We start from the raw sequence: 144179 nt of genomic DNA on the forward strand, positions 1-144179 counted from the left end.
CTTCCATTGTGCTGTTGAATCAGCCATGTAAATCCTTTTGATTGCGAGTGGGTGATGACTTGGTTAAGCTCCACAGCTATGGATCAATGTCATCCCTCCACATTTTACAAGAAGCTTTTGTAATGTCACTAACAATCTCATTGGTGTGCAATGCTTCACTCACAAACACCATTTGAAACACTCTCATTCAATTTTGCAAACAACTCTGAGGGAGACATATCATGCCTTCCCTGGCTCTGTCTGGTAGAAAAGACAAGCCGGTTAAAGTGGCCTGCCCAAGATCATAGCATCAGCATATAACAAAGGAAGGAGGGACCAGAATCCCTTTTAAATGTTCCTTCCTGGCTTGACAGCCCAGAGGCTTGGTTTGGTTTCCATGTTCATTCCTGAAGGACAGCTGGACTAAGATTTGGGAGAGGAAGAGCTAACTGTATAGGTGGTGCTCAAGAACAGGATTTGGAGTATCAGGGGTATGACGAAGCTCCTAGACTCCTAAGTCTCAGACAAGGATGAGGCAAGCCATCAGAGATGGGAATGAATGTGCACCCTAGTGCAGTCCTTCAAGCCCCGGAACGCCTCAAACAGATGAAGAAAAGGAAAGAAACAGGAATCGTTGGCTGGGCATGATGGCACATGCCTTTAACCTCAGCTCTCTAGAGGGGAAGCAGAAGCAGATGGATATGTGAGTACATGGCCAGCCCAGCCTACATGTCAAGATCTAAACCAATCAGGGTCTACAGAGTGAGCCTCTCTGAGATGGGGGTGGATATCGAAGAGACAGAGAGAGAAAGAGAGAGACAGAGAGAATCAACAGTGGGTAAAATAATTTTTAATGGGTCAGCTATTAGTAGTTGAGGTCTTAGAGCCTGTTCCTGCTATATGCACCTACACATAATTGTAGCAAGCTCAAGGAGAAGAGCCTTAGCGAGGACTTCTGGTGGGCCGAGTAGCCCATGGACCTACTGGAGAGCTGAATCCTTCTGGAGAAATTCTAGAAATGAAAGAGGAGTCATAGGCAATGTTAAGAGGGTGCTGTCCAGGTTGGAAATTGACAAACTGAAGGGCTGATAGGGAAGAACATTTGGCAAAGGAGGGGGAGAAGGAAATACATTATCTCTGCAGCAGTATGCTTTTATCAAAGGGCTATAGAAAATATTGTTTATGTTGGAATCAGTCTGAAGACTGAAGGAAGATTAGAAAAGAGCTTCAGTTTCCTTAAGCAGAGCAGGCCTCTAGAAATATTTGAAATTGAGAATCTGTTGGGGGAAAAAATCAGATACTGGCAAAATTATAAAGATGAAATGGTAAGGTTATACAAAACTGCAACTCCAGTGGTTTCTAATTTTTTCCACTATGTGCAGAACATTTGATGATAGTTAACATATTGGTGGATGCAGTAATGCATACATATTGTATTAGCACCTGAGACACTGAGGCAGGAGGATCACAGTTTGATGCCATTCTGGACTCTCTAAATGAGACTCCATCTTAAAAAAGAGTGAATGGGGGAAGGGAGGAAGGAGTCGCTAACAATGACTGGATGAAGGAACATTACAGTTTCCAGAGGGGGGAAAAGGAATAGAAAAAAAACAAAAAAGAGTAGTGAGACCATTGCTGTAAAACCAGAACACTAGCCTGGACTGTTTTGTGGGTGGTTTGCCATTCAGAATGAAAGTGATCTTTAGAAGCCAGCATGGATTCCCAAAAACTCAGCCGTGGTAAAGATAAAATACTCTCATTTCTTTGTCCAACATGATGAATGGGCTGACAGAATGATGCAAGATACTCGTTATCCTTTTGTTTTTTAATTTCTTCCACACAATATATTTTGATCAAATTTCCCTCCCTCCCACAACTCTTCCCAGATCCTATCCACCTCCCTCCTCACCCAGATTCATGTTCTTTCTCATTCTAATGAAACAAAAATCAAAGCTCAAAACAAATGACAAAAACCAATAAAGACAAAAAAAAAAATGCCAATACAAAACAAAAAGCACACACACAAAACGGAATTCATTTTATGTTGGCCGTGGAGCCTGTCTGCCCTGGAAGGTGGTTGGTATACTCAGTGACACTCCACTGGTGAAAACTGATTTTCCCTTTCTCAGCAGAACTCAGTTGCAGTTTCTTGTTTGGGATGGAACCTTGTGTCCATTTCCTTTTCTCAGTGCTGGAATTTTGCCTGGCTTAAACATGTGCAATTTTATATATGCTGTCGCTGTGCCTGTGAGTTCATGTGTGTTTGAGCCCTGTTTTGTCTGGAAGATGCTGGTTTTGGAGCCACCTACCACCTGTGGCTCTTAAAATCTTCCCTCCTCCTCTTCCGCACAGATATCTGAACCTCGAGGGGAGACGCTTTGCTGAAGACGTCCCATTTAGGACTCAGTTCTCCAAAGTCTCTCACCCTTTGCTCACCTGGACATCCTTTTATATTGGACTCAATGAAAATAAGCTGACTGTCAGTAGGAACAGTTAGACGTGGGGCTTGCTAGACTTCCCCAAACAGTACTGGTTGAAGTACCCATGCCAAGTTGCTAACAGAGGCAGGTTTCCTAATTGATGATTTTGACTTAGTCTTGGCAAACAAAACAAAACAAGAAACTAGAACTTGAAAGATTCACAAAAAGGTAGTATCTTGAATTGGCTTATGAAACCTGACGGCTGCATTTTCAGAGTATCTGCAAGCTCGGAGGCATTACGTCATAGCTCATGTTCTCACAGTGGGGATGTGCAGACTACAAAAGAGGAAAGCATGACACATAGGTATTTTTCTCTCCCCTCCCAAAGAGAATGGCACACCACTCCACAGAAAAGTGGTATGTTAGTTAGGACTCTTGACTGAGGCTCAGATTAGTTTAGACAAGAAGCACCCTACCCCCAGCAATTTGTTCCTCCAAGTAACTTGCTAATGACAAACTTTTTTAGAGACTGTTACTAGACTAGCCCAAGGATAAAACATCCATTGTCACCCAGCCAAAAGTTGAAAACTATTCTTATCTCCCTGAATTGCTGGCTGGAACCATAAACAAAATTCAAGGCTTCCCAGGTCGGCATGACCTTAAAATTCCAAGCCAGTCAGCTACAACAAGCTCGTGCAGTATTGCTACCCTAAAAGGAATGTGCATTTCAAGTAGTCAGTCATGGCAGAAAACAAAGCCCTTCATCATTCGAGCATATTCCATGGGTCATAACTACTGTAAGCTGGGTTTATGAACACTTGTAGTTTGGAATTTTTCTGGATTGTAATCTGTCCTTGTCTTATCTTATTGCTGCTAGGTAAAGGGCTCTTAGTTTTTGTTTTTCCAGAGGAAGGAATTCAGCAAAGAGAGAGAGAGAGAAGAAGGGAGAGAGAGGCTCTTGAGAGATAGGAAGAGAGACAGATAGAAAGAGAGAAAGAGACATAGACATACAGAGACAGAGACAAAAAAGAGAGAAAGAGAGAGACAGAGACACACATACAGATACAGAGAGAGAAAGAGAGAAAGATCAAGCAGAGCAACCTAGGAACCTTCTACAGAGGGCTTCTGAAAGCCTCTGCCCTGCAGACTATCAAAGCAGATGCTGAGTCTGATGGCCAACTGTTGGGCAGAGTGAATGGAATTTTAGGTAAGAAGTGGGAAATAGTAAGAGCTGGAGAAAACAGGGTCTCCACAAGGAGAGCAACCGAACAAGAAAATTTGAACACAGGGTACTTCCCAGAGACTCATACTCCAACCAAGGACTATTCATGGAGATAACCTAGAACCCCTGCACAGATGTAGCCCATGGCAGTTCAGTGTTCAAGTGGGTTACATAGTAATGTGAAGAGGGACTGCCTCTAATATAATCTGATTGGCCTGCTCTTTGATCACCTCCCCCTGAGGGGGGAGCAGCCTTACCAAGCCACAGTAGAGGACAATGCAGCCACCTTTGATGTGAACTGATAGACTAAGATCAGAAAGGAGAGGAGAAGAGGACCTCCCCTATCAGTGGACTTGGGGAGTGGCATGCATGCAGAAAGGGGAGGGAGCGTGGGATCGGGAGGGGAGGAGGGAGGGGCTTATGGGGGGGGATACAAAATGAATAAAGTGTAATTAATTTAAAAAAAAAAGATCAAGCAGAGGTTTATTTAGCACAGCACATTCCAAACAACTTAGGAATGGGCTCACTCGGGTGGGCAGCAGTGAAAGATGTTGGTCTGTTTTCAGAGGCTTTAATGGCTACTTACACGGTGGATGGTATATCCACTGGGGTATAATGATAGCTTTTCCCTCTCAAATTATGGTGGAATGAGAGTCTCCTTCTTAAGAGTATTTCTTTTCATGATCCTCTTTAAAGGCTCATACAAGGTGGTCAACACCAAGGTGTCTGAGCTGAAGTGATGGCTCTGCAGTTAAAAGTATGTATACTCCTACAGGGGACCTGAGTTCAGTTGCCTGCACCCACATGGTATCCACAGAACCACTCCAGCCCCACGGTATCTATCAGACACTTCCGGCTTCTGCGGGCACCTGCACTCACTTACATACACACGAACACATGCACACACAAACACAAACACACATAATTAAAACTAAAACATTATGTTTTAAAGGAAACCTCACAATTTAATAAGGCAGGGCTAGTATTATGAGTTAAGTTGGTTGATATGTTAGTTACTTTTCTATTACCGTGATAAAATGTCATGACCCAGACAACTTAGAAGAGAAAGTGTTTGGTCAGGCTACAGTGTTCAGAGGGTCCATAGTGCCAGAGTAAAAGCACAGCAGCAGGGATATCTGAGAAGTGACATCTCGATCAGCAAGTAGGAAGCAGAGAGCGGCCTGCACTGGGAATGGTGCAAGCCTTTTGACACCTCAGAGCCCACCCCCAGTGACGTACTTCCTGATCCTTCCCAAACAGCTCCCCCAACAGGGAGCCAACTATGAGCCTGTGGCAGCCATTCTCATTCAAACCACTGCCATTGAGGACAGGATTTTCTTTCTATGCAGCATGATCTGTGCTGGGAAAAACCCTATGGATTTTTCTCTCCTTGTTTATCACAATGTACCTAGTCACTCAAGGAGCTGGCCAAAATAGAGTCTGGGTGGGGATGAGGCATGCCCTCCACACCTGCATAGGAGACCCTCCTCCCTCCTTTTCATGTCTTCCCAGTGACCTATGTTCACAGTACCACAGTAAGTTTGGTCTAGATTTTGTTGTGAGGTAACTCTTTCAGAGAAGACCTGGACCCTTAAAAGCCTTTATAGCTGGCAGCTACATTGGGGAACGTGTCCAAAACATGCAGCTTTGAGTCTTCACTATTCTTGGCTTTTAAAGCACAAGAAACCATATCCTGGGTTGACACACTGCAGTTAACAAGAACAGTTAGCAAGAAGTGGAAATCGAGAAGCTGAAAAGCAAGGTTAGTACACATACGGACTTTCCTGGCCACATCCTGGGACCATTGACTTTGCCTTTGTTCCTGTTTTGGTGGATGGACTAGATCTTTGTTCTGGTTTTGGCAGGTGTTGCTGTCTACAGGCTAGGCTTCAAGGTCTGAATGGACTTCTGTCATGGCATCAGTTGTGCTAAGGTCTGTGGACCAGTTGCAGTTTAAACACTAAAAACTGGAATTTTGTGCTTTTGAAAAATTCGTAAGCTTTGCTAAGAATCATTTGGAATTGTGGCCATTTTGGGGATCTTTCCCTTAGATAAAGTAGTTGTTTATTAGAAGTGCCCTTGAGAAAATAAGTTACAAAAATCCACCCACCGCCCCCCCAACCCCCTTATCCCCCCCCCCCGGCAAACTAGGGGATGCATTGTTTAGTTGGTGTATAATGATTTCTAAAAGAATTACATTCCACTTTCTGACCCTTGATGTGACTGAGGAAGCATGGCTGAAGGCTCCCATCTCCCTGCAGTCATGTCTAAGTCAGAGTCTCCCCAAAAGCCCAAACAGCTGCAGAAGCTCTTCATCTCAGGGCTGAGCTTCGAAACAACCAACGAGAGGGTAAGGAGCCATTTTGAGCAACGGTGGCCACTCACCGGCTGTGTGGTAACGAGAGATCCAATCACCAAGATATCCAGGGGCTTTGGATTTGTCACACACGCCACTGTGGAGGAAGTGGATGCCGCTATGAAGGCAAGACCACGCAAGGTGGATGGAGGAGTTGTGAACCCAAGAAAGCCATGTCAAGAGAAGATTCTCAGAGACCAGTTGCCCACTTAACTGTGAAAAAGATCTTGGTTAGTGGTATTAAAAAGACACCCCAGAGCCAGGTGCACTGTAACCCCAGCACCCGGGGAAGGAGAGGCAGGTGGATCTCTGTGAATCTGAGGCCAGTCTGGTCTACAAATCAATTCCAGCACAGCCAGTGCTACACAAAAAAACACAGTGCTAATAAATTCAAGGCTAAAATCAGACTGGATGCAGTGGGTGCCCTCACCTATTCTTTATTTACTTCTACTGCCTTCTTATTTTGAATATAGTTATCCTGCTGGTTCTTTCTGCATGAACTTCTTCACACCAAATGTCATTTAAAGTAAGGTAATGAACTTGAGGTACCAATGTAAACAGAATTGAATGAAATGTTGGTCTCAAGACAAATTCTGAGCCATTGAAAAGTATTTTCCGGACCTGATAAATGGTCAAACTAAATATACAGTCAAATTTGAAGTTCTTTGTGTAAGCTTCAGGAATCCCTGATTCTATCAATCTGTCTATATGATAGCCCTGGATTTAGACTGGAATGGTCCCACTAAGACTTTGTAGCGATCCTATGAAACATGTCTCCAAGGATGGATGAATAAGAGGTAGACAAATAATAAAGTAAATCTTTTTTCAACCATGTTTCTTTCTAGACAGGGTTTCTCTATGTAGCCTTGGCTGTCCTGGCTGGAACTCACAGAGATTCCCCCGCCTCTGCTTCTCTGAGTGCTGTGATTACAGGCATTTAGGCCTGGCTCAGGAAATCTTAAGAACATTATTAGCTCTTTTCTTTAAGAATATACAGTCCAGTCTTCAATGCACACACACACACAATCTGCTGTGTGCTATCATATGTACTTAGAGGAAATATTTCAACAGCACTGTGGTCTTATTGGCTGATCTTATGAAGTGGTCTTGTCATTCCATTTTGTTAATGGACTATATACAGAGATAAGCGATTGATTCAAGAAATATTTGTTAGAATGAGAAATGACTTCCCTGATAGAATTACAACATTTAGCAGAACGTTTTGAGAGGATATTGGGCCAAAAGCGGAACCACTGTCAAGCAAATTGGTGAGTCTGTATTTACAACTGTTCCAAAATACTTGCTCTAATATTTTCATCTTGTGTGTGTGTGTGATGCAGTATACACATATGTATTTGTGTATATAGGAACAAGTGTGTGTGAATTCATGTGTAGGTGTGTATGCATACATGCCCATGGAGGCCTAAGGTTGAACTCTGGAGTCTTCTTCCATCATTCTGCCTCTCTTCTTTAAGGCAGAGTCTCTCCAATGAACCAGAGCTTTCTGATAATCTTGCCTGCCGGCTTCCTCTGAAGATCCACAACTTTGCCTTCTGAGCAATGGAACTGCAGGTGGGCCACCATTTCCCCTCCATATTCACATGGGTCCTAGAAGGTCTGAACTCTGGTCCTCACATTATTTTGTGACAAGCACCTTAACCATGCAGCCACATCCTGGCCCATTTTCTCAAACTTGAAAAAACTTTTAGATGATACCTTTTTGGGTGAAGACACTTGTTTTTATTACAAACAGAAAGAACACTGATTCTTAGACTGCCTCTTAAAACCAAAGCTATACAAGAACTCACTCTACAGAGATTTAAATAACAAGGTGATCGGCCCCTGTACCAGTCTGCAATGGTACTCTCTAGCCTGCCCATTTTAAACAAAAGTCAAAATAAAACAAAAACATGGACAAGAATAGAAGTTTGCAAGAGATGTTAGAGTTGAAAGTAAAACTGTAGAAAACAAGTAACAGGACAGGAGCCTACCACTGAGGGCCTCTGAAAGTCTCTACCTAGCAGTGTATCAAAGCAGACATTGAGACTCATAACCAAACCTTCAGCAGTGTACAGGGAAGCATATAAAAGAAGGGGGAGTTAGTATGACCTGGAGAGGACAGGAGTTCCACAAGGACCAAATATATCTGGGCACAGGGGTCTTTTATGAGACTGATTCTCCAACCAAGGACCATGTATGGATATAACCTAGAACCCCTGCTCGGATGTAGCCCATGGTAGCTCAGTATCCAAGTGGGTTTCCCTAGTAAGGGGAACAAGAACTATTTCTGACAAGAACTCAATGGCTGGCTCTTTAACACCCCCCCCCACCCAAGGGAGGAGCAGCCCTGGTAGGCCACAAAGGAGCACTTTGCAGTCAGGCCTGAAAATACCTGATAAAACAGGGTCAGATGAAAGGGGAGGAGGTCCTCCCCTATCAGTGGACTTGGAAAGGGGTAGAGAGAAGATGAGGGAGGGAGGGTGGGATTGGGAGGGAATGAGGGAGTGTGATACAGCTGGAATACAAAGTTAATAAACTGTAACTAATATTAAAAAATAAGAATAAAAAAAAAGAAAGTAAAACTGTTAGTCCAAGATCTATGCGTGTGGAGAGCGTACATGTATGTATGCAGGTGTATGTGTGTGCTAAGGCCAGAAGGGAATATTTCCTACTCTATCGCTCTCCAGAATTTTTTTTCAGAGCTCAACAACTGGCTAGAATAGCTTGCTAGTGAGCTGTAGGGATCACCCTGTGTTTAACTCTGTCATAGAACTTCCCAAGATAAAGTTCAATTCTCCAAAGTGCACTGCTGAGGTCATGGTGTTGATGCAATAGAAATCTGTGTGCTTCAGGAAGGAAAGGATATTGTCCAAGATTTCTCTAAACTAGTGATGGGAACTCCAGTGGTGCCTAAGATGTGAAAGGGCCTGTAAGTCCTGGGCACCAAGTTTTATTTGTTGGCTTCTCTCATCTATAAGCTAATTTAAAACCAGCATTCAAAAACCTCTCCTTTGAAAACCATGACACAGGAAGCCCTTTACTAAATTTAAAACGAGTTCACAAAATCCTCCCTTATTAGGACAGACTTCCCTGATTATGTGAGTCTCTTAATAAGTACAGTGACAGAACATGTGGAATCCTTCGTCAGACTCCTAAGGGTGTCTTAATTTGATTTAAACAACAGCCATTCAAAACGGCAATGTTCGGGGGTCAACGTGCAGGAAATAACCATGGTGTTCATGCTGTTCCTGATGGGTGACGCTGGCCTCTCTTAATACTGTTCTCAATACTACTTTTTTTTCACCCCCTTTTAATAATGACAAATTCAAATACTTTGAACACTTGAGTTTTGCTAGGGCATTTCCCCCTCAACTATAAGTCTTTAAATGAGAAAAAAAAATCACTTGTCAATATAGTTAAGCTCTTTTAAAAAACCACTTTAATGATGCTTTTCTTTAAGCAACACTAATGAAGTAAGCAATTAAGACTCAGCTGTGTACTAGGAGAATCCTGGATAAACTCACTGCTCAATAAGGAGGAGCTACATGTCCTCATTAGAAAACAAAGTGGCAAATTTCTATCAATAAATCAGAGCCTGTAGTCCTGAATCTGAGACCTAGACAGTCATGCCCATGTATTCTAAGGGAGACAGGACAATAAACTGAACTGGTCAACTGATTATGTCTCAGATGTGGGGGCCTTGGCTTGAGTATGTTTCACTCTTGTTTGTACCTTCCTACAAGTCATACTGAGAATCATCCTTGAATGAAGTTGAGAAATCTTAACAGCTGTGTTCTATTTAACCACTCCTGGAGTTTAGTATTCAGTTGTTCATACTATACTTCACAAGAGACGTTAAATCACCAGAAGGTTAATGAGGTTGTACTCACACTATGTCAATAAATCAGGAATTGTAGCCCTGAATCTCAGAGACTAGAACCTCAAGTTCATTTATTTACTCTGTTTAACTGAGAAAAGCTAATTAGCTGATGTGTGCATGAAAGTTTTGTTACTGATCTATGTTATCATAGAATAGCTAAGTCTAGTGATAACCAGTCTGTCCTCAGGAAGGCAAGGCCCCCTAGGAAGAGAAGGCAGACCCTCTCTTCTATATTTGTTTTTTGGGGGAGGCTTTTATTATATATCCTTGGCTAGCCTGGAACTCATACTGACCAGGTTAGCCTTACACTTCTATCAATCCTCTCCCCTCTGCCTCCCAGGTGTCAGGATCAGGGGCATACGTTACCAGAATCAGTCTTCAGAGTCCCTTTCTCTAAATCACAGTATAACCTGACACACTAACACCACCATAACAAGAGGGCATTGTTTGACTCAGGGTGTCTGCTGCTGTGATGAAACACTGTGGCCAAAAGCCACTCGGGATGAAAAGGGTTTACTTTGCTTACAGTTCTGGATCACAGTCCATCATCAAAGAGGGTAAAAGGAATTCAAGGCAAGAACCAGAGGCAGGAGCTGATGCACAGGCCATGGAGTGTTATTTACTGGCTTGCTCAGCCTTTTTCTTTTTTCTTTTCTTTTCTTTTTTTTTTTAAATAGAATCTAGGACCACCAGTTCAGGGGCAGTACCACCCAAAATGGGCTGGACCTTCCCACATCAGTCATTAAAAAAAATGCCCAACAGTCTTGCCAAAAGCCTGATCTTATGGAGGTATTTTCTCAATTAGAGTTCTGTTTTCTCAGATGACTTCTAGACTGTGTCAAGCTGACATAAAATCTCACCAGCACAAGCATGTTCATGGTTTAGTGGCTTGAAGGTGGCTGACATAATCCTTTGCCTTTGTTTTTTTTTTTTAATTTTATTTGTTTGTTTTTTTGAGAAATGTGAATCAAAATTATTCACAAGTTGGGTATGGTGGCACACAACTTTAATCCCAGCACTCTGGAGACAGAGGCAGGCAGATCTCTGTGATTTCAAGGCCAACCTGGCCTACACAGTGAGTTCCAGGACAGCCAGGGCTATGTAGAGAGACTGTGTCTCAAAAAAACAAAACAAACAAAAAATTCACAACCAATTTCTGAGTCATGCTATAGAGGAATGACTTGCAAAACCCTCCAGGGTCACAAGGATAACACAGTATTCTCCTGGTTTTTTCAGTCCCAGACCTTACAACAGTATTGGTCACTCCAGGGTACCATCTACTCAAATCCAGTATGGCACCCTCAGAAATTTACTCATCATGGAGAAGCAGAGAATGAATTCCCAGAGAACAGAACTGAGAATGGAGGCAGAAGGCACAGGGGACCTTCCCAGCTGAGTGTGAGAAAGGACTTTCTGAATGGATGGGGGCTCCTCAGGAGACAGAGAACAAATTCCCTCTACCCAGGGACAAACGGATGAGCAGCTATTCACACAGGCAAAAAGGAGAGGTCATGCAAGTCCCTGCCATGTGGTTCTAACCTGACTGTATGTTCGGGAGAAACAGTCTCACATAAGGCGACTTTAAAGAACTGTGTTCTTGCTATGGCTATTTCCCAACAATAAATCCCACTGGAGCATTGCCTGCATGATGTTATTTAGGACAGTTAAGGGAGATTTTGGAATGACTGCATTGCCATTTAAATTCATTATCTAATGCTAATTAAAATGATCTGTTTCTCTGTCACCGAGGAAAATCTTGTTAGGGAAACTGATGAGCTGCAGCAAGTTGTTAGTGAGCTGGGAACACATGCTCACAGAACTGCCTGCTGAGCATGTGTGAGGGAGGTTTCACCTGCCCCTGGCCTTTGGTGAGAGCTATCCGGGCATCTAAAGAACACTCCAGTGCACAACAGAGCTGCCTCTAGCTCTCCAAGCCAGGGACTTTGCTTTCAGCCACCCAACCTTTATGGACGGCTAGACCAGTGGTTTTCAACCTTGAAGCCACAGCAAATTCATCAAGGGTCCTTTAATATCCTAGGTACCAGATCCCCACCCCAGCAATTACACAAAAATCCCTTATAAATAGGGATGAGTTTAAGAGCAGGAGGGATTGAACACAGTCCATCACGGAGGGAAGTTGTACTGGCTCTCTTAGCCACTTTTTTTATACAGCCCAGGCCTATCTGCCCAAGGCTGGCACAATTCACAGTGGTCTGGGCCTTCCCAAATTAGTGTGCTGACTAGTTTTATGCCAGCTTGACATAAGCTAGAATTATCTGAGAGAAGGGAACCTCATCGGAGAAAAGTCCTCATAACGTTGGGTTGTAGGCAGACCTGCAGGGCATTTTCTTAATCAGCAATTGATGTGGGAGGGCTCAGCCCCTTGTGGGTTCTGCTACCGCTAGGCTGGTGAACTTGTATGCTGTAAGAAAGCAGGCTGAGCAAGCCACAAAGAGCAAGCCAGTAAGCAGCACTCCTCCATGGCCTCTGCATCAGGGTCTGCACCCGGGCTCTGCCCTCCCTGCTCTGCCTGCAGTTTGAATTCCTTTCTTATCTTCCCTGAATGGACTGTGACTTGGAATATCTAAGTCAAATAAACCCTTTCCTCCCCAAGTTGTCTCTAGTTTCATCATAGCCAATAGTAACCCTAAGTAAGACAATTAGCAATTTAAAAAGTCTCACAGACATGCTGATAAGCCAGACTGATGGAGACAATCCCTCAATTGAGGTATCGTTTTTTTCCCCAGGTAACTTTGTTTCAAGTTGGCAAAAACTAGCCAGCACAACACCTGCCCGTGAACGGAAAGCAATGGAGATTTACTGAAAGCATGGAACTGAACATCATCTTCAAGCATGCATCCTTAGCCTCACAGCTATGGTGAAAGAGATGAAGAGGAGGTCCTACTTGGTGCTTTACAATAAACCTCATTAGCAAGAACATCATGACTTAGCCAAGGCTCCTCCCACCTACTCTGTAAATGGCTGGAATGTTCTAATACAACATTTCCAGAGAGCTCTGTAATGGTGCCTGCATAATGAGGAGGGTGGTGCTAGTACAAGGGAGTCTGGAGTCTGGAGTTTAGTGGATTTAGGATCCTTCTTTTGAAAAGAAATGTTAAATCATGAACACAGTGGTAGCATGGACTCTGAGCTGTCCCCAGGAAGGGCTTAATTGGCTTCACAGCCTAAGGCTTTCTTGTCTGGCCACTGTCGGCTTGACAGCACCAGGAATGCCAGGAACATCACAGTCAGGTAATCAGGGACCCTCTTACCTGGAAGGAACACTGGAGATGACAATGCTGAGTGGTTTTCTAACTTTGGTTTGCTGCTACCTAACTCCGTATCTGAGTACATTAAATGAATACAACTGAGGTGGGAGTCCGCTGCCCCATCCCTGCCAATATTATCTGGCAGAAACCATAGCTTCAAGGATCAGGTCTGAAAGCCACCTGATGTGTCTGAAGGTTTCCTTCTTATGGCGGACAGAGTGAAAATCCAGAAAGTCTGGCTAACTCAGCCTAAGTCACATGCTTATGTGCTGGGGGAGAGGGCCCAGAACTCTTGTCTACCCACAGATCTCACACTGTACCACAACACCTTGACCCTTAGGCCGCACTTCAAAGCTCTGTATCAAGCTGTCCCCCACCTTATCCCCAGAATAGGGCTACTACTACAATAAGTAGAATAGAATTACAGCAGCATTACCCCTTCTATGGGAAAAGTCAGAAAACCTCTCACTCACTGTGCCCCAGGAAGAAGGTGGGTATTCCTCCTGAGCCCCATCACTAGAGGTCACTGCCTTGTACAGGTCTTGTCTGCTCTTACCTCACACTGCACCACTGCTTACATGCCTGGCACACACAAGAAAGGCAAGAGGCAGAGAAGAAGGCCAGTGGGTGGCATTGGCTCCATGAAACATGAACTACCATTCATCTCTAGACAGCTAGGACCATAGGCCCTAGGACCCCTCAGGACATGTGGACGAAGTCCACATGCTCTCTGAAGTATGCCCTGTGGTGTGGTTTAAGTCACCCATCAAACATTTACAGAATATACATAATAGATAATGCAAATGTTGTGCAAATAATTACTTTTTACCCCTTAAGAAAAAGCAAAAATGTCTATACATATTCTGTATACAGATTACATATGTGTGTATGCATGTGTGTTCATGCCAGGGTGCAGATATTCCTGGTGGGGGTGGGGGCCCGAGGTCACTATCAGCCATCTTCCTCAGTTGCTCCATCTGATTTTCTGAAGTGGGGTTTCTTGCTGCACAGGAGCTCAAGACTAGCTGGCCCAAGAGCCTGGCCCCTCCTGTCTTCACCATTCCTCCCCAAGCACCAGGATTTGCAGGATGCCACACTCAGCTTGTCATGTGGATGCTGGGGGCTCTGAACTCACGCCCTCACGTTTGTTCAGCAAGCACTTTACTATCTGAGCCATCTCCCCAGGTCCTTTGACATTACAAAATATATTTTCTGAGGCTCGGGATGTAGCCCAACTCTCGGGGTGCTTGCATAGTGTGCATGCGAGAAGCATGCTTTTCCTATTTGGAAAACAGTTATCAGCTAGCTAGTATTCCCTGGGGCTGTGCCCCAGCAACACAGTCAGGGTACGGTGGTCACCCTGTATTCTTAGTCCCTGGAAAGTAGAGGCAGGAGGACTATAAGTTATGGGCTAGCCAGAGATGCATGATACAGCCAGAAAACTATTTTTGATCCTTGGTTGGCTGAATCTACATCGACAGAGAGCTGACTGCATGAGAATAGAGATAGACCATAATATGCGTATAGAGGGGGAAAGGGAGAAAGGAGGCACGCAGACACTTGCTTTTCTTACTAGCTTTCATTTTTATTGCTGACTGACTTAAATATGAGCTGCAAACTTATTCTTCCCCACTTGCTGGGACTTAGTGTCTTTTTTTTTTTTTTTAATCTGTTTCTGGTCTTGGGCTTAAGTAGCTACTCCAGAGAGAGATATTTTAAGTTGCTCCTCATTTTCATAGACTATCAGTTTGCTTTCTGCCCACGTGGGTCCTGAAACCAATGTTCCCTGCTTTTCTTGAATCAAACAATTCTACTGTAAGTTGTGTATGGGCAAAGCTCCCTGACTTAGGTCTTCTAATAAAGGAGAAAGTCTCCTGCTTTTCTCAATTGTAAAACTTTAAGGAACAAATTTCAAGCCAGTAGAAGCTTCAATATTCCTCAGTGTGGTGGTTTGAATAAGAGTGGCCCCCACAGGCTCATGGATTCGAATGTGTGGTTCGCAGCTGATGGACTATTGAGGAAGGATTAGGAGGCGTGGCCTTGCTGGACGAGGTGGGCTTGGAAATATCAAAAGCCCCTGTCAGGCCCAGGTTAGCTCTTTCTGCCGAGTGTGTGTGTATCACATGTAAGCTCTCAGCCACTGCTTCAGCTCCCTGCCTGCCTGCCTGCTGCCACCATGCTTCCTGTCATGATGATCATGGACTAACCTGAAACTGTAACGAAGGCCCCAACTACACAGTAAAACTGTTCAATAGGCTGCCTTGTGGTGTTTCAGCAAGGCAACAGAACAGTAACTAGGGCACTCAGTAACTGAAAATGTCACTCTTAAATATTTTCTTCAAAACAAGTTTGAATGTGACCTGAATGCAAGAAAATACCTCATAAATAGCTCATCAATACCTGAACTGCCCATGACACCGGAACAGCGGTGGGAAGTTTGCTTTTTTTACTTGGGGATTGGCTATTGTCTGGCTATTACCCTTTAGTAACAGGGCCAAATATTGTCTAGGTTTTGTTGAACCAAAATGTTGCATAGTTACACTTACAGCACCAAACACACAAACTACAAAACACAGCATTGTAATTTGAAAAAAAAAAAAAAAATCTTCCATCCTTATACAAGCATACACTGAATCGCAGATTTACATACAACTTAATAAAAAATAAGTGTGATAGTATAGTTACCTAAAATACAGCGGATTGGAATCACACACAATGAAGGTCCTAGAACGAGATCACATGGGTAAATTCTACCAGCCAACTCATCTCATTCATTCATTCAATCACTTATCAGTTTCTTGAGACAGGGTCTCTCTGTGTAGCCTTGCTCACTTTGTAGACAAGGCTGGCCTCGAACTCAGAGATCCTCCTGCCTCTGCCCCACTGAGAGTGCTGAGATTACAGGCATGCACCACAGTGCCGGCATGAAGAAACAGATGATCAAGATCACCTGCTGGCCAGGTAGCAGACCCCTATGGTAGCCACATCTCAAAGGAATCCAAGGTTATTTCTGCTACAAGACCACCACCTGGGGTTATTCCTGTCGTGTCTCTTGGCACTGACTCAAACTTGACCTCTGGAGGCCAAGACTACAAGGCAACTGCAAGGCCTCACTTCTCTGCTGTACCTACACCTCCTGAGCCCAGAAAATGACCTCAACTTACCCCCTTTCTCTTTTCCATGGAAACAGCTTCCCTTTCTAACACATCTAGCTCTGTGCCATCAACATAATGGAGTTGATAGACTTCACCAGGTGTTGTGACAGGCAACAGCTCAAGGTGCTATTTCTATCAAGGTCATTTGCATTTCAAAAGAATTCTATTTGGGCTCAGATTCCCAGCCCCTCGGCTTCCTAACCCACAGGCAGAAGCGACTGGAGGGGATTGAAGATCTGTTCTTACCTTAGACAATAGCTGAAGCAAGGATTGCCTAACTCCAGCGACTCCAGCATGCAGACAAGGGAAGGCAGAGGTGTTCTGCTTCCAAAGGCTAGAGAGTTTATTGCACTTGCAAATCACAAGTTTCAAAGTTGTCACAGGCCTTTTTGAATTCATTTCCAAACTGCCAGTGATTCTACCTTTATGTAGGAAGCCTGGCCTGTGAACGACCCGGTAGGGCTAGGTCCGTTTTTAAGTGCTTCACATACACAAACTCATTTAATCTTCACAAAGATGGGGCGGTGTGCACTGCCTTCAGCTCATCAGTGAGAAACTGAAGCTGAAGGTGCACAAACTTCCCAGGGTCAACCAAAGTGCAGAGCTCGGCTTCAAATCAGCTGTTCTAGGCTGGCGCTCCCAGACCACATCTTTTATTGCTCCTCATTTCACCTGGTTTTCATCTTCAAAGCGGTGTGATCTGTGTGCAAACACGTTTCAGAGGCCATGCTGTCTCACCCTGCTAATCGCTAGGAAGGTCCAGCAATAAAGATTTCGACTGAGAGGTTATTACAGAAAAGTAAACCAGACTACTGCAGACAGAAAGAACAGGGAATGGTGGAATACTGTGCTTTTACACCCATGAGCCCATGACTCTGTTACATGTCACCAAGAAGCAGACACCTATCAAATATTCGTCATGTTTATATGTCACTGTTACGATGGACTGACTTGCTATGGCGAAATTTTAAAGTATGCAGAATGGAAGTGATGGAGTACAGGAATACCTATGCAAGCAGCTGCAGTCCAGGGTGCAAGGAGCCTGCGATTCTAAGCAGGGAGCATCTTTTCAACATTTTGCTCAGAGCAGCCGCAGACGTCAAATGTTCTGGATTCTGACTGGACGCTACTAATTAAGTGGAGTACTTTGTCCACTATCCAATGTCTATTCCCCAAAGAATCAACTGTTGTGATTTTGGGGACCAGAGCTCATGACTCCTAGGTTGGGGCAGGTCATAAATGGCCTGCTCTTTCCCACCTAAGAAATTCAACCGATGGCAAGGTGTCAGATGGACAAACACACGCACCCAAAAGGCTGTTATTTCCAGCAGATCCATGTATAGAATTGGCTTAGACACTGAAATGCAAATGGTAGAATGGTTGATCTGGTAAGAAAAACAGAACTCCTATTTGGTAAATGATTCCCAAAGCGCATGCTCCTTCAGTGATGCTAGTCTTTAAGTCTCCCATCTCTGCCGGCTGTTGAGGGAGCAATGCCACGTTATCTGTATTCACCAGTAGATGCACGAACAGGGCTAGAAATATGAGCTTCAAGCACAGACAGGTTCTACTTAAAAGAAGAGTCTGTTTTCAAGCAGCTGGAAATGATCTAAAATATCTAAATTATTCATTATGTGTAATTGTAGTCATTAAGAGCACGAAGTCTGATGATTTTCATGACCTTACCAGACCGCTATCACCTCCCACCCAACTACTGAACACACGAGGCAACAAGAGATAATCACATCTTCCCAAGAGGTAATTAAGAACAGAACATGGGCCACATTTCTTATTCCCACATCTCTGCAGCTTAACAAACACGGTTACTTGTTAGGTAAGATTTTGTAAATGACTGAGACATTTTCCTGTTTATGAAAGACCCCAAAGCATCATTCTTTGACAGCTCTGGGAGCAGAGGTGTCAAGCAGCGCCTTCCAAGACACTGTTTGGAGTACAGTGCGTCTGCTGGCTAGAGCACAGCACAGCCACTTTGCACTACCCGTAAAATGCAGACAAGAGAAACAGCACTCTGGGTGCGATCACACACGTGGAAATTCGAAGAATTCGTCCATACACAGTGCTCGGCTCCTGGAAACGTGACCGAGATGGTGAGGGAAGAAAAACACAGAAAAGCTGGGATCAGGTGGGCTGTGCTCTCTGATGGAGAAGCCGCAGCACCCGGGGAGCTCAGCATGTTTATTACAGACAGCTGAACAGGGCGGTGGGGTTATTACAGCTGAACTAACTAGGAGGAAGGTTTAGCTAATCACCCTAAGAGCCCTCTCTGGGAAGGCTCTGCCACTCCCACAGGGCTGAGACACTGGCATCACTGACATGGCCACGCCCATGTCAACAATACACTCATGAAGGGCTCTTTCATTCTCTACAACATAGGATAAGGGATTTGGGGGCACTTTGGTCCCCTGGCTAAGCAGCATCACATGCTTATGTAGCTGTGCTTTGCTTTTGCTTTCTCGGGCGGTTGGTAATGGAACTCCCGGCCTCCTGCATGCTAATTCTCTACCATGAAGCTACATTACCAGCCCGAAGTGGTGGAGTTTACTGTTTAGTTTACTGTAATTGACTCCATATAAACTGATATTCTAAGACCCTGTGTTCTCTTTTACTCTTTTTATTTTAGTCTAGGCTGGCTTCAAACCCGTGACCCTCCTGCCAAAGCCTCCCAAGTGCTCAGATCACAGGCATGCTCAGACAAGCCAGCCTTCCTTGTGTTCTATTCACCATTATTCTGCACATACACACACACATCTGTAAGATTTAACTTAAACAAATTTACTCATTTAGTGTGTGCACATGATGTAGTCATGTTACAGTGCATGCATGGAGGTCACAAGGCAATCCGTGGGAGTTGGTTTTCCTAGGGCCAAGTTGGTCCTAGGAAACAAACTTGGGTTTTCGGGTTTGGTTGCAGATGCACACTGAGCCATCTTGCTGGCCCAAGATTTACTATCAAAAGAGATTAACCTGTTCTAACTAAGATGCGGTCTTTATAAAATTTCACTAAAAACATAAAAACAAATGCTGACTCCTGTCTAAAGAGCCAGTCTTTTGAGTTTGGTCATGCAAGAAGCCATGTCCTCAGCTGAGTGTAGGGGCACACATCTTTAATCCCAGTACTCAGTAGGCAGAGGCACACAGATCTTTTTAAGTCTTAGGCCAGATGGTCTACATAGTGAATTTCAAAACAGCCAGAGCTACATAGTGACACACTATGCTTGAAAAAACAAAAAACATACAAAACAGCCATGTCCTCTGAGCCCCATTATGTAAACACCTACTACATCAGACTTGAAGAAATGGGCATCCCCTTCCTCATGGTCAATGTCTGACTCCTGTAAGTCAGTTCACATGTGAACTATGATCAACTCAGTTTTCTGATTATGGAAACTCTCAAAAGCTTTAAGCTTACCCATGGAAGAAAGCAAGTCTTTTAGGAAGCCAGGTCTACGGTTTTCATACTTAAAGCCATTTGAAAACTGCTGTTTACAATCTGCTATATCATTTCCGTTCCTTCCATGTACATTGCAGAACTGAGCGTAACAGTATAAACTCACAGGAACAAGGTAAACAGGACTCTACATTTTGTAAACTAAGTTTTGTTCCAAATGCTCAATCCTGGGCAGTGCCAGAGGGAGAACAACTACTGAGACCTAAATTGGTCTTTGAAAACCTGGATGGTGCTGGCTGCAGGTGGATGGCTTAGATCACCAGGAGGCACAGCAGGGTTCCAGACAAAAGGCCCAGTGACATCTGGAGGACAGCACTGAAATAGCAGGATGCCACCCCACTGCCCACAATGCAGTCAACAGCAAAGAGGATAAGCTGCCTTCTTCTCATGGTCTCACAGGTCTGCAGTATGTATGGAGAGAAAAAAAAAAAAAAGTGTCCAATAAAGACCAAATGGAGAAGGAATCAGAAACGTGGCAAAGCAAAGTAAAGCAAACGTACCCTCCATAAATACAGCATTCCAGGAGACAGATATCATAGCCTAGAGATAAGAAAAACACTTCACTGGAGAGGTTTGGGGAGGGGCAGAAAGAGGAGAAGTAACTCACCAAGAAAGCCAAAGAACTAAAACAAGAAAAGGAAGACAGTTCAAACCAGCATTCACAGATGGGGGTGAGAGATTAAAGGTTAGACCCACAATTAAAATACAAATAAAGTTCCTAAAAGAAACATCAAGAAGGGGAAGGAGATGAAAAACCAGATGTGATATAGCTCTGAGAATGAAGGAGTTGGCTTTCCTCATTTAAATGCAAGAGATACAGTCATATACCTATGCATATGATCCTGGAATGAAGACACAAGAATTTAAAAAAGCATATCTCTCTCATCAACCTGAAAGCTACCTATGAAATTTCAAGATGGCACTGGGCTCATGTTGCAACTTTACACATTAGTGGCTCTAAATTCTGTTATAAAATTAAATTTAAACTATATTTATGAATTCTATATCCAGCTAAACTGTCTAAAAGTCAGAGTAGAGCTTCAGACTTGCTAGCACTCTATTTGACTTTCCATGAATTTTGTCACAGGAAGTCTATCAGAGACTGTAACTCACTCAGGTAAGAGTGTTAAGAGAAATGGACTTTTCACGGGAGACAATGAAGCAGGAATTGTGGGTGTGCAATTCTCAGGGCAAACAGAAAACATTAATTCTCTCCAGGAGATGGACCTCAAGTGTTGGGCAGTGTGCAAGGGTAATAGGATTCAGAGCCGAGCCAGCTCATTGGGCTGCAAGTTTCTACAGATCCAATTTACAACCAAAATGGATGTAAATGAAAATGGAAGTCTACTTTCCCATGTTATCAGGAGCTCAAGGCTAACACAGCTCCACTTGACTGCAGTTCATTATCATGAGTTCTCTTCACCTCTTTTTTCAGCCCATGCTCAGCTTGTCTGCTATGTTTCCTTATAGTGGCAAAGTGGCAATCTCCAAACACCCTGTCCTCACGGCCCCAGCTTTCAGGCAGCTGGATTGTAGAGCTGAGTTCTCAGAAGCTTCCCCAGCAAATCCACCTTTCTTCCAAGATTCCCTAGCTGGACTCTGTCCTTACCCCACTACTGCTCTCCTGCAGAAGCCTGGAAGGAAGTATGCATATGGCTGGATGAGTAACTGCACACATGTGACCCACATGGGACACATCAGGTGGGAGATGGAGTACCTCGAGGGGACACCAGAATAACCTCGAGGAACCACACCAAACAAGAGAGGGAAACAGCTGTAGGGGAGGCGGAACTGCAACCTAGGACAAGTATTTCATTCTGGCGAGAAGTTCTGCGGGGAGGAAATCTAGAAATAGAAATGTAAAAACCCAAGTAAAATAAAAATGACAGTGACTAATTATAGAAAAAATAAAATGGGAGTAGGTACAAAATGGCAGTATGTCATGATTCAACAACTTAGGCGGAACTGCTTTAGCACAGATGCGGCTGACGTGGGGTGAGGAAAGAGGAGAACGGTGAAGTTCTCAGCATGTATTTCCTGCAGTATAAAGTCACAAGTACCTAAATGTATATATTCAAATACACAATAAAAAGCGTGTTTAAAAATCTGCCAGAGCTCAGAACTCACATCATTACGGATAATTCAAGTTAGGGGTTTAGAGGAGATGCTGCTTTTGCTACAGGCTGCCTAAGAATGCTTTTCAAATTGTATTTATCTTTTTACTCTTAAAGAACGAAAAACATAGGACCCCCAACTCTCATATCTCTGAATGGTCCTTTCTATGGAGAACTCAAATCCAAATCGTGAGAGAGTAATCACACAGAAGAAAAATCGAATTCCCCATTTTCCTCCTCACTCCATGCCCACCTTCCCTAAGAATCCACCCAACAGTGACAGTTGCCAAGCCACTGCAGAAAGCTCAATATACCCCAGCAGGGGAGGGTGGGAGAGTCCAGGAAGCCACCTCAGGAGATCTGGAACAGTGATGTCAGGACAAGTAAGGCACAACCAACTCCCTGGAGGGCATAAGGCCTCATAGATGAGGTGCTTCATCAGGGCTCTGCTACAAGAGCCCATGTGGTCCGCAAACCTTCAGCTTTGCTGAGAACCAACCAACTTCTAAAATCCAAGCATCCTACCTGTACTCAAACCTCTACACTGTAACAAATTTCCACACGTCCCCCTTTCCTCAGTGTACAGGCTATGATTATTTTAGGGACTTTCTCAAGGGAGAATGCCCTATCAGAAGGTATTTACCCCCAAGGTCCAAATGCAGAGATAAGACCTTTCCAGCAACCTTGACTTGGGCAGAACCATTATCTCCTAATTCCTCTAAAACACTGTCCTCCATTTGTGTGCTGGACTTACCAGAGCAGCTTTCAAAGCAAACCTGATCGAACTCAGTCTGCATAGCGGCTGGAGAAGCAACTGTCCCCACCACCGGCCAACATGGCCACGGGCTGCTGCCAGGGCTTCCTGGAGTTTAGTGCACGTTACTGCTCCTGCCACTTTCTCCATGACTTTTTCATGTACTTTCTGTCATAACATTCCTCTAAAGTCCACCGCCTCAAGGAAGCCTTCTCAAGAGCTGCTGTCTCCTTTCCTGAATCAAGCCATTCAACCATACTGCACAGAGCTGTGGGCCCATCATTTCAGTCTGACCGCTTACCCTTCCACATCGCCGCCACACTGTGATCTGTACAGCGCTCAGCCCGACAGGTCAGACAGTTGACATTAGACAAAGGGTCTCTTTTAGAAAATTTTATATAAATAGGTCCTTTAACAAAGAATACAAGCATAGAGTGTCCAGTTATGGGCATGGTGGATCCTGCCCTTCTCCCTAGGAAAATGGGTTCCAGCCTGCTTGTCTGGCACGCCTATGCAGTCAGCTTTTCAAGCAGAGTTTCGACTCCTTTGCTGGTGCTCTTGGTCTTTTCCAAGGTAGGAATCAAGCTTTTCAGTCCAGCTTTGACTTTGCTTACAACTTCCTGGTCACAACTCTGCAAAAGGCTGGAGAGAGGAAAAGGATTGAGAAACTTCATAAAAACCCTGAATCTGCAACACAACTCCCACCTTCTGTGTAACTCATTCACTACTGAGCCACCTCCTGTACTCATTCATTGTATAGATTTTTAAACATTCACCAGATGAGAGCCACCAAGATGGCAGGTAAAGGCGACCGCCTTCTTGCCAAGCCGGATGGCCTGAGCCCCACCCCCGACACCATGTGGGAGAAGGGGAGAACTGAGTAGCACATCTTGCTCCCTGTTACACGTGTGCTGTGCCAAGTGTGTGCACGCCGATGTCCACGCCCACTAAAGAAACAAAGAAATACTGTTTACAAAATAAAATTTCCCCAAATGAATGAGAGCCCGCAGTCTACATTCTGAAACCACGGAAACACTTTATAATCTTGTGGGTGGAGTCACGGAGATAAGACTCCACTGACATTGGTTAGCTTATAGCTGACTTGCATCCTGCCCTACAATTGTTCGGCAGGTGTGGTAGTTTGAAAGAGAATGCCCCCAGCTGCTCATGAACCAAACATGAACGCCCCACAGCTGCTCGGGTACTGGAATGTTTGCTTCCCATCTGTTTAGGGAGGATCAGGGGTGCAGCTGTAAGATTTCAAAAGCCTATGCTCAACCTCTGTCTCCTGTGTGTAGATGAGATGTCAGCTCTCTGCTACTGCCCCAGTACCATGTCTTCCTGCGTGCTACATTGCTCCCCGCCATGACCATCAGGGGCTTACTTCTGAAAATGTAAGCAAGACCTCCCTTTCCTTTTATTAGTTGCCTTGGTCATGGGTGTCTCTTCACAGCAATAAAACAGTGACTAAGACAAAAAGGTACTGTCTTATCGGGGTGACAATGCCAAAAGCAGAGACCCTCATTTATGGACACTGTGGCATTATATGGATAAAGATAGCCAGGGAACATTTTCTACATAGGTGAAGTCACCCCAGTGAACAGGTGTGGTGGGCAAAGCATGAGAGGAAAGCTGAGTGTTGGTGATCTTGTCACTGAACTCTGCACCTACGACACGCTGTGGTGCTGAAGTGGAGGGCCCTTACCTAAAGTTTTGGCCCTGATTTGGCTAGAAACCTGCCTGCTGCCAGTAACTCAGAGCATTGTGACTGTCTCAGATGCAGTTTCCTGGTCTGGAGAATGGGATTAAGCACAGGATCCTCCTCCCCCTCCAGGTTGTTTGCTTTTGGTTAGAGAACTGAATCCGGGCTCTCACACATGCTGGTTCAGACTCCACCACTGACCATATGCTGCACTCTACTGCCTAGTTGAGCCATACTCCCACTAAGCCCATATTCAGGCACTGAGTTAGAGCCCCAGTTCCCAAAGGGTTGGTTTTAAGCTACAGGTTGATACTTAGTAAACACATAATAAATGTGAACTGTTAAACAGGGCTGTAGGCCACTAGGCCAAAATCAAGTTCTTTAGGATTACAGGTAAATGGAACCTCTGAAATACATTCTAGAAGGAGATCACTTAGCATTTTTAAAGGCCTCTGGTCCCAGTAACGTCCATCCATAAAGAGGAAGGTGTGCTAAGAGCAGCGCCAGGCAACATCCTACAGCTCATAGGAGGTGCCACCAGGTGCTAGTAGAGTGCCCTGAAATGGACTGGTGGCTCGGTGCCCTGTTAACACCCTGCTAAACAGCCACATACCACACAGTATAGTACATGTTAACAGCTATTAAGTATGTGCTATGCACAGACATTGTGAAAGACATTCTACATGCCTTGCTTTCATAAAAACTTTCGGGTTATTAACTTTTTGTTTTATAACTCAGAAAAGCCAGAAAAGCTCAATGACTCTCCAGGCCACACTGCCGGTGGCCTGTGCTCCAAGGTGCGAGAGAACTGTATTTCACAAGCGATGTCTCAGCCAGCACACGCTTTCTCCTTTCTACCCAAAACGCTCTTTCAGTAATAGAATAGTGACTTCAAAGAACAAAAAACAAACACAGCATTAAATATTCCCCAAAGAAACCACACATACTAATTAAAAATGTAAACTGGCCGGGAATTTTGGCAAACACATGCCGTTCAAGTATTCACCAAACAAGATCACTGCATTTGAAGCCACGTAACGTTCAACTTCTGTTTAGCACCTCAAACACTATGTGTCTCCACACAGTTCCAGGCAGAGGCCCACAAGGTGCGCACTGGGTCGTTCTTATGTCTGCGATCTATCCAAGGGAGCACTGACTGATGAGCAAACTTTACACATTAATTTCATGGCATCAGTGAAATTTCCAGCTAGTTAAGCAGAATGAAAGCATGTGTCAGTAGGCATTAACATTCTAAAGGCCTGGTAGAGGAATGTAAGACATAAAAGTTCCGGTCATAGCTAATGGGTTCTGACTCTTGAACATCATCTGGAATATTAACTCAATTTACTAAGAAACAGACAGCCTAGTCTACATGTAAAACCCAAACAAAAAAAGACAACTGACTTAAAATGAATTCTCAATTAGATCAAATTGTATATTGGAATATTGAGCCTAATGACTGCAAACAACACAGCTAAGTTGCACAGCAAGTTCCAAAAGTAAGGTGGAATCTTCAAACTAGAGTACCCGTTTTCTCATTGTTGGTAATGTGCTGGCTGGTCACCAGGAAAAGGAAATCTCAATTGAGGAAGTACCTCCATCAGATTGCCCATGGATCACTTTATTCTTAACTGATGTGCGAGGGTCCAGAAACACGGTGGCAAGTACCATCCCTGGCAGGTGGGCTTGGCCTAAAAGGTAGCTGAAGGTAAACCTGGAGCAAACTAGTCAACAGCATCCATGCACAGTCCCTGCTCCGTGCCCTGAGCTTTTGCCCTGACTTTTCTCAGCAGTGAGGTGTGACCCAGGAGCTGGAAGATAAAATAAAGCCTTTCCTCCTCAGAGTTGTTTGGCTAGCAAACAAGGACAGCAACATAGCAGAAGAGAACCAGTACCTGATTCAAACAGCATACAGATGTTATAAAGTGAACATTTTATTAACGAATCACCAAAGACAAATGAGAGGAAATAAACTATAAAATTAGGCTTGCCTTAAACAACTCTGTGACACTTTCTAGAGGCATACAACTTACTCATTAAATAAAAAAAAAAAAATCACACACACACACAAATGTAATAAAACAATGTACATTGTAAATGTCAAAATTCTGTGACCTTTGACACCGAGAAGGTGACAGTTAAATCTGAGGACTAGAGAGCTACATTTGCTTTTAAAGAAAAACTGAAGTCCTATCATTTCATTTGTGTGTGAGTCCACAAAGCTCCTTGCTGCAGCATGCAAGTGTGGGTCAGAGAACTTGCAAGAGTTAAATCTCTCACTGTGATCACGTGGGGCCTGGAGACACAATTCTGGAAGTCAAGCTTGGTGGCAAATGCCTTTGTGTCACTAGCCCCGGCACGTAACTTTTAATGTTTGTCTAGACCATGAGTGATGGAGTAATCCCACATTACTGGGAATAAATGCTACAAAAAGAGACAAAGGTGAAGAAGTGTGTGTTGCACGATACACCTACCAACCTGGAGAGAATGATGGCACCTCGATTGATGCTGGCCCAGGACTTGAGGTTCTTCATGCCAACATGCTCTACAAGGGTTTTTGCAAAAGAACCTGTAAAGTAGACTGGTACTTAGTGAACATCACATACACACCCCATCCCTCACCCCTGGCCCCTTAAGCCTGCAACAACAGAAAAGTTACTGACACAACTCTCTCCTCTATACACTGAAATTCTAGTACAGACTTAGTACTATGTTAATACAGCCAATTTCCTATAATTACCCAAGAAAAAGAAATTACTTTTAAAAAGCTCACTGGTCACATCTGCCTTTCTTTGTAATATTTAATGATTTAACCTTGACCTACTCAGCAAGTCAATGTTTGACAGTAACACTTCACATGTCGCACAAATCAGTTCCGCTTGCAGAAAAAAATTAATGGCTAGTGGCTAAAGAATGAGAAGTTTGGGTTACTCATGGCAATTTCTCTTTACAGCGTTCTTAGAGCCATAGATGGAAAATAATTAATGCCTATATTGTCTCAATTCTGGAGGCTGAGGCAAGAGGACTGCCATGACTTTCAGGCTAGCCAACTTCCTCCACCCAAACACCGCTTATCTTTAGCTATTCCACAGTCTCGGCATGTTCACTGTGCCCTCTGAGTGTGTCTCATTCTCAGCCAGTGGAGACATTCTAGTGACTGGGATTTGGTGCAGATGAAAGAAAGGATGACCTCTGTCCACTGCAAAAGCCTCAAGTAGGTACAGTGTGCATATAATTAAATCAGATGCCTGTGCAGTCCACCCAGCTGTTCACGGTGACTGGCAATCAGCCAGTGGGTCCGCTTGTCTCCCGAAGGTGGTTGAAACAAGATGTTCTGCACTAAGCACATCTCTAGATGTTGTCGGTGCCCCATTAGGGTGGGATCTAAGGCTTCTGTTGAATCTGGGTGATCTCACTGCCTGGACCAACAGGACATGGCAGAAGTGACATGACATGACCTCTGAGGACTAATCACGAGGCCTACACATACAAATGCTTTGTTTCCTTGGGATACTCAATCTGGGAACCAAGCACTCGGGCTGAGGAAATGAGTCAGTGAGTAAAGTGCTTACTGCATAAGTACTAAGGACCTGAGCTCAAACTCCTCCAGCCTATGGAGGTGGTCATTATACACTCACGCCTATAATTCCAGTGTTCCTAGGTGAGAAGAGATACAGAAACAGGAGAATCCCTAGAAGCACAGGGCCAGCTCACCTTGGCACTTGGGGCGACAGACATCAAAAGACAAGGCCTCTCTCAAACAAGGTAGAAGAGGGCTGATATCTAAAGCTGTCCTCTGACCTCCACACGTGTACCATAGCATGCCTATGTCCCCCCCACACACAAACATGCGTGTGCATCACAAACAAAAATAAAGATAAAGAAGAATCAACCACCATACTGAGTGCAAGCCCAAGCAGTGTAGTTAGAGGAAGTGAGGCTGCTGGTTGTCAGCTGACTGACTCTGACAGCCTTGTAACAACTACTCTAACAATGGTGGGTACACTCCAACCCTCAACATGGAGCCTTGGGAGGTAGACAGAGTCAAGAGCACTAAACCCCAAAGGACGACTCCGCAAACCACTAAGTTCTGAGGTAGCTTGTCACACAGCAATACATAACCCGGACAGACAGACACACTCATCTGTGCTTCAGAGCAACAACCACTCCTAGCCCAACAACCATGTTTTTGGGCTTTCAGCATTTTTATTATGAAAAATCATTAAAAAATTTCTTGGAAATTAACAACTTGTCTAACTCACCTAAACTCTGCATTAACTTTTTCAATAATGAACTGGTTGCTTCACTACGTATTTTCAACATTAAAAGCATCTTATCTAAAACTTGCAGAAAAAAAAAAAAGTCCTTATTTTAAAACTTAAAAGCGGGTGTGGTGGCAGGGAGGCAGAGGCAGGCAGATCTCTGTGAGTTCAAGGTCAGCCTGGTCTACAAAGCATGTATAGGACAGCCAAGGCTACACAGAGAAACCCTGCCTCAAAAACACCAAAAGAAAACAAAAACTATAAAATGCAATTTAGAGTGAGAGGTGGCAGTGCCGTCCTGCAGTAACAGCCTGCCTGGCCACACACTGCAAGTTGTCTCCAGAAGCAGCCTGTGTCCTCGCCTTTCCAGCCACTGTAACCCCTATGTTACAAGCAGCCTAGCACTCAGCTAGAGCCCTTGAAATTTAGTCATTACTTACTCACAGGCATTTCTACAGTTGGCAAATCCCACCTGATCCTAAATGCCCAGTATAAAGCTCAGCAATTCACGTTAAGACAGAAAAAAACAAGCTGCACAGCCTACCTTCTCTTCCATTTTCTTTCATCTTTTTATCTTGCTCGATTAACCACTTGAGAACTAGATGTCCTGCAGGATGCTCGGCAACGTGAAGCTACAAGAGAACTCAAAACGTTACTTCACAAGCTACCATCTGCCTCTGGTCTATGAGCCTGTCTCCATCCCATGTATAGACATATGCAGTTAAAGTTTTGCAGTTTTAAGAACTCTTTACCCAGAATGCCCATCACATTCCCAGAGAGCAGCAAGCACAGCTGCGTAGGAGATCACAGCCCCAGCAAGGCAGCGCAGGGACTTGATGAGTTTCTGTTTGCACAGCACTACACAATGTTCATTTAAAAACCAGGTGAATCTGTAAACCCTTCCCATGGCAACACACTGTTCTGAGATGATAAAAACAAAACAACCCTCTGGGGAGAACGCCACATGGTGTTTAAATGACTCACTACAATGACCTACTGAGCAGGCCAAGAAACATTCTGCAGCTTACTTGCTGGCCTTACCAACTGTTCCCACAGTAACAGCAGTCGCCCCTCATTAAGTATGAGAAACAATGAGCACTATATCCACAGAGAGCAGTATTTTGTCACACATTCATGTGATCTGCTCCAGGAAGCCAGGCCTGAGCTTCAGATCGCAACCCGTATTAGAGATGGAAAGAACCATCGTGCTGTGAGAAAGATGCTGGACTGTTTACTTAACAGGTAGCCCCAACCTGTTTCCTGTAAAAGCCCCACTGTGTTCTCAGGGCCTACATCCTCAAAGGCTTTAAGCAGTCCTGGCCATCTGGTCACCGTGCCAGAGATTGGTCTGGAAGCAGATGTGACTCAGACTAAATCTAGCTAAAGACTTGGCAGGAAAGCCTGGCCAGAGACCATCTTCTGGCCAATAGGAAAAGGCCTCACTGGCTTCCTTCCCTTCCTGCCTGAGACGCTGATGTGAGGAAATGCTGAGGCTATGGAAGCTGGCTATGGCTAGAACCAATACAGAACCAACATGTGGAAAGGTGGTAGAAGGGAAGAGCTCAGCAGGGGAGGCAGACCGTGCCTCAGGGCTCAGCAGGGGAGGCAGACCGTGCCTCAGGGCAGCACAACCTTTGCATTGTGGTGATCTAGTGCTGCTGCGTTTTTTTGCAGCCTACACATTGCTGTCAGAACTACACAGGTTACTAGTTTTAGGTCCCTGGGTCTTAACTAAAATGCAGGTGGTAGCATCCAGCTAACATAAAGGTATACATAAAAGTGACATGCACATGTCTCTCCAATGGCTTCCAAACTCTAAGGGCAGGGACCCTGTCATTTCATCTTTTGAGTATCTTTTTAAGCATTCCTGACAGATTTATTGCTTTTTCGATTAATGAATGAAAGGCTTAGAACTTGAACAGCTTATTTTATATCCTTGAACAATGCCAGGGATCATAATGAAAGGCTACTGTATTTAGGACATAACGGCTTTTGTGAGACTAAGTGACAACAGAGGTCAAAGCTTCAAAAAAATGGTGGTTTCCTGTAACCAGCTGCTAGTTCAGAGCTCCGTGAGCTTACAAGCCAGCACAGGACAAAGGCCCTGTGTGAGCAGCCCTGGCCTCCTTCTTGTTGGCCCACTGACTTCCAACAGGGAGTCTTGGGCTCCATCCCCTTTCCTCGGGGCTGCAGTCCAGTCTCCCCACAACCCACATTCTTATCTATGGTTTTTGGTTGAGCTGCTAACCCTTCAGGACTCAGCTCAGCTCTTTCCATTTCCAGGAAGATTACCTGGGGACAAGCTGGATATTATATAACTCCACAGAACCAACAGTTGTCCTTCATAGTTTTTGTTTCAGTATTAAGTTAAATAGTTATTTTACTTAATTAAACAGTGTGTCTTCTAAGAAAGGTCAGCTTTTGGGGTGCTGCAGAGGACAGTGCTATCTTCTGTTTAGCACTTACCAGGTACATGCAGTCAGTGAACTTAAGATGCAATGTAGACTCGAACCAGGCCCAGGAAAATGCAAACAAGAGTGATCAGAATGCCAAGTATACTGTTTGTTTGAGACGACCTCGTCTAGCTCAGGCAGGCCCTGAACTCCATACAAAGCGAGGATTGGCCTCAAACTCCTATTCCTCCTACTTCTATCTCTCAAGTCTAAAACCTAGGTTTGTAGGTATGCACCTGGCTGAGCAGGTCTTTTTTAATGAGGCAAAATTAGGAAAGACTTCATGGAGAGGTGTGGGCCTGGGGATGAGTTAGGGTTTGCGTTCCTGGAGCACAGGGCGATGCACAGAAGGACAACACTTCACATGGGAGGAAGCAGCTGCCACAGCAAGCCTGGACTACTCTGGAAAGGCAGTGAAGGGCCAACCGCAGATAGCCAGGAGTCACAGCACGTGTCTTTTGGCACTACAGGATCACTGCATTCCTAAGAAAGATGAGGAATACCACTATGGCACTCTGAACTGACCATTTTTACATGCGCTACTGGAATTACTGTTAACATTCTACAGCCTCCGTGACTGGGGAATTTTACCAGCCCTCTCTCCTGCCGGTACTATAGTCAACAGTACATCACCTCTCCATCCTTGCCACCAGGATACAGTTCTGCTGCTGCCAAACCTGCAATGGCATCCATGGCAGGCTGAATGTCTCCAGGAGCAGTTCCCAGGATGCCAGACACCAGCACACATGCAGATTTATCCAGTACCAGCTCTTGAGCATGGCCTTGCAGGTAGCCCAGCAAGGCCGGAGAGATGGATTCCAAGAGCTCGCGCCGTCGGATGGCGGTGTCCTTCTTGCTGTTGAAATACGTCAAATGAGGAGGTAAGATGAATGGCCGATCTTGTTATTACAAAACTCTAGGAGCTCATCACAGCCCAAGGCACCATTTAAAGTAATTGTCTGTCCTTCTGCTGAGCAGGCGGACAGTCAATGAGTGAAGGCTGCAAGCTGGGCTTCATCTTCCATTCCCAGGCTGCTAACACTACCTGGCATAGAACAAGACTTCAATAAACAAAGCCATTTTCTACACTACAGACATAAGCAAGTAACCCTTCCAAATTCAGCCGTCTTAAACCAAATAATGACAAATCATCATGCAAGACTGGGCATGCTTAGAGCACTTTATAGATAATGTTCTCAGGACGTTAAAATATGTGACACCAGGCGTTTTGAAAGTAAAGCAAAACAAAAATCAAACTACACACTTGAATGCCTATGGTATTCCAGGAAGGAGTGCAGGGGTGTCTTTCTGCCTGATACTGCCATTTCCTTTCAAGGTAGAATCTTGAGACTGTAAAACTACAGGCTTAACAAGAGACCCACCAAGAAGTTTTAGAGAAACAGGGAGAGAGGGAGTCTGGGCTCCTCACAAAGAATCAAGCATGGGCTAGCCTTTACCTGTGTGCGTTGCCATCACCCTTGTGCAGAAGCTCAATGATCTCTGGGACCGTGTGGGCAGGGTCTCTGGGACTCAGCAGGTACAGCAGGACTTTCCTTCCGTATTTGTCATTGACTATGCTGGGTAAGGAACTGATGATTTCCTAGATAATTAAAACAGAAATCTGCATTGTTATTTACACTCTCAAAGTTCAGTCGGGACTTGATGGGACTGAAGAACACACCGCTGGCTGTTTATTTCACTGTGTTCAATAGCAAATGTGAGGTTAATTCTGATGTGTCTTATTAAAATGCAAAGACTCGCACTGAGAACATAGTTGATTCACTACTGTAGCCATCATTACTGAACAACCTGTTCGTATTAACTGATCAAACCCAAGGCGTTTTAAAAAGTTAGAAGAGCTACCTCCATTCATCATGAGGACTGTTTCTTGGGCCGCTAGTACTAAGGACAGCACCTGCTGTGATCTGAGCAGACAGTCAATTTGCAGGACCACTTAATGCAGCATGCACCTTGCTGAAGCACATGCCTCAGAACTTCCCTGCTGGGACACAAGGGAGGACGCTGCTCTCTTAATCATGAAGGCTAAGCTAGGCTGCTTATTCATAGCAAATGGAGGCTATTTACTACAGTGAAAAAGACAAGCATGGGGACACGGGAAAATAAACCCAGACAGACTCCAAGAGGGTGCACTCCACACTATGTGAGGCTGGCGTCAGCATACCCGGTGGCTAGAAGTGAAGTGGCAGGTGACACTGCCCTACCCCAGCTGACATCTAGGTAAATCTACGACAGACAGTCACTGAATTCCTTTATTTAACTTATTTTATTTTTAGAGACAAGTTCATCAAGACAGCCTGGAAAGGTCTTGAGCTCAATGCCAGGGTGACCAGTGAGCCACAATGCCCCCAACTGCTAACAGAAAAAATGAAATGGAAATTCATCCTTTACTTTGTTATATTTTTGCTTCCTGTGATAACCTTTTGAAACGTTCAAATCCACACATAACTAAGCCTAAGTTACCTGAAGCAACAGAGAGAACTCACTCACTTGCTAAATTCCCAGATCAGAAGCAGGGACCTGACTAGTCCTGATCCTGACTCCGTGTCTGTCAGAGCTAAACAAAGTGCACACCCTCCTCTGAAGAGAAGTTCACTTAAGATGACAAATATTCAGGTCTCTTAGGTACTTTTTTAGGAATTGAAACAAACAAACAAAAAATTGTGTATAGGGATTTTTGTCTACATGTATGTGTGTGGAGAACATGTATGCAATGCACACAGAAGACAAAAGAGGACATCGATGCCCTGGCATTACAGTTACCGCATTATGAACTGCAGCATGGGTTCTGCATATTGAACCTGGGTCTTCTGGAAAAGCAGGCAGTGCTCTTACGCACTAAGCCAGACTGGCCCAGTCTGCTTTAACACACACACACACAAACAACAACAACAAAAAAAAAAACCCTATTTATTACTAAATTAGTATTTTTAATACAAGGGATTAAACCAAAAGGTCAGGTATCAACCACAGGATCACAATACAGTAGAAATCAGAATTGCATGTTTGTTGTTAAGCAAATCCCAGGCTTCCTTCAACTTCTGCACTCGTCTCTGCACCTCTGATACCTTGACGGTAGCTAGTGCTGGCTGCGTGCTGAAACAGAAGCAGACACTACTAAGTGCTGTGCATCTACCAGGTTAAATGACCGTCTTTCTCAACACTATGTCCAGGTTCCAGAACCACAATGCCCATCCTGCCCTCTGAATTAATTACCTCGGAAGAAGTCAAAGCATGATTTCCACACAAAACACAAAGGCTTTCAGAAATAGGTCTAGCCACTTCAAAAATGTGTCTATAATTTCAATGACACTGGGAAATAAAGTGAATTTAAAATTTCAGTAATAAAAGGGAAAATAGAAAGAAAAGGAAAAATATACAGAATATACAGAATTTACTAGAGTATAGAGTTCTTTTTATATAATTTCAAGATAAACAAGCCCCAGAGAAGGATTACTATCTTGCTTTTGATAATAAGATATTTAAGGACCCCAACATAGGGACCTACAGGATGTCCTCAGCATATCTAAACTGACGGCTTTTCATGGCATAATGAGGAAAGGTAGGAGGCACCAAATCACCAATAGACTGCACTGACAGGCTCCACACATTAAGAACCACTGTCATGGCACAGCCAGTATGTGTAACATCTGTAATAGACACATTCAGTTCATTGGCCCTGACCAAGTAGGGCGAGCCTCTTGGCATTAAGAGGGCTAGTGGTTCAAAACGAAGGTCCAGAGAGGCAATGGAGCTAGAATGTACACACATTTTCCCTGAGGACAGAGACAGAACAAGCAACAGAACTTGAGACATGAGCCTGTAGTAAACACACTGCTATGATAGGTTATATGAGGGAAAGAAAAAAACAACAAAAAAAAAAAAAAAAAAAAAAAACCTGTCAACTACTTTAGACACAGGGAGCTAAAACGTAGCAGAATAGGCAAGAGAACTAATGGAAAGCTAAAAATGAATAGACAAATAATAGACACCAACAGAAGAACCGAGGGAAGGCTACAAGACTAGGAAGCCTGAGTACTTAAAAAATATGACTTTATTCCAAAGTCTACCTTTTGGCTGCACTCAGGGCATTCACTCTCTCCAGGCTCAGCTCCCTTCCCTCTCTACTGAATACCTAGCTCATCTCACTCCTGTAAGCAGCCAGTCCATGGGCATTTCTAAGTTTTAAGTACCATCAGATCACAGTTAACTCGTAAATACGAATGAAAATAACCTAAGGAAAATCTCAAAGGAGAGGTAGATAACACTGAGAGATCAGAGAGCACCACCTAGCAATGGGGCTTAGGACACTAAGAGTGTTTAACAGCCTATAATTCAACCTGACATTTTGGTAAAGTCAATTACTCTGAAAAGAAATCCCAGCAACATTGGGGTTTCCTAGTGCCGAGGTGGGAAATACTGTCACAGGACTCCATTGCTTAGTTTTGACTGTTAAATCTGACACAACCCAGAATCATCTGGGAATAGTCTTACTGAGGAATTAGCAAGATCAGGATGACCTGTGAGCAAATTGTCTTGCCTGTTAATTGATGTAGGAAGACCAGTCCATTTTGGGAAACATTCCCTAGGCAGAGTGAGCTGACCGGTATAAGGAAAAACTAGCTTACTACAAGCAAGAGTCTACACTTTTATCCTGTCAGTGGTGTGATGGTTAGAGTTCCTGCCCTGAGTTCCCTACAATAGGGGCTGAACCTGTAAATTGTAAGCCAAGTATTTCTTCTCCAAGGTTGCATTGTTTTTAACTTGGGCTTTATGTTATTTTTAATTAATTATTTATTTATTGGGTTTTTGTTTGTTTATTTGTTTGTTTTTTATTTTTGCAGCTATAGAAATGAAACTAGAACACAAACATGTGATTAAGAATTTTATGGAATAGCAAAACCCGATAAAAATGAAAGCATGATTTTTGGGGCTCCTCTGTTTTATTTTGTTTGCTTGCGTTTGGTTTCCAATGCTAGGGACTGAAGCCAAGCCTCTTTTATGCTGCCCAAGTGCTCTACCAACAAACTACATCCAAACTCTTCCCAAAATAGTTTGGTTTTGGTTTCTGAGACAGAGTTTCGTGTATTCAAAGACTGGCCTCAAAGCTGCTCTGTGGCCAGGGATAACCTTGACCTTCCTATTCTCCTGTCTTCACCCTCTTACTTAGGTGCTGGAATTACTAAAAGCCTATACCACCATGCGTGGTGTATGTGGTGCTGGGCATGCAGCCCATGGCTTCACAGAGACTAGACAAGCCCTTTACTGCATACACTACATATCTGAGGTCCAAAAATAGTTTTTAAGATTGTAAGAAACACTAAGCACCACGAAGCTAACGACAAGCAAGCTTCAGGGTGTTCACTAGTTGACCACTTCCCATTTGGCACTGAAAAGCAAATGAAATGCACAAAGGTCAGAAAATTATGGAGCATAGGTGAAATCTTGCCTGGGCCCACTTTCTACCCATCAAGTTATGTTTTTCCTCTCTTCTCTTTTTTTACATTGCAAAGCATTCTTTAACAGTATAAACAAATAAGACAAACCAAATATAGCCCATAAGGCCCTAAATCATTACTCTCTAGGGCTTTACAAAAAAAGAAGTGAAGCCCCAACTCTGTCAAGTTTTACTTTTTTAAGTTTTTTTCAAACAATAGTATCTTACTGTTCAGCCCAGGCTGGCCTCCAAATTCATGGCAATCTTCCAGTCTTGGCTTCTCAAGTGATAGGATTATGGGTGTGAGCTGCTATGACAAGCCAGGTTTTACTTCTTTGTGTCATATGATGGAAGGCTAAGTACTCGGATATTACTCTTTTTAACTTGAAGATAAGGCATAAAATATACATTAATACTTCTTCATTTTCATGCAGCAATTGGCTAGCTACTCCTCGTATTCCTTAGGAACGTCGCTATCAAACGAACCTGAGCATACCAGAATAAATGGGATCACATTTTATTTATAAATATGTTCATTTTGGAAAGGAAGTAGATGAGAAACAGCTTGAATTTAGTTTGAAAGGTGAAAGAAAGATGCAGCTGAGCAGGATGAGATTTCAACTTGACATTCTGGGAAGTTGAAATCTAAGCATTTCATCATTCTATAGATGCCCTGAATGGAGTACTTGGAAATGCGTAACTTTTTCTGGCTAGTTTTAAAAAGCACTGCAACAGAGGCTTTGGTGGATGGGTGGGAAAATACAATGACCACAGCTTTATCACTAACTTTGGAGCTTAATGACATACAGAACTGGTGGAGCATTTGTCACTGAGAGGCATGTCTGTGAGAGCTGCCCAAAGTTAGTCTTTAGGAATGTGGGTCCCACACAGATAAGCACAAGAAATGAAAATGGTTTCAACAGCAAGTTGAAGTGAGATAAATCATTAGAAAAGACTAACCCCGTAGATAATTCTGGCAAGTCTTGAAGGGTGATTGTTTCCCTTGAAATCCATTTGGAACAGTTATGCACATTTTCAGTTTTGTGAAATATTACACAAAAGCAAACTTTCAATAGGCCAGCCAGTTTCCATTTTTGTGAAATAGCTTTATTCATTGCCAATTCTACAGCTTCACATCTCTGTCACAGGAATTAAAAACAACACTATTGCTTGGAGTCAAAGGGTACTAAAGTCACAAGGAACATGTCAAAATACTTAGCCCGTGACACAAAATCTTGCCAACTCGTTCCTTCCCACAAAAGTCATCACAACTTTAAAGTAGTCAAGAACAAAGCTGGAAAGTGACAGCAGGAGCTTGAGAAATTCACAACTGGGATTTACTGCTGCCATCTAGGAAAATAGCCCCCTTCCCCCACCAGGGATAAATTTGTAAACACCCAGCTACCCTCACTCTGGACTAGAGCAACCACAGCTCCCCAACCTAAACACAGGCATTTCTCTGCTGACACTGTAGGAGTCTCATTTGTCAGGAAGCCTTTTCCAAGGCTCCATTCATGTGCAAACACAACAGCTTATGCGATTTTTCAGGTGAACAATTTGTGTTTACAAAGACTAGGCAGTTTTCAAAACATTCCAGTTTTGGTCACCATTGCCAATACTGCAATTTCTCTTCCCACTTGGGTAATCTCTGCCTTGTCATTCAATACGAGTACATCCTACATACAGGGAAGATATGGCTACACAATCAAATTGACAAAAGGAGGCTCACAGAAGAGAGGGAAGACAGACAGTTCTGACTACAATGTCTCCTTTGCAATGGCCTTTCCAAGAGTTCCGCAAGTCAAGCACAAGGGTAGAGACATTTACTCAAATATTACAATCTAGTGATCACTGTTTTAGAACCGAGCAACTGCTAAGAGGTAAGAAGGAAGTTGATATTTCAATTTTAGCAACACCATTTAACCTGATTCTAGAAAAGCTTTTGATGATGTTACAAGCACAACTGAGTGAGTGTTGGTGCTGTCTCCCCCACTAGCGTAACCTAGCACACAGGAAGGATAGACTGGATGACTGCAGAGGCTTGCTTGCCCACAGGACGTGTGTTAAACTCAACAATCTCTAAACGAGGCAATCACCAGCCAAATCCAAGCACAGCTTTGCTAAAAAATAAACCCAAGCAACCTTAATCCAACATAGAAATGACTAGTCTTATTTTAATCATGGTCATTTAGGTGTTTATAATAATTGTTATCTAGTTACAAGGTTGCGATTCACACAGGAACAGAACTGACCTCTAAATTAATATATAATCAAGGCAAATAAATGACTAGTCACAGAAAATATTAACAGAAAGCACAGATCAAAGTGATTATATAACATGTGTGAAATTAAACTCTAACACCAGCCACTGGCCAATGTAACCAATTCAAGCCCATCCAAATTACTTACAGATATGATTATCTGCTTCACAAGCTTGGTATCATCGATACAATCAAAAGCCGCCAGCAGAACCAAGTGAGAGTACTGGCCCTATAAGAAAGGGGAGACAGAAAGGTTAAAAACATTGCAGAGAAGGCTGGCAAAACGGTTCTTGTGGGTAAAGGCACTTGCTGCCAAGGCTGATGATGGCCTGAGTTCAATCTCCAAAACCCACATGGTGGAAGAACAGCTCTCCCAACTAGTCCTCTGACACCTACACATGTACAGACCACCCATTCCCTACCCCTTAAACTAGATAACTTAATAAAATAAAAAATTTAACAGGACAAAGTAAGAGCAAGCCCCGGAATGCTGGATCTAGCATATACATTTAATCCTAGCATTTCTGAGGCAGGTAGATCTCTGTGAAGAGGCATACATCACCATGACATAGTCAAAACCGGCCTAATAAAGAAGACAAAAAACAAAAAAAAAACAAAAAAGTTGTCCCTCGCATACACCGTACCCATAGTCAACCCTAACCTCATGCAAACAAGGTGAATCAAAGCCACTCAGATCAACTAGCGAATTACAGTCTAGAGCTAAGGTCAATTCAGAGAGAGAGAGAAAAGAAAAAAGAAACACAGAAGCATGTCATCAAACAGTCCAAAAAGTAGGATACAACATCTAAGCAAGCACGCAGTTAAAGAATGGCTACTTGAAAATTTTAAATGAGATAATTAAATGAACGATTAATTGCTGGGTGGGGAATGGATGCATACATAACCATATAAACTATTCAAATCACCAAAAAAAGTTATTTCAGGTATGATTTTAATATATATATATATATACATAATATATATATATTCATTTACAAACACATGTAAACAGAAAATTCTAGAAGGCAAAACATAGTCACCCCTGAGCCAAAGACTACAAATTATTTTTATTGCATTTTGTCCAATTGCATTTACTGTATATTGTCTAATTTCTTTGAAAATAACTGTATATACAAATACCAAAAACAAAACACCAAGCCATATACAAATATTAGACCAGAGCTGGACACAGGGGTGCAACCCTATAACCTTAGTACTGGGGAGAGACGGGAAGACTGCTCTAAAATCCACAAGTTCCAAAACAAACAGACAGACAAACAGTCCCCCTAAATCTACAGTAACAAAAACAAAAACATGCAAACTATATAAAACATAGTGACCATGAGAACTAGATCAAAGTCACTGCTTTTAAAAATACAAATCAGCACACACAAACACCCTGTGTATCTACAATTAGCTATTAAAATTGAACTGTGCCTATACTGGTGACTGATACTGCTTGGGACGTTGGAGGAGCCCCTAAGCAACTGTAAAACCCAAAGAACCCAGTTTTCAGAGTTTATAACATACTCCAATGGGATCTTGGAGGAGGGGGAAGGCTTGCTTTAATTAAGGAGAGCAAGGGCTGAGGAATATGATAGGTGATAAAATTTCAGTCCGAGGCAATGAAGAATTTCCTAATCATGTCTAAAAAACTGGAGAAAGTAACTAGTCTAAGACACAAACTATATAAAACCACATATCAACTAAAAACAGAGAAAGAATATAAGTCCAATCACAGAAAAGACAAGTGACTTTAACTGCACAAGATGCTTTAGAGAAATAATAGGGACAAATAATAAAACAATGAAATGCATGCTGTTATCCTATGGGCAAGGGTAAAACAAAATATCAATTGAGGAAAAGCAGGCATCTTTACACTGGCTAGAATGTAAAGTGGTTTGCTTCTTTGGAAAGCACTTGGCAACATCATTACAACATGGCATGTACGCTCTCACCCAGCACCTTTAGGTGTAGGGATTTATCTTGGACAGGCCTCCACAAGGTTCACACATACACAAAACATTTGCTGGAATACTAACAATTTAAAGACTCTGGAAACAACTTACATATCTAACAGAAGGGACTGGTTTTGTGACAAACGGTAGAGCCATGCAACGGAATACTGGAAAGTCATTCTGTGTAAGGCCAGCTCATGTGTATGTATTGAAAAGTGACTACTGAAATGATTGAAGGAAACAGGATAGCGCACACAATTTCTATACAGAAATTGGTCCACAACTCAGTTCAAAATGCAGACACAGTAGTGATGATCCTTTCTGCTGAAGTTCCGCAATCATTCCCTATTAATTATATACCTGGGCAACAGGCAACTCCACAATGACACCTGGAAACTGAACATGCTTCTCTCAGCAGCAAACACACAGATGACCTAATAACACCTTCATCTGACATTTAGACTCCGTAAGTACTCCAAAATAATTCCATTCAAGACACTAATGCAGACCTAATCAAGGCCTCAGAGGAAATCTCAATAATATTGGAATTAAAATTGAAATAATAAAATAAAAACTAAAAAAAAAAAAAAAAAAACCCAAACCCAACAATAACATCTGGGATTCTAAATAACCGACAGTTCAAATCTACTGGGTTATATTTGTTTATCTCCACCTGCAAAGGTAATTCTTGAACTAAAATGATATGTGATCTCTAGGCACTGTTACCAAACTAAGATAAAGGCTCTCAAAAATGAATTGGTCAATTACATCATGTAGTCAAATCCTAAAATTCTTTTAAAGTCTAATTTTATTATTTAAAGAGTCCCTTCCTGTGGTTAAAAGCACTGTCTGCTCTTCCAGGAGCTGAGTTCAATTCCCAGCAACCACGTGATGGCTCACAACCGTCTACACTGAGATATGATGCCCTCTTCTGGCGTGCAGGTGTACATGCAGAGAGAGCACTCATTCATAAAATAAATGTTTTTTTTTAAAGTGTCTTACTAATAGTTTAGATAGAACTTTCTATTAGCATCTTGTTTTTACATTACTCAATGCTAATTTAAGAATTTCAACTACATGTCATATGGAGACTCAAGCAATAGGGAACTGTAAATAGAATATTCTTGTATATCACACCTTACAGAAAAGTAAGCTGTCTACCAAACGGCTGCATATGAACTCCCATCACTCCCAACGCCACAGCAGACGACCTGCATCATACGGCACCTGGCACCTGTCCTGCCTTGGTCTCAATAACACTTGCTGAATTAAAGTTGACAAATGTTGGTTTTCTCACTGGATTTTTTTAATAAGAAAAAGTTGAACTTTCCCTTAGCCAATATCTGATAAATCTACTCAACTATATAATTAAAATTACATTACTACCACATAAAACTGATTTTGAGCATTACTTTATAGTGCTAGAATGGAAAATTACTCAACATCTACAAACATACAAACTTCTAATATTTTCATTATTGTGTAGATGGTAATGTAAGTGTGTGTGGGCACACATGTGCAAATGTGAGCCTGCCTTTGCCTGCATGTGTGGCTACCAGAGATCAACTTTAAATGCTTTATCCACTGAGCTATTTCCCACCTAGAAACAATCCAGTAAAAAATCTTTTGTAGCTAATACTAATTCTCCAACAGATTGCAAGGAGTTACAATATTGAATGTTTAATAGTTCAACTTTCATGACTACACTGTAAATTTATGCCAAGAAAAGACAAATTTTAACTTATTAAGATTCTGGTGGTAGCAAAAACCAACCAGTATCAAGTTTCTGAACTATAATCTGACATTATTTACTTAGATACATATATGGCTTAAACAAGCAGCTGAATCCCGTGTTTAGCTAGCATGTCTGGAGACACTCACTAAAGCAGGAATAAATACCAGTCTTTATACACCACAACCAAATAGGGCCTAGGATGACATGCAGAGAAGGGGCGTTTGCCCAGAACATAGGACATCCTTTCTTTGATCTCCAACAAAAAAACATATACATACACATACAATTCACAGAGAGATATGTAGTATGACCCCTATTTTTGTAGAAAGTAATCTAGAAAAATGGACAGAAAAAGATGTAGCAGACAAATTTAAACAATTTTCTGTAGTTTTCAAATCTCCCCAGTAGACAGACTCCTCGGCTGTCACTGACTTTCAGAAGCAGCTCTGTTGTACTCACATTGGCCACCTTTTCAACATACGTCTTCATTGTTTTCACGATCACTTTCCTGTCCTAAAAGGAAAACAACTCTCTCAGTAAACTTTTATTTATACATTAAGCTTCATCTCAAGCTAATACTTTATGTATTACATTTTAATCAGCATCGCTGCTTCATCAGTGAAAAGAGAAGTTATAAAGCAGAATGAAACACAGTGCAGTGTGAGCCAAAAAATGCCTATGAGGAGCTCTGTAACCTTCAACTTGTTGTATCAAGCCATTTAGGCACAAAGGTGGAACTATGCAATCGCAGTGAAGTCACCTCTATGACCACCTCAGTGTCTGACAGTCCTTCAAAAAAGCTAGCATACGGATGTGCTTAATACATGTTTGTGCAATCGTTAAATTTGCAGTAAGTAAAACACAGATCAAATACAACTACCACTAAAAGATGGAATAGGTAATATTCTATGATCAAGATAGGTGGTCAACTTTTTCTCAGTACTTAATACACACAGGAACCATAGGGTGGATTAACTATTAATTAACTCTTCCTTCTTCTTCACTCTCAGTATGTCCATTAAATGAAGACTAAAAGAATAGAACACAGGTCTCCAAACCCTCCTAAGCCAAAGCTGAGCATAAGTGTGTCAGAGGATCTCTTTCTAAGCATCAGGGAAGCCTTGGGTCTCTACTGAAGAGGAGAATACAAGGCCCAGAAAAGATGCCAAAGCCCTGGGACGCCCTAAGCTTCCAGAAGATAATGCTTCTGTACAACTGGGAACCAAAGGCTACTGAATCAAAGCTAAGGGATCATCAAGACCAGACTGCAGGCAAGCCATGGTTCTGACACTCACCTTGGGGGTACCATGCCACAAGCAGTGCATGGCCACTCTGGCACCATCGTGAGTGTGGGCTAGGTACACCACTGCTTCCCGGATGGCTTCAATCAGTTCCTAGAGAACAGAGGGGTCAGTTTTAGATTTTCCCTTGTCTGTGTACATGAGAACAAGGCAGAGAATGAAGAGAAAGCGCAGGCAACACAGCAGCCTTTAATTCTACAGTCTTTTCCATGAAAAGCAGCAAATAACGTTCCTTATAATTTCTAACAACATAATGGATTTTTCCCTGTATCTATGTTTACAAGTACTCACAGGTGACATGTGATATATTCTAATGAGGGCAGAAACAGAAAGCCAGGGGGTAGCGATGCTAAGGGAGTGCTTAACAACAGCTGGGGAGAGAAAATGTCCCTCTAAATGGGTATACAACAAACACAACCAAAACTCATCCTGACTGAAGTGTCTGAGTTTTAATGTAGTCCAGGACTGGATCTCCACAGGTCATATGAATTGTTTACCAAAAAAACACTCAATGAAATCTCTGTGCTAACAGTTAGGATAGGCCTTTACTCACAATTAACGCTTGTGTTAAAAAAATTAATTTCTTATTTTTAAAGTATGAGTACCCAGGATAATATAAATGAATTCTGTAATCTAATAGCTACAGGGATCCCAAATAAAAATCTTAGGTAAACAAATACAAAGTCTGAAAAGAGGAAGGGCTGCGTTTCACCTGAAAGTACCACCCTCCCCCAGGATGAATCTCAACAACAGATTTCAGGTCACTTATCTCAACTGAAGAATTTCTCTAAAAGTGTTCCACAATAAATGGGGTGTTTAAATCATAGCTTCCCCCCTCAGGGCTTAGGGAAATAGCGGAAGAATGGGGAGGGGCAGCCCCCAGAACAGCTGCTCTTTCATAGTAGGGCCAGTGGATGGCCCCACAGCTGTGAATATATGGGCAGCACAACTCCATAGGTTACAATTAAACAAAAAAAAAAAAAAAAAGATATAAAATTGAGGTGAATCTGGGAGGAATTAGGGGGAGAAATGGGGCTTAGTATGATCGAAACACAAGTACATGTTTGAAATTCTCAAAGAATTAATAGAAAGCTGTTGGGCTAGAGGGGTAACACTGGTTCCAATTGTGCCTCCAAGATCTCTGGAGGAGGGCATGTCATTTTACACCCACTCCAAATATTTGCTGTGACTGAATGCTGCCTTCTCCTGTCACTAAAACACACTAACCACAAAAAACCCCTAAGATACTGAGTTCTGTAGGGAAGAGGAAAATCCCTAAGAGAGCAAGTACTGTTCTTCCGGTCACAAGCTTTGGGGGCGAGGAGCGGGTAGCTGCAAAGAAATTATTCTACATGTTAATTGGGCTTCAAAATTCCCAGCAATGTGTGACAGGCATGTTTGTCAGGAGAAACCAGATGTGTTCTTTCAGTCAGCCCCTGTGATTAGAAAATGAGAGCAAATGAACAATAGCTCACGACTTGATGAGGCAGGCAAAGTTCAAGGAACTAAAGTGTGAATTCTCATTTGTATTCCCACTGCTGACTGGAAGGGCAGTGCAATTACCTTCACTGGTCCTCCACCTTCTATCAGATAAGGTCCAGGCGTTCACGGGCCATTTAGTTTTACATTAAGTATCCTCCCTTAACCTTTTAAAATGGCATTTTTTTTTTAAATTTAAAACTATCAGAACACTAAGTAATCCTCCAATGTAAGTTACCTTTCAGATTAGATTAGCTATAGAGGACAATCTCTGGATTGTAACTAAAATGTAAAAATTCAGTGGCATTAATAAAACTGGGGTCAATTCTATTATTTTCTGGGGAGGGCATTAAAGAGAAATATTTAGGGGAGATTTGTTCAGCACCTGGTTAGAGGGTTATCTAAGTGAGAAAGGAAGGAACCCTGACATTTCTAAAGAACTATGTACATCAGGGTACCCTTGCAGGGTCCTACATGGCTTTCCCTATACATTTTCATAGCTTGTTCTGTTTTCTGAGACAAGTCTCATACCACAGTCCAGACTGGCTTAGTTATAATGGAGCTCATGCTAAACCTCAAATTCATGATTATCATCCTGCCTCAGGCCCCCAAGTGCCAATTATCAAAAGTGTGTGCCACCATGCTAGCTTTACAAAAAACAGAAACCACGAACTTACTGATCGAAGTTTTGGGGGTGCATGGGTAAAAAAGTCCAAGAATACTTTATGAACCAGTGAGTGTTTAATCACAGCCTCCCTGGAAACAGAAAACAAACAAACAAATCAGATTTAGCAAAAGAGCCACACAAAGACAGGTACCCCATCAGTCCTAAAATCTAAACGAGTGAAGTGGTTTTTACCAAATACATTGTCATGAATCAACTGCATCTTTCAGCCACACTAAGACGTTAAAAAAAATTAGGCTGTGACACTGGTTTAGTGTCATTGTAACCGAGACCAGGATACAAATTTCCAGCTCTACAGTGAGATGATGCTCTAGTCCCAGCATGTTCGAGCCCATGGTCTATCTATCGGCCGCAGGGCCCCCACCCCCAATTGGAGATTTTATTAAAAATTCACATGTACACCAAATTCTTAATGGTGATTTCCTGTCAAGTATTCTTCAAAATGTCTTAGTTCCAAAAATAATTTTAACAGCATTACAATTTGAATGGACTGCAAAAGTGCCACCAGCAGTGGCAACCCCTACTTAACCTATGCCTCCTCCTACTGCGATGTGAGGGGAATTAAGGAGTTCAGTGCAGGCTGATGTTCAAGATCAAGGACCTACATGTTCACATGCAAACACACCACAGAAAGGGATGTTTTCATCCTCTTCTAAGGGCTTCGCAAATATTAGCCCATTTCATCTTCGTAAAACTCTACAAAGATGTACTATTATCACATCAATTCCAGAGGCCCAGAGTTGAACCTGGTGAGAGGTGAAGCTGTTTATGCTAACACTGGATGTATGGAGTCACACCCATCCGGCCTGTTCCCAGAAGCTGTGTACTCAACCATTTGGTTAAGGTACTACAGACATGAAAGCAACAAGCACAAACTTCTAAACCAATAGTGCAGTTTAAACAACTAACTGAATTTATAAAGCTATTTAACACACAAGGGCTCAGTATAATACTTTATTTTGGAAAAAGAAAAAAAAAGTTTTATCATTTTAAGGAGGTTTATAAAGCCGGATGATGGTGACGCATGCCTTTAATCCTAGCACTCACGAGGCAGAGGCAATCAGATCTCTAAGAGTTCTAGACCAGCCTGGTCAACAGAGTAAGTTCCAGGATAGCCAAAACTATATAGAGAAACCCAGTCTCAAAAAAAAAAAAAAAAAAAAACAAACAACAACACTATTACAAATTAGCCAATAAGATACTACATGAAGAAGAACAATGTCTACCTGTATCATCAAGTACGGTTTCAAACAGAATGTTTGATCCTCTTATGTATGATTCATTATTAACAGGAGGGAGGAAACACACTCTCTTTCTGGCAAGGATTATGTAAGATGTGGCGCCTTCAAATGCCTCTTTCGATCTGTTAATAAAAACCCTCTTACTTTTGAGCCATTGGAGTCAGAATCTGCTTCATTTCATCCATAATAAGCTCTAGCTTTCCCGGCTGCACCTCTAGCACCTTGTCCAGAGTTGGGTGATCTGCTGACTGAAAACAAGAAAAATCAACCACTTCCAAATGTAATCACTTCAGAACAAGCCAAGAATTATAGCCATGTTAATTGAGTTTAAAATAAATTTGAGATGTTTCATATTTATAAAACAAATGTTTACAATGCAGCAGAATAATTCCTCATGATCGGATTCCCTTTTTATACGTCTGCCAGTGTGTGGTCATTCCTGTGGAGGACTGGCCCTTGCAATATATGTAAAAACATGATATATCCCCCCAAGAATATAAAAACGTAATGATGCCTAAGACTCTCACATAGAACATGAAAGTATTTATATATAACCCATATAATCCTTTGGCATATTTTAAATCACCTTAGGGCTACTTATAGGACCTAACAAAACATAAATGCTCTGCAAATAGTTATTTTACTATGTGGTTTACAGAACAAGGAACAAAATCTATACATATCCAATACAAACTTGTTTTTCTTAATGGTTTTGGTTGGTTGAGTCATAGGATGTGTAACCCATGGAAACTAACCAAATCACCAGCCATCCAGTCTTACTAAGAACCTAGCACGTACCTAATCACAAATCCTTGTCTTGGTGTGTTACATAGTTGGCTGGCTATTCCCAAAGCTGTGTGTCACAACAGAAATGCTGCAGCAACTCAACTCAGGAACTGAAGCTAATGGGGGCAGCCCTACAGTCACTCCACACGCCTTCCTATCACTTGTACACCCATGTCCCAGAGTCTGAAATAGGTCTTAGTCCCATCACTGGCTGCTCTCAGATCCAACTTCTACCCTTCATCCAATGCCAGGTCTCTAGTCCCCTTCTTCTCCAGGTCCAACCTGGACAAAGGTAAGGCCAAACTGGAAGAAACACGACAGAAGGGAACAAGAGGGAGTCCAGCACACCACAGCCAGATCTGGCTTCAGAGCAGGTACAAAGCTCCGCTCACTACTGCCGTCTTTAATCTCAGACTGGCTGCAGACAGAGAATGCTGAGGCATCACACACACAGCAGCTGAAAGCAACAAACACAGCCTAGGCCAAAGGGGATTTTCAAAGGCAGCATTCTGGAGGACAGGGCACAGAATAAGCACTTGCTCCTACTGCAGAGACATATAATCCAAGAGAACAAAGGAACCAGACATATCCTCAATAAAGGACCCTGAAGCTTAGAGACCACACAGAAAAATAAACACACTGGGAATGAACTTCTAGAAACACTACCTTGTAAAGCTGAAACGTGTTCCCATAGAGCTCCTCTGTCAGCATGTTCCTCTGTTCCAAAATCGCTTTGTCGTTGTATGCATACTCCACAATGGCTGATGCCTCTGAGTGCCGCAGCATCTTCCTCACGTGACCTTTAAAGCTTCTGATTATCTCTGCAATCTGTGGTTTGCTTCTGAAGTCAACAGAAACATGGGAAAAGTAAATGACGGCAGGAGAAATCTGGGTGACAATAAATCTAAAACTTACTTCTCCAAAGGCCAACTCACTAATGTTTGTTTTAGAGAGGGCACGTCTACCCAGAAAAGCTTGTGAGTGGGCAGATCAACTTCCCTGTGTTTTTTACCTCAGCGCCTAGAAGACAAAGTCGGCTGGACTCTTCAGTGAGAAAGCCTGGCTCTGCTGACCAGCGTAAGGAGCTGAACAGGTTCTTTCTTATTTTATCTTTGGCAGTACTGAGGATGGAACCTAGGACCTCATGCATGCAAAGCAAATCCTCTACCACTAAGCTACAGCCACTGAAGTCTTTAACTTCTATGTGCCTCAGCCTCTTCATTCATAAAACTGCAACACACTGCTGAGAGAACTAAATGAACTATGATTCATGAAGAACTGTGCAGTACATAGAAAGTGCCCTCGGAAGTCCTTCAACTAGAGCACAGGGAAAGTAAGGGAAGGAGAAGGTAAGAGTTCAGGGAGTAAACGAAAATAAAATAAATTCCAATTTTCTTTAAAACAGGATTTATTTTAAAGCATTTGGGGAGCTGATAACAGCCAGGAGTGCTTAGGAAAAAAATCTTGCCAGTTGCATGTCATGTATTTTTTGCTGCTGTCATATTCTGGCACACTCTCGCACCCAAAAGGCTGTTCTAGATAAGTACCAACTGTACATCATTAAGAAAATCATCCTACCCTGACATGTGCTAACACAATGACCTGCCTCAGAGTCTGTTTATCTGTCCCTCTCAACCTATATCCCTCTAAATACTAATAATCCTAAATTAATTATTCCAATGCTTTGTTCTATAACTTAAATTTTTAAGTAATATTTGCTCAAAAGTGGAATCCACAAAGCCAAAAGTTAAGAAACCAAACACTTTATGATAACTTACCCATACATGAGAAATTTCTTAACAATATTCCTGGAATATTTGGCTTTACTTAATTCAACCAAGTCACCTGGTGGGGAAAACAAAGCGTCTCAAAGATCTGCCATCCTCACTGCAGTTCTCCAGAAACAGAATAAAACACGGGCATGACTCTGGAACACGGCTAACTCTACTTGTCCCAGGCAAAGAAGCATAGCAACAGAAATGATCTTGCAGAAAACACAGAATTATTCTCTAGTATATTCTTCAGCATTCAAAAAAAAGTGACTTTATTACAAGTGATAAACATAGTGCATATTAACTATAGTGAGAATTCTGGTTTCTTTCAAAACACAGCTATGTTATATGAATGCTTCTGTTTTAATCCCAGGTGTGGGATACGAGGCTGCTTCAGACTGTCCACAGTCACTAACTATGGTTTGTCTTCTACTCTAGGACGGGCATAATTTGTGCCAGCGGAGGGTAGTTTACATTTGGAATTCTGGAGACCATTGCAGGGTATAAAAGTGCAGAGCTCTGAGGGGCTGGGGATGCTCTGAGGAGGTGACTGCTGCTTCCTGATGATGCTTCTGCTCTTGCTGTTTACTGGAATGCTGGCTGCTGGCTGGAGATATCCTACAGACAAAGATTAGACTTGCCCCAAGGAGTTCAAAGTAGTCTAAAGAGACCTACGCCCCCTCCCCCCTCTAACCTTCTGTCTAGTCTACCCAGTGTTCAGCAGTTGGAAGGCACTGGGGTAGAAAAGGGTGGTAGACATAAGAACCCAATAAAGTGACAACAACAAAAATGCAGCTACAATTAACACTACCTTGCAGTTCTTCAAAAGCTTGCTTCCTCTGCTCTTCATTCCCATACTGAATGAAGCACTGGATCACGCGTGTTGAATCATGTGCAAAGGCAATCTGTAGGAAAATGGTTGGAGCTTTCTGAACTCAGAATGTCTGCACCATCATGTTTCTTACTATTTACACAATTTTCAACTTAAACTGCACCTAGACTGCTTGAGACAGAAGTATGATTAGTTATATGGCACACTATTATTTGGCTGTGACTCCTATCACATTTGATAGCTGAAATAAATGCAAGACTCAGAAACATTCTACTACCTTTCAAATTCCAATCCTAATTAAAACTTCACCCACAGGCTTACATGGACTGCTGCTTCATTTCCTTGAACATTAACAGGTAATGACGTGGAAATGACCAATCCCAAAGTGTTGCTGCATGGATAACCATAACCACATACAAATAATGACAATTACAGGTAAAAGAAATACTAGAGGTTATGACTTCGGGATCCTGTCACAATTCTACAGCACTATGGCCCCTCAATTTGAACTAGCATTTCTCATCAAAATCTGTTGCTCCAAAATCTGAAAATTGTGAGCACTCTCATGAACACAAGTGACCATGAGCTGCAGTCAAACTCAAGCCCACTAAAAATATGCAAGGACACCCGAGGCAATACATAAGGTATTCATGAAACAAAAGAATTTCATTTACACTTAGGCCCTAACACTTAAATAGCACCTGTGCACAACACTAGCCAGGTCCCCTGTCACAAACGGCAACTACTCTTCCCTCAGAGCAAAGGCAACTTGGATTTTATTTAAGTTGGAATGTTGAGCACAGTCTACTCACAGTTTTAATTTTTCCTTGAATCAACTTCTGCAAATCACTCATCAGCTTCACTCTTTTTTCTTTGTCACAATCTTTTCTGCAGAAGCATAGACAAAGTTATTTTAAACATGAAAACCAAACACCATGCAATATATGGTCACAAGTTCAGTGTAGTTTTTCCTTTGAAGGCAGCAAACCCCTGCCATTAAAATTATTATTCTGGAGCAGGCAGACAAAAGTAATTTTCTCAGAGGCAGAAACTCATCTCACAAGGTATAATTTTATGCATCAATCTAAACCTTAACAGCCAGAACTTCAGAAGCAAAGAAAAATAATAAAACAATCTCAGATAGCAAATACTTAAACATCTCAAAACCTAGCTGATAAGAAATCCTCCTTCATTTTCTGAGAAATCTTTCAGGATAGGTAGCGAATCCATTTGACTCTCTGCATTTCCATAAAGCTATGTGACACTATCCTAATGGTCTCACACGTCTGCACTAGACTGACATCCACACGGCTGCTGTGACAGGGGCTGTGAGTAGGCAACAAAGAAGCCAGGTGCCGCCTCTGATGCTCAGATGGCCTGTCTCTGCAGGGTACACCTCTGTGTCTCCCTGGTCTCGGAGGGAGGCACTGTTAACCACAGGGAAGTGGCAGTACCTTCTCAAGCTCTCCCAAATGTGCTTTGCTCGGACCACAATGTCGTAGTTGGTCTTGTCGCTGATCTGCCTGCTCTGCTTCAGCTCTTTCTTCTTCTTTTTGAAGTCATCCCATTTGGGTTTCTTGGCTGCTGACTCTAGATTCAGATTTGATTAGTTTAGCATTCCCCATACTATACACAAACACAAATTTAGTACTGAGGACAATCACTAGGACCAATACTCATTACAAGGAGAAAATATAATTTTCCAGATATTTACATTTCACAATTTTTAGCTAGTCTTTACATTTAAAAGTTGTCTAAAAATGATTCATTCAATAGCCTGTTAAAAGAAAAGATCTCCCTCTGAAGCACAAGGTGGCCTCAAACTCAGTAAGTGCATGTACTACCCTGGCTGGCCTGAGCTCAACCATTTTAATGGCTTATTATTCCTAACAGGATACCTAGTAAGAATACAGACAACTGGCTTTAAGTCAGAGTTTTCAATGGAAACAAATCAACCCAGACTGAAACAGGAAAAATTCCTTTAGAAACCCATGTTTAAGAGCTGGCGGTGAAGCTTACTGAGAGAGCACTTGCATGTATGAGGCCCTTTGCTCAATCCAAACATCAAAAATAAAACAAAAGCAAAACTCCAGCACTCTGAGCGCTGTCCTGAATTATTTACTTCTTAGAGCGTGAGGTGGACAGGATTTTAATCAGGCCCCCCGGCTAGGGAAGCAGGTATCACACATCAAGTTCCTTGTTCACAGCCATCTGGTAGTAGAAACAATACAAATATGGCGGGCAGAATGGAGTGTGTAGGTCAGTATAAAGAAGCTGCTTGCTTGAGACCAACAAAGGACAAAGCACAACAGGGCCACACTGTACAACTGAGCAAATGCTGGGCGAGAAGGGATTCCACGTACACCGTGAAGAGATTCGCATTTCATTCCAACAACACACAGAAGCCCCAGGAACACTTTTCACCAGGGAGCAATTTGTCCTAAAAGAATTAAATGACTAAATCTATGGGATATGTACTACACACCCAGAACCATTACTGAACATGAACTGTTGAAGAACTTGATTATATTAGCCTGGCCTAAGCCCCAGTCTATAAATGAGAGCACAGTCTCTAAAGCTCCTACTTCACCACAGCTGACACTTCAGCAGGAACACCGTGGGTCAGCTTCCATGTTTAGTCGCACCCTGTACGGTTACTGATTTAAAAACTATACCTCGCTTCTAACACAATGAATAAAAAACGTTGGCTGGACATGACAGTGAGTGAAGGTGGATCTGTGAATTCAGGGCCATCCTGGTCTACATGGTGAGTTCCTGGCCACCTAGAGCCACACGGTGAGACAATGCTTTAAAAAAAAAGAGAGAGAGAGAGAGAGAGAGAGAGAGAAAGACACAAAGAAAGAGAAAAGAAAGAGAGAGAAAAAAAAAGAGAAAAAAGAAAACCCAAAGTAAATACCTGATGAATAAACGAACAAATACTCAATTTGGCCTTCAGAAAGAAATGTTTCCACCGGAGGAAAAAATTAGCTTAATTCCTTGGCTGAAGAAATAAAGATTTTTAAGCATGAGAAAATGTTTAAAAATATGTATTTCTAGATTCATCTTATGAGTGTTTTGACTGCATGAGTGTCTGTGCACTGCATGTGTGCTCAGGGTCTGAGGAGGTAAGAAGAGGACATGACACCCTTGACCTGGAGTTATGAATGGTTACGAGGCACCATGAGGGTAACTGGAAATTGAACTCGGGTCCTCTATAGCAATCTTAACCACTGAGCTATCTGTCTAGCCCTAGAATGAGAAATTTTGACAAGGAAAAATGCTGTTGGTTACCTAAGCCATTCTGTGCTTCCTTCCCTCACACCAACATGTTGCCTGTGTAGAAACACAAGCATCCTCAGACACAGCGTGGAGGACGTGTGCACCACAGTTCGGTCAACACTTGGCACAGGGAAGCTTCTGCAATACCTCTAAGAGCCACACTTACCATCACTTTTGCCATCTGGCTGGAATTTCCTCTTCTTGTTGAATTTATCTGCCTTCTGGAATTTGTCCTTCGGTCCTTTGCCCCCTTGTGGCTTGTTCTTGAACTGCTTCACACCCTTTCTGCCAGGTTTTGTGGCACCTTTCTCAAAGTTCTTAGATGTGACCTTAGGCCCGCCTTCCTTAGTGACTTTCTTTGGGAAAGTCTTTGAAGAACTAGAATCTGGTGGTAAAAAGGAATACATATTAGTTCTCTGATTCTGAGCCTAACTCTCTGGTATCTACTCAAGTACACGCTGCAGAGAACCAGCCCTTTGGTGCACCAGACAGCCTTATTCTCAAATATACATTAACCCTTTTCAATAGATTAGGATTTAAATAATCAAATCAAAATTAAAAAAGCATTCTGATTAGAAAATTGTAGGATAGGTTGTGATGTAAGCCTTGGGAAGTAGAGGGATTCACAACAAACCATAATTTACCTCCTAGAAACAACCACTATTGTTAGCTTGGCATACTTCTGCAGTTTCATGCATATGCTAGAGGTTATTGACTTTACCATCAGTATTTATACAAAAATCTTAATCAATGGTTCAAGAACAAAATGCTCACTACTGAAGTTAAGAAAGTGTATCATAAAAATGAATTAAAAAGTATTTCTGAAGATGTCTAATTTTGAGAAAAATCTTGAAGGCCATTAATAAAATTATTTGGTTAAAATTTCTGGTCAAAAAGCTTACAGATAACTAACAAATAGGATGCCAATCGCAACAGCTATGCCTTAAGACCATTATGAGAGAAAGTGTAAAATTGCGTAGTAAACAGTGATCTAGCTAGGCCTTGATTTTTCTACTCTGCAATACTGACACCTGATGGACTAACAGAGGCATCACCATTTGAAATTCAGAAGGCAAAAGATGTGTATATTGGCTAATTCCAGCTCATCAAACATTAAAATGAATTGTTTAGTGAATGAATGTTAATACCATGAGGTCACATCAATTGCCGACAAATGAAAATTTCCCAATTACTCTGGCAATTTCGTAAACGCTGAAATTCCAAGAGGAACAGGTTAACTTGTGGACAGCAGCAGTGGCCTCTTTCTCCCATGTTTACTGCAATCTGAGCCCATGAAGAGGGCGACACCTGCTACAAACCTCTTCCCCCTCACCCGTAGTCAAGACTTGGGAAGCACACTTGGGCAAGGCTCTCTTACCGCTGTTTTTATGAAATTTACTCTTTCCTTGTGATGCCTGTGGACTCTTTCCTGTAAATTTCTTCTTCCCTTTGACTTCCATCATAGCACCTCTGGAAAACAAAAGCCAAAACCATAAAGAATTACCGACTTGCTCATTCAGTAAGGGTCATTAAATAGTCACGGCACATGTAACCCTTGAGTTCAGAAGCAGTATAAGGCATCCAGGCACAACCTGGGGCTCTCAAGTCCACCAAGCACACAGTTACCGCTAAGACACCAAAACCGAGGGCAAAAAAAAGATCCCAGCACAAGAACTCAGAGCATGCGTTCACAGTGGCTAGTGTGTAAAACACCTGGGCACAACAGCACAGGCTAAACATACACTGCTTGTAAGAGGAAACACCGTGTCTGGGAAGACTTGTGATGAGCAATGGCAATGTTGCCATTTGATGCCTTGGCATTAGAAAGCCTGGCACCAGCAATATGGGCCGAGGCTACACTCAGCACACATTGCAATTTAATGAAAGAAAACACAATAAAACTAAAACAAAGGTTGCTGGCCGACTGTTTTCGAGGCAGCCAAATGGCTTGCTGACATCAAGGGATCTGCCTAACCCCTTCACCTGTCCAGTTCAGTGAGCAGAGGTAACAGACACATCCCACTAACCTACAAACTCTGCACAAAGTAGAACAGAGATACAAAGGCAAAAGTCACCAGGCTCCTGTTTACCTTTCTCAAAGTTACATGTTCACTCATTTCTAAATGACCCACAGAGTCACCTGCAAGAACTCCTAGACAGTGTTGCCAGATGAGAAACTTTCATTCAAGAATTAATTACTTGCTGCATGTGTTGAATTACACACTTGTTATCTTAGCACCAAAACTGAGGCAAATGGATCACTGTGAGTTTGGGGCCACTCTAGGCAACATAAGCTAGAGGCCAGGCTGGGTTACATAGTGAGATACTGTTCCAAAAATCAAAACAAAACACAACAGGATTGATTCCTCAGGACACTAGAATGTCCTGAGAAGGGAAAAAAAAATGGCAGGGTCCTAGGTTAAAATATATTTGAGACTCAGTAAATTAAATAACAATAGTCAGCAAGTGAAGGTTTTTCAAATTCTTTAATTTGCTACTATAAACTACCCATTGCAAAGACTGAAATGATAAGACTTCTCAAGTCTTATACAACCACTTTCTCCAGGAAACACTGATGCCCAGCACTGCATTAAGAGGGTACAGTGATGTGTACCTGTAATTCCAGCACGAGAACTGCTCGGCTTCCTACTGGGCATTTCAATTGTAAAGGCAGTTTACCACTTGGTAAGACATTACATACACATATGCATTTCTGCATATAGGTTTCATGTAAATATCACATGCTAATCAATTGTGCTGTTGGCCCTCACTGTAGGTTTCTAAAGACACCTTTACTTATATATTCTGTCTGCATATTCTATTTTGAAATTATATGCCTTACAAAAGAGTTGTAAAAAGATATTGAACCTATACATCTTTTACCCAGCTTCCCCTATCAACTTAATGACAGTGTAATGAAACTTAAGAAATTAACAATAGTATAACATAAGGTTTATTTGGAAATCAATTTTCCAATTCATGTCCTCTTCCTTTTCCAAGATACATTTACTTTGGCTATTACATTTTCTTTGTATTTTGCAGGTTATGTCCCCTTTGGGGTTTAAGATTTTTATTAGACTGAAGTTATGCTTGGGCCAGGGGAAGGGGCAGCATTCTTTGTGGTAGCAAAGAAGCAATGTTCTCACAGAACCAAAGATATATGGGTAGTCATGATTTACTCCTGATGATGTTACCCCTGATCATTTAAAGCAGTGTTTGCCATCTTACTTCACTATCAGATTAATTAATGGTACCCCAAGAGCAAAGACGAGCACAGTAGGTTTTACCTAGACCTACAGACCTGTGTCCTCAACACTATGCATATAACTGACATCTTATGCTTAATGTCTGGAACCTAATCCTCTGCATTTCCAGTGCAAACTACCATCTTTCTCTCCCTGCCGGTTCTTTCTGAAGCCAACGGGGCATCATCTACTCAACTGCCCAAAGAGAAAACCGGGACATCGCTCCTGATATTTACTTTTTGGTGTGTTAGTCATCTTGAACCCATCAGTAACTTACTCTGCAATTCCCTTAAGAACACTTCTACCTCTACCACCAACACTCAATGTAAATTTTCTTTAAGAGAATCAAGGCCTGTCACGAGCCTTCCAGTTTTTTTTCCCCCCTAATAATTCTCCACCTTTCTATATGCATAGGAACACGAAGAAAAGTGCTTTCCATTCCACAAAAATAAAAGAAACTCGGCACCATGGCTCCAAAGTTCTACCCTTTCCTTTATTTTGTCCACGGTACTCCTAACTCCCATCTCCGGAACAGCCTTTGCTTAGCATACTGCCACCATAATTTAGATCTCGGCTTAAGGATCCCGTCTTCAGTTTTCCCTGCACTGCTCCTATGGACAATGTCTGTCATGGGACGGGCGGGCTGTGACTCGCATCGACCCGAGTTGGAAAGCGAAGCTCGTCCCTCTAACTCCCGCCAACCCCTCAACTCCGAGCCATCAAAGCAGCCACGCAGGCTGTCCCGGGTGCGGGTCTGCAGATGCCCGTTCGCCTACGGCCCCGCAGACCCTCCCGGCTCAGAGCGGCCGGCGGAAGCTAGCCCGGCACAGCCGCACCACCTCCCTCCGTAACACTCACCGCACACGTGCGGCAGCCGCTCATGGAGTTCCGCCACCTACCGCCGCTTCCGCTTCCGCATTTTGCCCCGCCCCGCGACCTCTGACCTCTTTCCCGCCACGGCGTGGGGTCAAGAGGTGGAGCTTAGAGGGGAAAACGAACTCTGTAGTTTCTATTGGTCCATTTCGCCACACCTCATCTGTAGACGCGACGGCTGCGCGGGTTTTGGCCCTTGCAGGGATCCGTCCGGTGGGAGACCAGTCAGTGGCTCCGAAGAGTGACGTCTGAGCCTGCAGACTCTGGGAAAGGCGCAGGTTCTCGCGAGGGCCGCCCAGTTCCTGAAGGAGTTAAGATGCAATTAGTTCTGCCGTCCGGGTGGCTATCGGGATTAGATCTCTTGTTACGGGGCGTTCATTTGAGTGTTTTTCCGTCAGCACAGCCCGGAGAATAAAAGCTCTACCAGAGTCGGCTCAGTTACAATTTTGTTTCCCCATGTCTCCCATATTCCCCACGCTAGGTGTGAATCGCTGGGCAAATTAACACAGTAAGCGGTTGTGCAAAGGCTCTCCATAAATGTTTGGCGTTTTTAATGTCGGTCATGCTGGGACATTTTACCACTTACCACTTCAGAATATGTACTTAAGGTATTACCACCATTTCGACGGGGAAGCGATTGAGGTGATAACCTTGGTCGTGGGGGCTGCAGAGATGCTTAGCTGTTTGTGCTCTTGGAGAGGACCCGAATTCCATTCCCAGCACCTATCTAGCGGCTCACTGTAAATCCAGTTTCAGGGGACCCCACGACCACAGAACACTCAGAACACCAGAACCTTACTGCCTAGCAGTTATGAAATGCAGGTGCTGACGGGCTGGGCTCCTTTGAAGCCCTAAAGAGTGAAATAACTTTACAAGCCTGGTGCTCCAGGCGGTCCAGGCTTCGGTCCCTGCATCTGCCTTCCTTTCCTCCAAATCTTTTGTTTTAAGAATGCTTGTCATTGTGTTAGATAGCTCGCAAATCAGCCTCGACCCCAAAGTCCCCTGTGGACCCTGCCTCCTGAATCTTTGTCATCTATTTTAAGAAAGTGGAAAATGCCACAGTTGATCCTTCTTAGAATTACAGTGTGAAAGGAGGGCCTTCGATATTTGAAATGTCATACAGTTACAAGAGGCTTATGAAAATAAATTCCATAAATACTTCATGAAAAGAATGATGGAGCAGGGCTTGATTGAAACCCATCAAAGAAAGGCTAAAAATATCCTGATAAAGTATGGATATGTCACTATTTAGTTTTACTTTAATAATAATTTTTAAAAAGCTTCAGTTTTCTAACGAAAGAAAAAAAAAAGACCTGAGTCATACATCTGGCACCGATCAAAAGATAAAATTACAAGAACGTATTAGACCCTCCAGAGTTGATCCAAATGGGCCTGTAAATCATCTGGACTGGAAAATGCATCTCAGAAAGCTATTTGTTCTGGAAAGTTACAAAATATGGTAAACCAAAAGGCATGTTAAGATGGGAGGCTAATTGTCTCCTCAATGAAATGTGTGCTTAGGAGTATCCCTGAAGCTTCTGTTAGGCAGTTGCTTACAGACCCTCACTACTCAGCCTGCCTGATTTTCTAAATTACAACTGATTATAACTTTTCCACTTCCCTTTTCATATCTCCCCACTTCAGATACCAGGCCCAATACTAAGTTTGATTACCTTTGCTCCCTGGATTTTTTTTTTTTTTTTTTTCTGAAAACTCCTCTGCCAATCACCATGTACCATGTGCTTCAAATTCTGTTATTGATCCTGCCTGCTTTCTTCACCAATAATTTGAAAAGCTTAAAATTTTCCTTACCCAGATCCCTCTTCCCGGAAGTTGTCAAGATCTCTAGTTTGTTGGCCCTATTGTTTACTCAAACACACACACACAATGATGTTTAGATGGCTCAGCAAGTAAAGGTGTTTGACCCAAGCCTGAGGACAGACATGAATTTAATCCATGGAACCCAAACTATCCTGTGACCTCCACACATGCAACATTGCAAGTACACACACAAATAAGATTTTTAAAAAGCACCCTTAAAACACCAATAAAAGCAAACTTTAATAATTAAATTGTCCTTGAGTTACATTTCTTCTGAGTCTGACTTTCAATTCTCTTATCCAGAAAACCAAGACCTTATAAAAGGAACTCTCGACAGCTTGTTTTTGGGACCCACCAAAATAATATTTCCAGTTCCTAATCATACCCGCAAAGACCCTTTATCCAAATACAATCATATTTACATATTCTGTGGATTTAGGTCTGGACATATCTTTGGCAGAGACCAGCCCCCTACATCTGGAAAAGATGAAAATGTAGGACTTGATCTCTGTACTGACTGTGGTGGTTTGAATGAGAATGGCCCCCATAGGCTTATATATTTGAATGCTTAGTCACCAAGGAGTATAACTGTTTGAGAAAGACTAGGAGGTATGGCCTTACCAGAGTAAGGTGGCCTTTGTTGGAGGAAGTGTGTGACTGGGGTTGGGGGAGAGGCTTTGAGGTTTCAAAAGCCTAAAAGAAGCCCAGTCTCTCTCTTTTCTTTCCTTGACCTAAAGATAAGGATGTAGCTCTCAGTATCCTAGTGCCGTGAGTGCTGCTATGCTTCTGCCATGCTCCTCACCATGATGATAATGGACTAAACTTCTGAACCTGTAAGCAAGCCTCTGGTTAAATGCTTTCCTCTATAATAGTTGCCTAGGTCATGGTGTGGCTTCACAGCAATAGAACAGTGACTGAGACACTGACCTTAAGATTTTCTTATCTTTCACCTCCCTCAGTGTCTTGCTCTTTGAGACGTTCCGCTTGAGAAGTAAAGTACATAATATCGCGTCGTTCTCTAGGTTAGAAGCCATACTTACTGCTCGGGTATCCATCCATACTGCTCAGCACACAGACTTCACAAATACGTGTCTGCCTTTGTTGTGACAAATACCTTTAACTCCCCTTGCACCCAAGAGTGTGTAGGGAGTGAGAGCAGAAAGGAGACTTATGCAGTGCAGAGCTTTGAAGGGAGAGGGGAGCAGAAGAAAATAATGTGATATCCGTGACAAAAAGGGAGAAAGAAGTAATATTTGAAGCTAGGAAAGAGACTGGAAAGAGGAGGGGAGGTGGGGTAGGAAGAACATTGAGGGATTAACTAAGAACAAGTATAAATATGTACACATATATATTTATGTATGAAAGTTTCAGAATAAAACCAATTACTTTGTATGATAATTTAAAAACAAATACATTAAAAAGGAATTTTAGGTTATATCAAATGTAGCCCATGGCAGCTCAGTGTCCAAATGGGTTACCAAGTAACGGGAACAAGGACTGTCTCTGACATGAACTCAGTGGTCTGCTCTTTGATCACCTCCCCCTGAGGGCGTGGCAGCCTTACCAGGCCACAGAGGAGGGCAATACACCCAGTCCCGATGAGACCTGATAGACCAGATGGAAGGGGAGGAGAACCTCCCCTATCAGTGGAGTTGGAGAGGGGCATGGGAGGAGATGTGGGAGGGAGGTAGGGAGGGTTGGATTTGGAGGGAATGAGGAAGGGAGCTACAGCTGGGATACAAAGTGAGTAAACTGTAATTAATATAAAAAATAAAATTTAATTTAAAAAAGAAATTTTAAAGTGACTTTTTCTCATTCAATGAAGGAAGGGGATACACTAGCTTTGGTTCCAAGAGCTGGGTTCCAAATTCAATGTGGCTACCTCTGGACTGTTTTAATTAACTGGACTCCACTGACTCTTTTATAAACGCTGAAGAAAAAAAGAATAAGGAACAAGAATACAAGGCCTGCAAGAGCCTGGTTTGCACTCTCTATTGAGTAGACACTATAGTGAAGACAATATCAGGCACTTACAAACTCTTAACAAGTAAATGCTCTCCCCCCCACACACACACACAGAGCTACAGAATACACCTCTCTTTTTTAGGTTTTCTGTTGCTGTGAAGAGAAACCATGACTATGGCAACTCTTATAAAGGAAAATATTCAACTGGGGCTGGCTGACATAGTCAGAGGTATAATCCATTATTGTCATGGCACAAATCATGGCAAACACAGGCAGAAATGATGTTGGAGAAGGAACCAAGAGTTCTATATCTGGATTGGCAAGCAGCAGGAAGAGGCAATGCTATGCTGGGCCTGGTGTGAGCATGTGAGACTTTAAAACTTGCCCCTAGTGATACACTTCCTCCAACAAAGCCACATCTACTCCAACAAGGCCACACCTCCTAATAGTGCCTCTCCCTATAAGCCAAGCATTCAAATACATGAGCCTATGGGAGCCATTCCTATTCAAACCACCACATTCCACTCCTTGGTTCCCATACGCTTGTAGCCATATCATAATGCAAAATGCATTTAGTCCAACTTCAAAGTCTCTTCTGAGACCTATGCAATCTCTTAACTGTAATCCCCTGCAAAATCAAAGTGAAAAAGCAAATCACATACTTCCAACACACAATGGTACAGGATATACATTGCTTCTCCAAAAGGGAGGAAAGAGAACATAGTGAGGAAATACTGGACTAAAGCAAGACCAAAAAAAACAGCTGAGTAAACTCTAAATTTTGCATCTCCATGTCTGATGTCAAAGCGCACTCAGATCTCCAACTCCTTTCAGCTTTGTTGACTGTAACACACTTCTTTCTCTTGGGCTTCCTGTTAGCGGCTTTCCTCAGTAGGTATCCCAAAACTGTAGCATCTCCAACATCCTGGGGTCTCCAAGGCAATCCAGGCAGCACCCTCACAGCTTCACTCCTTGGCCTCTCTGAGCCTCCATGCAGGAACACCCCTGCCACACACCTGGCCTCAGCAGCTTTTATGGAAGAAGATTCCATCGCTCCTTACTTCTGTCCTTGACTCTAAAGCAAAAACCATGTCCTGGGAGCTGCTAAGTTCTGCTGCTTACTGGAACATGGCCACCTCATTCCACTACATCTTCACTGGCTTTCTGATTTTGATGGTTTCCTAAGCTTGACTGCACTGGAACTTGCTCTGTGTATCAGGTTCGCCTTGAACTCAGAGATCCAATGGCCTGTATTCCCCAAGTGGTGGGATTAAAGGCATGTACCACCAGGTCTGGACTAAACTTTCCTTTAATTCCTTTTCACAAGTTAGAATCTTAGCTAGAAGATTCTAGGCCTGAGGTCACCATTCCCTTTATTTCATTTAACATCAGGCTTAAAAAAAAAAATCTGTTTATCTCTTTGAACATAGGACTTGCTCCATTCCACTTCCTGGTGCACCTTTTCTCCCTCAAATTGCACATTTTTCTTTGCTCCTTCTTTTCATTATAGACCTGCATAACAGCAAATACTAATAACCAGATGACAGAGTCAACAACAGGCTGTTTTGAGATTTCCTCTGCCAATACAATTAATCCAAAACTCTTCAGTTTAGTCAGGCAAGAAGCAGCCACATTCTTAGCCAAAACATCACAAGAATGGTTTCTAGGCCACATACAAATATACTCCTCCTCTGAAGCCTCTTGAAGCACAGTTCAATTCACCCTCAGCACCACTGTTTTCCATACTCCTACTAGTATGTCCCATTAAGTCCCACTTGAATTGTTACACTGCTTCTAATCCTAAGTCCAAACACATGAGACTGTAGGGGCCATAGGTATTCAAACCACCACAATACCCTCCCACACAACCTGGGGATATTCATGTCATTAATTCCAGAGACAGCAGCACCCCATCTTGTAAAAGACACATCCAAGTAGCTGCTTGAACATACATGCTAACCCCCTACTACTCATTTGCCTCTTCACCAAGGAGGATTAAAAAAAAAAAAAAAAAAACTTGTTATATACCAAAGGTGTAATTATTAGAAGTAATGCATTTTAAATCAAGTCTCCTAAGCTGTCAATGCAATCTAGGAGTTTTACTTATTTGGGGTAAGAAAGTATTTTTCATTTTTATAGGATAATACCAAAAAAGAGTTCCACCCTATGATTTTGTTTGTAACCCAGTAACTTTATCCGTTCTCCACCCATCAAATTATCTCAATGGAGACCTCCATATTTCTAGATGTTTTTGAGGCTATGTGCTACAACATAAAGTTTAATCTGTAGTTAGATCAGAATCTATCCAAAAGTTAGTCACCCCGTAGCTACACAGTTAAGAGCACTGATACTTGAGTTAACTTGTGTGTAGTGATAGACAACATAGCCTTTATCTATTCTCATACTGATGCTTTCTGATGGACAGATATCCTCTTCTGTTCAGGGTGTAGAGCGTAGTCCTGGGCCAGGGGTATAGGTGTAGGAGTGAAGCTCCATTTCCCCCCTCATCCCAGAAAGAAAACATCCAGCATGGATGCTCTTCTATATCAGGGCTTAAAATCGGGCTGCATGGCCACTTCTGGGACTGAAAAGCTGATGCAGTGTTAACCAGTTATCATTCCTGAAATATCACTTTCTGAACTTCTCTGACAAAACTGAAGGTCATCTGGTAAGCATTCTTTTGTGGAGCTGTAGATATTTAATTTGTGACTTACATGAATATGGTTTAAAGCTTAAAATAACTTTTGTGTCCAAGGAAATCTGTGCCAGTCTTGGAAACACACTGGAATCACCTGTAGAGTTAAAAATGTCAGTAATTCTCATTTAATTGATCTTGAGTGGACCTAGGTGGAGAGACTGTGCAAGCTCCCCAGGTTGCCCTAATGTGCAGCTAAATCAAGAGCCACTTGTTTAAGGAATGAGCTTCAGACTGTTGATTTGATTTTCTAATTAAACCTTGCAGTGTCCCAGTCTTCACTTTTATTGCAGTCAATAAAGATAAGAATTACCTGTATAATACACTTGTTTCTCTAAGTAGAATGACTTGGAAATATTTATGTCTCTTTTTTTCAATTGACTGGGTCTCTTATAACAATTAAACCCCACAAGAAGCTGAAAATTCTAAATTTGAACTGTGCACTCCTGTTTGGGAAATAGTTGTTTTGTTTTGTTTTTTCAATTCAGCATGATTGTGTAAAATTCTCTCTCTCTCTCTCTCTCTCTCTCTCTCTCTCTCTCGTAAAGTGTGTCAGGTATAATCTCCCATACACTTCTCCTCCCATGAGTTCTTCAGAATTCTAATTATTGTGTTTTCTGTTTCCCAGCTGTATAAGCAGGGATAAAGGGCATCTTGATGTAAAGCATAAATGAAAATTTAGCACAGATGGTTTTATTTTCAGGATCCATTAGAATGATAAATCTATAGAAACCGAGCCATCATCAATGTATTTTCCTTTAGTAAATAAAGAACTGCTTCAGAGTAAGATGCTTTGTTTTTCATACCATAAATGTCTTAAAATGTGTGCTACTATAGTCTAAACACTAATTATTCATTATAGTCTTCTTTTTGTCCAGCAAACATGAAATTAACCTTGTCCTTATTTGTTTTCTTGGAGACACACTTTGGAGGCAGAGAAAAGCTGTGTGCCTAGGGTAAAGGTTGATCTAACTGTTGATCTAAGTGCCACCTTTAATGAATTGCCACCCCAGCATGTGATAGGAAAATACAATAACAATTAGCGCTGCTTAAAGCCTACCTCTGATCGCTTAACACTGAGCACGTGTGCACTGTGCTATGATTTTTTTGTACCTAACAATTAAGCAGCATTCAGCAGTTCTGCCTACTTAGCCAGAATGAAGACAAGGGAGAGGTTTGTAGCATCAGCTTTTAACTTTTGCTTTTGCACTAGATGAAAGCCGTTTCCTTTACAAAGCACCGATTTGTCTGACTTTATAGTTTCTCTAATCTATAAGCAATAAAGACACCATGACAAAGTGTATATTTAGTCATTAGGTAAACAAAGAAAAAACTTATGGTTTCAAATAATAGCAAAGAATAACACCTTTTTCCCCTTTTAGATATTTGTTCTTATTTATGTGTGTGTTTCTATATGTGGATGTCACCACCTTTGTATGGGGGGCCTAGATGTCCTACGGCACCTGATCTCTGGGACCTGGAGTTACAGGCAGTTGTGAGCTCCCTGACTTAGGTGCTGGTTGCTAAACTCAGGTCCTCTTGAAGAAAAGCAAGTGCTCTTAACAATGGAGACATCTCTCCAGCTCTATCAAGTAATTTTCTGATTATCATTACAATTTTTATTTATTTATTAATTTTTTTTGAGACAGGGTTTCTCTGTGTAGCCTTGGCTGTCCTGGACTTGCTTTGTAGACCAGGTTGGCCTCGAACTCACAGAGATCCGCCTGCCTCTGTCTCTCTGAGTGCTGGGATTTCAGGTGTGCACCACTGTGCCTGGTTATTATTACAATTTTACCCTTTTTCTTTTTTTTTCATTTAAAATTTTTTTTAATATTTTTATAATTTATTCACTTTATATCTTGACTGTAGCCCCATCCTTTGTCTCCTCCCAGTCCCACTCTTTCTTCCTCGTCCTCTCATCTCCCTCCCCTAAATCACAGAAAGAGGGAGCTCTCCTTCCCTATCATCTGACCCTAGCCTATCAAGTCTCATCAGGATTGCCTGGATCCTCTTCCTCTGTGGCCAGGCAAGGTGTGCCGGGGGTAAGTGACCAAAGAGCTGGTAACAGGTTCCATGTCAGAGACAACACCTGCTCCCCTACTGTGGAGCGCTCATGGAGACTGAGCTGCCTACTGGCTACATCTGAGCAGAGGGTCCAGGTCCTCTCTATGCATGGTCCTTGGTTGGTGCATCAATCTCTGCAGGACCCTCCAAATTTATTAGCTTTGTTGGTCTCCTGGTGGAGCTACTATCCCCTCTGGCTCCTTCTATCCACCACTCTTCAATTTTTCCTTTTAAAAAATAATAGAAAAATTAATTTGGACCTCAGAATAATGACCTAACCCTACTTACTACACTTACCACTTCTTTTTACAACAGGGAAAATTAACTCACCCTGTCACCAGGATATAGATGTTAAGTTAGATTTAAAGGGCTAAGTAAGAGCTTTATCCTGCGAAAAACCTGTGAAATAAGAAAAGAGCAGGAGAACAAAATCAGTGGGGGAGAGATTTAGACCCAATAGCAAGGAAGGGAGAGACAGAAGGAGGTGCCTGTCTCTCTCCAACCAAGGACTATGCATGGAGATAACCTAGAACCCCTGCACAGAGGTAGCCCATGGCAGTTTAGTGTCCAAGTGGGCTCCATAGTAATGGGAACAGGGACTGTCTCTGACATGAACTGATTGGCCTGCTCTTTGATCACCTTCCCTTCAAGGGGGAGCAGCCTTACCAGGCCACAGAGGAAGACAATGCAGCCAGTCCTGATGAGACCTGATAGACTAGGAACAGAAGAAAGCAGAGGAAGACTTCCCCTATCAGTGGACTTGGGGAGGGGCATTCGTAGAGAAGGGGGAGGAAGGGTGTGATTGGGAGGGGAGGAGGAGATGTTCACGGGGGGGGGGGATACAAAGTGAATAAAGTGTAATTAATAAAAATTTAAAAAAAAAAAAAGAAGCCTTCAAATAATAAAAGCTTCAAGAAAGTCTTGGCTAGGTGACAGGGACGAAAGCCCAGGTTAGAGATTGTCTTGGAAAGAAGGCCCATCGGGTAGAAACATCTGGGCTCTATCATGGCCGCTGCACTCAGGCCCCAGCGAAGAGGAGCTAGGAAGAACGTAGCTATGGCATTCATGTTGCAGTGGCGCCTGCTATCGTGGCGCCTCTCATTGCAGGTTCTTCCTTCGGAAGCCCTCGGCACAGTTCACTGTCACGGCTACAGGAGTCCAAACCTCGCGCAATCTATCTCTCAGGTATGCTGGGGAGAGGAGCTCCTCCCGAGACCCTATACCTCTCTCCACCCAGAGAAAAGTTAGAAGAAAGGGATCTTTCAAATGTCGTCTCCTGGGGGCTGCAGGGGGTTGGAGAGCTTCGTCTTCTGCTCCCCACTGGAACTCATCTCATCCATCTCTAGCATCGCGGCTCTGAGGGTGGGCTTATGCAGTCATCCGTGCTGTTTGTAACCACACCTTTCTAAAGCCTTGCTTCTGTCTACAGTTCCAACAGGAGCTAAAAAACCCTGCAAAATACCTAAGTGGGTCACCTGGGGTCTTCATCTTCTTCCCGTCTCTACTGTACAGAAGCAGCCCCTAACCTGCTAATCAGAGTTAATTGCTCTGGCCATGAGAGTGATTCCTCTTCCTACCTGATGGTCCTGCATACAACCAGTCTAAAACATCTAGGTGGCATCCATAATTCAGTAGACTGCTTCCTCTTTCCCTTCCCAACTGTGTCCCTGTCAGGGAAATGGATTTTTCACCTGGAGGAGCCCATAGTTTGAGACCGGAAGTAGATTCCCCCCCACCCCCAGAAGTCACGGAGAATAGTGGTGATTGGCTCCATTCACACTGCTCTCCTACGGTTCCCAGCCACATGTATCACCTTTAGGAGGATATCACCTGACCTTTGCAGACTTTCACCTCTCAGCCAGTGCCTCAGCTCTATCTTCAACAGGCCACCCAAAGGCCCTGTCGGGCTGTCTGTCTCTGGGTGGTACAAGGTGGGATACGGCCCATGGATCTCAAGGCATGGGGCCGAGCCTGACCGTGCTTTGCTCTGATGTACATCTCTTGTGTGTGTGTGTGTGTGTGTGTGTGTTATGTTATATAGAATTTTGCACCCAAGGACCAGGAATTTCATAGGCTGATTCGGATGTTAGTGTGAAAGGCAAAGGACAACTCAGAAGTGAAATAGGACTTGGCTCCTGTGAGAAGGAGCTGCAGGTCCCCTCAGAAAGAGTAGAGCCTAATGTCACAAACTTGCCACCACGTGGCCTGCTAGTTTCTTTGGGAAGCAATGCCATATTGAACACCCGGCGCTGGGTTTGGTCACGGGCAGGAGCGGTCGTATTGGTCTTGGTTAAGCGACTATTTGTGCGGTGGGCCTGTCTCGGGATCCCATTTCTGCCGCTGCAGTCACTCCCTTCACACGCCCCTCATGCCTGCTGCTGAAGATGGACCAATGTCGACTGGCTGATGCAGCTGTCCAGTGGCTCTTCCTCCACGGGATGTACATCCGTGTGCACAAATATCATTCCTAGAAGCTTCTCTGTAGTGGCCCAACCTGGACTCTCCGTGGGGTTCGCTGCCTGCCCTGTGGGACACCTGTTTCTAATCAAGGCCTCCGCATTCTAGCCATGCCTTTGTTTTATTGGTGTAACGGTTTGACGTGACGTTCTGTGTGGTGTCCAGATGGCCCAGATCTCTTCGGACTATATTAAGACAGAGGGTGGGCGAGCTAACATAGCCCTGGTACAAAACTAGAAATGAATGTTGTTCATTCCAAGTAATTTGAACTGTTTCTCATCGTATTTTCCAACTGTTTTCATTATCTTTTACCATCTGCTGTGGTAACTCAGGCATTTAGAAAGCCACATAACAATGGCTTTGCCCCGACCCTTGGAGTTCATGCCAAAGGTGTTAAAAACCATGCCTTGAGAAACTGACCCTGGGTGTATCTTTTGCATGCTCACTTTTCCCATTTAGTCCCTTGGTCCAGTATCTTTGCAATTCAGTCTCTTAGTATTCTTCTACCCCCGACAGTGTGTGCAGGGGAATTCTAAGGAGTCCGCTTTAGCATAATCTCTATCATTAGGCCCAGGGCGCTGCTGGATTTAATCTTAGTTCTTAGTCTGATGACCAAGGGAGGTAATGAGGCAGCTGCTGGCTGGGGAGGGAAGACAGGGGTTGTCTTACAGGGAGAGACGTTTGCACATCTTCCTGCATGGGGGGATTCTAGATTTTGGCAGGAGTACCCAGTCCTGTCACTGGGCTATCTTCTCATGTCCCTATCTCACATTTTGGAGTCTCGGGTTTTTTTCAGCCAGAACACTGACCTCACTATAACAGGTCACAGCGGCTGAACACTTGCGAGAGCCTTGAGATTCATGACGTTTAAATGCGTTTTCTCCTCAGCTTGTCCTTTGGCCTACAGGAGGCAGCTGCCTATTAGGAAACTACCAAAAGTCCTGCTGGCCCTCCTCCTAGGTCTTCATTGCTAAGAGGCACCCAGCTTCTCATTACTATTCTGCAGGAAATAATCCAAATCCACTGTCCTTAAAAGCACAGAACCCCTTGTCTGGGTTTGAATATGAACTGTCCCCACAAGGTGGTATGTTTCAACAGCTGGTCCCTAACTGGTATGTAAGGAGATCGTAGAACCTTTAGGATCTGGGGAGTCAGTTGCTGAGAGGCTAGCCATCAGGCTTATGAGTCACCACCACTTCCAGCTTGGTTTTAACGGCTCTGTGACTGCTGATCTTCAGTCTAAGTTGAAACCCCAAAGACACGGTGGATTCTAATCCCAGGGAAGGGATGCCTCAGCCACAGGGTAGATGCACTTGCCAGTGAGAATGAGGGTAAGCAGGAAAAAACAAAGCTTCCCTCTTCGGTGTCCTTTCCTGTGGACTGCCACCAGAAGGTGTGGCCCAGGTGTAGGGGAATCTTCCTGCCTCAACTAATCTAAGAAAATCCCTCCCAGGAAGGAGTGCTCAGCAGCTCGGGTTCTAGTTGCACCCAGAAGACAACCAAGATTAGCTACCACATGGATTGCATCACCTTAAACCAGGAGCCAATACAGACCTCTCTTCTATAGGTTGTTTCTGTGGGGCATTACAGCACATGGACAAAAAAAAAAAAAAAAAAAACAAAAAACAAAAAACAAAACCATAATTGAAAACTCTCAAATGCCCAGACCATTGACTGCACTGGCAAGAGTATTTTCACCAGACACCCGGGCCCACTGATGGTCACTTGCTTAGCAACTCAGCAGTCATGCTGCACTTTGGGCCATGTGTGACCCATATTCAATCTGGATTGTGGTCCTCCTTGCCAACTGGTAGTGAATGGGTCACTCTCAGACGTCTGTCTTTCCGCCAACTTTCTGGAACCACTTTGGTATCAATTGTGTTAGCCCATATATTGCAATCAGCAGAAGGAAAGGCAGAGGGGTTATAAAGGGAATAACCTACGGAAGACAAAGGAAGAAATAGGCCACGTGAGAGCCTCTGACAGGATGGTGTAGACTTCTGGGGAACAGCTTTGAGCAAGCTTTGACTAAGCTGTTGGCGGGCCTTGGTGGAAGGCAGGGACACCTCTAAATTCCAACAGTGCGTAGGACAAATCCCCACCCACGAAAAATACCACAAACCTAAACATTGATATTGCCAAGGCTGGAAAAACAAAACAAAACAAAACAAAACAAAACAAAACAAAACAAAAAAACCCTGGTGCTTAGCCTCCAGTCTTAAGCTAGAGAATGAGACCAGAGAATGCCTTATGCCTGGTGGGGATCTGGCATTTCTAGTTTCAGGGAGTCATTAGGTTCATTGGGATAGAAAATAACTGTGACTAACTTCATGCAAGATTATTCTTCCCTCCTTTGTCTGCTTAGATTTGTAGGCTTGCTGGGAGAACACATTGTTCCAACAAGAACTATTTATGACAGCCTGCTGTTTGGGGACTTTTAAGCAGAAAGAATTTAAAATTTTTAAAAATCCCAACACTCAGTGACATTTGCAGCTATGTACGTGTTCTGGAGGGTAGGGAGTAAAGGAGGGAAGCTCCTTAGGCCCAGGTATGAGCTCAGTTGTTCTTGGTGTTAAACTACTACCCTCCTTAAAAAATATGCTCTGTGTTTGTGTGTGTGTGTGTGTGTGTGAATGCACACACACCGTCGCAGCAAGCACCTTTAATCCACTAAGCCCTTTCACCAGCCCTAATTACCTACCTTTGAATGTAGCTGTCCCCAGGAAGCACAGCCATTAAAGCAGGACAAGAATTTTCGGAGAGCCGTGGGAGCAACGGCTTCATTCATTTATTCATTCATTCAAAAAATAACTTGCACAGAAAGCAGAATATGCTAGGTTCTGAGTGAATAATACAGCTTGGGGGTCTGTTCCCAAGTTTTTCCGTTTGGTGATCTACTGAGGCAAGATGGAAAAAGAACTGCGATCTAAATCAGAGGGAGAAGTGGGGATGGTTATGCATGGACAGACAGCGTTATTTACGGACGGCTTCTGCTGTAGTTTGGTGAGAAAGAGCCTGGGACTTGATTCAGAAGACAGATTTAAGCGCCAGCTCTGAGACTTACTGGGTGGCCAGGTCAGCTAGCTTCTTGGGGCTCCTGTAAAATGAGGACAGAAACCTGTTGCCCCGTCTCTCGTGGGGAACTGAGAGGCAGCATAGCGTGGAAGTGCCTTGCTAGCTGTTAGTTTCTGGACTAGTGCCTCTCAGCCGCTCTCACTCAGTTATTTAAAACTGTCAGATGCTTAGCTGGATGCCTCACAGGCTGTGTCAGAAACATACAGTGGTGGTGGGGGTGGGGGGTAGGGGTGTTCTTCACACCTGTTGTTGTTTGAGATTGGGATTGGATCTCCCTAAATAGCCCTGGAGAGCCTGGAGCTCACTATGTAGACCAGGCTGGCCTCCAGCTCACAGAAATCTGCCTGCCTCTGTTTCCTGAGTGCTGGGATTAAAGGCATGTGTCACAAGGGTCTATGTGTTTTTAAAAAGCTCTGTTCCTAAGGAACAAAAACTAATTCAAAATTGACAAAAATTTAAAGGAAAGATCTCACACTACAAAACTACTATAGGAGAAATACCAGGACACTGTTCTTGGCCAAGGCCTTTTTGTAGTTGTTGTTGCTTTGTTTTGACAAAACAAAAATGGATAAATGGGGTTCTGTCCATTTAAGAAGCGTCTGTGAAAAAAAGGAAATGGGTCCCAAGAGTGAAAAGAAAGACTACAGAATGGGAGGGAATATTTCCAATTTAGATTCCAACGATGTATCCTTATCCAGCAAATTTGAGCAACTCAATAACTTCAAGGTAAATAATAATAACCGTCCAACCAAACACTTAGCAAATTAACTAAGTAGATATTTCTTAAGAGAAGGAATTCGAACAATGAACAAGTATATAGAAAATCCTCAGTAGTACTAATCTTCAAAGAAATGCCCATTAAATCCACAGTGGGCTATGATGTCACCTGCTGTGAAGCAATTCCTCATGGAAGTGGCTGTATAGACAAGGCCAGAACAGTGGCAATATCATTAGACATGGTAACACAGAAGGGGAGAAATCTCACGTGCCCCGCCCTTGGACAAGGAACCACAGACGATGCCTGGGAATGGGACAGTGAGCTTCCTCTAGAGATGAGGCCCCTAATTGCTTAAATGCAGAATATTCATCCCTGAAGCCATATACACACAAACAACAAAAAATCAGGTTGTATTTATGTGTGTGTGCAACATATAACAATAATAATCAAGGAGAAAGAGGCTATCAGGAATTGAAGGGAGGGGACTTAGGTGGTGCTTGAGGGAGGAGAGGGATAGAACTGTGTTTTAATTCAAATGTATAAAAAATTAAAAAATGAAACAAAACAAATGCTGCCATCCAAACAGAGAAAAGGGAACTCTCATACACTATTAACAAGAATGTACATTTGTAAAGCCATTATGGAAAACAATTGGCTATTCCTCAAGAAAACAGAATTACCGTGTGATCCAGTTATCCTGATACTAGGCATACATTCAAAAGAAATAATAGCTGTGTATTGAAGAGACCCTTGTTCTCCTGTGCTCATTACTATTAACAAAGCCAAGATATGGGATAAACTGCTGTTCACTGATGGATGACGGTCAGTGAAAATGTGATGCAGACACACAGCAGAATATTATGCAACCGTAAAGAATGAAATGCTGTCACTGTAGTAGCAAAGATGGATCTGGAAGATATCATGTTAAGTAAACTACAGTGGACTTAAGACGGACAAAGACCATATGCTCTCACTTACAGATGGAATTTAGGATGTTGGTCTCCCGGGAGCAGAAGAGTGGTTCCCAGAAGCTGAGAAGGGTCTGAAGGGAAGGGATTGGAGAAAGGATAACTAACAATACAGGGAAACATCCAGAGGAGGGACCTCTTAAGTTCCAAGCCAGCAGGGTGAGTTCGGTTGACAGTCGTGTATTTAAAATGCCCAGCAGAGATGATTTTTGAATCATGCTCACAGAGGGAAAAGACATGTTTGTGGTGACGGCTATGTTGGCCACTTTTTCTGGTCATTACACACTAAAGCGTGTATTGAAATGCCACCTTGAACCCCACAGATATTACCATTAGTAAAGGCTGGGTGTGACGGTGCCTTCCTGTAACCCCAGCTCTTGAGAGGCTGACAGACAGGAAGACTGCGGCAGGTTCTAGGCCAGCCTGGTCTACGTATGGAATCCCAGGCCAGCTTTGTCTGCCTATGAAATCCCACTCCAGTCTTGTCTAAACATGAAACTCCAGTCCAGCCTTGTCAGAATCCCTTGCCATTCTGGTCTACCTATAGCATTCCATGCCGGCCGAAGCTCTTCCACAAGACCTCATCTTAAAAAACCCCACGCTAAACCTTTAACAAAACCAAATATTGTCGTTTTGCAGATTATTACTTCTTCACCGACCCAGGATGATGCTTCTCCTGGGTCCTGGAGCAGCCAGGGAGGGGCTAATCTTGCTGCAGGCTAATCTTGGGTGCAGGGTAGTGATGGAAAGTCAACTTGTAGACACTCTATTTTCTGCTTAGCACTGCTTTTGGCACTGGGGATTCGACACCGAACAGGAGATAACTGTCTGCCTTCTCGCGGTGATTGCTTTAGCAGTGGGAGGGAGACAACAGAAAATTAGTGTAATCCATAAAATGTTAGGTGAAGATAACAATACAGAGAAAAATCAAATCAGGAAGCGGCAGAGTAGAGTCCCTAGGCTGGGAAAGATTGGAGGGAAGGAGCCTCGTTGCTGTTGGGGGCAGAGGACAGCAGTTGCGGATGCCCTGAGACACAAGCACACAGCACAGTTTGAAGGAAAACAAGGAGGTCCCCCTTGTTGGTGCAGCTGTGCTCGCAGGGCAGATAATAGTGTCTCCTAGTGTGAAGACTTCTTTTACCCTGAGGGTTAGTGAGTCCTGAGGAGCTATGGCTGAGCATTGTGTTTTAAACGGGACCTTTCTGGGTGCCACACGGAGAAGGAAGTGATGGGGTCAAAGGTAGAAGAAGGGAGACAGGAGGCCCTTTCGAAACCGGAAGGAGAAAGAAAAGTGGTGGCTTTGGAGCCCGGCAGGGAACGGTGGAAGTCTGGAGAGTGGGTGAGAGGGACGGGGCCGTATGGAGCCTGAGAACTTAGCATCGCGGAGTCTGAGCCGAGGGCACGTTGACCAGGGATGGGACGTTATCCCTGGTCAGGATGCCATGGGCCTGAGCCTCCGGGACTGTTTACCTCACTTGAAGCCTCCCGCTGTGAAAACGCATGCTCCCGGGGGGATGGGGGGGCACCATCAACCTGTACACCGTGTATTTAAATTTATCCAGACACGAGCACAGATGAAAGTGACCTTTTGAGAGCTGAGCGTCTTGGCTCAAACATGCAAGCCTGGCACTTAGGGAGTGGAGGCCACCGGACTGAAGGAGTTTAAGGTCATTCTGGGCTACTCGGACGCTGTCTTTTGAGGGAAGCGGGAAGCCTTAGGAAAACGGGTTTGAATACTGCCAGTCACTGCCCCCTACTGAACATTCAGTCCAAGTTCTGTGTGTGTTTCCGCAGAGCGCTTGGTGAGCATCGTCGCAGACCGAGTCTGTGAGGGTTGAGAATTAAGGGGGCTGAGACAATGGATGGGCCGGAGAAGAGGACTGCGGCGGCTCAATTGCGGCGAGTGTTCCCAGTTACAGGACAGACAGAAATGAGGGAGGGAACTGACCACCAGATGGCAGTATGGGCCTAGAAATAGCTGATGGTACCGCAAGCCAATATGGAACACCCCCTCCTAGGTAATCTGCGAGAGTCACATTTCTTCTTAAAGCAGGTGCCCAGATCCCTGAAGGTGGGGACTGAGGTGTTCTGTCTGTTCTCGGGCAAATCTCGAGGCTGCCCCACACAGGATGACTTGAAAGCTCTGTTCTTCCCAAACAAGTTCATGACAGAGTTGTACAGACCCGCGGCAATCCATTAGGCCCCTGAACTCCTCAGCACGATGCCTTTAAATATAAGAAACACAACACACTGGATTGCAAAACAAAACAAAACAAAACACACTCAATCCCGCTGAAATGTGGTGAATATTTAAGAAAACGTGTGATGCGGGTAACGCATTGCTTTTGTCTTTACTGATGCAGGAAAAACAAAACCCAAGAGCAGGCCTCTTATCCATTGCGATTGTGGAATGGATGTGGGCAAAATGATATTTCAAGATATTCCGCCCCCTTGGGATGTTTGTCACCTACTGTCACACTAGATGAGCGGCTTCATTTTAGTAAGAGGCCCGTGGAAATAAAGATTCATTGTCTTGTCCCTTCACCCACTCTCTCCAGATTCCTTTCTCCATCTCACGGATCCCTTCAGTTTGTTCACGGAGCCCGTGAATATTGGGAGGACCCAGTTTAGCCATTCTTAGCAATCAACACTTTCAGAACGAGTTGAAGAGGATGCGGCTGAGGATGCCTGTCAATGAGTCTTTACATAACAACTAGAGCATAAAAGGTCACAGCCCGGGTGGTTTTCTCTCCGGCAGCTGGGTCGCTGCCAGCTTATGGTGGTGGTGCTCCGGCCCGGGCAGGCAACAAACTGCTCCAACTCTGTTCTATGAGGGCAAAGGCTGACCTGTCTCAACCTGCCGCTTCTGCAGCCCGTTCCTCTATTCCATTTTCTGTCTAAGAGTGCAGTGTGACTGTGAGTCGGGCTGGCGTCGGCGGAACCCGAGCTGGTTCTGAGGGTTGCTGGACTCATGAATAAATGGCAGTGGAGCTCTCAGAGCTGTTTCTGTTATAATTCCTGCCCATCATAGATTTTTGCTAAGTGAGGGCAGGGACCTCCTTCAAACAGATTATAGAAGTTTTACCCAACTTGAAGGGATGAGTGGGTTTCAGGGCTCTGATACAGCCTTTCTCCTGCAGTGCCCTCCCCTTCGTGGTCCTCTGGCGGTCCTGTGTCCCCCTCCCCTTTTGTGCCCAGTCCCCGGGGCTCTAGGGTACCCATCTCACCATAGAGTCTGCCCATTGGCCTTTGCTAGCTTGGATGGTTAAATATTGATTGAATGGAGCTAGAATCACCATGGAGAACAGCCTCTGGGCAGGTAGGTGGGGGCGGGGCATCTCTAGAACTGATACATGTGGATGACAGTCACTCCAGGGGCTGAGTCCTAGATGTAATAAAGCAGAAAAGGAGCCAGACACCAGCTTTCGCCTCCCTCTGCCTCCTGCCCGTAGATGCAATGCGACCAGCTGCTTCAAACTCCTGCCGCCATGACTTTCCTGCTGTGATGGAATTCAGCCTCAAACCAGGATCCAACGCGTCCTCCCCCTCTCCCTCTCTCCTTCCATCTCTTCCTCTCTTCCTTTCTCCCACCCTCCCTTCCTCAAGTCATTTGAGAATATGATACTCTAGCTAAGCTGCTTCCTGGGACCTCTTTGCTCCTCCCTTCATTGCTTCACTCAAAGTCATGGATAATCTCATTCAGTCCCAGGAAGGATGCAACAGTTTTTGCTGAAAGCCTGTTAATTCTAGTAATTAGAGAAACAAAAAAGGCCTTTGAATCCCTACATCATTCAACTTAAATCATTCCCTTAACCCCCATGCCTTCCCAGCTCATTATCTCCTGCCCTGCTTTATTTTCTTCATGGCTTTTTATCTCAATCTAAAATTGAATATTTACCTTATTATAGTCTGTGTCCCCGAATCATGCCTGCTTTATAGGGCCAGTCTCTTCAATGCCTATTACAGGCTTGGGTATATAATAAGTGTTCAGCTAATGCTGGTTAAAGGCATGAACAGACTGGACTGGGTTGCTGGCAATTCTTGGATTTCAAGTTTTCAGGCTTTGGTTCACCATTGCCTGTCATAGATACCATGAGCATAAAAGCATCCTGGGTCAGTTACCTGGGGTTATTTTAATGGAAGAAGATTGATAGAACCATTTACTTTCTTTAGCACACATAAAAGTCAGCCTTTAAAAACAGTTTTTCCCTAAAGCCATCTATTTTATCATCATGCACAGGATGTTTATGCTAATCATTTTATTTTCACATCCTGTGGTCTGCATGCCACAGGATCATGTCTTGAGGGAGACATCGGGATGCATGCCTTGAGCATCACTGAACAGCCCCTGGCATGACTCCTGAAATCTGTTAGCCAGGACAGTGGTGCCAGCAGGGGGCGTCAGCAAGCAACCGCAGGGACAAATCCAGCAGAGCAACTGCATTTCCTTTGATCCGCAGTTTACTGGATTAGCCTCACATATCAACACCATTTACCGCTGACTGGAAAGCTATCTCAGGACCTCACAGAAGACATGCTCCCCCAAACACAGAGAGGTGTAGCCAATATAAGCTAGGCAAACTGTGAGCATCTTCAAAATAATTGGCCCTGGTCGTTCATGTCATACCAGTATATAACATACCTACCTATCCTTCCTACAATCAGCCAGTCTTCAGACTCACACTGCATTTGATTTGTTTGCCCTTAATGGGTTAATACAAACAGAGGCACCAGTGTGGCCATCTTTAGACTACACGAAACAGAAAGGTTTTAGTGTCTAGAGAGCAAAAGGTGATAGGCTTACTTCCCTATGGGACAGGTAGACCAGCAGCAAATCTGTGCTCTGGTTCAAACGCCATGCTTTTAAAGCAGATACAAAGTGCACCACTAGGAGACATGTGGAAAATATGATGAAGATGAGGGATGTATAGAAGAAGCCCCAAGATTTGTAAACATGAGAAGCAGAAGGGGTCATGGACAGTGTGAGATAATATGTGTCGCTCAAAGCTTGACACTGACAAGCAGAGGTTGTGTGCTAAGCTGGACAGCAAGTGCTGGCACATAGAGGGCCAAAGAGGAAGATTCAGTCGCCAATGCTAAGATGAAGAGATGCTCGCTCACTGATATTCAAAGATGAAGAGATGCTACCAGGAGGCTTTGTGCTCTTATTCTTCAGGGTCACGTGAGCACTGATCATCTCTAGCCCCTCTCCCCCTCCCCACAGTTTTAGGAAGAGATCTAAAGCTATCAATGAATGATAGATTAAGTCAAAATTTACTACACAACACACCAGTGACTGGTGACAGTGTATTGTGAAATTTGTTCTAAATTTTCGTGTGGACTTAAACAGATATATGGGAGATGTGGTTGTAAGTCTAAAATTATTCAGTTTAGTGAGATATAATTTCTTCTGATTCATATACTTCTTTCTAAGGCTGACCTGACGTATATAAAAATGAAAAGCTAAAGCAAAGGGCTACTGAGTAGTCATTAAAGTCTCTTCAGTTTTGAGATGCTATGACTTCAGAAACTAATACATCAGTTATTAAGGAATTCTCAAGGGTTCTTACAGTATTTACTTCATTTGTCCTGGAGTGTGCTTGTACCTATTCTAATTCCATTTTCTTCCTCCAACACTTTTGAGATGTAAGTATGACTCTCCCAACACAATAGAGTTTTACATATATTTGGTCTTTTGAAGAATGGAGCCATAAAAAAGTAGGACTTTCTGTAGTTGTCCTGTTTTGTACAACATTTGGATAAGAAAATAGATTAAGCCAGATTGTTTCCTATAGCTTCTATTTTGTGGCTGAACAAAGCCATGATATAGTACAATATCAATTTTACTTTGATGGACACCTTTTCCAGGATTGTGTGGTTTTGAACCAACGTCGTCCTGAGCGTTATTTATGTATCTTCCCGCAGAATATGGAAGGATTGATAGAAGCTGAGTAAATTCTGCGAAATGCACCCTCTGTGGAAATCCGGCACCCCTTCCATGCATAGTCGCGATTTGCCACTGCTGCCCACAAGCATCTCGGGGTGGGAAGCTTTCCAGTCTACTGACAGGAACAGGAAGCAAACTATTCCAAAGTACTGTGCGTAATTGCTTGGGGAATAAAGAGGTCATTTATCAAGTTGCCTCAGGAATGTCATGAATGGGTCTTTTATTTTTATAATGTCGAGGAATTTTTACCTTTTAATTTTTATTTGTAAAAAATCTATTAAACACATTTATATTTTGGGGTGTGTGTGTGCATGCGTGCACGTGGGTGTGTTTGAAATGAGAGGACTGTCTCACAGTGTGGCCTAGACTGTCTTAGAACATAGTATGAGGACCAGACCACACCTGGGAGAGCAGCAGAAATCCTCCTGCCTCAGCCTCCTGAGTGCTGAGTTTACATACGTAAGCCACCATACCTGAATTTGTACATCTACATCTTAATGTAGTTTTAAAAAACAGTATTAAGTGACCTGGGAAACTAGATTCCATGCCAAGAAGGGAAATGTTCTCAGAGCCCACAGCTCACATTTTCCCCACCCCCTTTTATGCCCAGAGTGTACCCCCTCTTTTTCCCCTCTGCACATAAATGTGTATATACTCAGCAGTGTACCTTAGGTTTTGCTATTTAGACTGTGAAATTGAACTCTGAGCTATAAGCAAATGCTTTACCACTGAGCTATAGCTCCAGCCCAGTTTTTTAAATTTGTTTTACAACTTCCATCTTTATAAAAATGAAATCATAAGTAATAATTTTTGGGTCTACCTTTTGTGAAACACTAAAAGGACCCACATTGTTCTTTGCAGCTATTGTTCACTAGTTTTGTTTTTTTTTTTTTTTTCTGTGTGTGGAATGTTATTAAGTAAAAATTTCACAATCTATTTATCAATTTTATTTCAGACCTTAATTCTCCTGCCTTTTTTCAATAATGAGTGTGCTGTTCAGTTGATTCTTCTGCTTGTCTTCCGATCTGTTTATGCTGCCATTTTTTTTAAGGAAAATGAATCTAGAGCAAGATTGTTAGATTCAGGAATATATATGACGTCGTGCTAGATAAAGTCACGCTATTTTCCAGTTACACACACACGCTTATGCTCCACCAACAACTCACTGACTTTTCACTGCGCCATGTTTTCAACATTTGGTTTTGTCCAACTTTGACAGATGGACAAATGTACAGAATGGGCAGAGGCAGTGCGTGCTCATGATGTCTTTTATCTTAAGTCTCTCCCTCTTCCTTTCTCTCCCTCCCTCTCCCTCCCTCTCCCTCCTTCTCTCCTTTTCCTCTTCCTCCCTCCCTGTCTTTCTCTACATCTTCCTTTCTCTCTGTTTCTTCTCCTGTCCTTCTCTCTTTCTATGCCCTCTCTCATGTGTGTGTGCACAGAATGCCTGTGGAGGTCTTGGTACCTTCTTCGGATGAAGTCTACCTTACTTTGTGAGGCGGAGTCCCTCATTTGGTCTGGACTCCACAGGTTGGGCTCAGGCAGAACTGCCTGTCTCCTCCTCCTCAATACCAGGATCACAAGCACATGCCACCATGCTCAGCCTTTTCCTGTGTGTTGTGGGATTTGATTAAGATCCTCATGCTTGTGTGGCCAGCACTTTAACAACTGACCTGTCCTCTCAGCCACACCTATGGCTTTTGTACGTGGTTTTACTCATGTTTTCTACCGAAGCCTAAGTCATATATTTTATGCACATGAATGTTTCAAATAAAGAGATAGATTAGCAAATCAGTATATTCATTTATTTGTGTTCTCTGTGTTTTATTAGTGTTGTCTCAAAAAAATTTTTGTTCTGCTTTTTATATATAAATAGTTAAACCTCTGGAATTGGTTTTTGTTCATTGTTCAAAGTAGAAATCAAAATCTATCCCCCTCTTCTTCCCTTCTCCTCCCATTCCCCCTCCCTGTTCTCCCACCTCCTTTTATATTTCAGAATCAATTGTTAACAGTGCTTATTTTAAAAGGCTGTTCTCCCCCTGCGCCTTTGCACTTATTCTTCACGTGTGCACGAAGTGATCATGGATGTGTGAGCTTCCACTCGGGTGTACTATTCTGAACCATGCATCCACTTCTCTGTCCTCACTCAAATACCTCCCTGTCTCCAAATCTACCACTGCAGAATGAACTTCGGGATGCTGCGGTAGAGCATGATACCTGTCTTGCTCTCCAGGAGAGCCCTGGATGTTCTTTGCTCTTAGCTTCTGCAGAAATGAAAACATAGGGCTACGCTGTCTCCTCCACCCCCCCCCGTCTGACTAATTGTTTGTAGGGAGTCTTTTCATACGAATTTATTTTATAGAAACAGGCTGCTTATGTAATTCTTGTCCCTTTCTTTCAGTATCAGGAGATTTGAATTTTAAAAAAGAGCTTGAATTTTCTTCATGAATAAAGCCTTTTTTTTTAACAATATGCATATTTAATAGGCTGGAAAGGAGAATAGAGAATAATATTGTTAATGCCTTAGTATCTCGTTTACAAACAAGCCCAATGAGTCGTTCAAACAAACTTTACATTTGTGTTAATTTAAACAAGATGAGGGCCTGCATGCCTTTGTCCCTGCCGCAGCATGCCAGTCTCTTCGCCGACATCCCCAGGCCCTCCCTTGCTCTTTATTAACACTTCTGTAATGTTTGTCTACTTTTCTTTACATGCCAGTGACCTCAAGCTCAGGCTTTTTCTTTTCAGTTTCCTATCAAGTCCCTCTATCAGGTATTCCATTAAAACCACCAATAAAGCCCACGTCTCTCTCAGTGTATTTAAACATGAGCCAAAGATAACAGCAGCATATTATAAGTTCTAAATAGTTATCTGGATGCTGCCTTTATTTAAGAATATTGACTGAGCTCAGCATTAGCAAAAAGGAGGCAGATTCTGCACTACCCTGGATCAGCCTGTACACTGTTATGCTTCAACATGCAGCTTGAGCAAACTGCAGGGAAATGTTGGTGGATAAATGAATTTGGAGATTAAGCATCGTATCTTCTCAAACAATATCTTAAAAGTCAAGAATGGAATCCCTTACACACAAGAAATCCAACCAGGCCAAGTGAGACAGCTTTAACTATAAATTATGCCTACAAACTCCTGTAAAAACCCAGGCAAAATGGAGTCCCATAGACCCACAAACACTACAGGCTATTACCAATGCCTGTCTTCCTCCCTGAATTTGACTATAAGATCCTGCTGCTGAAGGAACCATACATACGAGTCAGAGGACGTGGGTAAAAGAAGCTGGTAGTCACCTGGGAGCTTCCTCTCTACTGGCTAGCTTTCGTGGCCCTGGGGAGTGCTATGTCTACTGCTGGAAGGGAAAAGTGATCATCAGTCTCGCCCAGCTGTAAGCTCTGCAGGTTACAACAATGACCTCCCTGACAAGATGCGCCCACCGGCACAAGAGTGGTGTTAATGTTATGGAAGCAGTTAGCCACTTACTGAACATATTCTATAGTCCCTTAGATCCCATAGATAGCACCGTTAAAGTGGCCAAGAACCTGTGGCTAGACAGATCCTAGGTCCTAGGGGAAACCCCAATACTATTGCTCTGTTAAATGAATGGAGTACTAAAAGGAATCCTAATGACTTACAGATGTATAAATCAGTACATCTCTTAACTCTTATCAGGAAAGATTCTTCTTGCAATAGATGGAAATTAGCATAGGCAATTAACCTTCAACTCATCAATGTGCAGAGAATAAGAGTGCTCAGCCTTAAATGGGATATATATATATCATACTTCCCTCCCCTCCCTCAGCCCCAGAGCCATACGGATCTTTACAGAAGGGGCAGACAGATTTTAAGAGCTAGAAGTGATGGATAACATCAAGGAAACAGTATTTTTCAGACAAAATGGCATCTGCACATAGGAACTCACAATGATTGTCACAGCATACACAGACTGGCTTGAAGCTCAAACAAGACTAAATCCCAGCATGGAGAGGGGAAGGCAGGCATGAAACCCAACCCCAGCTGAGGACCTATTAGCAACTGATAGGTGCTGTTAGTGGAAGGGTCAGTTTCCTTTAATGATGTGATAACTGGTAAGATGACTCTTCTCTGGAGCAGGTCCCATTCCCAAGACTAGTTGGGCAACACAAACTAGAATTAATGGGGTGGGTAAGAAGGAGAGGATAGAGAGGGTAGGTATGGGAGGAGCTGGGGGAGTGGCTGAATATGATCAAAACATATTGTATAACATCTCAAAGAATTAACAAAAAGTGTTTTTTTTTTTTTTATAAAGGTTGAGGCAAGCAAAATGTTGGAGTGAGGATTGTCAACAGACAACGGATTTGGCTAGTGATACATTGACAGTGTCTGAGTGACAGCCAAGGTGAGTGACTGGAATTTGGAGATACTTCATTTTGGTTAGAACGTCAGGCTTCTCCTATATACCAAAGACAAAAGGGCTAAGAAAGAAATTAGGGGAACAACACCCTTCACAATAGCCACTAATAACATAAAATAACTTGCTGTGACTCTAACCAAGCAAGTGAAAGACCTGTTCGAAAAAAAAAACTTCAAGTCTCTTAGGAAAGAAATTGAAGAAGATATCAGAAGATGGAAAGATTTCCCCTGCTCAGGGATCGATAGGATTAACACAGTGAAAATGGCCATCCTGCCAAAACCAATCTACAGATTCAATGCAGTTCCCATCAAAATACCAACACAAATCTTTACAGACCTTGAAAGAACAATTCTCAACTTCATATGAAAAAAAAAAAATCCCAGAATTGCCAAAACGATCCTGTACAACAACAGATCGTCTGGTGATATCTCCATCCCTGATCTCAAGCTGTACTACAGAGCAATAGTAATAAAACTGTATGGTATTGGCATAGAAACAGACTGGTGGATCAATTGAACTGAATATAAGACCCAGAAATAAATCTGCACACTTTTGGATACCTGATTTTTGACAAAGAAGCCAAAACCATACAATGGAAAAAAACACCATCTTCAACAAATGGTGCTGGTCTAACTGGATGTAGAAAAATACAAATAGATCCATATTTATCACCCTGCACAAAACTAAAGTCCAAGAGGATCAAAGACCTCAACACAAAACCAGACACACTAAATCAGTTAGAAGAAAAAGTGAGGAAGAGCTTTGAACTCACTGTCACAGGAGACAACTTCCTGAACAGAACACCAACAGCACAGGCTCTAAGAACAACAATCAATAAATGAGACCTCATGAAACTGAAAAGCTTCTGTAAAGCAAAGGACACTGTTTTCAGAACAAAAAGACAGCCTACAGACTGGGAAAGGATCTTCATCAACCCTACATCTGATAGAGGGCTAATATCTGGAATATATAAAGATATCAAGAATTAAGAAGTAACAAATCAAGTAATCCAAATAAAAAATGGAGTACAGAGCTAAACAGAGAATTCTCTGTAGAGGAATACAGAATGGCAGAGAAACACGTAAAGAAATGCTCAGCATCCTTAGTCATCAGGAAAATGCAAATCAAAACAACCTTGAGATTTCACCTTACACCACTAGAATGGCTAAGATCAAACACTCAAGTGACAATATATGTTGGAGAGGATGGGAGAAAGGGGAACCCTCCTCCATTGCTGGGGGGAATGTAAACTTGTACAACCACTTTGGAAATCAGTCTGGTACTTTCTTAGATAATTAGGAATAGTGCTTCCTCAAGATCCAGCTATACCACTCCTAGGCATATATCCAAAAGATGCTCAAGTATACAACAAGGACATTTATTCAACCATGTTCATAGAAACTTTTTTCGTAATAGCCAGAACCTGGAAACAACCTAGATGTCCCTCAGCTGAGTAATGGATACAGAAATTGTGGTGCATTTACACAATGGAATAATACTCAGCAATTAAAAACAAGGAAATCATGAAATTTGCAGGCAAATGGTGGGAACTAGAAAATATCATCCTGAGTGAGGTATCCCAGACGCAGAAAGACACACATGGTATATACTCACTTATAAATGGATATTAGACCTATAAGATAGGATAAACATACTAAAATCTGTATCCCTAAAGAAGCTAAACAAGAAGGAGAACCCTGGGTAAGATGATCAATCCTCACTTAGAAAGACAAATGGGATGGACATCAGAAGAGGGAGAAAACAGGAAACAGGACAGGAGCCTACCACAAAGAGCCTCTGAAAGACTCTACCCAGAGGGTATCAAAGCAGATGCTGAGACTCAGAGCCAAACTTTGGGCAGAGTGCATAAAAATCCTATGAAAGAAGGTAGAGATAGAAAGACCTGGAGGGGACAGGAGCTCCACAAGGAGAGCAACAGAACCAAAATATCTGGGCACAGGGGTCTTTTCTGAGACTGATACTCCAGTCAAAGACCATTCATGGATATACCCTAGAACCCCTGCTCAGATATAGCCCATGGCAGCTCAGTATCCAAGTGGGTACCCTAGTAAGGGGAACAGGGACTGTCTCTGACATGAACTCAGTGGTGTGCTCTTTGACCACCCCACCCCGAGCGGGGGGGAGCAGCCTTGCCAGGCCACAGAGGAAGACAGTGCAACCAGTCTTGATGAGACCTGATAAGCTAGGGTCAGATGGAAGGGGAGGAGGACCTTCCTTATCAGTGGACTTGGAGAGGGGAATGGGAGGAGATGAGGGAGGGAGTATGGGATTGGGAAGGAATGAGGGAGGGGGCTACATCTGGGATACAAAATGAATAAACTGTAATTAATATTAGAAAATAAAAAATTTAATAAAAATACATAAATAAATAAAATTTATTTTAAAAAAGAAACTTCAGGCTTTTCTAATTTTCTTGGACCTACTATGAGTTGTAGCAATGGATTTACTCTTCCTCAGAACTTTTTCTTCTATCTTCACCTCAGGAAGGTCCTAAATAAAGTGTCCAAAATTCCTGGAGGAAACTCAGATGACAGCTCAAGATGACGGAGAAGAAGCAGGTTTCTTCCTGGATTGCCACTGTACCACACAGACCTTGTCTGAGAGTTTCCCTGCCCAGTGGCTTCAGTGCAGGCCAACTACATGTTCCACCATTGACTTGGGCCTGGCCTATCTTTCACCAATTCCTTCACATTGGTTTGGAGGCTACATTAAAAACAAAAGAAAAAACAAAACTGGACAACGTATGTTTTACAGATGCTCTTTCCATTTCTACTCCTAAAGCTAATGTTTTCTCACTCTATCTAGTTGGATATGGCCTATCTGTGCCTCATTAGACACCTTCTCGAACTGCCACAGGATAAACAGATATAGGAAAAAGTGTAATCAGAAAATCAACCCTTGGTGGCTGAGGGAAGTTTTGAAGTGTTTCAGACTCACCCAAATGATGACTGAGCACCCGAGCAATTTAGGGGAAGTGTGTTCAACCCTTATTAAGTCTTTCAGCTTGGCATGGTGTTTAGTTGGTAAAAACCGGAGAGGTGATCTGGGCAGCTTGAACAAATAGTGGGTATCTTTTGATGCTAAAAGCATTCCAGAAGCAAGCAGTACAAGGCTGCTCCAGTGACCACCATGGCCATCAGGCATCTTTCTTCATTCTACCAGATCTTGCAAGGGCAACTGTTATTTTTGAGGTTTAGTAAAGCCTAGACCAAGTGAATGGATAACAGAAAATGCTGGGGAAGATGGAGAGACACCTCTGTCAGCCATAAAAGACAAGAGACAAAGGACTTTCCCTTGAAGAGCAGAGCTTGGGGAGTTTACACACACACACACACACACACACACACACACACACACACATTTCTGGCCTAACTAGTATCTTTAAATGAGTTTCCAGAGAGGTTGCAAGCCAGCAGCATGTGAGTGTCCCTTTCTCACTAACCTTCCTTGTCAATGTTTGGGCTCACTTCCATGTACCCAGTGCCCTCATGACTTCTGGTCTATTTTCTATCAATCTCTAGTTTCAGGTATCACAAAAGCAAGCAAGCAAACAAACAGAAACTGATCACCAATAAAAAACTATAACTTTCTGAAGTGGTGTACATATTTGAACACTTCTCAAGGTCATCTCAAGCTGATCACTTTATTCTGAGAAGCTTTGTACTTTTTCCACTCAGGGATTAAAATATTACTTTATGATTATATTTCACATATTCCTTTTATTACTATCAAGTTGGGCTTTTTATATTGTTCCGAACTTCTGGGAATTTTTCTCATATCTTTGAAACATTTAATAATTGGAACTGGGCATGGTGATGTACAATGGTAATCCAAGCACTTGGGAGAATAAGAGGGGAATTGCAAGTTTGAGGCAAGCCTAGCCTAGCAATATATTGCCTCAAAAACAAATAAGCAAGCAAAGAAACAAACAAAAAAAACAAAAAATCAAATAAACAAAAATTGAAAAAATTTCAGCTTTAAAAAAATTTTTTGTGTAAGTTCATTGTGCATTAACGAGATGAGCTTATTGCCTGTCATATTCAATACAAACTGATCTTGCAACTCAGTTCACTTCATCTATATCGATCCTAGTATTTATTCCATCTATTATAGTTAGTTATTGTCAACTGAGAAATCACATCCATCAGGTTGGCCTGTGGACAGGACTGTGAGCATTTTCTTGACTGCCGATTGATGTAGAAGGACCCAGATGACTCTAGCTAATACCATTTCTGGGTAGGCAAGCCCAGGCTCTGTAAGAAAGGGAACTGAGCAAGTCAGAAAGACCAAAATCAAGCGGCACTCCTCCATGGTCTCTCGTTTCGTTTCTTGCCTTGAGATTCTGCTCTGGATTCTCTTGATAATAGCCTGTATCCCATAACCTAAATTAATCTCTTTTCTCTTCACGTGGCTTTTGGTAATGGTGTTTAGCATAGCAACAGAAAAACAGACTAGGACAGACTTACGTAAAATATACTTTTCAGCCAGGGAGTAGCAGCACAAGCCTTTGATCCCAGCACTTGGGAGGCAGAGGCAGGCAGAGCTCTGAGTTTGAGGCCAGCCTGGTCTAAAAAGTGAGTTCCAGGACAGTCATACACACACACACACACACACACACACACACACACACACACACGTATATACTTTTCATTTAGTTATGCTTTGCTTTCATTCTTGGTTCATTTCCTAATACAGATTCCTAATAAATCTCTTATCACAAATGGTTTTATTTTGTTTGTTTTTGTTTTGTTTTTAAATTCACTTTAAGTTCTTGTTCCCAGGGTCCCAGGGTCCTCATATAGAGGAGTTCATGTGTATGCATTCAGGTGAGTTGGAGAAAGGAGAGGGTTGAGTCCCAGGAAGGAGCACTTGATAACCACAGAACCATTGCTGCATTTTGTCATTTGCTGCCTTGTTAGGCAACTCTCTTGGTCCATGCCACACCTTTAAAGTCCTAGCAAGAAGTTGTTGCTGGGGTGGCAGTCATTCCCTTGGGTTATTAGCAATGGTTTGGGGGATTGAAAGGAGGTGAAGAAGAGTGGATTCTACTCCTTCTGTTCTTCTCTTCATTAACTGTCATATTTGCAAGGCACTAGAGTTTGTGCCCATGTTGCAGAGTCAGTTAGTGATTGGCCTGGATAGCTGGAGGTGAGGTGTGCGCAGACTTAGCAGCCTCCCTCCCTGACTATTCACTGTTACTGAGGTTATCTGCCATTCCCACAGAGGCAGCCACCCACCCAACAATGTATCTCTACTGTCTACAATGCATGTCTCTTCTTGGTTCATGAGTTTCTCCAAGGTAGAGCGGTAGTCTGAAACACACTAGATTCTTAGGGCTGCTGTCAAAAATTGTTTAAAACCAGGTAACATTGCAACAGAAATGTGTTCTCCCACAATCCTGAGAAACCAGGAGTAAAAAAAAAAAAATGTTGGAAATATAGTTCAGAGGAGGAACTCATCCCAGCCTTGCTCTCAGTTTGTAATCCTTGGAGCTTTGCTTACAGGTGTGCTGCCCTGACCCTAGTTCCTGCACTCTTCTCTTATTGCCCCATCTCTGTGTCTGTATCTTTTCTAAAGGGATCTGTTGCTATCTTGATAGCCTATGGAGATAACTTAGGATAACCTCATTTGGATATCCTTAACTTAATTGCATCTTTACAGACCGTTTTTCCAAATAGGTTCTTGGCAGTTTCTATGTGGACATCTTTTACCATCTACCACCATCTTGACAGAAACAGAAACTTCTAAGGGCACATGGTCCTCTCTGTTTGCAATTCTTTCCTGCAGGCCATTGTGCTAGCCCAAGACTATGTTTGCTCCTATCAAGACAGGCTTTCTTGAACTCACAAGCTCAATTCCCCCGGTATTTGGGCATAGGTCCTCTCTCTCTCTCTCTTTCTCTCTCTCTCTCTCTCTCTCTCATGTTTAGGAGGTTCTAAGAACTCTTGTTAAAGAGCCATTTCTCCTCAGTCTGGCTTGCAAGGAAATCTTGTATTTGTCCCATGTCCTATGACCTGCTCTGTCCTCTGTCAACCTTAATAGAGACTTAATAGACATGCCAAGCTGGGCCAGAGTATATAAAATCTATAAGCCATTAACTATAGCTATATTAAACTAATAAGAATCAATTCCCACACTTGCCTTCAAAGCATGCTGGGCCTCAGAAGCGACCTGAAAAATGACAGTCCATTGCTTAGCTTGTGATCAGAGGGGGCTGGCCAGGCATGTCAGCTCCCCAGGGCTTACACTGTCCAGCTCCCAGGAACATGGTCCTGGTTTAGCCTTTGGAGGCAGATTCTTCTGTGTTGAGGCCATTCCTTAACACTGGAATGGAGGCTCAGGAAGGATTTAACAGGGAATTAGTAATGGCCAAGCTCCTAAAGTAATTGGGCTTGAAAATGCCCGAGTTTTGCTTTTCTAAATGGCCCTGGGCAGCATTCTACCTATTGATCTCCCTGAGCTTTCGCAGCCTGTAAATGATGAGCCTTTTAGTGCACTCCATGACTGAAGGGCACACCACTGTGAGAACAGCTCATTTCATTTTTTTCGATTTATACAAAAGATGCTGTGGCCCAAGCCCTCTAGGCACCCATCTCAATACATAAATATGCCAATTAAGCTAAATGGAGATCCTGCAGGTTAAAAGTGCCTGGTAAAAAATGGAAGCTTTTTCCAAAGCCAGAAGAAAGTTGATCCACAGAGGGAATGCCAAATCAACAAAAGTGAGGCTGTGCCAAACTGTGAAGGGAAGGTCAAAAAAATAAAAATAAACAAAATAAAAAAAGAAATCAAGGCCTCTAGGTTTCCAAGTGAATGTGGAAAAAATATCTTTAAGCTGTAAATGCGTGATTCTTTAAATTTTTCTTTATTTATTTGTATGCATGAGTATTTGTGTGTGGGTATGCTACACATATGTACAGCTGCCCAAGGAGACCAGAAGAGGGTGTTGGATTCCCAAGAGTTTGAGTCATCCCAAGAGCTGTGAACCACCCAATGTGGGTAGTGGGAACCGAACTTGAGTTCTTAGGAAGAGGCAAACATACTCCTAACCACTGAACCACCCTCCCAACCCCAAATGCATGATTCTAAGCATCTCCTATCAGAGTTTTCCTTTGCTTGTTTCTAGGTTAGGGAAAGGGATCAAAACAGTCTCAAAGCCTAACTGGCTTTAAGGATCTCTTGTGGACACACCGAATAGTGGGTATGGACACAACAAGGTCAGACATGTTACAGCGCACCCTTCCATAGCAAGCAGGTCAACACACAATCAGCAGCCTCACTGGGGAGACATAGCCAGGCTCCACACACACAAGGAATTAGTGAGGTGAGTCTATTTTTGGCAATACGACTAGACAATTCCTATGTCCATTAAAATCTAAAAAGTCTGATCCATAATAAATGGCCAGCAGCCCACCTGTCATCCTATCCCTGACCAAGGTAAGCTATTTCTACCTGGACAACAGTACTGAGGGAGCCAGAAGGGAACTGAGGGAAACGGGCTGATTGTCCTCTAGCCTGCAGGCAAGTTGAAAATAAGGCTCTCAGGAGATGGTCCCAAGCTCATTCAAACACCCAGTCTCAACTACACACATAGCCAAGTCCTCAGGGATCAGCTTCCACCCACGCCAGCACTCCCGGATCTTCTACGGTGTTCCCCTTCCTCCAGACCTCATGCAATCAGAGGCCACATGGAGAAAATCTGGCAGTGTAGAAGCCACACATGGCAGCTGGTGAAAGGAATTTTACCTCATGCCCTCTGGCCCTCAGCTCTGCTCCGTTATCGGCTGCAGATGGCACAATCCTTCAGCTTTCTCCTACTGTGATCAGAAAGCCTTAAAGGTGTACAGATTCAACAATCTGAACATTATCAAAACCACTTAACCCCGGGCACTGGGCTCCCTCAGCTGTCCCCTCAGCCAGCGGTTCTGTGAGTATTGATTCATCATCTCCTTGCCATCAGTCACCTGCCCCCAATTGCTGCCCCTCCCCTGCTTTCCCTCCCCGTTACACATGGTCATCAGTGACTGCCTTCATTTCCTTAAGACCGCTCTGATTTCCTCTATTCCCACTTTGCTACAGAAAAAGACATTTCAAAGACCAATCTCTGTGCCAATTGCAAGATGGAGAATCAGAACCATTCACTAGAAAGTAGAAACAGGAGATAAAATTGATTTTATAGTTTCCACAGTCACACGGCCTCTTTACTCTCTTGTTCCTGTAATCCCTTTGGTTGTCCCCATTGTCTCTGTTCAACCTCAGTTCAAAGGCGCAAGCACTTTTTTTTTTTTTCCGTTTCCATCCGCAGACTATATATTTAATTTTCAGACTAGATATGGGGTGGTCCAGGCACAGTGTTGGGCCTTCAGCTCACAGTCTCAGTTAAAGTCATTATACTCTATATACTCACTGCTTACTCACTGCTACAAAGCACTTGAGTGCATCTAAGGCCATAGGACTGATTTCTGGAGGGCCAATTATACCTATATTATAATAGATTAAAGATCTGTCAGGTGCTCCAGGGACCTGGAAGGACTGACAAAACCTTTAGGTCCACAAGACGCCTGTGTTTTCCCTATAAGATCTTGATGGCAATTATCAGTTTGCAAATAGGGATTGCTACCATTTGGTTCAGGCAGTAAACGCCACTGTGGGCTTCTGTGTTTGGTTCTGTCTATGAGCTAAAGATGCCGAATCACACCGATACACGTCCGGTCTTCAGCATCAGCAAGCTCTTGTTTTTCCAGCCAGGTTCTAGCTCCCATCAGTTGTGCAGCCTCCCCGATACAACACACATATCTCTGTGAGTCTCAGCCTCCCCATCTGTAGATGGAGAAGATAATATGCCTCAATTACTCAGTCAGTTTCATGTCGGAGGAGCTGCAGGAGAGGTGCTCCTAACACGAAAGTCTTTACAGGCTGTGGAGAAAGGAAAAGACAATGGTTTTTATCCTTAATGGCTTCTGGGATGGGTAGGGAAGAGGCTTGGAACTGGGTGTCTAGGAGTATTATCTATTTGGCTATATTTGTCTCCTGGGATTCTTGTGAGGAAAGTATTTACTGAGCAAGTGCAAAAGGGGAGCAGTCTATCTTTGAAAATGCCCAGTGTCAGAATGAAGGAAAGGGAGTGGGAATGGTGGGGAAGCAGGCCCTAACTCATCAAAAGTAATAACTCTCTAGTAAAAATAATTGCCGTCTGGGCATGGCGGGGCCTGACAGTGATCTCAGCGCTTGGGAGGGTGAAGCAGGGGGATGGTGAACTCAAGGCCAGCCTGGGCTGCTGGGAGACTCTGCCTTAAACAATGACAACAATAACAAAGGGAAGTCAATAATGCTGCTAGTAGTAATAATGCTATTGATAGTAATAAATAGCCACCCAGTAAGGAAGGACTTTTCAGACACTGGAGGTATGGTAGTCACAGATGGATGGTCCTCAGTAGGACAGGCTATAAAAAGGCATTCAGTGAATGACCGAATTTGTATTGTTTCTCCCTGCCCATCTGCCTGACCTTTCTGGGAGACTGTCAAGGTCAGAGCATGTTCTGCCTTCTCTCTCCTTTCATCCACTTTCACTGAGCACTTTCCCACCACTGCTTTGCCTCGGGTCTCTCATCTGATCTCCAGACATCATATCTCTTGGTGATTGAACTTTGATGGCTCCAATTCCCCCATTCCCAAGTGGACCTATCATTTTCCTCCCCAAACCTGGCCCTTTCTGACTTTGTGAGCCAGGACTCAAAGCCATTTCACAGGCACGTTGCTTTCAAAAGACTCCCCTGCTGAGTTTCAAAGGGGGTGGGGGGGAAGCAAAGAAAGCAAACACCGTCAGTAGAGGGAGATGTCAGATAAGGGAAGAAACATGTAGGCAGCGGCGTCAACACTTTTACATCTATTTTTCTTTTATACCAAAATAAAGTTTTAAAAATTTGCTGTTTTTTTCAACTATGAAAAACTTAATGTTGCTGTTTCATAACCCCTGACAAGGTTTTCATTCCCTGTACCTACGCAAATTCCTTCTGCTATCTTTCCTTATGCAACCAAAGCAAACTCGCTGCTTGGATTTTGATGTCCATAACACTTACAAATGTGCACACTCTTTTGCATTTGTGCAGAGGCCACACCACTGAGCCTCACATGGCGTGGCTGAGTCCAAGCTAGACACACCCAGACAGGCAGGCAAGGTGGCTATAGGTCAAATCTCAGGTTTACCAGAATGCTCATTCTGTTTATGCTCCTGCCTCCACTGTTGCATGGTCCAGCCACAGAAACTGTGTGTGGTCACTTCACTCTTGGCTCCGTGAAGCCTTTCATTCTTATATTTCCATGTTTATCTCCCTCTATAGTTTACATTATATCATTACATACAATTTATTATAGGGAGATAATTAAAAACCCTTCATAAAAAGGCAGGATAGGATGGATGGATGGGTGGATAGATGGATGGATGGACGGATGGATGGATTGATAGATGGATGTGTAGATGGATAGATGTAGGTAGCTACTCTTACAACCATTTTAATAGAAAGGCTACTGATAAATACTTACTATTTCTGTTCATTCCACTTGAAATTTTTCTATAATTTAACTCATTTTTTTCTCCACCTGTTCCCTTCTCCTGGCCCTCTATTAACTCCTATCACTCATTTCATTTCTAGGTAAAAGAAGCATTTGGGCAATGCTAGATAGGACACTCAAGCTGTCCAGAGAAATCCAACTGAGCATGTTCTGAGCATGGATTTCTTGGCCACATTTCCCCATTACTTCTATTTTCTTGTTCTGTCCTGGTCTTTAGTCTGGAAGACCCACTTCTATTTACCTATTTATCTACTGTCCTACCCAGGCTAGCAGCAGTCTGGTTTTGCTCATGAACCAAAACCAGTTTCCACTTCAGACCTTAGGGTACAACCCTCATGAAATGGGTAAGATCGCTGCTTTGGGGGAGTCTTGAAAAGACTGTCCTAGGGGAAAAAAAAAGAATTCCAAGAAGTTTTGTTTCTGGAGCAGAGAGTAATCTAATGGGGAAATCTGAGAATGAGGGGAAAAGCAATAATGCATGGGACCTCCTCCCCCCACACACTCATTCCCACCATGTCATTAGCCCAACTACCATATTTCCATGTTTACTCTCAAGGGGAGAAGTGACTTCGGCTCTGACTCTCCTCAGAACACATGGCTTCATCCTTCAAGGATGAGCCTACTGAATCAGCCAGGTCCATGATCCCACAAGCATGTGTGGAGTGTTTACTGCCAGCACGGGAAACTTACCAGAGTGAATGTGAGAGTGGGAGAGTGAAGACATTTAGAAGCCAATCCCTCACCAGTCCCTCACAACTCCAGGGAAAGCACCCGAAGAAAAATAATCTTTCAAAATTGAGAAATTAACATTGCCAGTGTGGTGGTTTGAATGAAAATGGCTCCTATAGGCTTAAACCTTGAAAACTTGGTCTCCAGTTGGTGGAATTGTTTGGGAAGGATAAAGAGGTATGGCCTTGCTGGAGGAGGTATGTCAAAGGAGGCAGTCTTTAAGGTTTCAGAAACTTGGAGCCACCCCCAGTGCCCAGTCTCTCTCTCTCTCTCTCTCTCTCTCTCTCTCTCTCTCTCTCTCTCTCTCTCTCTCTGTCTGTCTTTCTCTCTCTCTGTCTGCTTATAGATCAGGATGTAATCTTTGAGACATTGCTCCATTTTTATGCCTGCCTTCCTGATGCCTTGCTTCCCAGTGATGGTCATAGCATCTTAACTGTAAAAGCCCAGATAATTTTTTTCTTCCATAAGTTGTCTTGGTCATAGTATCTTAACATAGCAATGGAAAAGTAACTAAGACAACCAGATATATTAAACTATGATTGTGCTCAGTTTAGGTTGATATGATAATAACCAAGTTAGATCCTTTTACATTACATAGAAATATGCAGTGCATTTCAGACCAAGACAGAAGACAACCATGAGCACCAATACTCTGGGAAATGTGGCTTTGGTCATGCAAGTTTATAACCAAGTCATCAAAAGCTAGGAAAATATTAGTCTCAGACCACAGGATGAAGCATGGTGGACAAAGAACCTCTGAGCATTTCCTGGATTCAAATGGAAAGAAGGAGAAAATGTAGGAAGCAGTAGAGTAGAATACCAGGAATGTGGTCAGAAAAGAACCAGAGCAGAAAAACCAAAAATTCATTTCTTGATCTTCTTTCGGTTGTCAGTGGTTGCTTTGTTGTAACACAAAGCTTCTTATTATCCAGGCTACAAGCCAAACAGCAGCCAGCACACTCTAGCCAATCAGTTGCACAGCAGTGCTTAGCTTCAAACACTTTCCTATAGGGCTTCAGCTTGCTTCCTCCCATGATGCATGCATCTCAAATTCATGATTCAGCAAATTTTCCTTTCAGCCCCCATTGGGTCTGGCAATGGTGATGCTTATTCTCTCATGCTTAGCGTTGTGGTCTGCTTTGTTACCCTCTGTGTAAGAACTTGTGTGCTTCCTCCCAGCCTCTAAGATCAGGTAGTAGTATAGTTCATCCACGTTCGTTCCTCAGATGCCATCACTCTGTAACATATTATGACAATTGCACATAACCATGCTTCATAAACAGTAGAGCAGTGAACGTGCATTAATTGATGTAATTACAAGTAGCTGTTCTGAGTATCTCAAGTTGATCTCTAATCACAATTGCTGTTGTCAGGTCAAATGTGAAAAGAACTCATGCTCTTTGCCTCTGTGATGACTGTGCCAGTCAGGCACGATGCTGCTGTGACAGCTGGGAATCATCTGGAAATGAGCTTCACTTCACTGGGCATGTCAGATGGTCATTTAGAAAGCTGGCATTCTATTTTCTTTTAAAAAAAGATATTAGAACTGGTTTATGTTCAAGAAGCCTATGACTTTTGCTAAGAGAGGGCCTAAGGCCAGCAGGTGAGGGCCAGACTTCAAACTGGGAGCTTGGGGACCTGGTGATGTGATAAATCCCATGGAGGCAATGCAATGATGGTCAGCCAAGAGAGAGGCGTTTTCAGTATGAAGCCAACTTTGACAGGAGACAGGTGGTGATCTTGGCAGCCCATTAGCTTCAGAGAGAGGCAGCCAAGGGCCTGTGGGTTTGCTGGCAAGAGGATAGGGTCTTCCCAGAAGGGCTGGTGATATTGAGCAAGCATGAATGATGGCAAGCTCCATGACATCTCTGCTTGTATAAGCATGCTTAAGTACATACATTGGATCTCTCACTTTTGCTTTTCCAGGTGCTGTCCATCTTCTTGATGGTCAACTTATTCAGCAAGCATCCCTAGACACATGAGGACTCAACCCAGACTCCATTTATCATGCCTGTTCCCTCAAAATATTTATCGTGAGTCCAATACCTGTTTGGTAGGACTCACAAAAATTTACTTCTCTTCTTGCTGTCAGATTACTGGCTCTGGAGATGCAGAAGAGAGTGTGGAGACTGGGGATGACATATATGCTTATACATCTGTATATGGATGGATGAAGAAGAGAGTGACACCACTGGTTGCCTCTGGAGCAGTAGACTAGGAAAATGAAGAACAAGTGCAGATGGGGACTTCATTATGTGTCTTTTAAACCTTTGGAACTTTCAATCATGTGAATATATGGCAACTCAAAAATTAAATTTGAGTCAATTATCAATTTCATGAGCATCTCTCAATATGCTCATGAGGTCTGCCTTTATGTGAGGGTCCTGACTTTCTTATCACTACCTATTTTCCTGAAGGTCATGCTTTTGAGAGATGCAGCCTTGTTCTTGATTGGCATGACTGCATAGAGCCATTCTGGCTTTGTAAAAAATCATTTATTTGTTTGCTGGTTCACTTATTATTTATTTTAGGCATTCATTCAGGCTGAGTGGCATGCTGTTGCTTTAGATAGAGAAAGTAGGGGCAGACATTTGTTCTTAGGTCATCTGTCAGAGAGAGGTACAGTACCAGTGTTGGAGTTTAGATTCAGGATAAATCTCAGCCCACATACGCTCCAAATACATTGGTTGTTTTCTGTGAAGTCAGATTTGGAAGGAATGACAGAGCTTCCAACACAGGGACTCACTATTCACCATATCCTCTGTTGTTCTTTACATTGAAACTCCATAGAAGTTATACAACCTCTGTGCTTCCAAGATACAGTCTAATCCCAAACTACTATTGTTACAGTCATGGGCACTATCCATGCTGCATATCTCAAGAGCCAAATCTCTGTTATATTTTACCCCACAGCCACAGCATGCAGATTACATATTTGTTCATTTCAAACTAACTTTTTTGCTTCATGTTACTGCAGGCACTCTACCCTCCTTGAAAACCTCTTAGTCCTTCCTTGATGAGAATTTTACCCCCAACCTTTAAATGTTAGACTTCTCTTCTGGTCTCCTATTTCTTCCCCTCCCTTCCCCTCTTCTTTTGGCCCCCTCTGTCTCATTCATCCTCTGTTTCCTCCCTTCACTCTTCCGGCATGGCATGCAGGACTTTGTTGCAGTTACTAGTGTGTGCTCCCCAACTCTCTAAGCCTCATCGTCACCCAAGACTCCTCTTGACTCCCAGGTGAGCACTCTTGTTTGTCTGCAGTTAGTTCTACACTGATATGCAACTAGAAACTAGCATGCTCACAGCTGAGCGTGTGGCATTGCCTCTCAAATGTGTTTTTCCCTTATTCTGTTGTGTGTTATTAAATGAGCCAAGTTAGTCTGATTACAAATCTGAGAGTTGATCGTGATTCTTTTGTCCCTTTCCTACCAAGATCCAATATATCCACCTGTCCTGTCACTATTGTCTCCAAAACAGATCACAAATCTATCAGCTCATTTTTTAGCATCTTTATTAGGGAAAGCGTCACTCTGACACTCCATCTCTTATTTGTTCTTTTTCAACAGTCTCTATTATTTCTTTCTTTCTTTCTTTCTTTCTTTCTTTCTTTCTTTCTTTCGTTCTTTCTTTCTTTCTTTCTTTCTTTCTACCTTCCTTCCTTCCTTCCTTCCTTCCTTCCTTCCTTCCTTCCTTTGTTTCCTTTGTGAGACAGAGTTTCTCTGTGTAGAAACCTCTGGATGTACTGGACTCATTTTTTAGACCAGACTGGCCTTGAACTCACAGAGATGTGCCTGTCTCTGCCTCCCGGAGTGCTGAGATTACAGGCGTGCACCACTGCTCGGCTTTGTTGCAATAGTCTCTTGACTTGATTTCTTCTTTCAATTCTTGCTCATAAGTGATTGGTTTATAAAATACAACCAGAGTTACTTTTTTGGTACATAAGGTAAACCCAACAATAACACCCTCTGCTCACACTTTCAAATGGTTCTTATCTCTCTGAGTTCTTTTCTCTAAACTTCTGGTAGCTAGCTCACCAGTGTGACAATGCTCACTTTGCCGAGTTTCCCCGAGCAACAACCTCTAATACACTGTATACTGTTTCCCCAAATATGTTTTCTAATATAGAAGATGACTATAACTACTCATCAACTAAGAATCATGGACTGTAGATTTGTTTAATCCTCGAAGAAAGACCTTTGAGGTCTTTGTTATCCATATTAACAGACTAGAAAACACAGGCTTAGGTTAATCACAGTCACTTGTTATGGCCTTCCCTATGCATCTTCTTGTCCTAAGAATGGAAGGTACTTAAAAACAGTGGCTGGGGATATTTACCCATGACTGTTGTTCACTGAGGGTAAGGAGAGGGTCTGCCAGGTGAACCAGGGGCTTGGCCCTGGGCACTTAGCACTCATCTACCTGCTCAAGAATGGATCAAATATGAAAAAAAGTTTTCATTGTTTTCTGAAATTATAACTCTGGACATCAGGATAAAGACACAGGGTGCAGTACTTGGTGGAAAAAGAACAAGAGAACAATTTAAGTCAAAAGAGCTGTGATGATGCTCCCAAGAGACACTTCAACAGCCTGGGTTTCCTTGCTGTTGGGAGAGGACCAGCAGCATCCAGCACCAAAAGCTTATTAGACATGCAGCCACCCAAAAGACATCCTAAACCTACCCGTCATGTTTTAATTACAATGAAACCTCCCACTTATTCAATGGAATGGTAAAATTTGAGGAGTAGAACTATAGAAGGGTCACCTTGACCTCCATCTTCTGCCTCAGAACAGGGCCAATTTGTTTCTGTAACTGACCAGGAGGACCAAGGAGACCACACAGCTGTACCCCTGCTCTGTGAGAATGGTGACGGAATCCCGAGTGCTCAGAACACCCTCCACACATGTTACCATTTCACACAAAGGACCTCTTTCCATGGCCATGCAGACCTGGCACGTAGGACTCAAAACCACCATCATTCTTCCCTAGTCTTAGATGAGCATGGCCTCTGAGATTATGTATTGATAAGCATGTAATTTTTTTTATTCTAATTTCCAGATACTTCTTCATCCTTGGGGGAGGCTAGCTGCCTTTGGAGTTTCTAATTGGAGTTTTTTGTTTGCTTTGTTTTGTTTTGTTGTTTACACCAAATTATGTGCACTCTGACATGTTATGTTATTTTTTCATATTGTACCATTGTAGCAATGATGCTATCTTCTCTGTGAAGATTGTACACTGTTACTACAAAATGAATGTATTTTATGTCTTCCTCAACTCAACAGCCTTTAGTTGTTTGTTTGTTTCTCTACAGACTTTTGACCAAGGGTGATATGGAATATCTGAATTAATAAATAAATGAGATAATTTCTTTGATAAGGAAAAACATTTAAAATGAAGCTATGAACAGAAAGTGGCTTTTGTTTCCCTAAATTTCCATCACATATTAGCGACTTGGCCATGAAGTAGATGCCACAGCATTTTTGATACCCAGTTCTCGAGGATGCCTTTAGCTAGGAGAGTATTATAGCATAACAGAAGGAATTAAACAGCCATCTCTTCTCTTCTGAAGAGCTGTGCAGTGAAGAGGGGGATTGGCTGGTTGGTACTAGGGCTGAGCATGAGTCCTTCCTTTGTCTTGAAAGCACAGAGGTTGTGTAACAGATATAAACAGAGCTGGGGATGGAAGCAAACAGCTCATTTCCTAAGACAATCATGGCTATGGTTAACGAGCCAGGCACTGTGATAAACTGTTCCTATGTATCATTACACAGAGTTCTGTTATTTAATTTAATTGTCACAAAACCCTATCACAATATACTTGTTTTAGTGGGTTAAAAAAAGAAACACACACATACACACACACACACACAAACACTAAGCTCACAATAGATAAGCAAATGCCCCAAATACATCCAGTACATGAGTAGTAGAACTTGGGTTTGAACGGAGGAATGTATAGCCTACATTTGCCCACCTTTAACTGCCTCTACCTTACTATAGTCACAGAACTCTCAACAGGTTTTTAAACACTGTGCTACATCCTACCATATCTTGGTAATATTATATCACCAAAAAAAAAAAAAAAGTATATCTATGTGAGCAACAGCTGTCCTAGAATTTAGATGATTGAATAAATCACTCTATTGCCTTGAGTTCTCCTTTATTCTGCTGCTGAAGAGTTCCATCTTTGGTATAAACTCAGTTGCTTCATCCTAACATTAGGCAAATACCAGACGGTTCCTTAGTGCCTGTCTGTGGGGCAGAATGGGAAGTCAGCTCAGCCCACTTTCCGGGCGGGAGACACTGAATGAAACACACAGTGAGCAAAAGCCTTCCCCGCTGTCTGACTCTTCCCCACACCCTCAGTTACGCTATGCTCTTTCTCCTCACAACAGCATTTCTTAAGACGTGTTTTGTCTTTCCTACAAATGGCTTATTGGATTGAAACCAGATTCAATGCAGCTATAGCCAGGCCATATGATCACCACCATAGCAAAGCCCAGGGTACTGCGCTCGTTTCTTTCTCTCACTGATGTGATCAACTACCTGACAGGAGAGAGGTTTATTTAGACTCTCGGTCCCACAGAGTACAGTTTCCCTTGCTGGGGAGGGTAGGATGGCTGAAGTGGTTGGGCCTGTGGTGGTAGGAGCTTGCAGCAGCAGCTTTTTACAGGCTGTAGATCAGGAAGCAGAATTTGGCCAAGAATTGGGGTGGAATATAGCCCTCAGAGGCCCACCCCTACCTATAGCCTTTAGAAGACCACCCCCATCTCTGCCAGCTGTGACGTATGCCCCACAGTTTCTAAACTCTTCCCACACAATTTGCTATCTTGGAACCAAGTGTTCAGACTCAGGAATCTGTGAGGCACATTTCACATTTGAACCCTAATAGATACCGTGCTTAGAAAGCTTGGAGCTTAATGCTTTGGTGTCACTGCCTTGAAATGATTGATTTTTTACCTTTGAATTTGTGTTTGTTAGTGACGTATAATGGGGCAATGGAGTTTGGAGCCCTGGACCGTGGCAAGTAGTCTCTGTGTGGGCTCTCTAGAATAGGTTTTTCATCCACATGTCAAAGTCCAGATCCTGCCTGGATTCCTTTTTCATTTTTCCTGTTCTTTGCTATTGCACCCATGTCATGTTGGGGGTGAGTTAGGCTCCTTTGTGCATTCCACCTTGGGGAGGGGAAGCTCTATGTACAAGTACAGAAAAACGGGGACTGGGCAGGTGGCCTTTTGCAGCACAGGACAACAAGACAATGCCATACTGACCCACTAGGGGTTGGTTACCATGGATTCAGTAGGTACAGTAGGTACAGTCTCGTGGAAGCTGCTTATTCCTGAAGGTTGGGACCATAGGCCCAAGGGAAGCCACATTTGATTTAGCAGACCACTTCATCTTTCTGAACTGAACCCTGCAAATTACCTTGCCCAGCCTTTTCTATGTGCCAAAGGCCAGCTTTGCTATGGCTGCTTAAAGTATGGTTTTGAATACACTGTTTCTTTGAATATAGTGCAAGTGTGAAGTCACAGTAAACATAGGACATTACAGTTACCTCCAAGGGTACTGAGTGCAAGACACTAACAATTTAATAAGTTTGGGCTTTTGCACTGACCTATGTTAATGTGCAATTTCATGCATTTTTGCACAGCAAGAGAGAAGTGTTTAAGAACGCATTTGATTATAAGATCTATGTGAAAATGCATTATCTGCCTGCCTTGAGCATGGTCAACTGTTGACCTTGCCAATTAAGTCGACTCAGAATGAAGATTCAATTACAGTGAACAAATATTCCTTGAATGATTTCTATGTATAAAGTCCTATGCTGGGGCCAATGGGAAATTTGAAAGATGGATGGTATTTACTTCTGTCTTAGGGATGCTCTCAAGCAAGTTGGAGGAGGCAAAGATAGTGCATGGGTGACTACAATGTCACAGAGAAAATGGGATTTGTGAAGCTGGACTCTCAGTGAGTTCCTTTTCCTGGTTCCATTCCTATTCTTTAGAGCTGACCTTCAGCTTGTTTTACGGTCTATATTTTTGGGAAGATGAGCTTACCTCCCGTTTGAAGATAAATATTGATTGACTGGTTCCATTCTAATTTTGTATCCCTTCTCTATTATTAGTTTAATGTAAACACTGACTCAGCTCTGGCCAATGGAGCAGACAAGTCAATCTCTGGGCTGCTCTCAAAAAGTTTGTTTGTGGTAGAGCTTGCATCCATGCTAGAGTGAGTTGCCTGACCTACTATCATGGCTCTGGAGGTGTGTGTCATAAATGATTGAACCATGCTGCCCCCACTTCTTCATCTGTTAAATAGGGTTAATAACAGCATGTGCTTAGTGGGGCTGCAAAGAAGCGACTATGTTTAACACTTAGAAAGCCCTCTGGTACACAATGAGCAGCAAATGTCACTATTTCAACACTAGACACTAAAAGCAATGGTGTCTTCTTTTTCACGTTTCTGAACATCCACTGTATCTGGAAATGACCCCTACAATATCAATGGTGACCTGGTATGTCGCCCCTACAATATCGATGGTTAGCAGATGGAAGACTGGAAGAACCTGCAGAAGCCAACCGTATAACTTTCTGTGTATGTGCACGATTGTGTGTTTGCACATGGAGGCCAGAAGACAACCCTGGCTCTTGCTCCTCAGGCACCATCTTTATCTTCCAAGTGTTGGGATTACAGGTGAGAGCCACCACACCCAGCTTTTTGTTTTTTTTCTTTTTGCTCTTACCTTGGGTTTTAGGAATTGAACTCAGGCCTTCTCTGCTGAGTCCACTCATACAAACTAATAAATCTTCCTGAGGAGGCATGGCCAGGAAAGACTGAAAGCCACATGAAGGTTTAACTGGAAAGAGCTACAGGATTAGTGGACAGAGGCCCAAGCATCAGCCATGTTGTATTTCTGCCACTAAGGTTCTAGCATCTGCTTAAAACAGAATATGGAGCAATATCAATTCATAATTAGATATTTCATAATTCTAGTTATTCAAGTTCAGGATCAACTTATTTAGTCTATGTATGTTTTTTGAGCCCTGTGATGGCTAAAGCATGCTGTTAAGTATTAGAGGAAATAAAAAAACTAAGTCAGAAGCTGATTGAATCCATAAAGACTATCTACTAGAAAACAAAGGTATCTGTGTAACTCTACCGTGTGGACTGAAGAAGGAGGGGACAAAGATCTAAGGTAGGTGAGAAGGGTATTTGGCAAAGGTCACTGATGAGGGTGTACTGAAACAGGGCCTCGCTGAAACATTGGTGAGATGTTCTGTAGACACAAGGGGAGGGAAGACAGCTTCAAATGAGTGGTCAGAATGAGCTAAGCACCAGAATGGACATCAGAAAGCCCTGGTTTTCAACCAAGGACCTTGTGAAAGCACTTCTCTGCTGCTTACTAAGTTCTCTGATGGAGGAACATGCCTGGGGGCCCTGCTGGGCTAGCCTGCTGTGCTGATGTGAAAAGGCTGCTTAAGCTGAAAGAAGCTTGGCCTTTGGAAAGACCGTCCCCATTTGTTGTGAAAGAAAGGAGAGGCCTCACCTCTATGGAGTCTTGCACATCAGCCAACCACCAGTGAAAGACATTCCTGACATCATACTATGTTATCACATAAATAAAGGAACATGGGAGAAAGTTCTGAACATGCTGTGACAGAGCTAACTTTTGATTTGTAGAAGACATTGACAAAAGCAGATTAAAATTTCAAATAGAAGGCAGCTATAACATGCTCCGATGTCGGTCAAATATGGCAGGTATAAAAATATGAGGTAAAGGGTTAGTTACATTTTTATTTATTTATTTATTTATTTATTTATTTATTTATTTATTTATTTATTTTTTGACAGGGTCAGATGACTTCAAACTCACTATATAGCTGCGGTTGACCTTGAACTTCTGATACTCCTTCCTGCATCTCCCTAGTGCTGGGGTCACAGCCATGCACCACGCCGACCCTGTTCTGGTGGTACTAAGGACCAAACCCAGGGCCTCAAGTGAACTAGGCAAGAACTCTTACACATGCTACGTTACCAGCCCACGGCTTTTACATTTCTTTAAAAACAATTCAGAAGCTAAGTCGTCGCTGTTGGCTTTGGAGTGTGGTAACACAGTAGGTCCACCCTAGCCACAGCTCTGTCTCCTTTGGTTTAAGCTACTTGCAGTCTACTATTGTAGGGGAAAAAAATGCAGGCCTGACCTGGCGGCCAGTTTACCTGGGACACTGCATTTCTAAACAAGTCCGGCGAACCATGCTCCTGAGTAGTCCCAGAAGACACGCTGCTCACGAAGCAGCGTGAGCAGCCCATAGCTGGCTGGCTGTTGAGTCTGCGCTCTCCACATCTCCTTTTATGTGCTTCGAGACCCTGGCGGTGTGAGCATTCGCTGTTCGCTCCGAGGTACTGTTACACCAATCACAGTTGACGGGCTTCCCATGTATAAGTAGTTGTCTACGCACAATAAAGCAGATGCCGTTCCCTGAAACCATCTCGGGAGTGCCTCCGCACCCCTTACTGACCCACTGGCATTGCGGTCTTGTCGGGGGACGCCCCAGTAATGATGGCGTACTGTGGTCTGAAAATGTGAAAGGTAAAATTCTGTATTTGAAAGGGAAGATATTCCAGAAACACTGATGGGAGTATCTGTTACAATTGTCCTACTTTATTGCTATTGTTGTTCCTCTCTTACCACGTCCTGGTTAGGGACTAAACTGTACGTCACACTTGTAGATGGGTACTGAGTCTATGGGGCTTGATGCTCTCTAGGATTTTGAGGATCCCCTGGAGACACGGAGCATATCCGTGGCAGACATGGTGGGGGATGGCTACTCTAAAGATAAAATGACAAAAGTTTTTTAGGAAAATGTATGAAGCTATAGGGAACCAGTCCAAGGAGCACCAAGAAACAGCTTGCTCAATATAGGATGCAAAGTTTATAGTTTGAGAGGAAAAAAAAATTTTTTAACAAGCCTAACACATCTATTGAAAACGCAGGCAAAGTGGCTTATGAACTTACGTGCTGATGAGTTTTGCTGACTACCTTTTTCCTTCCTGCTTGGCTCATGACTGCTGGAGGACTCTATGAGAGTGCATAAATGAAGTACCAACTCTAACCAAAGCTATGAGCAGGCAGGCTTTGTAGTAATTCTCTTTTATCATTCTCTTCTCCCAACCTCCATCCCAGTGCTTTCCCTAGAGGTTTTATGGGCAGCCGAGACTCTATTTTTGCCCACTGTATTTAGTGAGTTTGATTATGCACAGCCTAATCAGACATGATCCAGTGTTCCAGAGTCTTGTTCACTGAAAGGACCTTTCATTTCCTGTGTCTTAGCAGACACTAAAGCTCCGACTTCTGTGGGGCTCTGCCAGATAAGGTTGAAGTTGGTCATCTCTGGAGAGTCATGTGTCTGCAGCTGGACTAAGGTGAAAGACCCCCTGCTCTCAGTGGGGGTTCTGAAAGTCTCCCCTGATGTGGGTGAACCCAGGTCTTGGAAGGAGTGTCCCATAGCCCTCCGGGAAGATTACAAGTCAGATCCTTTCCTGACAAGAAAACCCACTCCAGCAAGCATCAAGGAATTCCTAGAAAGTCCTTACCCTGCTAAGGATCTCAGTCTTAATCAGTGACCTTCAACTGTGCTTGGAGATTTCCCCCCTCACCCCTAGGATAATTAAGTGCTGTGTTCTCCTTCTTGTGATAGGGCCATTCTATTGCATGGAAAATGAAGCATTCCATGTAAATCAAGTGTCCCTGACCCCCTGACCCCAGCGAATCAAACACTTTCACCCTCAAATCTCTCCCACTGTCCAAAGGTTTATGAATCCCCAATGAATGCCTGGGTTCCATGCTTTGTGATACCATCAGCCTTCTACCAGGACTGCCTGGGATTCATCATTCATCTCCCTCTGGCTGCATCTCATGGAACCCTCTGGGCCTGGGCCTTGCCTGGCCTGCTTGGCTGCAAGCCGACCAGACATGGGCTCCTGCCCACATCTCTGCCACGCTCAGCACAGCAGCTTAACCAAGAGCTGTAACACTTTGGAATCCACCATAGGGTTCGGAAAGCTCAAGCTTCCACCGCCACTCTGGTCTCATTCTAAAAGAGCTAATCTGTAACACACTGGAAAACCTCTTCCATTCCTCAGCCTAGGGCCCTGGAGTATCGCCCTACGGCTTTCTAGCTGCCCCTGAGAGAAACAGAACACCCATTCTCCATCAGGAAGCAGAGCTCAAGGAACCCAGCTGAGATCTAGGACCCCAGCGAACAGAGAACGACATACTTAACTATTTGCTAGCCAATGGCTCATGTTGCCTAAGACGCACTGTTGTTCTGGAAGGTTCTATATGCACATCTGCCCTATTGGGCTCCTTTCCGGCATCCGGGGCCCTACTCACAAGCACGTTTCTTCTTTCATCAGCAGGATATAAAAATAGAACCAGTTATAATTTTTAGGCTTTTCCCACAATGTATCGCAGACTCACCTACATCATGATAAGCACTGGCACTTCATTCCTGCCTTTAAACAGAAACTTCTTTTAAATTAAGTTTTGGTTAGCATAAAGAGAAACAGGTTCCATTGTGATGTTTCCATGCCTTTCCATAATTACGCTTTGTCCTTATTTCCCCCAGCGCCCCCCAAGTCATCCTTCTGTGTTCATAACATATACCCTGTTTCCTCCTTTGTTCCCAGTTCCTTCTTCATGGTTCCCTTTCTCCTTTAATGCACAATGAGTATATATAGGTGAGTGTGTGTGTGTGAGAGAGAGAGAGAGAGATTCTTCAGATGAGAGAGACAATGTGGCATTTACCTTTCTGACCTTTTAATATAATGATCTCTAGTGTTCCTCCTTTTCCACATTTTATTTTTAAACATTATTCCATTGTGTTCATCGACTACAGTTTATTAAAGCTCCATTTAGAAGACATTTTAGTTGCTTCTAGTTTTTGGTGATTATGAATAAAGCTACAGTAAATATTCAGCTGAACGTGTGTAATTCTGAAGTGTGGGATTACTGGGGCATATGCTACCTGAAGCCAGGTGTGGTGGCACAAGCCTGTTATCCCAGCACTCAGGGAGGCAGAGGCAGGTGGATCTCTGTGAGTTCAAGGCTGGCCTAGTCTACAAAGTGTTTCCAGAATAGCCAAGGCTACACAGAGAAACCCTGTCTAAAAAAAAAAAAAAAAAAAAAAAAAAAAAAAAAAAAAGAAAGAAAAAAGAAAAGAAAGAAAGAAGCTGAGTATTTCCAAAGTACCAGTTTCTGATTTGCTGTGGCTCCTGTCTTCACCTGCACATAGGCTTAATGCTTATTTCTATCTTAGCAGTTGTAGAATATCCTGCCATTTTACTTTGCATTTCTCTAATGACTGATCAGGGTGATTTCCATCCGCTTTTGTCTTTTTTCTCATTTTGCTTCTTTTATTCATTGAGTTTTTCTTATATACCACATATGTCTTTTTTTTTTCCTTCAGATTTGTGATTTCCAAATAGCCCCGTCCAATATGTGACTTATGCTTTTATTCTCCTAATGTGTTTTTCAAAAGTCATCAGCTCTTAATTTTGATTAAGTATATTTTTAACCTTATCTATCAGTCAATTACTTGATTGACAGAGTCTTACTATGTAGCCCAGGCTGGCCTTGAACTTTTGGCCTTCCTGCTTTTGCCTTCTAAGTGCTTTAATAACATCTGTGTATAAGACACCTTAGACTTATACATTTCACTGAGTTTTGGGGACAACTCCTATGAAGTCTTTAAATCTTTTTCTAGTGGGAGGCACAATGACTTTTTCTCCTAAGTTCTGCATAGAATCTTTCTTTCTTTCTTTCTTTCTTTCTTTCTTTCTTTCTTTTTAAATTATTATTACAATTTATTCACTTTGTATCCCAGCTGTATCCCCCTCCCTCACCTCCTCCTCCCTGTCCCACTCTCCCTCCATCTTCTATCCCTATGCCTCCTCTTTCCCTACTATCTGACCCTAGCCTATCAGGTCTCATCAGGACTGGTTACATTGTCCTCCTCTGTGGCCTGGCAAGACTGCACCCCTCAGGGGGAGGTGACCAGAGAGCCTGCCACTGAGTGCATGTCAGAAACAGTCCCTGTTCCCCTTACTAGGGAAACCACATGGAGATTGAGCTGCCATGGGCTACATCTGAGCAGGAGGGTCTAGGTCCTCTCCATCCGTGGTTCTTGGTTGGTATATTGATCTCTGTACCCTGCCCCAGGGCCCCCGGAGCCCAGATTTTTTGTTTCTGTTGGTCTCCTTGTAGAGCTCCTGTCTCCTCCTCAACTGAGGAATGGACACAGAAATTGTGGTACATTTGACAATGGAATACTACTCAGCAATGAAATTTGCAGGCAAATGGAAGGAACTAGAAAAGATCATCCTGAGTGAGGTATCCCAGAAGCAGAAAGACACAGATGGCATATACTATTCATAAGTGGATTTTAGCCGTATAATATAGGATACACATACTAAAATTTATAGTTCTAAAGAAGCTAAACAACAAGGACGACCCTACAGAAGATGCTTAATCCTCATTGAGAAGGGCAAACAGTACAGACATCAGAAGCTGGAGAAGATAGGGACGAAGGCAGGAACCTACCACAGAGGGCTTCTGAAACAATCTTCCCAGAAGTGTATCAAAGCATAGCCAAACTTTGGGCAGAGTGCAGGGAATCTTATGGAAGAAGGGAGGGATAGAAAGACCTGGAGGGAATAGGATCTGTATAGAATTTTTAATGCCTTTACATTTTGACTTAATTTTTATAGATATTGTAAGACATGGATGGAAATTGTTTTTCAATAGTTACCGATGTCTACTAATTCCAGCATCATTTTAAACAATGCCTTAATTTAACCATTCTCATTTTTAATTTTTTCATATGTATCTGTATGTCATGTATATGTCATGAATATCTACATGTGTGGCTACATGTACACATGCATGTGTGCTCATTTGTGTGAAGGTCAGAGGTTGACATCTGGTGTGTCCTTCTATTGTTCTTCATCTTAAGTATTGAGAACAGGATCTCTTGGTGTCTAGCTAGCCAGCTTGCTCAGGAAATCCCCCGTCTCTGTCTCTGATTGCTAGGACCACAGATAGGCTACCCCCCTTGGCTTGAGGCAGTTGTTGGGGATCTGAACTCTGGTCCTCATGCCGACATGGCAAATGCTGTGTGTGCTAAGCCATCTCAGTTCTGCACTGAACTCTTCCTGCTGTGTTGCTGATTATCATCAGGTGAAAGTACACACTGGCTATTTCTGACTTTGGTGCTGTGGTCAGAAACAGTCCTGCCAGTATTGATAGCTGTGGTTCTACAACCAGGAGATATTTTTTCTGTTTATCTTTTATAAAACCTCACCACTGTCTGAAATTTGGTTCCCTTTTTGTAGTCTTCCAAAAAAGGGCAAACCATAAGGCTCTCTGGGCTATGAAACCAGAAGGTTTGTACCTATCACACTACATACATACACTTTCACGTGTGCACGCACACATGCGCGCGCGCACACACACACACACACACACACACACACACTACATTCTCACACCACAAATATCCACCACAGCCATAGCACACACCACCTGTGTGTTCCACACCCGTACACATACCATAAATACTATACGTACATAACAAACCATATACAAACCAAACATATATTCTCTACACAGGTACACACACTTACACACTAACATACACACTACACAAATGACACATGGACATACATTCTCATTCTTCCATCCTTTGCTGCAGGAGGAAACTGGGGTTCAGCAGAGGACAGGAAAAGGACAGTGTCACTGTTGAACAGCTTAGTGGCCGTTCCAAACCCAACTTTTCACACATTCCGTCATTTGGTTCCTGACACCATTGGGCTGCTGAAGCCTGAGCATCAAGATAAAACTGCAAAGAAATACCTTCAAGATCTAGAATTCTCAAGAGAGTCATGGTTTCAAGCATTTTTATTCTGAAATTAAATTTGTCACCATTGGGTGGAGAAAAGGGACAGAAAGGAGTCTGTCCCTCCCCCAACAGCCTGCCTAAGTGACTGAGCTGTGGCTGAGTTACCCTTGGCCTTTGACCGGCTCAGTCTGATCTCTTCTTGCCCTCTATGTTTGTGCCTTTGTCAGAGAGCTGGCTCTATTCAAGTGTCTCTAGCTAGCTTTCCTGTATGTGCCTTGTTCAAGTAAGATGAAGGGAAGTAGAAGTCAAGTTACTGGTTTGTGCGGTTCTTGCCTTCAGGAAGTAAGTTTTCTAAAGTCACCACCAAATAGTCAAGGTCCAGATATTTCTGTCTGAAAAGAATTGCAAATCACCCACCTTACAGAGAGCTGGAGAAGAGAGAACAGGAAGAGAAGGGAAGAAGGAAAGAAGTCAGCATGTACTGCACAGCACACGGAAGCCACAAGGGGCATGCTGTGGGAAGCCCTTCCAAATCGCGGCGAGCTAAACATTTCTATCTCATTCTACAGACTCAAGGCCTGGGCAGGTTGACTAAGTTGACTTGTAGGTTAGCATGCCAGCAAGTGGTCAGCCTGTTATTCGGTGGCTTGACCCGTCATTTGCTTGACACGGCATGACTGCAGCAGGAAGGATAATGGAACAAAGATGGAGATATGATGTTCAGAGTAAAGGCCTTAGAGAGGCATTATAATATGAATGACAAAAAGAAAAAAAAAAAGATTTCTCTTAGAAAAAAAAAAAAAAAAGCAAGAGTGGTAGTATCCCACAGTTTTGCTTAGGGTTGTTTTCCTCTGTGGTTTTTAAATAGACACAAAGAACACATTTTGTGGTTTGAGTGAGAATATCCCCAGAGGCTTTTAATTAATTTATTTACTTACTCACTTTATAGCTCGCTTCCAGCCCCTCCCTCCTCTCCTTCCAGTCCCATCCCAACAACCTCCTCTTCCCAGTCCCCTCTCTTCCTCCTCCTAGAGGAGGGGAGGCCCCCAAGTGGTACCAATCCACCCTGGCACCTCAAGTTCTAGCAGGACTAAACACATCCTCTCCCACTAGGGCCTGACAAGGCAGCCCAGCTGGGGGAAAGTGACCCAGCAGCTGGCAACTGAGCAGAGACATTGTTAGGGATCCACGTGAGGAATAAACAGCACACCTGCTACATATGTGAGGCGGTCTAGGTCCAGTCCACGCATGATTTTTGTTTGGTTGGTGGTTCAGTCTCCATGAGCCTCTGTGGGGCCCAGGTTAGTTGATTCTGTAGGTCTTCTTGTGATGACCTTGGCCTCTCTGGCTCCCTCTATCCTTCAGCCTACTCTTCCACAGCACTCTCTGCCTCTGTCTCCATCTGCTGAGGGAAGAAGCCTCTCAGAAGATAGTTATGCTAGACTCCTGTCTGCAAGCATAGCAGGGTATCATTAATAGTGACAGTGGCCAGTCCTCTCCCATGGGGTGGGTCTCAAGCTGGGCCAGTCACTGGCTTGCCATACCCTCATCTCAATTTCATCTTTACCCCTGTACTTCTTGTAGACCAGGACACATTTTGGGTTGAAAGTTTTATGGGTGAGTTGGTGTCCCCCTCCCTCGACTGGGAGTCCCACCTACCTACACCCATTACTTGGAGCCTCAGCTAGGGTCACCCCTATAGCTTCCCCTGTCTCAGAGATTCCCCTTCACACACACTGATTTTTATTTTCTCTCCCTGTTTTCTTTCATCCCTCCTCCTCTCTCTACCCACCTGATCTCCATCTCTGTAATCCACACCATTCCCTCTCCTACTCAGTTCCCTCCCTTCATTTACTACGGATGTCTATTGTATTTCTTGTTCTCAGTGAGATTCAAGCATCTTCCCTTAGACATTCCTTGGCTTCTTTGCGTCTGTAGATGATAGTATGGTTGTCTTGTACTATATGTCTAATAACCACTTAAAAGTGAGTACATTTATACCAAGTGTGTCTTTCTGGGTATGGGTTACCTCACTCAGGATGATCTTTTTTAGTTCTATCCATTTGCCTACAAATTTCACAATTTCCTTGTTTTTAATAGCTGAGTAGTATTCCATTGTGTAAATGCACCACATATTTCTGTATCTATTCTTCAGTTGAGGGGCATTTAAATTGTTTCTAGTTCCTGGCTATTACCAGAAACCATAAGTTACAATGAACATAGTTGAGCAAATGTCCTTGTGGTAAGGTGAAGCATCTTTTGGGTATACATCCAGGAGATGTATAGCTGGGTCTTGAGGTAGATATAGTTCCAATTTTCTGAGAAACCTCCAGACTGATTTCCACAGTGGTAGTCAAAGTGTGGATTCTCACCAGCAATGGAAGAGGGTTCCCCTTGCTTCACATCCTCTCCAGCATGAGCTGTCACTTGAGTTTTTGATCTTAGCCATTCTGGCAGGTGTAGGATGGAATCTTAGAGTCATTTTGATTTGCATTTCCCTGATGACTAAGGATGCTGAGCATTTCTTTAAGTGCTTCCCAGCCATTTAAGACTCCTCTGTTGAGAATTCTTTGTACCCCATTTTTTAATTGGGTTATTTGGTTTGTTGGTGTTAAATTTCCTGAGTTCTTTATATATTTTGGAAATTAGCCATCTGTCAGATATAAGGTGGGTGAAGATGTTTTTCCAGTCTGTACGCTGTCATTTTGTTCTAGTCATACTGTCCTTTCCCTTATAGAAGCTTTTCAGTTTCATTTATTAATTGTTGTTCTTAGTGGCTGAGCTGTTGGTATTCTGCCCAGGAAGTTGTTTCCTGTGCCAAGGAGTTCAAGTCTGATCCCCACTTTTTCTTCTAATAGATTTAGTGTATCTGATTTTATATTTATGTCTTTGATCCAGTTGAACTTGAGTTTTGTGCAGGGTGACAAATATGGATCTATTTGAATTCTTCTACATGCAGACATCCTGTTAGGCCAGCATCATTTGTTGAAGATATTAAAAATGACCATCTTACCAAAAGCAATCTACAGATTCAATGCAATTCCCATCAAAATACTAACACAATTTCTTACAGACCTTGAAAGGACAATTCTCAATTTCATATGGAAAAACAAAAATAGCAAAACAATCCTGTACAATAAAAACAAAACAAAGAAACAAACAAAAACCTTCTGGAAGTATTGCCTTCCCTGATTTTAAGCTGTATTACAGAGCCACAGTAATTAAAACTTCATGGTGTTGACACAGAAACAGACCGGTTGATCAATGGAATGGAATCGAATCGAACACCCAGAGATAAACACACACACCTACGAACACTTGGCTTTTGACAAAGAAGCCAAAACCATACAAGAAGCTCTTATGTTTGAATGCTTGGTCCCCAGGTGGTGGTGGTGGTTGGGAATGGTTAGAAGGTGTGGCCTTGTTGGAGGAGGTGGTTAGGGTAGAGGTGGAACTTGAGGCTGCAAAAGCCGATGGCATCTGCAGTTAGCAGTCTTCTTTCCTTCTACCTGTGAATCAGACGTAAGTTCTCAGCTTCGGCACGATGTCATGCCCGCTTGTTATGCCATGCTCCTGGCATAATGATCATGGACTCTAACCCTTTGGAACTGTGAACCCCCAAATTAAATGCTTTCTTCTCTTATAAATTGCCTTGGTCGTGGTATTTTGTCATGGCAACAGAGAAGTAACTAGGACACATTTATTGTGTCCCTCTCAGTGCTGCAAGTTCTTTGTAACACAATAAACATGCGTAACTTCTAAAGAGAAACACTCTCAGCCACACCATCTACAATTAAATGAATTGCAAACATGTTATTTATTGTATTTATATTATTTTAATTGATGTGTATGTATCTGTGTCTGTGTGAATGTATGCTGCATGTATACAGATGCCTAGGAGGCTGGAGTTACAGGTGGCTGTGAGCCATCCACCCTGAGTGCTGGGAACCGAACTCTGGTCCTCTGGAAGAGCAGCAAGCACAGCGGATCCATCTCTCTAACCCATCAGAAACATAATTTAAAGAGATTCATGACTTGAGTGTATTAGAATAACTGCTTCACAAACACCCCTCAGAGAATTAAAGCAAAAGAGTGGCATTACACTCCATGCCTACAGAGGATGAAACTAACAGCAGAGAGAGACCAAGTGACGTTTCAAGCCAGTCAACTCATTTCTGTTTGTGGGACTCTGAAGCACTCTTTTAACATGCAGTCGCTATGTATCAAACTCTGTTTTGTGGATCATAAACCACTTGAGTTCATGTCTGAATCAAAAAGACAGCATTACTCCGAACATTTTGACCTACCTACAGGGACATTTGAGTGGTGTTATACACATACATCACATCTTATCTAAATCACGATTCTTTAAACTGGGGATGTTCGCAGACCTGAAGCCTGTTTGGTTAGCCCGCATCACGATACGAGTGCCATGGCTCTGTCTGTGGAATAGAGCAACATCATCATCTCACGAGCCAGTCCTCACTGCACACGTGCCTTCGGTGTCTGTTACAAACGCTGCAGTCTCATGAATGTGCTTTGGTATCTTGTGCTCTTGTTTGCTTACTTGGATGCTATTAATACTGACAGAGACCACTGACTGTCTTGTTGATTCGTGAGAACAGATGATGGCTATAATTTCTTGATCTAAAAGTCACAAAGTTAACGGTACCCCTGGATGATTAAAGTGCTTGGTGCGGGGCACTCTTCCAACATAATGACAGAAAGGGGCTTTAAGAACCAGATGCTTTATGGTCTTCACTGAAGTGCCTTCCTAATCATGGCTGAGCTAAATCTCAGATGGATGTAAACAACTAACAGATGTGACCGAGTTTAAGGGGCCCCAGAAGAAAGCTAATGCAATTACAGAGAAAGGAATTGACTGATAACAATATGTAATCTGGGATATCCTTGATGGCTGATCTGAAAGAGCCATGCTTATAGGGTTTTTCTTAGATATTCTGAGTAATGTATATGTCCTAATTATAAAAGTACTACATATTCACTGCAGAAAAGGTGAAAAGTGGCAAAAATAAAGAAGGTATTTCATAATGCTACTGGATAAGGATTTTTTTCAGTTGAACTTATAGGATGCTCTTCCCATTTTGTTTATGTGGTTTACAGATGTTCATGTTTAAGTGCTGTTTGACAGCTTTCTTTTTTTTAACATAAGCAAGTATTATGTCATGAGATAAATGATAAATTATTAAAAATTTTCAATGGCATTTTATGGGCAAATTAGTATTTATTTAGCACTAGTATAAATTTTTCTATCTTGTACTTTTTATAAGATACTAATAATATAAATAAAAATATCTTAAAATTTATTATAATGAAATGCTCTAAAGGATGTTCTTGTGATACATCTTTTTTGTCATACCTGAAATCACTCTCTTAATATTCTTAGAGACAGACTCTCCATGCTAATCCATATAAGCATATATAAGATTCCAAATACTCATCACTGTAATGTATCCCTGAAAGTTTACTGGATCACTTCCCTATCTGCCAAGGAAAGTGCCGTTTTTATGACCTCCTTTCCTAATCCTTAGTCTTACATAGATGAGATTAAATACTAAGGGCTAACCTGGTTACCAGGCGTATTTTCTACATAAAAGAACCGTGTCTACAACACCCATCTTCACCCATAGTGACTTGAACAGGTTTAAATATAATGTTAGGTTAATTGAAAGCTATAATCCAAGACATGGATTTTATTGGGCCCAAACAAAGGAGAGAAAAATGTAGGCACATATCAAATAAAAGAACATTGTGGTTTTTTATTCTGTTTCAGTTCATCTAATAGACCAAGAATGTTTCTTTGGTTGTTATTGTTTTTAATTTTCTTCTATCTTGTAGTTCACTGCATTTGTGACACTTGAAGGTAGGCTGTAGTGTAGCGGTTCTCAACCTTCTTAATGCTGCAACCCTTTAATACAGATCCACATGTTGTGGTAACCCCCAACCATAAAATTATTTTTGTTGTTCAATAGTTGTATTTTTTTTTACTGTTATGAATTGTAACATAAATATCTGACATGCAGGTTATCTGTTATGTGACCTCCGTAAAAGGGTTGGTCAACCCACAAAGGGGTCACAGGCCACATGTTGAGACCCCTGCCACAGGGGAACTAGGTATTGATGTAATAGTCTCCACTGAAGAGGCTCAGTTCTTGCTGGCAGCAGCGGGGAGCAAATAATTAAAGGAAGTACCTGGAATGTACCTCTGTTGTGCTTTTTCTTGAGTACTGAGACAGGATCTCTTGCTGTCTAGCTGGCCAGCTTGTTCAGGGAATCTCCTGTCTCTGTCTCTGCTAGGATTACAGATAAGTGGCCACCTTTGGCTTTTATGTAGTTATTGGGGAAGTAATTTGACAATATATATTTTATACATTATATGTATTTATATGTTTATATACGTGCGTACTTAAAAAGAACCCAGATCTTTGTTAGATTCGTTCATTCACTTTAAACTTTACAGAGATGGAGCAGTTGGCTTGAGTGAGAATACACATTAGTTCAGTATTGAATATAAACATCATTCTTTCATATGTCAACTTTTTGATAACATTCAGTATGATATTACTTAGTCATAACAGATAGAAGATGAGTCTTTTGCGAGAGTACAGGAATTCTAAAAGGGCTTATGGGTGATCATTAGGAAGAATGGGGATGGGGAAACAGAAGTGGCTGGTAGCTTGGGGAAAGCTGGGCCCGTCAGGATTTATTGATTAAGGAAGACTGGCCATTAGAGCGGTACTTATTACAGGCTTTGAGTTTTCCCCAGTGAAGATGTGGACAAGATATTTAACTTTTATTTGTAATATTTCAGTTGTCATAAAAGATCATATTGCATCTTCCTGAAATGTACATTTCCGCTTACACTATGGTAACTGTGAATGGGTTTTGCTTCTTTAACTGTGACCCACTTTTGCTTATTTCACCAAGGTTAGATGCGGCCATATTGAGTTATACCCAATAGGGACAGACATCCTCACAAGGAAAGGACACAGATAGATATAGGAAAGAAGGCCATGTGGAGATAGGCCAGGGTGAGGGGCATTGCTACAGCAAGTGCCAGTCATCAGGGGGCACCCCAGCCTGAAGAACTCAGTGTAACTTCTCTCCTGGAGAAGTTCAAGAGGGAACCGGCCTTAGTCACTCTTGTATTTCAGACTTCAGACCTCCAGAACTGAAGGACAAATTATTGTTCTTTTAAGCAACCTAGCTTGTGACAACTTACTATGGCAGATTTAGGGAAACAACACACCTGCTGAATTTTCTAGGTGACTGCGAGGTTCTAATCAAACAAACACAAGGTATCATATTGTCTTTACCTAGTTGTGCAGGTTTTTGAGAAGGCGGGCTGCCTCATTCAGTAACCCTCTACTTAGCCTCTTGCCAATGTGGCACATCTGTGGGTGATGCCCACCATGTGATGGGCGCAGAGCATCTGAAGCTGTAGAGCAAATACAGTCAAGTGAAGCCAGGCCATCACCTTCACTAGGACTGTGTGTGAAAGCCTCCTCCCATGATTCTCCTTGATGCAGCTGACTGAACGCATAGCTGTCCAGGGGCTTGACCTTGCCTGAAGCTCTCTGTAATGCAGTTTGATGAAGACTGCTGGAGTAGCACTTGAAGCTTCCAAGGGTTGAATTCTTTGATCAGCACTTCTTCCAATTTTGTAAACCACAAAGCTCATCAGATTCTCTCTAAACTAAATCCCTTGCCAAACCTGGGTGTAGTGGGCCTTCACAGAGATCTACAATGTTTAAAAATGTGTTCCAAATATTGGCATAGGATAAGAAGCTGAGTTAGATCCAATAATCTGTCTATATTTAGTCTCATTGATGCACCATGCTTATTTCCAATTTTGTGTGTATTATAAGACACATAACACGAATTCCTACATGTACGGACAACCTGTCTATGCATGGACATGCATGTATGTACAGATACATACACACCTGCCAGTTATGCACTTTTTGTTATTATTGTTGTTGTACATGCTCACAGGTGAAAGACGAATTTGATTCACTTGGGGAAAATATACATAAAGTGGTTTTACTTCTAGGAACAGATGATCAAAAGTACTTTAGAGATCACATCTGTGACCTTTCAGGATACAGATTTCATAAAGTTCATAAAAGGATAGGATCTATTTTATTGCCACCAGAGCAATAAAAGAGATGATAGCTCCACAGTGATGGAGCTGTCAAAAATAAAATGCTAACAGCACAGTCGTACATGGTCCTGGTGGGAGAAGGGAGGGCAGGTATTGTCAAGCATACAAGGTTGCACAGGGACTTCTCCTAGGAGTTCAGAGTTTAAAAGATTGTTTGGCAATTAGAGAGAGGGAATCCTATCCAAGGGAGTGCAAAGGGACGATGCACTCTTACCAGAAAAAGAAGAGAAATATAAACAAGCAAACATACATACATCCAGGAGACAGTGACATTCAGGAAGTACCAAGATTTACAGAAAATATCAAGAAAAACAAGAATTCTAAACAACAGAGAGGTGGGGGAAGGTAGTTACTGTAATCTCACTGAACATTCATTGCCACAGGAGGCTCCCTGTTGGCATTCCTAAAGACCTGTGGGATGATTATTATAAATGCCGCTCACAAAGTTGCGGGGAGAAACTTACGATGCTAAACAGATTCATTCACCTGCCTGAGGTCATGTTGTGCCCACCAGCATACAGAAGAGACTAGATGGAACTGGGACACAGCAGACACCAGGCCTGCTCTCCTCACTACCTCTGAGTCACAATCTAACAAGAAACAACCTCCCCCCTGCTTTACCTGCTTCCTCCTACAAATTATTGTATGCCCATTGCATCTTAGCTGCTTCTTTCAGTTGTACCAGGCTGATTTCTTAGACCACCCCACTTCATTCTGCTCGCCATTGCTCAATACTGCTGAGTCTCTGAAGTGTGCTAAGCAAGCAGAGACACAGCACAAACCAGGACTCAGTCCCTCTTCTCAGGAGGGTCATATGTAGACAAATAGAAAAGAGACCTTAAGTTTCAGTACCTGCAGGAGCTAAGCCACAGTGGTCAATGAATGGTTTGGTTCCTTTTTACATATTAATATATATTGTGTATTAATATACATATGCAATATGGATGGATAAAACTCAAAGTTTTTCAGATAAAAGTAATAAAAAATAAAATGGTTTAAATCTACCAAATTATATATAATTTATAATTATAATAATAATTTATAATAATTATTATTATAATTTATTATAATAATTACAATAATATATAATTTCAATGTAAACACTGAAAGCCAAGAGCTGTTATCCAGGTTTGCTAAAGGCAGAAAAAATGAAGTTCAGACTTCAGGCACATTCTGGCTCCTGCTCCACAGCACTTTTTATTTTAATTTTTAGAATCCATCATTGAGCAGCTGGTTTCAGGAAGAAAATGATAAGTTCCAGGAGGAACATGGCACAAGTCAGCATTTTCTACTGTTTGTCTGGATGCTACCCAAAGCATGGAGAAGAGAAAGATTCCTCAGACCCAGGAGCACATTTTTTTTTTTTCTTTTTAAACCGGGAGAAAGACATCTGTAGGCACCAACATCTGTGCAAGGGCTGGAACAGCAGTTGAGATTAGAATGAGGCAGATGGAAAAGTGTGCAGAGAAGTGCACATGACTACAGAGCCCAGGGAGGCCCTGATTCTATAATGGGAGCAGATACTCTGTCACAAAATCTGAAACTGTGACAAAGCCTTGAGCTGTGTGAAGGATGCAATTACATTAACAAGAAAACATGATGCAGAAATACAACTGAAGGAAGGGAACGACCCTGACAGACAGAGACTGAAATGTCAGAGACTGAAATGTCCTTGTGATGGTTTTATTAACTAAAAGATTAAGATGGAGAAATGGGTTAAAGATGTTGCATTTAAGTCAAGAAGCAGGAATAAATTCTTGTCACTACAGTGCTTTTTAAGTACGCCATCAGTGAAAATCTGGGCGGACATACAAGAAACCATAATATACAGTGACAACGGTGGTGTAGAAAGGATCAGGAGGGACATGAATGGAGTCCCTATCAGGAGGAGGACTTCTCAATGCCTCTGAACAGCATCTTATTTGAAATGATACCACTGTGTCAGCACTTCAAAAACTTAACTCTTTCAGGCCGCAGAAAGTCATGACAGCAAGAGAACTGGGGTGTTCCCACTAAGAAATTAAACAAGCTGCAACGCCAGCTGGTCTCCTTGTCTTCCTTGTAGGCATGGATTTTGAGGGGGACTTTAGAGTGGATCCAGATAGTCAGTTCCTCTGGGTAGCATGCTGGCTAAGGATAGAGCCTATTTCCTCTGGCCTGGATAGAGGATTGTAGACTTAATAAAACACACGTGGATAGACCCTGAGCCATTTCCATGACCAGATCACAAAGGTATGGATGGAGTGCCCTAAAGAGAAGCAACTTTGAAGTAATATTACATTATTTCTTTAGGAACTGGTAAGGATGAGGAACATTGTACACCAAAGGGTTTCAACAATAAGATGGTTATCAACCATCTTTATGGGCTCTTCTTTTTTCCGCTCTTCTTCACCCATTTTCTTCAGCCCCCTAACACTAGATAAGAGAAAGAAGGATAGAGAGGAAAAGAACGAGATCGCAGAATAAATTCAGGGGAGCTACCCTTGGACTGCTTCCTGCTGATTAGGGGCACCAAGTTCCTTGGAGCAAGACTGATCTTCCCTGTCAGGATAGCTAATTTCTTCTTGTTGTTCCCTCTTTGCGCACAACTATGTAACAAAGCATGACCACCAACAACCCACAGCCTCCGTGCCTCTTGAAACAGCATACCCTCTGAAAAGTCCCCAGATTTCCAAACATCACAGAATCACAGAAACTACCAGCAGCTGGCAAAAGCACACCCCTGCTGTGAAGTGGCCCGTATCTCCATACCTGGGATTAAAACAAAAACATCTTTAGAATATTTCTGCTCTTTTTTTTAAGAAAACAAAATTCCAAAATTGTATGCTACAGTATAAAAGCACCAGATGACTGCACGGATAGAAAAATTCAAAGTTTAGACTAGTAAAGCTGACACAGAGTTGCATGTTAGGAAAAGGGAGGGATGTAGCTTCAGAAAAGATCCTATGAAAAAACACTTTTCGGCTTTGACTAGAAACTCAAGTAAAATGAACTCCAACTTAATTTAAACTTATATTATACTGTGTCCTTAGAGGTAGGATTCAGGATAGCCACAGTCTGAGCTCTGTATCTGACACTTAACAGAATATAGAGACTGCCCTGTGTTTCATTCTGGAGGCATTTTCAAAACGGACATTGAGAAGCCAGGCTCTTTCAGAGAGGAAAACTTACACAGTTAAGAGTACTCACTATTCTTCTAGAGAACCCAAGTTTACTTCTCAGTATTTGTCTTAGTTTGGGTTACTATTGCTGTGATGAAACACTGTGACCAAAGCAAGTTCAGAAGAAAAAGGGTTTATTTGGCTTATATTTACATATTACTGTTCATCATCGAGGGAAGTCAGGATGGAAACTCAAACAGGACAGGGATCAGGAGGCAGGAGCTGATGCAGAGTCCATGGAGGGGTGCTGCTTACTGGCTTGATCCTCCTGGCTTGCTCAGCCTGCTTACTTTCCCATATCAATCACTAAGTAAGAAAATGCCCTACAGACAGATCGTATGGAGGCCATTTTGGAGTTGAGTTCCCTCCTCTCAGATGACTCTTGTTTGTGTGTTGAGTTGACATAAGACCAGCCAGCTCAGTATCCATGTCAGGTGGCTCAGAGCCACCTGTAAGTCCAGATCCAGGGGTCAAACCCTTCCGGTCTCTGTGGATACCTGTGTACCTTCTCACATACATCTATTTAGAATTTAAAATACTTTTAAAAGCTCTTAGAAAATTTATCAGAGGTCCTACAGGCTGGAACATTCAGTTTAGGTAAAGAGGTAGAGGAGGGAACAAGTTCATCTGTCGTAGGCCCAAGGCAAGGTTGTTTGTGATCTGAGAGAACCAGTGCCTTCTGTAAGAGCATAGGAGGTGCAAGACCTTTGAGCCAGTATTCCCACGTCTAGGTATCTCATTTGAGATACCTCTGTACAGGGTGTGTGTTTGAAGAGCTTTACTCTAGACATTTTCAATGGCAAAGATAAAGAAAGCAACCACAATGCCAATGAACATTTTCTTTTTTTTTTTTTTTTTCTTGCCAAGGATCTTGCTTTGTAGTCTAGCCTAGCCTTGAACTTGTGGCCCTCCTACCTCACTTTTCCAAGTGCTAGGCCAAGGCATGAGCTAGGGTTTTTGTTGTTGTTTTTGTTCTTGCTATTTCTTAGACATTATGACATATCCATGTTTTGGTCTTGCAAGCATCTATTAAAAAGAACAAAACAGGGCTATTGGTTTAGATCCAGGAGTTAGCACTAAGTGAAAGATTAAGATGAAGACCATTATGGAATCTTATTGTGGAAACAAGAACAATATTATATATATGTACATGCATAGAAAATCATAAATATGCAGATTGAATTGTAATGAGCGAGAGTAGAGAGAAGAAAGAAAGGTGGTGGACTCTATATGGACAGGTTTGTAGTTTCTGATTCATATGTGAGGATGTTTGACTTTAAAAGTGGAAAGGTTGGTGTCTAACATGGTCAGCCCTGAGATGTTTATTATTGGCCCAAGGGAGAGTGGGTGGTACACAGGGAAGAAAATTGAATGAGATGACCTTTCACTGAGTGCCTTCAATACACGGAGTGTCCTAGAATTACTGTCTTTTCTTTCCTTTCCAGCTCACACGGCCAGGTTCAAGAAGGTGAAAGAGAGTGGCATTTAAAAAAAAATAGCATTAATCACAGCATTCCTTGAGAGACCTCTTGAAATACACTGCCACAGGGAACAGGCAATTCTTTCTGACATACCCTTTAAGTGTCTCAGAAAGGTTTCCTCTGAACAGCACATATCACTTTCCTTGAACTAATTTTGTGGCTAACCATGTAAATACGTCCAGGAAGCTTACATGATGTCTTAGTTAGAATTTTGTTGCTGTGATAACGACCACAGTCTAAAGGAGCTGGGAGAGGAAAGGGTTTATTTGGTGTGCACATCCCAGTCATGGTCCCTCATGACGGGAAGCCAAGGCGAGAACCTGGAGGCAGGATCTGAAGGAGAGGCCACGCAGGAGGGATGCTTGCTGCTTTCCTTCTCCCGCCTTGCTCAGTTTGCTTTCTTATACATTCCAGGACCGCCTGTCCAGGGATGACACCGCCCGAAGTGTGCTTGGCCCTCCCATCTCAATCATTCATCAGAGAGATGCCCCACAGCCTTGCCCACAGGAAATCTGATCAAGCCATTTTATTGATTGATATTGCTCTTCCCAGAAGACTCCAGCTTGTGTCAAGTTGACAAGAACGAACAAAAAACTGATCAGGACGAGAGATTTTAAACATTTGCTAATCCACGACAAGCTGATCTCCTCTCTTCCCCTGTGGTCTGATGGAGAATGCTGCCCAGCTCTTCTTTTAGTGCAAAAGAGAAAATTATCCTTCATGCTTTGGGGCTAGCTGAGCAGGCCTTTCAAATGCTTGCCATCCTGATAGGAAGGCAATGGCATCCTATGGAGCCTCCAGTTTCTACTCCAAATGCCCAAGAAACAGGTGAAATCACATGTGTGCTTGTTCTACTTGCCACTTAATGGCTACAGACAGCACTTTCCCTTGGAGCGCCTCTCATTCCTTGAAAAGATCAGGCTCCATAGAGAAGGTTCCACACCCATGTTAATGAATTTGAGGCTTAACTGGGGCTGTTACTTGGTGGGGAGGCAAGAAGAGAGTTGAAAATCCCGTTATCTTATAGGCTGACGTTAATGAGTCCAACTGGGATGAAGACTGATAAACAATTTTCATTTTGTTTAATCTTTTTTGACTCATGTGATGATTTATCTTAACGGCATCTCCGCTGAGCAATTACTATGTATGGAGTGTGAACACACACACACATCAAGAACTGATAACTATTATCATCCCATTAAATTCATGCAACAGCTTTTCAAAGAAAGTATAGAGAGATTGAAGGACTGACCCAACATCACACAGATGACAGCTAAAGAGCTAAGTTTCGACAGACTCAGCCACCTTATCAACCTGTATTCCTGAATCAAAGTTCAGCAGACACCCTATTGGTACCAGAGTTAAGTTAGGGACTGCTTCATCAGAGCATTGTTGCAAGGGAGGTGCCTAGGGTTTAGATGCCAATCATGTTGGAGGTTGTGTGGGGGGGTCTGGAAGCAAAAATAGACTGTTGGAGCAGATGGGCGTTACCATCCTTTCAGTAAGGACACCCCTTGTTAATATGTGATTAAATTGGGGCTCTTTATTTCATGGGCAAAAGGGAGAACATGTTTCTGAGCTTCTAACACGGCACTCACTTAGCTCAGGACCAGGCATGACTTCTGAGAAACGAAGGTCCAGTTAAACATAGGAGGAAGTCCTAGAGGTTCAATTCTGATGTAAGGACTTGACCAAACGGGTATGCAATGAGACTGTTGGGTATTATAAGTTGCCTTTCTATCCATCTTTACCAATATATAAGATACATTGTCTACATTTTTAAAAGTCCAACTGATCTATTACAAAGAAACTTTTCCATTGGGGGGAAAAATCTCTTCCAGTTCATCTTTCTTATCTTTGTAGAAACAAGTTCAATATGTGGAATATTACATATTGATAGACTTATGTATTCAGTCCTTGAACAAATGTACTTAATGGAGTATGACACGTATCATTTTCTTTTCTGATTGTCACCCTGGAAAAGGCTCCTATGGATTCCTCCTTCCTTGACCCCCTGTCCACCAACTTTATTAGACTCCAAGTGTTTCTTTCTAGTCAGGCAATGATAAACCCAGATGTTAATATTCACATGGGTACAGGATCCAGAGAAAAATATCTTCTAGTTGAGACACTTGGGAAAACCTGGGCAAAGAATTAGGAAGTCAGGGAGAAATATGAATTTTTGGAAAAGAGTCATGAGAGTGGCATTGCCCATAAAAGGAATAACAAATGGCTAGTCAACTTGTAGGTACCTTACTTCTATTTTCCCTGCAAAAACTCTTGCAGAAGAAGGAAGGAGAACACAGATGCAGAAGTTGCTGTATCTGCAATTAAGGTTGGTAAGACAGGCCTGCCTGATCATGAGAGAAGGATTCTGGGTTGGCAAGGACCACAGGGAATGGAATAATTCAAGCAATTACTGACATAAGAGGCTGGATAACCAGGCATGAAGATTCCACCTGGTACATCCTGGGAGGGACGGAGAGGGCTCAGGGAATGCAGACTCTCTTTCAGCCCTCTTGTTCTCCATGCAGTTACCAGCCTAAGGGTTTTTATGGATTTGAATCAAACCTGATACCACACCACGGAAAATCATCTTGCTTTTGCTTCACCTGAGATTATAACAATATAAAGTGTACTTTAAAAAAAATCAATGCTTATTTTCTTGAAAACTAAAGAAATAAATACTGTGCTTACTTAAATTAATTCTTAAGTATTGTAAAATTGTCGTTACAAATGCAAGTATTGAGTGCACTAGGCTAGGGAGATGAATACAATAAAGACCTAACAAAGGCCACACCAAACCAGAATGCCGGGGTGTGGATGAGGTCAGGCTGTGCTATCTGGAACATAAAGGGGATTCTATTCTGCAAGGGAAAAGAAAAAAGAAAAAAAAAAAACAGGCAGGCAGAAGAAAACTCTTAGAATTATTACTGTTTTATTGACAGATACAAAGAGAAAACATTCATAGGACATATCCTTTGTCTTGCAAACCTTGCTTCAACAAATCCCTGCAAGAATCATACCACCTCTATTCAGGGACCCAGAACTGCAAAGAATGGAAAATAATGTCCTGATGTAGTTTGACTATTGAAGAGGGCATGATTCAGGTCCCACTTGACAACCACCTTTAAGAAGTCAAAACACATGTTGTTGCAATTTGCATGCACAGCTGTTCAGATAAGGGCTATTAATACCCCCCCCCCACCCAAAACAACAAAAAAACCTGCAGCAGATTTACAAGGCTATCATTGTTAAGAAAGAAGGTCATGGGCATAGTTGACTTTCTAGAAATGGAGGCAATTTAACTCCCTACCAGGCCACAGCAGGAGTTGTGCATGGTTTATGTCACACACAGAACAAGTAGAAATGGATGGGATGTTGGGAAGAGCAGCACATGATGGAGCTATGGGGCCTTAAAACCCTGCTTCTAGCTTCTGGACCTACAGATTGTCACTTGTTGAAAGGTGATAAAAAAATCATTCTTCTCACGCTATATGTGTGTGCATGTGCCTGCTAGGCAGAGAAAATGCACTAGATAGGGCTTTGTAAACTTTAAATCAGTTCACAACTGAAAGGTGTTATTGCTAGCCCATTTCTGGAGCCACATTGACTAATAGTCTTAGAGCCGTTCTTAGGGACTTGTGGAGGATTGGCCCTCGTGGTGCTCCCAAAGGTTTGGCTCCTCTTTTATTCAGAAAGTACAACATTTCTAGACTTTTCTATGGTGCTTGGCACATTACATTGATTGGTCTGAAATTCTTTCTTGTTTTTCAGTCCTCTAGGTAGACTCTAAGCCTGGTCAAGATACAGACTTGAACAAATGACTTTTGTATCTGTCCCTGAAACACAGTAGAATCTCAATAAGCATTTGCTTCATCAACACATTGGTGAATGAATGATCTTCCTGGGGGGCTGACATAGGCATAAATTTCAAAACCTTCCCTTGGAATCAGGAGGTAGCTTTGATCAGTGAAAATGGCCAGCTGAGGTCAACCTCAGAGCTATAGTAGCTAGTGCTGCTGCTAGATGCCAGCACTCTTCCTCTGAGCTATAACAGGACTGGATTGCTTGGCCCACTTGTCCTCAGGTACAGGCTTTGCTCTGGCCAGTTAAGTGTGAGCAGAAGTGACTTATCCTGTCTCTTCCCAGAATCTGCCTATGCACACTTTTTAGAGACCAGCTTTGTTCCAGTTGAAGCCAGTGTCACTGTCAAATACTGGGCTGACCTGATTGAGCTAACGGCGGTGTGCAGAGAATGGAGGGAGAAGACTATCCCTGTTGTCATACAGCACCAAGGTTGCTTTTTGTTACTGTAGAAGGCTGGCGCCTATCCTAACTGATACAGGAAATACCTTGTCCATCTTGTTCTCAAGAAGGATGGATGTTTTTCCAGTTAGCCCATTGCTTCCTATGTGGCTCTAGACAAATTATGATCTGGCTGAGGCTAAAGCTTATTTCCCAGAAAAAAATGCAAATATTGATTTTTCTTAAGCACAAAAGAGCAAAACATGAGAGAAAGACCAAAGAAGACTCATATCACCATCTAGGAGAGTGGAACCAAGTCAAAGCATGAGACCTCATCTCAATGTCTTCAAGTGGAGAGAAAGAGGAACAATTACTGATTCTTCTCTTAGAAGAAAGCTAGTGTCTACAATGCACTTAGTGCCTGGTGCCATTACAAAGCAGGCACTCAAAACTTTCTTCCTGTTGTTCTTGCTATGAATTCATGGTCCTGGGTGTGTTCACAGACATGCTCATCCTTTAGAGGTTGGAACTGGATGGCTAGAAGCTCAGATTCAGGAGCCCTCTGAAACATTCCGATCTTAGCTCTAACACATGCATTATTTCTATGCACTCAGGCAAATTTTCATTCCCCTCTGCCTCATTTTTGTCATCCATCAAATGGAGATACCAGAGGTACAATTTACACATGGTTGTGATGATGATTAAGGAGTTATTATCTAAAAGCACGGAACAGTATCTAGTGATAGAAGTATTGTCATCCATTTTTTTTTGTCACTCTGCTTTTCAAGCCGTCCTACTGAAGAAGCACCATTGTCTTCATTTTTGCCATGAATGAACCTGGTGGGGTGGCATGATTCTCAATAGTTCAGCTCATGTGGAAACATTTTTCTCCAAAGTCTGAATTCCTTAGGAGTGAGAGATGTGGAGAGTGGGTCTTTGAAAACAAGAATGACACTTATTTGTGTCACTATTCTACCTCTGCATCTGTTCACTGAGGAGTTGACTGTCTGAGCCATCAAGATCCTAATGTCAAAAGTGCCTTTGACAAGGGAAAGAAGTCAAAGATGTGACATTTCTGCCATGACAGTGGCACTCAAGCGAGTATGCAGCCTAGCTTTTTCTCTGCAATTTCAAGTCCACACATGAGGGTGCAGAAAGTGTGAACATCAGTAAGTGCTGACATTTATTGAGTACTTCCTACATGTGACAAGCATGAAGTGCTTTGTGCTTCCTAAGCGTTTTACTTGGGTATATCATTTGCTTTTTCAGTTAGTCCAACTAGAACATTAGTTCTCTTCTGAAGACAGTTATTGGTTAATGGATGGGCCTATGATCCAGGTTGAACAACCAGGCTCTATTTGTACTAATTCTGAGCCCTTTGCATAAGTTAATAGGAAAACCTATATGGTACCTGTCACATGGAAGCTGAAGCTTCTATAGCGATCTTGCTACAGTAAAGGAACAGAATCAAATCAGAGGGTCCAGATTTAAGAGCTGAGGACCAAAAGTCAGATCCAGGTGACCTCGAACCCTTGCAACAGGCATCAAAGGCACATTGTATCTCAAGGTTTTGCAGTCTTTGTGGGAAAGTCATTACATTTCAGTTCAGGCCAGTTTGAAGCTTTTGGATGAGACAGGGTTGCCCAGTATCACACAATAGTATGAGGCTAAGTTTGAAATCCTAGACTGATGATCAGCAAAGGCTCCCCTGAAGCTACTGTACAATGTTTCATTTTCGATCAGTCTTTGATCTGCTAGGATCAATGGGAGGGTGTGAATGAATGTGGTGGTTGAGCTGACGGTGCATCTGGGCAGATGAAGGTAGTGAGGGAAATAGAAACCTACCTACTGAAAGTCAGTTAATGCACTTGTTTTGAGTAGTATCTCTCTATGCCATTTTTTTTTTAAGTTGAGAGGTTTGAGTTATAAGGCTTAGAAAAAAACATGTTTCAGGAAGCTCTTTTTCCTCTCCCATGATTGTGGAGAGCAGAGGAATCCCTGAGTGAACATAAATTGTTGACATGAGCTGGGCCATGTCAAGTTACCCAGTGCCTCAGACCCATGGAAATGGTAAGACCTTCTTCTCATCAGGCTCAGGGGAGTGGCAAGGCTCCCACCTAGACCTTATTCATGCCCAGCAACTTTCTTCCTGCTTCATTCATAATGTCCAAGTGCTGAAAGAAAACATACGTGGCCTTTGACTATGCCAACCCAGATCTCCAAAGCCTCTTGACACGCGTGATGTCTTAGAAAATAGATTTATCTTTTCTACCTTCCCATGGAAACTGGCCCATGTCTGCACAATGGCCTTGGCTGTTGGTGCTCAGCAGCAGGCCGTGGATCATGACTGAGTGGAAGCTGTGTCTGAAGGAGAGCTGTGAAGGTGGCTCTTATCAGCTCACCAGAGCCCCCTGCATACACTTTTTCCTGATTGCATGGTCACTGACATCTGAACTATAGCAAGTGACAAATATAGTGAATCATGGCTTCACCCATTGGTCTGCTAAGATGCACTATGGATTGGGGATGGATCCGAAAGCTCATCTGTTGACTTAGGAGCAAGGGATAGTTTCTGTTATTTTCATTTGATCTGTAATTACTTATTTAATGAATGTGTTAGTCAGTGAATGGGTTGGAGGACCCAGAACCCTTCATGGCCTTATGCACGGGCACATGTACTCATTACAATAGTGTGGGAACAGGAAGTCATCTGTCTGGGCTTCTCCAACTTCCTTAATCATCTCCTAACCTCCTGTTTTGCCAAGAGCCAGAAAGAAGCGAGGCACTGTACAGATGAGCAGTAGTGCACACCACTCTCTAAATGTATGGATCAAAAACAAGTCCCCCAAAGCCCCAGGAAAAACGCTTTAAAACAGAGCACGTGGGCTTAGACAATATTTTCGTATTTAGAAGTAGACTAGAGATGCTTAGGAGAAAACAGCCACTGTCACAAAAGTCTAATGGGAGAAGAAGTGAGAAGAAGAGAAAGTAGAGGGAACAGGAGAAGAAAAGAGGTGGGGGAGGGAAAGCAAGTGAGGGAAGCTATTTTAAGAGCACTAATGCTGTGCTCCTGGCCTGTGGTTGTTTTGATCTGAGGGTGCACCCAGCACCTGCTGGCATCCAAAGCTCGCCTGGTGTTTCTAAGGCTCAGACTAAGGTGGATACTACTTGAGTCAGCTGGTCCAGAAGCCTGGCCAAGTGGGGAAGAGAGAAAACACCCAGGACCGAGTCAGCCTTCCACTCACGGTGGCTGAGGCAAAAGCCCTTCTCTATGGCTGGACCCAACCTCAGCTCTCAGAGGGGATGCATCTGCGCCATTTGCTTTGTGTGTTCAGTACCAATTAAAACCCCACAGCCACAATCAGTGTGGTACAAATGGGCACCATTCCTGGGGCAGATGGGAGAGCTGTGGGCAGAAAGCCTACTGCCTGGGTTTAAAAAAAAAATCCTGGCTGGACCACATTTCATATTTCTAGTTCTTAGAAATTTCAAGTATCTTCCTGTACGGCATCATAAAATAATGAAAGCAGATGGGAGCTGGCTCTGGCTGGGTCTCTTAAGAGCCACTGTGCGTGGGGGATGGACCAGGGAACTCATCTGTTGACTTTGGAGGGAGGGAAACTTTCCATTGTTTTCTTCGTATATTGGTTTTGTTTTCCGAAGTTAGCTTATGGCCCCTTTATGAGCACATAAGGAGAGTCTGTATCTGTGTTCTTCTCCTCAGTTCGCATTTGCAGTTTTCACCACTGTGCTCTGAGTGGTTCTTCTCGGCTCCCATCGCCGTGTCTGTGCACACAGCATCTGGAAGGGCTTATCAATGCAGACCAGAAAAAGAAATCATTTTACCTCGTGTTTAGTCTCCTTAATTCAGAATGACTGCAGTCAGAGGGCTTCAGTTCTTTTGTGTGTGTGTATTTGCATACTCCTAGGATATCCTGGGGATGGGATGCAAATGTAAATAAGAAGTTTCATGACTACCTTACATGCAGGACTGAAAGGAATTTTATACATAGTATCTTTAGTGTAGCTTCATTTTGACCTTGCCTCTTCCTATCTGCAGCATCACATTGGAAATCAAACTGTTGAACTTTGAGATCTTTTGGAGTTTAGGTGGGGAGGCTCCACCTGGATTGGCTAGCTGTACATGCAGCCACCATGCCGAGGAGGAATCGTCCCATGTCTGTTCATATTCTCATCACTCTGTGCACAGCTCAGTTTGCATCCCTCCCACCCTGGTCTCTGTAACGTTCTTGATGTCTCTCTTTACCTTACCTTGGTTGCTTGTTTTCCCTTATCCTCCCTCCACCCATGTCCAGGATAAAAGTAGTGTATCCTGAGCTTCTCTTTGTCCATGTCCATACTGGCACCCTGTTCTCTTGCTAACAGGAACTTGGTCTGACATACCAAAATGTACATGTTTTGCTTAGATAAAAATCATTGTATGTTTACTGTACTCTAAAAAACCCACCAGCTTATCTCCATTAGGAAACTTTTCATTTTTAAAGAAGGAAGACAGAGGGAGGAAAAGAGGGAGGGAGAGAGAGAGAAAGAGAGGAGAGACAGAGACAGAGATGAGAGAGAGAGAGACAGAAAAAAGGGAAGGAAGGCAGGTAGAGGAAGTGAAAGAAAGGGGAAAGAAAAGAAGATGAGCAGGAGGGGGAGGAGAGAAGAGAGGAGAAAGGCTGTTTGAGAGCTAAGCAAGCTGCATGCCTGATAGTCTTTGCCAGATTCAACCAAGGTATGTTTACCTGATAAGAGACGGATGTCATTCCAAGCACTAGAAAACAGAAGCTCAAAGGAAAGGGCCCAAGGCATGCGTGGTATAAGGTAGCTCCAGGGACAAGCTGCAGCTACATTCACTGGTTCACACATTCCATGGACAGCAGGACTGGAGGCTTGGTCCCTTCTGACATTTTAAAGAAATTAACTAAAATTCTACTGTGGGTTATTCTGCTTTTTTAAAATGGCATGTTGAAAACACTCAACATGACACCCGGTATGGTTGCACAAAGACAAAACAAAACAAACGCATCGAACCTCTAAAAATGTAAGCCTGTGATGTATTGTTTCTGCATAAGGTACAGTATTGTATAGAGGGGACGTCAGGGTTTGTTTAGATGGCAAACCTACCATGTGGGTTCCAGGAACTGTACTCAGTTTGTTAGGCTTAGCCACAAGCCTTCCCCCACTGAGCCATCTTGCCAGCTCTGCACTCTTTCTTAGTTTTATGGTTGTGAGCCTAGCCTTCAATGGCTGAGCCATCTCTCCAACCCTGCATTCTTTCTTAAGCCGATGCATCTTTCCTACCGACACTGTGTAAGAGTTCCAGTTGTTCCATAGTCTCAAACAACACTTACTGTACTGTCTCCCTTATATATATATGCATATGTATGTGTGTATACATATAATAGCCATAATGAAAGGCTGAAAGAACATTTCACTGTGATTTTTGACCTGATATAATTTTATGTATCAGTATCCAGGTATGCTACTGCATTTATTTATTAAATATCTGGTTTTATCAACTTAAGCATCAGCTCAACAGTATGAATCATACTTTTTATTTTTTGTGGTTGTGTATTTTATACTTGCAGTGTAAAGTTTCTTTTTAAAATAAGGAAGAGGAGGACAAGTGGATGAATGTGCTCTCAAAAGGAAAATAGCATCAGGGAGTGTCTCTTTTTATAAGAAGCAGGGGAAACTGATTCAGTAAAGCAAGTCATGAATTTAGAGATGTGTCAAGATACATCTAGACAGTGAGTGGCTGCCCTATGGAGGTCATATCAGAGGGAAAAGTGCGTTGGTCAGGATTAGTATGTTGGGACTCAGGGTAAAAGTATGGTGGGATTCAGGGTTTTCTTTGGGTGGATCATCACTTCCCCATTTGGAAGTCTTGTGATTTGGGTGGTCTTGATTCTGGCTTATCATGTGTCACATTTACTCACTTTGGTCTTTGAGAATGACTCAAGGTCAAGCATCTGACCCAGTGAGAATCAAGCGTATGACTTTGGTTCAAACTGTGGCAAAGGAGTCATGGACACAGAGCTATGATGAGTCAACAGTGTATGTTTTTCTGGTAAAGTCTACTGAAGAACAGACCAAAGCCAGAGCTAGAGCCCAGAAACCAACATGTATGTCTTTGCCTTGGATCCACTGGTATCTGAGGAGCTGAATTCATCCTGAATTATTTAGACACTTGAATCAGAAAAAAATATTTTTCTAAGCTATTTCTCATTGTCATTTAAAGCCCAGAATTCCTTTATTAGAAATCAAGAATAAATGTTTTAGAATCTGTGCTATGAACTTAGCTCTAGAAAGAACTATACTGCAGCTTCCTGGTGATCTAAGATCAAACCATGTGCTTCTGCCCCAGAGTGTATCAGACCAGGAGATGGTACAGTGGATATCTACCGGACTTAGCAATTCTGTCTGAAGGCCCAGAAACTGAGATATAGTAGCCTGATCCCACAGACCTGGGTCTGAATGTGTCCAGAGGTAGAACACTGTGGGACAATCACAGAGTTTGACAGTTCCCAGAAAAAGATTGATACAGAAATATAGTCTTATTTTAAGAGCATAATCAAGATTAATTTAAGAGTGTTATATATAACCAGCAACACAGTGGAAACAGCTCAAAGGAGAGACTATGCCAGCAGTTCTCCACCTTCCTGATGCTGAGCTTCTCATGTTGTGGTGACCTCCAATTATAAACTTATTTCGTTGAAACTTCATAACTGTAATTTTGCTACTGTTATGAATCACAGTGTAAACATCTGATATGTAGGATACCTGATATGTAATTTCTAAAGGGGTGGAGACCCACAGGTTGATAAACACTGGTCTAGGCTGATGGGTTATATAATAAGACAAGGCCAGGGGACCATGAAGATGCAGATGTGATTGCTTTGGTTTCAGGGGTATTGCAGACTATAAAAGTATCCGTTATTCACCTGATGCAATTGTCATCTTGGAGGCTTACTGCCTTGATCTGCTAACCTAGGCCTAGTCCTGGAAGCTTCTAGCCTCTGTACAATCCAATCTAGGCCTAGAATGGTTTCAACCTCTGAGACTTACTGCTGAATAAGCTTACCCTTTCTAGCTCTTTCTGAATTCTGGTTGTCTGGTTCAACTCAGCTGTTCTGGCTCAAACTCCTCTCCATGCTGACTGATTCAATCTGGCTCCTCTCTTGGCCTCTGACTGAATTGCTCTGCTTGGCTTTATTACAGCTTTGGCAATAGGTTCTAATCTTCTGGCTCCTTCTAATTTTTTGGCATTCTGTCTTCACCTGTGTCTTGCTTCTTCTCTGTTCAACCCCTCTCTGTAAAACTCTGCTGGTAACACCTCTGAGTTCCACTAACTGAACTACCACAAATTCAACTGCACTGCACTGTCTTTCAACTCCCTGACTCAAGAAAACTACCTGAACAGAACGCAGAGATCTGCATGCCTCTGTCTCCTAGGTGCTAAGATTAAAGGTGTGTACACCTGGACCACACCTGGACCTAAGCTTTTCTTTACCTGAATTTTGCTGTATACCAGTTGGGCCTTGAACTCAGAGATCTGCTTGCCTCTGTCTCCTGGGATTAAAAGTATGTCTGTATTCCAGCCAGATCACACAGACCTAGAAGGACTTTGGATGTGATCTCTTGGGAGAGCAGCCAAGTTCTGAATTAAAATCCCCCCCCAGAAGACATTCTTTCTCTGTGATGCTTTGTGTTCTATGCTTCTTAAAAAATATCATCATCTCACAATATTATTTGAACTGTTCTTTGATCCACTTGCTATTTTTATGAACCAATGACTATTGGGGGTTAAGTATATTTCAGAGAATGATCAAACAGCCTTGAGTTATGAAAAAGAAGTGTTAACAAGGATTTCAACACTGAGTCTAAGTTAGTCTAGGCACAAACTATCCATTATTTTCATAATAGAGTCCAGCAGCATGCCCCCTCTACTGAGTGAATTTCCTTAGAAAATATTGCTTCACAGTGGGATCATGATCACCAAGGTATTTAGGAGATCCAGAGTAGAGATGAGCAAGAAGAGAAAGGTCACTGCTTGTGGCAAAATTCTACCAACATTCATATTCCCTGGCCCTCCATAAGCAGAAGGTTCTGGTTTCTATGAAGAACAATTGGCCACAGGTTCCCCTACATCACTGAGGTGGTTTTACAAGATTGATAGAGGTCTACCACCCACTCATGTACAATGAAGAGGAAGCTGCAAAATACTTTTTGGCTGCTGCTTTGGTATATTACCTTTTCAGCATCATCTCAGATCCTCCAAGTCTCAGTTGACTCTGGATCCCTAGGACTTGTGTTTTATTTCAGTTTTATCAAAGTACAGGCTCATCTAACCTTTCCAGGCCACAGCTGACCCATGCTGCTGTCCTCCTATGTTAGAGCATCCCTGTTGTCTCTGGGGATGAGCAAGTGTACAACAACTCAGAAGTGAAGACTAGTCAATGTCTGAGGCTTGAACTTGTGGCCAATGAGGGCTGAGTGTCACTGTATAAATTTATTTTGGTCTCCCACCCTCTGTATGAACTGTTGTGTAATGCAGTTCATTTGGGGCTTTTACATCATCTCTCCATCCTCGCTTACCTCACTCCTGTCTATTCATTGTTTCACTGGGATTGCATCCGTTAAAGTGGCAGGGTACACATTTTGCCTAAGCCCCTGCTTCTTGGAAAACGCTAGCCTAGACAATTGCTACCATGTGTGGCTCTCAAATGTGGACCCTCAAGATGGAATTGTTCACTGGTTTGATAATGATAGATTTCTCATTACATGTAGTGGGTGGAGACTGATAACTCTTGGACAGACCAATTCTCAGATCTGCCTGGCAATTAACCAGGATGCAGCAGAGGCGAGAGGTGAAATATCAGGTTATATGGTGACTGCTCAAAGTTTGAGTGAGAGATAAAAATTGTGTGGAATGAGGAACAGACAAGCCTCTGCTAACAGTACTGGAAGCTTTGCAAATACAAAATTCTAATCTAGAGTAGCTAGCTCTCAATCCATAAATCAAGACATAAATCCCAAAGTCTTCCTTAGCAGAATTAAACGAACTTCCAGTCCTTGATGCTTCAAGGCTTACTCTGCAGAAATAAGGCAATTTCAGAACTGGAGATCACATTCTTGAAGCTAAAATTACCCTCACTCCAAACAAGACAGTAAAATGGAACAGTAGAAGGGTTGCATATTGAGATCAGAAAGGTGAAAGTTTTATGTGAATATATTATGGGAAACTTGAGAATTTCTGACCTGGCTATTTTCACAGAGAAATCCCAGGGACTCTTCCTTTCACAAAGGTTAAATGGAGACAACAGTGGCATCTTTGAGAAGCTTGGGGTAGCTGTGCTTGGTAACCCCAAAATGGTAGCGTGTGATTCTACCATTAGATTGTGCTCCTAAAAGGCCTACTTTCAACGGGATGTCCCAGTGTCAAAAGCAACAAAGCAGGAATTAATGGTTATGTCCACAGCAGAGTAATTACTGTGATACATATCAAGTACAGTGAGGCAGTCAACCACCTTGACCCATAATCATCATGGCTGTTGATAGATCCTAGTGAGTGTTATCAAGAACAGTACAGTAGATGGACAGTCAAGATGAATAATGCTCAGTTTGTATAATTGCTGACTGGTGAGCAGAAGTATGGTGCCTGCTGTCACCATGAAATACCAGGACACTGATCCTGTTCCCAGATCCAAGTGATGAATGGATATAGAGTCTGCTAGACCATGATTAAATTGAAGATCCAATTTCTGGAGAAAGGATTCCACTGTGCCCCATAGCACACGTGATATGCTTTCTTCAGAGCATAGCTTTCTTCAGAAAGACCTGGCTTTCCATGGTAGAGAAGCAATGACAGAGAAAGGAAAATATGTAGATGTCTTTAGGAAAGTTAGACAAGAAGCCTGAGCTGATAGTGATAGCAAGAGATCTAGAATGATCCAGGGATGTCTTCTGGAGAGTGAGTGAGAAATGGAGTTTTGGATCAAATCCATGTCACAGTACAGCCAGTGCCTTTATATTATCCTATGGTCCTTTTCTCATCCCCTAAATACCCAATCAGGATTGATATAAACAGTGTCTGGAAGAACCCACACTTGGGTTGCATGGCCCATGAACATAGGATTATCACTGCAGGAAAACACAAGCAGATGCCTCCTTCCTCAAGCTGGAGCTTCCTCATCAGCAGAGTCAATTTATGGATAATAAAAAAAAATATTCCAGAGGGATGAAATTCACGTGGCTAAGGTCTCACTGTTGGTAACAAATACAGGTCAGCTTTGTTATGGGGCCCAGTTATGCTAGTTTTGTCATTCTACTTTTTTTTTTTTTTATGTTCTAGAACTTGGATAAATAGACATATTCTCAAACTTTCTGAGACTAGTTAGTTGTCCTCTTTAATTGATCCTACACCTATTTTTAATGTGATTGTCTATTCAAAATTGTATGTGCAAGCTTTGTTGTAAACTCAAAAGTCATCTTTTTACCATTAATACTGAATATGTCCCTTACAGAAAGGAGGCTTAAAGTAGAGTCATGTTTCTTCAGGGGGGAAACTGCTCCCAGGAGAAACACTTCAGAAATTATTAATTTTGTAGGTGATTGCATGTGACAACAGAATACAGTAAGTTAGTAGCTTATTCAGAAAGGATAAAATTGTTTATCTATTACATTCAGTATAAGACAAGCTTTAGACCTGAAGGTGCTTTTCTGTCATTGCTGTAACAGTAAATGTAAATGAAAAACAGAAAACCACAAAAGAAGTAGGAACACTAACACCAGATTCAGGGTGGGGAAACCTTTTTCACAACAAAGGAAAAGAATGAAACAAAGAAACTACAGGAGGATCTAGTTACATAGCAATGTTGAAGCTCTCCTAGGATAAAAGCTTTCAGAAAGAGACAATGCTAACTAGAAATTCTGAAAAGAAGATGAAAAAGTCTTAATATTTTCATTACATAGGGATTTTTACAAATCAATCCATTTATCTTTGACAACAATAATTCGTTAACTTTTGCTAGCTGGACTGAATGATGGGACTAAGAAAACGCTCAACAGTAATCAAAATAGCTGTTTTTATAAAATTTATGTATTCATTTAGTGTGTGTGCATGCATATGGAGGTCAGGGAAGAACTTGTAGGAGCTAATTCGCTTTTCTATCATGTACATCTTGGAGGTAAAACCAGTTACGGGCACCTGTTTACCCCTTGAGCTAAAACAGCCATTTGTATGAAACATGCAGTCTTATCAGAGGAGGGAGACAGTAACTATGGTTTAAAACATAATGCTGCAGGTTGTCCTAAGTACTATTGAGAAAGTGGGGAACAGTAAGAAGAGCTCCCAGGAGGGAAAAACAGTATTTTTAAAAATTACCTGGAGGGGATAGGAGCTCCACAAGAAGACCAACAGAGCCAACAAATCTTGACCCAGGGGAGCCCACAGAGTCTGATGGACCAACCAAAGACCATGCATGAAGAGGACCTAGATCACCTGCTCAGAGATACCTCTGATAATCACCTCAGTCTCCACAGAGGATGCAGACAGTCTTGATGAGACCTGATAGGCTGGAGTCGGTAGGGGAAGAGGGTTCCCCCCTTTCTGAGGACTAGAGGAGAGAGATAGAGTAAACAGGAAGAGAGTGGGACTGGAGACGAGGGAGGGAGCTATGACCGAGGTGTAAAGTGAGTAAATTAAAAAAAAAAATTTAATTTTAAAAAATTAACTAAGTAACTTTTCCCAATAGGTTTATCCAGGTAGGTGGTGGGTGAACAAAGAACCAAAGGAGTGTGAAGAAACACCAGCAATGTCTGTGTGACCAGTAGCAATGCTAGTGAGGTGGCGTTTCCCTACTGTACCTCCAAGAGAACAAAGGCCGCAACCCAGGGTGGCCAGAGTGAAGAGAACATGAGAGCAGGCAGGGAGAGATGAGACAGGGAGGCTAACAGAGGAAGTATGATATTAGAGTGCATCTGGGTTGGAGAGAGGCACTGGGAGCTCATTATCATATAGGTAGTTTTGAAGCTACCTTAGGGAAGAACTCACCAAGTGAGGACACCCGGGCAGGGAAGAGCTCCAAAGTGTCTTATGCCACTCCAACAGCAGGAGCATAGAGACAAGTTTCAGCCAGGGGAAATGTGATTGAGAAAGCAATCACAGAGGCATGAGAAGAAGGAAAGGTCATGGGGCAACCAAGTACTTCAAATACTGGCAGTTTGTTGAGCTGAGTGAAAAGTGATGACTGGGATCTGTTACACTCGGGGTCTTACCATCCTCTGTCAGAACTTTGGAAGGCACCAGAGGATTCTACAGAACTGAGCTATGATCTGGCTTGTGCAATCAAGATCATGTTTTCTTATTGCTAAAGAAGAGAAAATAAGTTAAGGGGCTGTTGCCATCCTAAAGTAGAAGTAATGTTTGTTCTATTTTTGTTTGTTTTGTTTTGTTTGGGGGGGGGATAAATGGGAGTGAGCAAGGAGGGCCAGCAGCTTGCATTTGGACACATTAAGTTTGAAATGCACAGCAGACATCCAAGTAGACATGTCAACAGCTTGCTGGGCACCCAAGTCTGGAGTTTTGGGCAAAGGCCTGGGCTGGAGTTCTGTCTGAGTCGTTAGCATACAGACAGCGTCTACAGCCAAGAGAAAAGTCAGATGAAGTCAGAAAGTAGACGAAAACAGAAAGGGGAAATCATGTATGAGAGAATCATGGCGGCATACCAGCATTAAAGGTGGGAATCTTGAGGAAGATTCTTCAGCAAAGGAGGCTAGGAAGCAGCTACTGAGGCAGGAGAAAACCCAGGTGTGAGCTCCAGAAGGGAAATGAAGAGAGAATCAATTATGCCGAGTGCTGTTGAGAGAAAGTGGGGACTGGTTGCTGATTATGTCTGATGGGCTAATTTAGCCTCTCAGTTCTTCAATCTCAGCTTACTCCTTCAAATCTCCTCCAAACGCATTGGGAGGAGGGGTACCACTCCGCACCAGCCAGCATTTCCACATCCTTTTGTCTCTTCTTGCAGAAATCCTTCAAGCCTTCACCACCTGTTCTCCAGATCACAGCAGCAAATGGCTGCAGTGCCAAAAGTCTTAGACAGAAGGCTTTTTATAACGGGAAGGTGATCAGAAAAAGGAAGCCCGGAAGGTTTGGTGACACATATGTATTTTAGGGATTTTTAAATCTTTATAAGAAAAACCATTTAGATGCACTAGCTATCATAGAAATGCAGATTAAAATAAGCTGGCTACTCTACCCCTCCAAAATGGCATTTTAGAAGGCATATCCCACTATAGGCAAGACAAAGCAGGCATACCTTATCCTGCTGGTGGAAGTGTTAATTGCTGAAACTTTTCTAAGGGCAGCTTGGTAATACAGAATACTTTCTATAGTTTTTTTTTCCTTGACACCTTTGGGTCCAATAATTTTTCTTTTAACAGTTTATTGTAAGGAAACCACCAGATCATGCATCAAGACTTCTATAAAAGGATGTCACATCAGTGCTATTTCTTATAAGTTGTTAGGATATAGAATTAAGTAAAAAAAAAAAAAATTATATTTCCGTAGAATACGAAAACACCCAAGTATTGTTTCTGACAGGGCTTATAGGCTCAAAACAGCAAAGAAAATCAAAACCATTTAATATTCCATTTTGGAGCTTAAGTCAGCAAATTCTGATATGATTTCAGAACAAACTCCCGGCAGAAAAAGAATATTAACCTGTCCACAAGTATAGTCAAAGAAAAAAGAAAAGAAACTATAAAATGATGTTGTGATTCTACATTTTTAAAGAAAAAGGATAGAAAAAAAATCATTTAAAGCATATTAATAAAAGTCTCAATACCAGTTATTTTAAAATTCTCAATAATTATTCATTAATAAGCTTGACTTTTTTGGCTTTTTAGTCACTCTAGAATATTTGCTGAGGGTGTGCCATGTACATCTTTGGGATATATCAGTGAGAACTTAATAACTCCCATCCATACAGTGTTTACAACCTATTGAGGAGGCACAGCTTATAGATTATAATGAAGAAAAAAGTATATAATCTCTTATAAGAGTAAGTGCTGGAGGAAAACAGTGAATGCAAACGAGAAGGGCTGGAAATGTATGGCTGTGTGATGGTTAACCTTCATCATTAACTTGGCTTGATTTAGAATCACCATGGCAGCACCTCTTGGCTTGTCAGTGTGGGTGTCTCCAGAAAGGACAGGCCCACCCTAAATATGGGCAGCATTGTCCCTTGAGTGAGGGTGCCAGACTGCAGGAAAAGAAGAGAGCCAGCTGAGTGCCAGTGTTCATCTCTCTTTGCTTCCTGACTGGATGCAATGTGACCAACTGCCTCCTGCTCCCACAGCTATGCCTTCCCTACCACAATACACACCCTCAAATTGTGAACCAAGTAATCCCTTGTTTCCTTAAGTTCTGTTTGTCACCTATCTGCCAAACCAATGAGAAAAGTAAGGCATACGAACTGCAGCTTTAAATCCAGCCATCATGGCGGGTGTCATTCAAGAGGTGGCATTTAAGGAAGATATTATAGACTAGAGAAACTACCATCTGAATGTTGAAGGAAAATTTTTCCAGGTGAGAGAATTGGCAGATGTACAGGAAGTAGCACATTAATGTGTCTGAAGAGGAGAATGATCATGGGAGCGGGGAATGAGATCAGAAGGGAACAAGGAGCCAATGTGGGAAGAACCACTGTCCAGCTTTGACTATGTCAAGACAGGGTTAGGAGTATTGCAGTCATCTAGATGGGAACTACTGCTGCTGCTGCTGCTGCTGAGACCAAGGAGAGCAGCAGCCATGTGAGGACAGGTCATGTTCTAGGTATGTCTTCAAAGTAGAATGAGCGAGACTTCTTGACGTTTGGATAAAGGGCATATGGGGCCTTCCAATCTTTTTACCTGGATGATTTGAAGGATAAGCTTATCACCTCCTTTCATAGAAATATTATGAGAAGAGCAAGTTCTTGTGCAGAATTGTAGTGAGGTAGAACTGAGCTGTGGGTATGGAAGTCTCCGTAACGGACAATGTCCAGGAGGAAGTATGATATTAGAGTGCATCTGGGTTGGAGAGAGGCACTGGGAGCTCATTATCATATAGGTAGTTTTGAAGCTACCTTAGGGAAGAACTCACCAAGTGAGGACACCCGGGCAGGGAAGAGCTCCAAAGTGTCTTATGCCACTCCAACAGCAGGAGCATAGAGACAAGTTTCAGCCAGGGGAAATGTGATTGAGAAAGCAATCACAGAGGCATGAGAAGAAGGAAAGGTCATGGGGCAACCAAGTACTTCAAATACTGGCAGTTTGTTGAGCTGAGTGAAAAGTGATGACTGGATTTACCAGTGTGAATGTCAAGGCACTGGTGACCATGACTCTAGAAAAGCAGATAAAAGAAACTGAAAGAGGATGCAGAGACCCACAGAAAAACAGTAGGTGGAGCTCAAGGAGTCTTGTGGAAGAATGGGAGAAAGGACAGAGGGAGCTGGAGGTGTCGAGGACACCACAAGAAGACCTACAGAGTAAACTAACCTGAGCCCATGGGGGCTCACAGCGACTGAACCACCAACCAAAGAGTGTGCACAGGCTGGGCCGAGGCCGCCTAAAAATATGTAGCAGATGGGCACCTTGGTCATCATGTGGTTCCCCTGCTGTCTCTAACTCTGTGGTTTGCCATTGGAGCCCTTTCCTCTAGCTGGACTGGCTTGTCTGGTCTCAGTGGGAGAGGATATGCTTAGTCCTACTTCGACTTGATGTGCCAGGATGGGTTGATACCCATGGGGGGGGAGCTCTCCTTCTCAGAGAAGGGGAGAGTGAAACAG

General features: G+C 42.7%; 1 protein-coding gene across 1 annotated transcript; it reads right to left on the minus strand.

The window, feature by feature from the left end:
- Positions 1–22996: 22996 nt before the first annotated feature.
- Pum3 (pumilio RNA binding family member 3) lies at positions 22997–58002 on the minus strand. Its single transcript, XM_021654836.2, has 18 exons — positions 57923–58002; positions 55198–55289; positions 53986–54204; positions 51995–52130; positions 51353–51428; positions 50520–50613; positions 49715–49781; positions 48603–48777; positions 47295–47398; positions 45902–45980; positions 43740–43838; positions 42904–42957; positions 38900–38980; positions 32493–32635; positions 31669–31891; positions 29127–29214; positions 26799–26889; positions 22997–23260 (listed from the first exon to the last, which is right to left on the minus strand). Exons 2-18 carry the CDS (start codon positions 55280–55282, stop codon positions 23128–23130), a joined length of 1947 nt encoding a protein of 648 aa, XP_021510511.1. The 5' UTR covers positions 55283–55289; positions 57923–58002; the 3' UTR covers positions 22997–23127.
- Between the last annotated feature and the right edge of the window lie 86177 nt (positions 58003–144179).

This window comes from Meriones unguiculatus, chromosome 1 (assembly GCF_030254825.1).
Source record: "Meriones unguiculatus strain TT.TT164.6M chromosome 1, Bangor_MerUng_6.1, whole genome shotgun sequence".
NCBI classification, from domain to species: Eukaryota; Metazoa; Chordata; class Mammalia; order Rodentia; family Muridae; genus Meriones; species Meriones unguiculatus.

Bases quoted from the DNA above. Each gene is read 5' to 3' on its own strand.
- Pum3 (XM_021654836.2), bottom strand. From the start codon at position 55,282: ATGATGGAAGTCAAAGGGAAGAAGAAATTTACAGGAAAGAGTCCACAG. The intron at 42,958-43,739 runs GTGAGTGTCAGA...TTTTCCTTTTAG, and splicing joins TGTGGCATGGTACCCCCAAG to GACAGGAAAGTGATCGTGAA. The intron at 26,890-29,126 runs GTAGGCTGTGCA...TCTACTTTACAG, and splicing joins GAAAGAAAATGGAAGAGAAG to GTTCTTTTGCAAAAACCCTT.